Source organism: Giraffa tippelskirchi, chromosome 5 (genome assembly GCF_054371585.1).
Source record: "Giraffa tippelskirchi isolate mGirTip1 chromosome 5, T2T-mGirTip1v1.2.pri, whole genome shotgun sequence".
NCBI classification, from domain to species: domain Eukaryota; kingdom Metazoa; phylum Chordata; class Mammalia; order Artiodactyla; family Giraffidae; genus Giraffa; species Giraffa tippelskirchi.
The window spans coordinates 80,904,437-81,048,615 of NC_137279.1; the positions used below are offsets into that span (position 1 = coordinate 80,904,437).

The window sequence follows — 144,179 nt, forward strand, 5'->3', positions numbered from 1 at the left end:
TGATTTCTTTCACCAGTGTTTTATTGTTAGTGTATAGGAATGTAAGGGGTTTCTGTGTGTTGATTTTATACCCTGCTGAACCACAAGGGAAGCCCAAGAATACTGGAGTGGGTAGCCATCCCTCCTCCAGCAGATCTTCTTGACCCAGAAATCAACCCAGCGTCTTCTGTATTGCAGGTGGATTCTTTACCTACTGAGCTATGAGGGAAGCCCAGTAGGGAGAGAGTGACAGACAAATAAGCAAACAGATAATAAATATATACATAATATTCTAAATTCCCTTTTTACCATCTATCTCCCTCAATAAAATTATTAGCTCCCTGAGGGCAAATTATCATCTGTTTTGACTTCTGCTGAATTCTCAGTGCCCAGCATAGTGTTTAGCACAACATATGTTTAAAAACTGAAGTAAATAAATAAAGTTTAAAATTTTTGAAGAGAATAAAGTAGATAATCCATGCTTGAAGCTCTTAGCATAATGCTTGGAATATGGTAAATATGTAATAAGTTGGTGGTTTTTCAATCAGATTCCAAAGCTGTGTGCTTAACCACTTCACCACATTGTGTTTATTATAATGATAACTATAACAATAATAATGTGTTGTTATTATTATAGAATTACATATACCAATGTATAATTTACTTACCAAGTTCTATTGTATGCCATGGACTGTCTAGGCATATTAAAATAATACCTTATTTAATTATAACTCCACAATAATCCTTAAGTATTATTAATCCTTAAGTAAGGTAGACATTCTTAACCTTAAGTACCAAATTCCTATAATAAGAAGCAGAGTGTAGTAAGTGCCAAAGACAGGCACAAACAAAATACTGTGTGATTTCAGAGGAGGAAGAGATTCATGTGGTCAGGGTGGCTAGAAGAGTTTTGATAGAGGAGAATCTCAGAGGATGGAGATGTCTGAGCATGGAGATAGCAGGGTTGGTTGGGATGGGGACCCTGAGGCAGAGAGGAAAGCCTGAGAAAGGGCGCAAAAGAGTGTATGCAGTGTGCTGTTCTCACAGAGACGGAAGTGTGGTACATGAAGGGAGAGGTAGGTAGGACTGGAAGTGGAGGGGAAGGCGGCTCTCAAATGCCAAGGGAAGAAATTTGAACTTAGTTTCATAGGCAATAGGGAGCCATTAGAATTTTTAAGCAGAAGAATATAAAGAACCAGAATTGTGAACTTGAAGATTAATTTAGTTCTAGACTAGATGGAAAGGAAATTAGGCTGCAGTTGCCAGGCAGAGTCCTGGTTTGGAGAGATGGTGGTGATCACAAAATTGAAGAAAACACACACAGAGAGCAGAATCACCTGGCTCAGGGGAGGGACAAGGGAAAGGAGGTGTCAGAGTTGGCTGTGAGGTTTTAAGATTCAGTGGTTGCTGCTCTTCCTATCTGCCTGGCATGCTACTAAGCTTGGACCCAGGTACCTTGATTGTTCTCTAACATGAGCAGTTTTTCAATAAATCTTTCTCCTGAGGGATTTATGACTCTCTCTTACTTGAGATTGTGTCTGTTTTCCATGACTTCATGTAGAATGATCATAATAGCACAGTGCCCTGGGGCAGTGTTGGTACAAGGCTGGCATTCACTCTAACCCTAACTGAACAGAGTTAATTGAACTGAATTATTGGTTATGGCCACTCCTCTGGGTTTCCACCAAAGTTGAATCCAGCTTCTGCCTCCAGGAACCTAGACACAGATAGAGCTAAACCAAGTGGATCTTCTGCCCACTCTGAGAGGCCATGTCCACCTGGGATCAAGGTGACTGAATGGCTAGAAATGGGATGGCTCAGTTGCTGCAGCAGCTGGTCTGTGTGCACAGATGCTCACAGATGCTAGGTGGGGCCATGATGCCCAAAAATGACAATAGCAGTGTTTGGAATCTATAGAAATAAAACTATGTTGATAACTATCTTCACATACACATGGAAAGATTTATACTAAATTTGGCAGATATTTTGGGGGATGACATGACTTAAAGGTTTTACATGAAATTTACTTTTGAGTGTGTGTGTGGCAGGGATGTGGAGGTGGTTTCTAGTTGGTACCTGAAAGAGATGGAAGGGATCCTGCATAGCAACAGGAACTGACACAGAAAATAGACAGTGCTTTAAAACATGAGCCCTGAACCAAAGTGCATAAGCATAGATGATCCCAAGGCTAGGTATAAATTTTTATTCAAGATTCTTCTCACAAGGGCAATTCTGTTTAGCATGTTTTAGGCAGGTTGCGGCAAGAAGTTATTTAATTGTCGTTGCCTAATAACACCAGGAATAAAGGTTTCAGGGAATCCAGAGAAATTCATATGCCCTCTTCTGGTAATTTTCCAAACACTAAAAGCAGGGTCTTCATAACCCAGGGTCAACAATATATCACAGGAAAGCTGGTGTACTGGCCTGAAATTGTGCCCTTATTCTTGGATATCATCCATCTGCTCTTGACTCTTCAGGCCCAGGGACCTAACCCTTAACCCCAGGGTGCACACTGTACCTCTCCATTCTGCCCACATCTCTGTAAATGACTCCTTTTTGAATTACCTAATTTGGGTGTGTCTCCTGTTTCTTGCTGGGGTGCTTTAGATCCACCTTGTTTTTCACAGACTCCATGACTTCATTTCCCCTCCAGGCCTTGGAGGTTAAAGGATGCGATCTCTGTCTGTTACCACCTCCCTCCAAACCTTGTGCAGGATTTCCACTCTTGTGGGGCCCCTTTCTGTATAGTATTATCCTCTTATCATGGAAGTCTCCCCACGAGCTCTTTGTATAACTTAAAAGTAGATGATACATTAATTCAGATCTGTCCCCTCTTTTTCTTGTCTGTAAAACAAAGTCACTGACTCTATCAGCTGGTTTTGTGTAGCTAAAACCCTATTCCAGTCGTTACTTAATTCTTAGTAGTGGATCAACCTTGTGTTCAGTGCATGTTGTTCCCAGTCATTTAAAACAACATCATCAGAAAGGCTCTACTGAGATGGCCTTTCCATATAAGTGTATTAACATGTGTGCTGGTAATTCTCTGTTCGCCCCTCCCAGTTCACCTTTTGTTCTTCTCCAGACTACTGGGTTCCCCACCTGCTGGATTACAGTTAGGTTTGGCTAAAAATGTTACTACCATGAGATCAATATTTAGAAGGAGAGAGAGGTCAGGGTGTTCATTCTCCTCACTCACCTGCCAGGTTGCTAGGTGGCCCTCCTCCTACGGTTATGGCTCTTGCTGGGCTCTACAAATAGCTCCCTCACTTTGCCCCCTCAGTCCCAAGATGGGATCAGTAACCCACTATTCTAGTACCTGGGTGCTTTACTGTTCCTGTTTGCTGTCTTATCCCTGTGCATGCCTCTGTAAATAGTTCCCCCATTGAACTCTCATTATCCACTTTGGGTGTGCCATCTTCTGAGAACTTTACTGACATAATACATAGCTTTTCATGTCATTCAGAGACTGGAAGGCTGAAGTACACCCTATCATCCTAGATTGGGTCTAATTCAGAAGTCATACTTGGGATCCTAACACTTCAAACCCCATCTATTCCTTCAAGCTCATTATATCTCATATAAAGTTTTCATTGATGTGATTTACCAAAATATAATCTAGACTCCAGGAATAAGGTGAATTCAGAATCCTGAACTCTCAGGTAGACACCTCCCTAAACACAGGTACTCCCTGAAGGAGCTACCCTTGGAGACACAACAAGTAAAAGCCTTTCTGTAGGTCTGGACCTTGACTCCTCTTGGGTTTCCTCTTCTGAGCTAGTCCACATATGGACTATGAGGATCACTGCTGTCTTTCTAGGCTATGAGCTCAACTAAAAGCAGACTAGGTCATTTCTTTAGTATGTTTTCACCAGGCTCAAATTCAGGTTTGGAGAAAGACTAGGTGGCTCTTCAAACCGAGATGCTTTAACTTGCTTGTTCAACATCTGTTCAGTGGACTGTTAAGACTGACTAGAAAGTTTTAAAAAGTTTCTTGACATGATTGAGACCAATTCATTTATTTTCCACTTAGGTTATTAAAAAAGACATGTGTAGAGATCTGTGTGAATTGGATCCTTATGAACAGGTACTGGGGGCAGCTGCTCAGCTGGCCTGTCAGTTAGTTCAGGCCCTGAACTTAGGTCTCTAAATATTGATGATCAATTTGCAAGATAACTCAAGGTAAGAAGATCAGGAAAAGAAAAAGAGAACTGTTGTCCCAGGGATATTGTCAATCCTCTCTCTGGAAGATCAGTCTTCTAGAATGGATGCTCAGCTGATTGTCTGTGCCTGTGTCAGAAGCTTTCCTATAGGGGTAAAATGAGAGAGGAAGCTTTGAGATTGCCCTAAAATGAGCCACAACCAGCCTTCTTGTCTATGAGGATAGTGCCATCTTAGATGATGACAATGACCTGTTGAGCACGGAAACGAAGGACTAAGGCTGACTAAAGTAAAGTGAGCAAGGGAAGAAGGAAAGGGGGAAATGAGACAAAGGCTGAGCTGTGTTTTTTTTAAGGCCACATTCTCCCTCAGCTAGTGCAGGGGAGATGAGCACCATCAGTGACTGAACTGCAGGCTGATGTGTTAGAAGGAAGGTGAGCAAATTAATTCAGTTATTTTGACATCAGCTAATGTGCAAGTCTGGGTTTGAGCTCAAGTCTGTTCCTTTTGCCTTGGTGTATTCATGCTCACTGAAATGTGTAATGTTAATAATCCATGTAGAAAAGATGCATCATGTCCACGTCCTATAAAACTCAGTTTCTAGGAAAAATGATCACATGATTAATGATCACTTACTATACATCCCATTGGTGGATTCCTCATTCTTCTTCTGCCCTCCCAACTATATCTCATGAATTAGATAAATGCCTATTTTCGAACCCTGCAAGATGCTGCAGGTTGAAAGGGACTATAGAAACGAGTTCCCCAATGTTTGAGATAGGTGCCCCAAACATGTCTCTTGCTTTAGCAATTCAAGCTGTGTTTGGAAGGCTGAAAAACCTTGGGAACAAAACATAAGAAATCTCACCAACCTAGCCCATCCAGAGTGCAGAGAAGGATCAAATGGACTGCCCACAGCATTGTCCAGTGATCCTCAAAGGAACGAAAAGCAAGGATGACCACAAGATTTCATAAAAATACATCTCCATCTCCTTGTACTGGGCTTCTTTTCTTCTCTCCCTCATGGTGGTTTGGTTTTTACCCCTGCAATTCCAGAGGGACTCTCTACCTTTAGCTCACCACTATAAAACCTTTCTCTCTTGAGTTCCATCTGTTACTCTCAAGGGTCTCCCTCATTTCTTCCCCCTCCCTGGGGCTTCCCTGGTGGCTCAGATGGTAAAGAACCTGCCTGCATTGCAGGAGACCCATGGCTTCCCATTGCACTGTATCCTAAACTAAATCCTTGGTTATTATTTTTTATGATAATAAATACTATTTTAAAATAATAATATTTTATATATTAATATTTTTTATATAAGATGATATTGGTATTGTCTGGAGACACAGCATAAGGTGAGGGTGGCTCTTGGTAACACATCTGGGTCTCTTAAAGTGGGTTTCCACTAATATACAAAGAGTTAAAAGTGACCAGAATGAAGAAGAAATATTTGACAACATGTCAATTTAATGGAGATCCAAAACATTCAAAAGAAACAACCAGAACTCAGCACTGCTGGGAGAGGTGAGACTTGCCACAGGATAGACTTCTTGGGTCTCATTGTAAAACCTCTACATATAGAATGATGTCCTGTACTCACAGCCTTCCTGGAATAAGTTGGAGTCTCCAACAAACTATAGTGCCTTTGTAAGCTCATCTCTAGTCTGTGATGAAAAAAAAATCAAACATGTACGTGAAGCATCAAAGTTTAGAAACATTGAGCAACAGAAATGGTGTCAGTTGGTCCCTCATTTGGACCTCACATTTATGGCTCTTATCCTTCTCTGTTTCCTCCCTACCCCACCTCTGGTGCCTTTCTGCCTAGTACCCCTCCATATGATCCTTTCCACATCCTTGTCCCTTGGTGGGCTGTGGCTATGTGTGTCTTGAGCCCTGTGCTAAGTTGTATGGCTTCTCCCTGTGTTCTCAGTCTCTCCCAGATTCACTTTGTCGTGCTTAATCCTCCCTTCTTCTTTGCAGCTTAGTCCTTGTTTCTTCTTGCCGGCGTCTCCAGGCAGCAATGATGGCTTCATCATCCATTTCCTCCTCCTCCTCCCTGTCAGTGCTTCTCCAATACCGGGACCGCCGTCCTGAAGCAAACCTCCCCTCTTCTCTCTTTTCCATCCTCTCTTTCTCTCCCTCCTCTTCAGATCTCATGAAACTCTGGGTGAATTTCCTCTTGGCTCCAAATTCAGAAAAGTCTGACTTGGATGACTCTTCCACATCTTCCCAGTCCCTGGATCTGGACCAATTTGGACGCCGTGGTTCTGGGGACTCTTCTCCTTCAGAGGGTTCGGGGGTCCGGCGGAAAAAGTAGGGCTCCGGGCTTTCCTCTCGGGAGCTTGAGGTCTCACTAAACATGGACCTGGAGAATGTGTGCATCTCTCTGCCTTCCCTGGTGGAGGAAGCAGAGAACCGTGAAGTGCTTTTTACAGAGTTGCTGTTGGTCTCGTGGTAGGAGGAGGTGTCCTGCTCCTCTGACTGGGATTTGGAGAACTTGTAACTGGAAGACTTAGACTCTGTCTCCCGAAGCAGGGATGATCTGGTGCACTTTTCCCTGGAGCTTCCAGACCAATCACTTTGGGGAGGAGATTTTTCCTCTGTCCTGAGGCCACTGAGCCACTTATTAATACTGTTATCCATCTCTCTGCCAGCTCTGCTGCCACTTCTATATCCATCAGAGACAGCCAGAGAGGAGAAGGTGTCTGTTTCAGGTTTCTGGGAATTACTGCGGGAAGAATATCGGAAGCTCCCTATGGCACTGTCAGTGTCCTCATCCCCATCACCCACATCATCATCCTCATCTTCATCTTCCTTGACCTTCTTCTTCTTGAAAAGGGAGCTGCGTTTGTTGTCGGAGGCCAGCTTCTCCATTTTGTATTCGTACATCTTCTCCCTCAGTTCTGTTTGCATCTCCTTCTCCTTCCGGCCAAGCTCCTTTAGGTCAATATTGTCAGCAAAGAGGCTATAGATAGGCTTGCTGGTCCCCTTCACTTTGCTCCCAGTACCTTCAGCTCTTGTGCTCCTCATGGTATGGGAGGACAACACAGACTGGGTCTCAGAGCTGGGTCTTTCCTGGCTTTGAGGCAGCAGGCAGCCACCCAGGGAGGAACTGCTCTGTCCACTGAGCATGGAGACTTGGTCGTCCCCTAGGCAGCTGCCTGCCGGTGCCACCTTCATGCTTACAACGGATGGTGGGTGGGACAATGACAGCATTTCATTTTGCTTCTGGGCGAGAGTTTCACTGACTACGTTGGCAATCCAGTTCTGTATGCTGGCAATGGAAATTGTGTCTCCAGGCCCCACGTGCAGGTTAGGTAGAGGTGTGGTGGGGGTGGAAGCCAAGCATCTGCCTACTTTGCTTAGGGCCTGAGAGGGATGGGAGCTGTGGCTCTGGTTGCTGAGCACCGATGCTGTGTCCCCATCAGCACTGACTGAGGGGGCTGCCGACCAGAATGCACACAGGGGGATGCTCCCACTTGCAGCTGAGATATCTGCCTCCCAGCTTCCCATGGACTGGCTCTCCTCCAGTGTCTGTCTACTTCTCTCCAGCAGCTCCAGCCTCCGTTGCCTCTTCTTGACCAAGGCCAAGTCCTCTCCCTTGCTGAGCTCCACCACCTCCTCCTTGTTCTCACTGCCCACTTTCTTCTGGTGTTTCAGCTTCCAGGCCTGGTAGGCAGACAGATTGACATCAGAGAGGTTTTTCTTCTCCCCCTCCTCCTCCTCGGCACATTGCTCACTGCTGCCATCTCCTGCCTCTGAGTCCTTCTTGTGAAATCCAAATTGGATTCTCTTGATCTTCCACCTTTCCAGGGCAGTGAGTTTGTTCTTGTTCCTGCTGCAGAAGTTATAGAAGGAGCTGGCCTCTGAGGCCACACTCTCCTCGTCATCCTCCCGCACCCTGCTCCCCACCTCCGAGCTGGTGTCCACCTCCTCTCTCTTGTTCCTGGAGCGGTACTTCCTGGAAGCCTCCTTCTCAATCTCCTGCAGCCTCTGGTTCCACATGTCCCAGGTGCTCTCCGTGGACATGGAGTCAGAGCGGCGTCTCTCGCCTCGGTTCTGGCTGCTCATCTCCAGCTGCTGCTTCAGGACCCGGATGTCATGGCTGGTCACACTCTCGGAGGTGCTGCTCTCACTCAGCGTGTGCCTCCTTCTTCTCCTCACGAAGGAGCCGTCATCGCTCTCCTCCTCCTCTTCTTCCTGCCTATCCCACCTCCGGTGCCCCCCTGCCTGGTACCTCTCATTTCGGCTCTGCCACTCCCGGATGATTCGCTCCACGTCCTCATCCTCGGGCTCCTCACCTTGACGAGAGGAGGCTGAGAACCTGCCATCCTCGCCCTGCGGGACCTTGCCCGTGAGGAGGCTCTGCCTTTTTTTCCACGCCTCATAGAGCTTCTCCTCCTCCTCCTCATCGATAAGGGTGAGGGGCTTGGAGGCCTGGCTGGCCCTCCCCAAGGAGGAGCCACTCAGGTGACTGGCAGCGTCGTCCTCCTCCTCCACGGTGAGGGTGTGCACTCTGGCTGCCGCCGTGCTCCCGGCGTCCTGGTCCCCCTCTGCCTCTTCCTCCCCCCACTCCCTGCTGAAGTCCTCTTCTCGCTCCTCCATCAGCTTCTCGTTGAGCTCCCGGAGCTGCTTCAGGAAGCCGTCGTTGGGGTAGATGGCCCGCTTCTTGCGCACAGTCATCAAGGCCTCCAGGATGGCCATGTTGTGGAAGATCATCAGGTAGGCTACTACCAGCACAGCCGAGCGGCTGACGCCCATTTCACTGCTGACCAGGACTTTCCCTGAGAAGAAAACACAGCAGATGGTGATGTAACAGCAATAGTTTGGCTGTTTTTTTTTTTTTTTTTTTTTTAGTTTTGATGTGCTGGATTTAGTATGTTTCCTTTGCCTCTCATATTCATCCATGCGCAAGTCACATTAGGGACAAGCATCATTGTCCCCATATTACAGAAGTCAGAGCACTGAGGCTACCCTGTGCTGTGGAAACATTTTCTGAACATGTACAAGGATTGGAGAGTGGGTGGGGAAAAAAAGGATCTAATCACTGTCCCCACTTTTGAAACACTGAGTGCACTTCTGTGCTGTGCTGTGCTCAGTCGTGCCCAACTATTTGCAACCCCATGGACTGTAGCCCACCAGGCTCCTCTGTCCATGGGGATTCTCCAGGCAAGAAGACTGGAGTGGGTTGCGAGGAGTGCATTTCTACTTTCCACCAACCTGAGCATCAGAAGGAGGAAAAATAAAAGAATAGGGCTAATGGGGAAGAAAGTAGAAAATGAACAAGGCTAAGATGAATGAATCAGAAAGAAGTAGAATCTCAGTGTTGGAAAGGACCACAAGTCATTTGAGAATTCCCTTTACAACGTCTTTGATTCTGGACAATACATCTTTCAGAATATGCCAGATAGTTCCAGTAACAGAGAGCTCAGTATCTCGGACAGACAGAATACAAACACATCTCTCACTCCATATTTAGGTCATTCTAATTTTCTGAAAATTCTTTCCCATGTTAGGGCAAAGGATAACTCTCTGTTACAGGCATTCAGTACTCCTACTCTGACATACTAGGGTAAATAATAAATATATGAATTAGGTCTTTAATACAAAAATTTTTAAGAAAATCACTATTATATTCTTCACTGAAGTTGTTCCCCCTCCCCCCCCCCCCCTTTCCTGTCTAGTCTGGACCTTTCAATCATTAGACAAACACTTTTCCATGTTTTATTAGTATATGATCTACTCTCTCCAGGTCAAACTTGGATTTATTAGCTTTATTTCTAAGGAATTTGTGTCAGTGTGGAACAAGATATTTCAGGTTTGAAATGACCCATATGGAGTAGAGTGGGCCCCTTGTTACTCTTGTTCTAGGCATTGGGCCTTCACTGATGCCATCTGAGCTTGCAATGTGGGTGGATATGTCATACAATGAACTCAAATTATTGTTTATATCAACTAAAACCTGTAAAGCCTTCTAAAACTGCTATTAAGTCATGTCTCTCTTTTTTGTAGCATTCTTAAAGCATAAGGATAGTTGTACGAATTCTTATGAATGCTTTTGGTAAATATAACCTGTTCTTATAGCCTAACAGAAGCTTTTGCAAGTCTCTACTTTACCATTCAATACATTAGTGATTCCTCAACCTCCCCCTCTACCTTGACTCCTTCATAAAAATGACAAACATGCCTTCTATGCCTTCATTCTAATAACTGTTTAAAATGCACATTGGGATCACTAGAGATCTCCTTCCAGGCTGTCATCAATCTGCTTGCCAGCAGTCTTCAGGGATATTTATTAAATCATTCAGGAGTCCTATCTTACAATATGGGATAGGGGGGACTTTTATTATTATATCTTTGCACCAGTTAAGGCCATGTTTTTGTCTTATGGCAAGACTTGAGGGCATCTGAGATCCAATAATGCTGAAAGGCCAATTACCAAAGGCCAGCAGTCACTAGGGGTAGGTAAGCAAGCCACTAAAGAATCAAGGCCTTACAAATAGCTGAGAAAAGAAGTGAAAAGCAAAGGAGAAAATGAAAGATATACCCATCTGAATGCAAAGTGCCAAAGAATAGCAAGAAGACATAAGAAAGCCTTCTTAAGTGAACAAAGGAAAAGAAACAGAAGAAAACAATGGAATGGGAAAGACTAGAGATCTCTTTAAGAAAATTAGAAATACCAAGGGAACATTTCATGCAAAGATGGGCACAAAAAAGGACAGAAATGGTATGAATCTAACAGAAGCAGAAGATATTAAGAAGAGGTAGTAAGAATACAGAGGAGAACTGTACAAAAAAGGTCTTAATGACCCAGATAACCACAATGGTGTGGTCACTCACCCAGAGCCAGACATTCTGGAGTAGAGTGTGAAGTCAATTGAGCCTTAGGAAGCATTACTAAGAATAAAGCTAGAGGAGGTGATGGAATTCCAGCAGAGCTATTTCAAATCCTAAAATAGGATGATGCTGTTAAGTGCTGTATGCAATATGTCAGCAAATTTGGAAAACTCAGCAGTGGCCACAGGACTAGAAAAGATCGATTTTCATTCCAATCCCAAAGAAGGTCAATGCCAGAGGATGTTCAAACTGCTGCACAATTACACTCATTTCACATGCTAGTGAGGTAATGCTCAAAATCTTTCAAGCTAGGCTTCAATGGGTCGTGGTGGAGAGTTCTGACAAATGTGGTCCACTGGAGAAAGGAATGGCAAATCACTTCAGTGCTCTTGCTTTGAGAACGCCATGAAGAGTATGAAAAGGCAAAAAGATAGGACACTGAAAAATGAACTCCCCAGGTCAGCAGGTGCCCAATATGCTACTGGAGGTCAGTGGAGAAATAACTCCAGAAAGAATGAAGAGATGGAGCCAAAGCAAAAACAACACCCAGTTGTGGATGTGACTGGTGATGGAAGTGAAGTCCGATGCTGCAAAGAGCAATATTGCATAGGAACCTGGAATGTTAAGTCCATGAATCAGGGCAAATTGGAAGTGGTCAAACAGGAGATGGCAAGAGTGAGCATTGACATTTTAGGAATCAGTGAATTAAAATGGACTGGTGAATTTAACTCAGATGACCATTATATCTACTACTGTGGGCAAAAATCCCTTAGAAGAAATGGAGTAGCCATCATAGTCAACAAAAGAATCCAAAACACAGTACTTAGATGCAATCTCAAAAACGAAAGAATGATCTCTGTTCATTTCCAAGGCAAACTATTCAATATCATGTAATCCAAGTCTATGCACCAACCAGTAATGCTGAAGAAGCTGAAGTTGAACGGTTCTATGAAGACCTACAAGACCTTCTAGAACTAACAGTCAAAAAAGATGTCCTTTTCATTATAGGGGACTGACTGGAATGCAAAAGTAGGAAGTCAAGAAACACCTGGAGTAACAGACAAATTTGGCCTTTGGGTACTGAATGAAGCAGGGCAAAGGTTAATAGAGTTTTGCCATGAGAACACACTGGTCATAGCAAACACCCCCTTCCAACAACACAAGAGAAGACTCTACACATGAACATCACCAGATGGTCAATACTGAAATCAGATTGATTATATTCTTTGCAGCCAAAGATGGAGAAGTTCTATATAGTCAGCAAAAACAAGACTAGGAGATGACTGTGGCACAGACCATGAATTCCTTATTGCCAAATTCAGACTTAAATTGAAGAAAGTAGGGAAAACCACTAGACCACTCAGGTGTGACCTAAATCAAATCCCTTATGATTATACAGTGGAAGTGACAGATTCAAGGGATCAGATCTGATAGAGTGCCTAAGGACGGAAGTTAGTGACATTGCACAGGAGACAGGGATCAAGACCATCCCCAAGGAAAAAAAATGCAAAAAGTCAAAATGCTTGTCTGAGGAGGCCTTACAAATAGCTGTGAATAGAAGAGAATCGAAAGGCAAAGGAGAAAAGGAAAGATATACCCATTTGAATGCAGCGTTCCAAAGAATAGCAGAGAGATAAGAAAGCCTTCCTCAGTAATCAATGCAAAGAAATAGAGGAAAACAATAGAATGGGAAAGACTAGGGATCTCCTCAAGAAAATTAGAGGTACCAAGGGAACATTTCATACAAAAATGGGCAAAATAAAGAACAGAAATGATATAGACCTAACAGAAGCAGAAGATATTGAGAAGAGGTGGCAAGAATACACAGAAGAACTATACAAAAAAGATCTTCATGACCCAGATAATCACGATGGTGTGATAACTCACTCACCCAGAGCCAGACATCCTGGAATGCGAAGTCAACTGGGAAAGCATCACTATGAACAAAGCTAATGGAGGTGATGGAATTCCAGTTGAGCTATTTCAAATCCTAAAAGACGATGCTGTGAAAGTGCTGCACACAATATGTCAGCAAATTTGGAAAACTCAGCAGTGGCCACAGGACTGGAAAAGGTCAGTTTTCAGTCCAATCCCAGAGAAAGGCGATGCTAAAGAATGTTCAAATAACCACACAATTGTACTCATCTCATACGCTAGTAAAGGAATGCTCAAAATTCTCCAAGCCAGGCTTCAGTAGTACATGAACTGTGAACTTCCAGTAGTTCAAGCTGGATTTAGAAAAGACAGAGGAACCAGAGATCAAATTGCCAACACCCGTTGGCTCATCAAAAAGCAAGAGCATTTCAGAAAAACATCTACTTCTGCTTTTTTGACTACGTCAAAGCCTTTGACTGCGTGGACCACAACAAACTCTGGAAAATTCTTAAAGAGATGGGAATACCAGACCACTTTACTTGCCTCTTGAGAAATCTGTATGCGGGTCAGGAAGCAACAATTAGAACCTGACATGGAACAACAGACTGGTTCCAAATCAGGAAAGGAGTACGTCAAGGCTATATATTGTCACCCTGGTTATTTAACTTATATGCAGAGTACATCATGAGAAACACTGGGCTGGATGAAGCACAAGCTGGAATCAAGATTGCCAGGAGAAATATCAATAACCTCTGATATGCAGATGACACCACCTTTAAGGCAGAAAGCAAAGAAGAACTAAAAAGCCTCTTGATGAAAGTGAAAAAGGAGAGTGAAAAAGCTGGCTTTAAACTCAACATTCAGAAAACTGAGGTCATGGCATCCAGTCCCATCACTTCATGAAAAATAGACGAGACAATAGTGGAAACAGTGACAGACTGTATTTTTGGGAGCTCCAAAATCACTGCAGATGGTGACTGTAGCCATGAAATTAAAAGACACTTACTCTTTGGAGGAAAAGTTATGACCAACCTAGACAGCATATCAAAAAGCAGAGACATTACTTTGGCAAAAATGTTTGTCTAGTCAAAGCTATGGTTTTTCCAGTAGTCATGTGTGGATGTGAGAGTTGGACTATAAAGAAAGCTGAGTGCTGAAGAATTGATGCTTTTGAACTGTGGTGTTGGAGAAGACTCTTGAGAGTCCTTTGGACTGCAAGGAAATCCAATCAGTCCATCCTAATGGAAATCAGTCCTGAATATTCATTGGAAGGAGTGATGGTGAAGCTGAAATTCCAATACTTTGACCACCTTCTGTGAAGGACTGACGCATTTTAAAAGACCCTGATGCTGGGAAAGATTTAAGGTAGGAGGAGAAGGGGATGGCAGAGGATGAGATGGTTGGATGGCATCACCGATTCAATGGACAAGTGTTTGAGTAAACTCCAGGAGTTGGTGATGAACAGGAAGGCCTGGCGTGCTGCAGTCCATGGGGTCGCAAAGAGTCAGACATGACTGAGTGACTGAACTGAACTGAGGCTTCAACAGTACGTGAACTGAGATCTTCCAGATGTACAAGCTGGGTTTAGAAAAGGCAGTGGAACCAGAGGTCAAGTTGCCAACATCCATTGGGTCATAGAAAAAGCAAGAGAGTTATAGAAAGACATCTACTCCTGCTTTATTGACTATGTCAAAGCCTATGACTGTGTTGGTGTTGTTCTGTTACTCAGTCATGTCCAACTCTTTGTGACCCCATTAGCACATCAGGCTTCCATTTTCCTCATCATTTCCTGGAGCTTGGTCAAACTCGTGTCCATTGAGTCAGTGATGCCATCCAACCATCTTGTCCTCTCTTGTTCCCTTCTCCTCCTGCCTTCAACCTTTCCTAGCAACAGTGTCTTTTCCAAGGAGTCAGCTCTTTGTATAAACTGTGGAAAATTCTTAAAAAGATGGGAATAACAGACCACCTTACCTGACCCCTGAGAAACCTGTATGTAGGTCAAGAAGCAACAGTTAGAAACAGACATGGAACAACTAACTGGTTCCAAATTGGGAAAGGAGTATGTCAAGGCTGTATATTGCTACCCTGTTTATTTAGCTTATATGCAGAGTACATCATACAAAATGCCGGGCTGGATGAAGCACAAGTTGGAATCAGGATTGCTGGGAGAAATATCTATAACCTCAGATGTGCAGATGACCATCCTAATGGCAGAAATTGAAGAGGAACTAAAGAGCATCTTAATGAAGGTGAAAGAAGAGAGTGAAAAAGCTGACTTAAAACTCAACATTCAAACAACTAAGATCATGGCATTAGGTCTCATCACTTCATGACAAATAGATGAGGAAAAATGTAAACAGAGACAGACTTTATTTTCTTGGGCTCCAAAATCATTGTAGATGGTGACTACTGCCATGAAATTAAAGCTTACTCCTTGGAAAGAAAGCTATGATGAATCTAGACAGCATACTAAAAACCAGAGACATTGCTTGCCGATAAATGTCTATATAGTCAAAGCTGTGTTTTTTTCCAGTAGTCATGTATGGATGTGAGAGTTGGACCTTAGAGAAGACTGAGTGCTGAAGAATTGATGCTTTCCAATTGTGGTGCTGGGGAAGACTCTTGAGAGTCCCTTGGACTACAAGTGAATCAAACCAGTCAATCCTAAAGGAAATCAACCCTGAATATTCATTGGAAGGACTGAAGCTTCAAAGTATTGAAGCTAAAGCTCCAATACTTTGGCCACCCGATGCAAAGAGCCATTGGTAAAGAACCTGATGCTGGGAAAGACTGAACACAAAAAGAGAAGGGGGCAATAGAGGATGAGATGGTTAGATAGCATGACCAACTCAATGATCATGAATCTGAGTGAACTCTGGGAAATAGTAAAGGAGAGAGGAGCCTGGCTGTGCTGCAGTCCATGGGGTTGCAGAGTCAGAGAAGACTGAGCCACTGAACTTAACTGAAAGAATCAAGGCCACTAAAAAAGCATCTATAGATTCAATGTCTTATCCCCTTCCTCTTCCAGCTCAGGGCTCAGCTGTCAATTTTAACTGGTGAACCAGGCAACAGTTTACTAATGTGAGTACCAAAGACTCACTCCATTTCTTTGAAGGTGGTTACTAGGCCAGCTCAGTTCAAGATACTTCAGGACACAAACCGATAGGCTTCCTCATAAGGGCATCAAATATTGAATACAATTAGCCTCAGTCTGGTAGAGGCTAGGTTGCCATCCATGCTTTGTCATATTATGTTCCTTCCACCTGGGATTCCTCTGAGGAGCCTCAGGGGCTGCCTCAGGAACAAGGGAAAGGCTGGGTGTGTCAGACTCAGGGGTCCCCACCCAATTCACCCAGAGCAGCAAAAGGATTTTCTATTTTCTTGGGCCACACTAAGGTGTAGTTTATGCCTGATATCAACTTCAGGGGGTGCCTTTCACTTTAAAGTGAAAGTAGATTTGTTTGGTTGTGATGAAAACTCTCCAGCAGTAAAATGGCTTGAGGAAGGAAGTCTTTTTCTAAAATTTGAAGTCGTCATTTTGATCAATAGGAGGGCTGATTTTGGGGGTGTGGGGGCTCAGTCTTGAGGTAGAAATTACTAGGCAGTCAGTGTAGAACTCTGAGACCTTGGTCTTGTTTTCAGTAAACAACCTGCTTCATTGTCCTGAATTCCTGGAATGTGTCTTTAGTCTGATAAATTATCAGCACTCAGATTCAGTAATTAACTTCTTTTCCATATGCTTGAGGGAAAAACAACTGGTGATCATTAATCTTAAACGTATGTCTGGTCCTTGGTAAAATGCCCAGAGGGCATGAAAAAAGGTGGTGACTTGATCCAAGGATCAAGAGAAGCCATAAAGATGTTAAGTATCTTGACCTTTAAATTGATTGGTTAGAAATAATGTGATTTAAGGAAGAATATAAAAACTGCTGTAAGTCCCACCTTGGGGGGACTCTTTACCCCCTCTCGGTGTCTATGCTGAGAGCTTCCTCCTCTTTAATAAATTCTATTCTCTTGAGTGTTTGCATGTTCATGGATTCCATTCTTTTGCTCTGCAGACAAGAACTCGGATTCCCATCTCAGTCTGTCTAGATGTGCTTAAAAATTTGAAGAGTACTGCTAGTGGAGAGAGCCCTGGACTTGAGTAAGGTTGGGTTCAAGTTCTCTCACATAATCGGTATGCCTTTATATGGCAGGAGTTTGTGTTGTATCCTCTCAGTTCACAAGCCTCTTTTTCCTCAGAACTTTCTTCCCTCTCTGCATTTCAGGAAAATGAAAAGTACTTGCCCAGAAGTCAACCCTCCTTGTTACTGTGGATAGAATTCAGGGTAGACAAAGGACCAGAGTCTGACAACTTCTGTCTCCAGAGAATGTGGAAATGGAACTGAGGAAGAAAATTAGCAGTTGTTGCCAGGCCTGTGGAGGGCCATGCTCTCGATGTAGAGAGAGAAAGAGAAAATGGAACCAAGAGTCCTGAGGTTGTCCAGTCGTTGTTCCAGACCATCCTGAGGCCACATTCCTGTCTCTGGATTTCTTCTTGTCTTGTTATAGTTAATGCCTTTGCTGCTTGTTAAGTAGTTTGAGATGGTTTCCACTTACTAGAAACCAAGAGGATCTTAATTATTACATGGTTTCAGTCATTTAGGGGCTTCCCTGATAGCTCAGTTGGTAAAGAATCCACCTGCAATGCAGGAGACCCCAGTTGGACTCTTGGGTCGGGAAGATCTGCTGGAGAAGGAATAGGCTACTGAATCCAATATTCTGGCCTGGAGAATTCCATGGACTATGTAGTCCATGGGGTTGCAAACAGTCGGAGATGACTGAGTGACTTTCACTTTCAGTCACTTAAGCTTCCATGAGTGGGGATTTCCCCATCTGTAAAAGGTAAATAACATGTTCTCGAGGGGTCACTGTGACTATTAGGTAAAATGCCCAGCGCCAGGTGTATATTTCATTTTCCTCCTGGTCCTAGAGTGGAGAAAATCACAGAAACTAAAGTCTAGGAAGTTAATTCCAGGTCTGCTAGGAGGTAGGAACTACCCACAAAAGCAACAACCACTGTAAAGGATATTGTCCTTTCCCTGCCTTGCAGGGGTGCTGAGACAAGGGAGTGGGAGGCTGAAGTTCATAGCAGCAAGGTAAGAGGAGATGGTCTGCAGGACACACAGGCCGAGCAGGAGATGGGGACCACCTGGCGGATCCATGGTCTAGGCCGGCCCCAGCTGAGCTGCCACACTGGCGGGAAGGCCCGGATGCACCGCTGTGGGTGGGACTGGGGGGTTAGGGTGGAGAACCAGCCCTGGAGGGAGTGCTACTGCCTCTCTTTTCCCGTGACGGGACACTTCCCTGCTCCAGCCACAACACTTCCTAGACGTCCATGCCACTACCCTTGGGCAGCTTCTTGCGATTCTGGGCATACGTTTCCACTGTGTGAATAGCCTCTCTTACCCGGGATGCTGCGTGAGTCTGTGCTTCCCTTGCTCTGCCAAGAAGTTGGTGGACAGTGCCGGGAAAAGCAGCGGAAGAAATCCCCTCTCTCACAGACACCGAGCAGACATGCCAAAGTCCATTTTAGTCAGAAGAAATATGTTCTTAAAAATAGGGTTTTTTTTTTAAGTATTAAAAAGAGGAGAAAATAATTTTATATAGATATATAATTTATCTATACATATATATAACACATGAATTATTTAATAAAAACTATACATATATAAAAATATTTTCCCTCTCTCTGAACTCTCTCTGCCTCTCGCTGCCTCTGTCTCTGTCTCTCTCTCTCTATATATGTATACATATACATGTATATGTGTTGTTGTTCAGTCCCTAAATCACTTAGGACTCAGACCCTGTGGACTGCAGCACAGCCAGGCTCCTCTGTCCTTCACTATCTCCCGGAGTTTGCTCACATTCATGTGCACTGAGTTGGTCATGCTGTCTAACCATCTCATCCTCTGCTGCCTGCTTTTTTTACTTTCAGACTTTTCCAGCATCAGGGTCTTTTCCAGTGGGTCAGCTCTTCGAATCAGGTGGCCAAAGTATTGGAGTTTCAGCTTCAGCATCTGTCCTTCCAGTGAGTATTCAGCGTTGATTTTCTTTAGGATTGACTGGTTTGATCTCTCTCCTTGCAGTCCAAGGACTCTCAAGAGTCTTTTCCAACACCACAATTCAAAAGCATCAATTATTTGGTGCTCAGCTGTCTCTATGGTCCAACTCTCACATCCGTACATGACTACTGGAAAAACCATAGCTTTGACTATATGGACCTTTATCAGCAAAGCAATGTCTCTGTTTTCTAGATTTGTCATAGCTTTCCTTCCAAGGATCAAGCATCTTTTAATTTCATGGCTACAGTCACTGTCTGCAATGATTTTGGAGCCCCCCAAAATAAAATCTGTCACTGTTTCTACTTTTCCCCTTCTATTTGCCATGAAGTTATGGGACCTAATGCCATGATCTTAGTTGTTTGAATGTTGAGCTTCAAGCTAACTTTTTCGCTCTTCTCTTTCACTTTCATCAAGAGGCTCTTTAGTTCCTCTTCACTTTCTGCTATTAGAGTGGTATCATATGCATATCTGATATTTGATATTGTTGATATTTCTCCCCACAATCTTGATTCTAGCCTGTGCTTCATCAGCCCAACATTTCCCCTGATGTACTCTGTAGATAAGTTAAATAAGCAGGGTGACAGTATACAGCCTTGACATACTCCTTTCCCAATTTGGAACCAGTCGGTTGTTCCATGTCTGGTTCTGTTGCTTCTTGACCTACATACAGGTTTCTCAGGAGACAGGGAAGGTGGTCTGGTATTCCCATCCCTTAAAGAATTTTCCACAGTTTGTTGTGATCCACACAGTCAAAGACTTTAGCGTAGGCAATGAAGCAGATGTTTTTCTGAAATTCCCTTGCTTTCTCTATGATCCAACAAATGTTGACAATTTGATCTCTGGTTTCTCTGCCTTTTTTAAACCGAGCTTGTTTGTGTTACTGTCAGTTTCTCCTTTTATGTCTGTTAGTGTTTGTCTTATGAATTGAGGTGCTCCTATGCCAATTGGGTGCATAGATATTTACAATTGTTATGTCTTCCTCTTGGATTGATCCCTTGATCATTATGTAGTGTCCTTCCTTATCTCTTGTAATAGTTTTTATGTTAAGGTCTATTTTGTCTGATATGAGGATTTCTACTCCAGCTTTCTTTTGCTTCCCATTTGCATGGAATATATTTTTCCATCCTCTCACTTTCAGTCTATATGTGTCTTGAGGTCTGAAGTGGGTTTCTTGTAGACAGCATATATAGGGATCTTGTTTTTGTATCCATTCAGCCAGTCTGTGTCATTTTGTTGGGCCATTTAATCCATTTACATTTAAAGTAATTATTGATATATATGTTCCTATTGCCATTTTCTTAATTGTTTGGGGTTGATTTTGTAGATCTTTTTTCTTCGCTTGTATTTCTTGACTATATAAGTCCCTTTAACATTTGTTGTAAAGCTGGTCTGGTGGTACTGAATTCTCTTAACTTTTGCTTGTCTGAAAAACTTTTTATTTCTCCATCAATTTTGAATGAGATCCTTGCTGGGTACAGTAATCTTGGTTGTAGATTTTTCCTTTCAGTACTTGAAATATATCTTGCCATTCCCTTCTGGCCTGCAGAGTTTCTGCTGAAAGATCAGCTGTTAAGTGTATGAGGTTTCCCTTCTATGTTACTTGCTGCTTCTCCCTTGCTGCTTTAATGTTCTTTCTTTGTGTTTAGTTTTTATTAGTTGGGTTAGTGTGTGTCTTGGCGTGTTTCTCCTTGGGTTTAGCCTGTATGGAATTCTTTGTGCCTCTTGCACTTGATTGACTATTTCCTTTTCCATGTTGGGGAAATTTCAAACTATAATATCTTTTTAAAATTTCTCATACCCTTTCTTTTTCTCTTCTGCTTCTAGAGCCCCTATAATTCGAGTGTTGGTGCATTTGATATTGTCCCAGAGGTCTCTGAGACTGTTCTCAGTTGTTTTCATTCTTTTTAGTTTAGCTCTTCAAAAGTTATTTCCACCACTTTATCTTCCAGCTCACTGATTAGTTCTTCTGCTTCAGATATTCTGCTGTTGATTCTTTCTAGAGTATTTTTAATTTCATTAGTTGTGTTGTTTGTCTCTATATGTTTATTCTTTAATTCTTCTAGGTCTTTGTTAATTTGTTCTTGTATTTTATCCATTTTGTTTTCAAGGTTTTTGATCATCTTTACTATCATCATTCTGAATTCTTTTTCATGTAGTTCACCTATTTCCTTTCCATTTATTTGGACTTCTGTGTTTCTAGTTCCTTCATTTGTGTAGTATTTCTCTGCCTTTTCAATATATTTTTTTAACTTATCGTGTTTGAGGTCTCCTTTTCCCAGGCTTCAGTGTTGAATTCTTTCTTCTGTTTGGTTTCTGCCCTCCTAAGGTTGGTCCAGTGGTTTGTGTAAACTTGTAAAGGGTGAGATTTGTGCTGAGTTTTTGTTTGTTTTTCCTCTGATGGGTAAGGCTGAGTGAGGTGGTAATCCTGTCTGCAGATGATTGGGTTTGTATTTTTGTTTTGTTTGTTGTTTAGATGAGGCATCCTGCACAGGGTGCTACTAGTGGTTGGGTGATGCTGGGTCTTGTATTCAAGCGGTTTTCTTTGTGTGAGTTCTCACTATTTGATACTCCCTAAGGTTAGTTCTCTGGTTGTCTAGGGTCTTGGAGTCAGTGTTCCCACTCCAAAACCTCTGGGCTTGATTTCTGGTCAGGAACAAAGATTCCACAAGTGGTTTGTTATGGGATTAAGTGAGATTTACACAAATATCCAAAAATGAGAAACCAAAGATGAACCCCAGACAAATGGCAGTTACAAAATCAGTCAAATTATAATTAAAATAGTGGAATATACATATATACATATACACCCATGAGCAAAGTGAAAACAGTCCACCAACAAAAGTAAAGTACAGTAGATTGACTCAGCAAACAAAGGAAATAAAAAATTGTATTTACCAGTTAAGAACAAAACTAAAGCACAAACTGGAAAACAAAACTAAAGCAAGGTGCCAATTGGGGAATAAAGCAATGAAAATTAAACTAACAAAATGTTGAGAGGAAAGGAAAGAAAGAAAGAATAGATATGCAAAGTTAAATAGAGGTAGATTATGAAGATTTATATACATTAAAGATTAGCTGCAAGGGGAAAAGAACAGTAGGAAAGACAAAGGAATAAATGTAGAAAAAATGTAATAAGTTTAAAAAATTAAAATTATAAAGATGAGAAAATAAAGAAAAAACAGAAGAAAGAAAAAAGAAAAAAAAAAGGAAAACTCCACAGAACTGCAAAAACCTAATGTAGAGGTAAAGGTTTATAACAGCAATAAAAAAAGTGACTGATTAAAAAAAGCTCAAAAGCTTAATTAGATTTCATAGTGCCAATAAAATCAACAACTACAACAGAGTGGGGGGGAAAGGGAAGAAAATCCAAAGGAATCTACAGAGTAAGTCAAAACATAAAAATAATAAATGTTTTTCTTCACTGCTGTCAGAGTCCTTTCCCTTGCTGGGAGTCACAGTCCACCTCACTTCCCTAGGATGCCCTCCAATACTGTGCTGGTCTCTGGACCTGCTGTGGGGACAGCTCAGATTCTAATCTGGTCCTGCTCCTATGTGTTCTTGCCTCCAATGTCTACAGTTATCAGAACTACTGAATTTTCTTTTGTGGGAGCTCTCAATGACCGTTTATATATTCCATAGACACAGAGTCTGTCTAGTTGATCGTGTGGATTTAATCTTCAGCTTGTACAGCTGGTGGGAAGGCTTTGGGTCTTATTCCTTAGCCACACTGCCCCTGGGTTTCAATTCTGGTTTTATTTCCACCTCTGCATGTGGGCCGTCCCCTGGGGTTTGTTCCTGAGGCCGCCCTGGAGGACTTGGGTTTGCCCCTGTGAGGGCCAGGTGTGGATGTGGTGCAGCTGCTTGGGTCGCAGGGGTTCTGGCAGCACCAGGTACTCAGGGGGGTTGATGGCTAGGGTAGTAGGAAATATAGTGCTCTAGAAGGGCATGGCAATCAGTATTGGCCAATACTCTCCAGTATTCTTGCCTGGAGAACCCCCCTCCCTGACAGAGAAGCCTGGCAGGCCACAGTTCACAGGGTTGCAAAGAGTCAGACGCAACCGAAGCTACCCTGCGTGCATAGACACAAGACTTTTTTGCCTGTGGCAGCTCTGCCCCAGTGAGAGTTGAGCGTGAAGGGGGCCCAGCTGCTTGGCTTGTGGGGACCTTGCGGCGCGAAGTGTGCAGGGACACAGACTGCCTCTGCTGCAGGAGTTATGACTCTATCAGAGTCTTTTTTTGAGCCTGTTGTAGCTGGCAATCAGAAGGCCTCTTTGGCCAGTCTTTCTCTGTAGCTCTGCCCGTTCAGACACATAGAGGGACCCCCCTGGCTGGGGGGTCCTACTCTTGTTCTGCACATCAATCACTTAAAGGAGCAACCTGGATGCGGTCCTACTCTATAGTTCAGTGCATCAGACATTTGATGGGCCAGCCTCTCTATTCTTCAGCTGCTGCCAATGCTGGCATGTGGGGAGAGAGAGGTTATGGTGATGGCTCCATCCCCTATGCGTGGCTCAGCAGTATCGTCTTGCTTCCATGGCCACCTGGCTTTCCTCCACAGACATTTCCCATCACAATCTCCTCCCTCACCTCCCCTCGATCTGTCTCTCTGCAGTCAACAGCAGCCCTCGCCCTGGGCTCACTCCACACTCCCCAAACTCCACCTCCCAGCCACTGCGCTTTCCAGGGGACTCTCATCCCTGTCCAGGGTACATATGGCTGCAGCAAGGACTGTCTGATTCTCATTCCATTTGGGCTGCCACAGATAAGCTGTTTCAATCTCAGCCTTAAATGTTTCTCCTCCGACTCAGACAATTACCCCGATGTGGGGATCGGACCCCTGCTTCAGTTCCCCCACCCACCGAGGGCAGGTCCAGTTCTACTAACACTCCTGTTTTCCCTCCTAGTTCCTTCTTCCTACCGAGTTTTGCCTGGTTCTATATATTCTTTTCCTCTGGTCAGGTACTCCTGTCCACTCTCAGCTGGTGTTCTGCATGCACTTCTGTGTCTGAAGGTGTATTCCTGATGTATCCATGGAGAGAGATGTACTCCACGCCCACCTACTCCTCTGCCATCTTCAGTCCTCTTTTTTTGTCCTTTATTGTGCCCATCCTTGCATGAAATGTTCCCTTGATAGCTTCAGTTTTCTTGAAGAGATCTCTAGCCTTTCCCATTCTATCGTTTTCCTGTTTCTTTGCATGGTTCATTGAGAAGGCTTTCTGAGCTCTCCTTGCTGGTCTCTGGAACTGTGACTAATTGGGTTTATCTTTCCTTTTCTCTCTTGCCTTTTTGCTTCTCTTCTTTCCTCAGCTATTTGTAAACCTCCTCAGAAAACCGCTTTGCCTTCTTGCATTTCTTTTTCTTGGTGATGGTTTTGGTCACTGCCTCCTATACAAAGTTACAAACCTTCATCCATATCTCTTCAGGCACTCTGTCTACCAGATCCAATACCTTGAGTTTATTCATCACCTCCACTGTATAATCATAAGGGATTTTATTTAGGTCATACCTTAATAGCCTAATGATTTTCCCTACTGTTTTCAACTTAAGCCTGATTTTTGCAATAAGGTGCTCACGATCTGAGCCACAGTCAACCCCAGGTCTTGTTTTTGCTGGTTGTTAGAGTTTCTATATAATCAATCTGATTTCAGAATTGGCTATATGGTGATGTCCACATGTATAGATGTCTCTTGTGTTGTTCGAAAAGGATATCTGCTTGACAAAACTCTGTTAGCCTTTGCCCTGCTTCATTTTGTACTCTAAGGCCAAACTTGCCTGTTGCTCCAGGTATCTCTTGACTTCCTACTTTTGCATTCCAATCCCCTGTGATGAAAAGGACCTTTCGTGTTCTAGAAGGTCTTGTGGGTTTTCATAGAACTAGTCAACTTCAACTTCTTCAGCACTAGTGGTTGGGGCATAGACTTGGATTACTATGATGTTGAATGTTTTGCCTTGGAAACGAACAGAGATCATTCTGTCGTTTTTGTGTATCTTTGGTTTTTGCATATTCTGTCATTTTTGGATATCTGAGATTGCACCCAAATATTGAATTTCAGATTCTTCTATTGACTATGAGGGCTACTCCATTTCTTCTAAGGGATTTATGGTTACAGTAGTGTATATAATGGTCATCTGAATTAAACTCGCTCATTCTAATCAATTTTAATTCACTGATTCTTAAGATGTCGATGTTCACTCTTGCCCTCTCCTGCTTGACCACATCCAATTTACCTTGATTCATGGACCCAACATTCCAGGTTCCTGTGCAATATTGTTCTTTACAGCATTGGACTTTACTTTCACCACCAGACATATCCACAACTGAGCATCATTTCCACTTTGACTCAGCTGCCTCATTCTTTCTGGAGCTATTAGTAATTGCCCTTTGGTCTTCTCCAGTAGCATGTTGGACACCTTCTGACCTGTGGGGCTCATCTTCTGGTGTCATACCTTTTTGCCTTTTCATACAGTTCATAGGGTTCTCGTGGCAGGAATACTGGAGTGATTTACATTCCTTCCTCCAGTGGCCCATGTTTTGTCAGAAGTCTTCACTGTGACTCATCAGTCTTGGGCAGCCCCGCATGGCATGGCTCATAGCCTCATTGAGTTATGCAAGCCCCTTCACCATGACAAGACTGTGATCCATGAAGTGGGTGTATGTGTGTGCTCAGTTCAGTTCAGTTCAGTTCAGTCGCTCAGTCGTGTCCGACTCTTTGCAACCCCATGAATCACAGCACGCCAGGCCTCCCTGTCCATCACCAACTCCCGGAGTTCACGCAAACCCATGTCCATCGAGTCAGTGATGCTATCCAACCATCTCATCCTCTGTCATCCCCTTCTCCTCCTGCCCCCAATCCTTCCCAGCATTAGGGTCTTTTCCAATGAGTCAACACTTCGCATGAGGTGGCCAAAGTATTGGAGTTTCAGCTTCAACATCAGTCCTTCCAATGAACACCCAGGACTGATCTCCTGTAGGATGGACTGGTTGGATCTTCTTGCAGTCCAAGGGACTCTCAAGAGTCTTCTCCAACACCACAGTTCAAAAGCATCAATTCTGCGGCGCTCAGCTTTCTTCACCATCCAACTCTCACATCCATACATGACCACTAGAAAAACCATAGCCTTGACTAGATGGACCTTTGCTGGCAGAGTAATGTCTCTGCTTTTAAATATGCTATCTAGGTTGGTCATAACCTTCCTTCCAAGGGGTAAGCATCTTTTAATTTCATGGCTGCAATCACCATCTGCAGTGATTCTGGAGCCCCAAAAAATAAAGTCTGACACTGTTTCCACTGTTTCCCCATCTATTTCCCATGAAGTCATGGGACCAGATGCCATGATCTTAGTTTTCTGAACGTTGAGCTTTAAGCCAACTTTTTCACTCCTCTTTCACTTTCATCAAGAGGTTCTTTAGTTCTTCACTTTCTGCCATAAGGGTGGTGTCATCTGCATATTTGAGGTTATTGATGTTTCTCCTGGCAATCTTGATTCCAGCTTGTGTTTCTTCCAGCCCAGCGTTTCTCATGATGTACTCTGCATAGAAGTTAAATAAGCAGGGTGACAGTATACAGCCTTGACGTACTCCTTTTCCTATTTGGAACCAGTCTGTTGTTCCATGTCCAGTTCTAACTGTTGCTTCCTGACCTGCATACAGGTTTCTCAAGAGACAGGTCAGATGGTCTGGTATTCCCATCTCTTTCAGAATTCTCCACAGTTTCTTGTGATCCACACAGTCAAAGGCTTTGGCATAGTCGATAAAGCAGAAATAGATGTTTTTCTAGAACTCTCTTGCTTTTTTGATGATCCAGTGGATGTTGGCAATTTGATCTCTGGTTCCTCTGTCTTTTCTAAAACCAGCTTGAACATCTGGAAGTTCACCGTTCACGTATTGCTGAAGCCTGGCTTGGAGAATTGTGAGCATTACTTTACTAGTGTGTGAGATGAGTGCAATTGTGTGTGCTCAGTCATGTCCAACTCTTTGCCACCCCATGGACTATAGCCCACCAGGCTCCTCTGTCCATGAAATTTTCAAGGCCAAGTACTGGAACAAGTTGCCATTTCCTACTCTAGGGGATATTCCTGACCCAGGGATCAAACCTGTGTCTCTTGCATTATATATATATATATACACACACACACATACATATTTCCATTAAAATTACCCTTCCTGGCCAGTTGGTTATGACAAGAAATGTCCCTCCCAAGAGTCATTACTAATATTTATTATAGTAATAGCTATAACTTTTAAAACATTTATTATTGGTCCAATTCTGTGCTAAATGAGCTCTTATATGCATTTTTACAATTTTAATCCTCACAGTAATTTTAGGAGCACTAGCTCTATTTGTTCTATAGGTAAGAAAATTGTGATTCCTTGTATAAAGAGAGCATAGCAACTACTGACTGCAGCCTGGATTTTTGGGCCCCATATCCTAAACTACCACTCACCCACGCTGCATAAACTCCAGTCTCTCCTTGTTGAGATCCTCATGAGACCAATGCCCATCAACTCTGTGGACAGTCTCCTATCATCCCACTGGGACAACAGTGATAGCATCAGCTCTGCTCTCCTCATTCCCACTCTCATCTCTCCAGCCAGTCTTGCCTCAAAGCTCAAGGAATGAGTTTCTCATAATATAGGTCAGATCAAGGTGCCTTTCAGCTCCCTTCCCCTGGCCCTCAACTTCCTGCACAATGGGCCCCTGCCATCCTCACTCACCCACCTAGTGTTAAACCCACCAGGCTAATCACCCTGTGATTCCTGAACACATAAAGCTTATTCCACCTTTGGATCTGTGCACTGACACTTCCCTTGCCAGGAATATTCTTCTTCCAACTTTTCCATGGCTAGTTCCCTCTTGTCACTTAACTTAATGTTTCCTTCTCAGAGAGGCCTTCTCAGCCACTCTTGTAGGAGCTTGTCAGCCACTCCAGCACATCATCTCAGTTGTCATCTCTGCCTTACACTGATCGGTATCTGACAGTTTTCTTTTTCTTTTCTTTTTATATTGTTCTGCCTTCACTACAATGTAAGTATCAAAGGCCAGAAGCTTTGTCCATATCTTTCACCACAATGTCTAGAATAGCACCTGGCCCATGTTGGGCCCTCAGTAATTACTTTTTGGATGAATACTGCTCCATTCCTTTCCCCTTGTCCTAGAATGAGACAACAACCACCTTAACATAGATGACCTCCAGATAGCAGATAACCTGGAGGTTTTCCTAACCATCTTTATGTTTCTCCTCCTGCTGTGGAATTCCAGCAGCCTGGAGTGAGCAGACCCCCTCACCTCTATAGGTCAGCAGGGCTTCATCCAGGAACTCAGCTGCCTTCCGGAAATGCTGGGAGATATTCACCTCAGGAAAGTCATCAACCTCCACACCCAGGTACTGGATCTCCAGGCCAGTGTAGAATTCAGGCCCTGTGTATACACCAGTGCCATGAGCAGCATTCAGGATGTGAGTAATTCCCAGCCTCTTCAGCCTCCCCTTGTTCACAGCCACACTCCTAAAGAGAAAAGAAGCAGGGACTTTTTTTTTTTTTTGCCAGCATCAGAACTGAAAGGTATCTTACCACTGAGATTAGGAGCCTGTTTCAGCAGGGTCAGGAGAGCCCAGCTGGGTGAATACCACTTCCTCTGCTCCACATTATGTCTGGGGCTCACTGCAAATATTGTTATAAAAATGGACCAGTGACCTAGCTCTACTAAGAGAGAGAAGGGAGGGAGAGCTGGGCAGGGGAGGACAGGAGAAAGAGGAGAACAGGGCTGATGTGTAAGGAGAACATTGATTGACCCAGAGAGCTCTAGGCTAAAATTCCATGCCTTCAGGGTGGGCATTTATCAAGACACAAAAGTGGCAGTCAAAAATAATTATAAAATTAAGTATGTTTCATATTGATGTGGAATGCTATATTTTTCAATGTGCTTTCATATGTGTTATTTTAATTTATCCTAATAATAAACTTAAGAAGTAGAATATTCTTATTCCTATCTGAAGATTGTAAAAATGAATCAACTATGTTTTAGGACTTGTTCAGAAGAAAAGACTCTGAACAAGAACTGGAGTTCAGGACCACTGACTGCCCAGAGTGGAAATGGTGGAGCAGCCTGAAGTTGCCAGAGTTCCAGTCAGAAAGACTGGCAGACAGACTTTGACAGGAGCCAGAGCTGTGCGGAGGAGTTGGTGGCCATGGAGTTGAGGCACTCTACAAGTCCAAGTATATGGAGACGGCATCTGAGAACAAAGTTAGTCACCAGTCTATATTGTGTGGAAGTCAGGATATTGTTCTCAATGGCAAGACCATTGTGATGAATGACTGTATTATCCGAGGGGATCTGGCAAATGTAAGAGTTGGACGTCATTGTGTCGTGAAAAGTTGGAGTGTCCTAAGGCCACCATTCAAGAAATTCAGCAAAGGCGTTGCATTTTTTCCTTTACATATTGGGGACCACATCTTTATTGAGGAAGATTGTGTGATCAACGCAGCTCATATTGGCTCTTATGTTCACATTGGCAAGAATTGTGTGACTGGGTGCTGGTGTGTGTTGAAAGGCTGTTGCAAACTTCTTGACAACACGGTATTACCCACAGAAACTGTGGTCCCACCATTCACTGTCTTCTCAGGCTGCCCAGGACTCTTCTCAGGGGAGCTTCCAGAATGTACCCAGAAGCTGATGATTGATATCACCAAGAGCAACTACCAGCAGTTTTTGCCTTTGACACAGGTCTAATGTCTCTGCCTTGTGTCTTGAATTCGATTGAAGTCTAAGATGAACTTGGGGACAAAGTGAACCAGACAGCATCTACAAAGAGCTCTTGTGTCTTTGACACCTCCCACACTCTTTTTTTTTTCTGCTTGTTTGTTTCATTCTTTAGAATTTCTCAATCCTCCTAGGCTCTAAGCTCTTAAGACTTTAATAACAGAATGACTGGAGGGTTGTCTCCAAATGCTGCGCTTAAACCGTATCTATTCACTGTCACTCTGTACCATGATGTGGGGAGCATAGACTCATCTGTTTCCAGCACTCCCACCCCTTGGCCTGCGGGCAGCCAGATGGATCAGGTCACTCTATCCCAGCGGGGAGGTTGTGTGCAGCCCGTGGTCATGAGCTGCCACAGTGAGCACCATTCGCCAGTGTCACTGTTGGCTTCCCTGCTGCTCATGCAATTGGCCAGTTGGCACAGCTGCTTGTCATCTGCAAAAAAAAAAGTGTTTGCCACTTTTCAGAGCCCAGATTCCTCTTGGCTACTAAAACTTGAAGGGAGGGTGGTTAGTATTTCTCTTCTTTCCAAAATGACCTGATCATCTTAATTTGGGGTGAATAATTAAAGACTTTCTAGCATTCTATTCTAGGGCCTTGGCTTTCATTAAAAGGGGGGCCCTTAGCATCCAGATTTTGGTTTTGCAAAGTCCCATGTTTGAGTCTCACATGTGGATGGACTAGACTGGCAGCCACTCCTCGTCTCATGGTGTTTAGGGGCAGCAGTGTATGCCTTATTTCACTGGAGATGTAGCATTTGTGACACTTGCTCTCTGTCCTGGAACCATTCAAACCACCCTGCATTTGCCATAAATCTCACAGTTCAGACCAAAATATCTATACTTGGGCCCAATCTCATATGTACACGGGGATCTCTTAAAATCATTCAGGGGGCATGGAATCCTGAGGAGTAGACGGAGTTGCCAGTGCTGTCCTTATCTTCTGGGTAATGGCACAATCCTTCCTGTTCTGCTCTAGTAGGAAGACTTAGAAGTGAAGGCCTGAGAAGGTTGGCCTTGCTTGATGCTCTAGTACTACTGGATGCTCTAGTGCTGCTGCGAATGGGGTAGGACAGTTCAGCCTCAAAGGTTAGGATCTAGCAGCAGCTGTCTTGACTTAATATCTGGTCTGAGGTTTGCAAAAAGAACTGTTTGTAGTCACCTCTGCTAGTTCAATGTAAAACTGCTTTCTGGTTTATCATTTTTTATGTTTGTACATTAAAGGCGTGACACATGAAACAAATAAACAGAAAAAGAACTGGAGTTTGAGATTCCTAGTTCAGAGTTCTTTTTACTGCAGTGAAATAGGTGGAGCTTAGTTTGAAGAGCTCTTGCACACAGGGTTGCCCAAGAAGAAGCAGAAGCCCTCAGCTGGGGATATCTGGAAATGCCCAGAGTCTCTGTTCATCACAATGTGAATGTTTCTGGGTCTATGGAGCTAATTAGGAATCACTTGGGACTTGGTGCCCAGCTCTGGGAATTGGGTTCTGGGCAACATATTATACCATGCTGGAGTGTAAGACCCAATGTCCAAAGCTATTTTCTCTATTGTCTGTTCCCAGGGCCCCAAATTTCCTCCCTTACATTGTGAAAAGATCTCATTAAGAAGCCAGTAGATCAGCAAAAATGGTTTCACAAATCAGCCTTTTGTTATCAATTATGTACTGGTAAGACCATGATGAAGGAATAAGATGTGAGTGAGTTGTTTGGGGTTTTGTTCTAGATACCACTGATAAGCTTTTGAAAAGCAACATTTTGTTTTCTGATTATAAAAACAAAAGTTTACTGTAGGATAACTATATAATTAAAAACACCTAAAGAAGACAATGAAAATCACTTATAGAACCACCTCCTAGTGAGAAGTATTGTGAAATTTTTATCACATTTGTTTCTAATTTGTTGTCTATGCAAAAGTGCATGTGCACGCACGTGCGTGCGTGCCCCCCCACACACACTATATCAATTAGTAAGTATCATATCGTATATACAGGTTTTGTAACCTATCTATCCTCTTAATGTATTGTGGATATTTTCTTAAGTTAGTAAATACATATAAAATCAATATTGTCAATGGCTCCAAATGCCCCATTATATGGTTGTTACAGATGTCATGGAATGATGGTAATAGTGAGGTATGTGCTATTGGCAAGGCTCTGGGCAGGTAGGGAGGCCCAGAGAGGGCACCTGGGGCAGCGGGGAAGGCTGTTAATGAGAGCCCTGTCAGGAGGTTGGAGGATAAACAATCATACCAGCATTTTTGCCTGGGAATCCCTATGTGCAGGTGGGTGGGATGGGTCTTTCTCCAAGTTGGGGGCTGGAAAAGTGGTCAGGCAGCATCCATTTGCTGGATGGAGCTATTGGAGCTGTTGGTCCAAGTTGGGGGAGTTTCATCTCTCTTGGGCACTACCCAGAGGAGTAGGACAAAGGCTCATGACCATCAGACTCACTTCTCTGCTATGAAGACGTTGGGCCAGACCTCATCCACCTCATTCCAGGGAGCCTCTTGGCGGTCTTGGACCAAGGCCCGCTGGAGGTCCAGGATGCAGGGAGTGTTGTACAGGCTGGTGTCATCCATCTTCTCCCTGACACGGTTGTACAGGTCCTCCACCAGCAACTGCTCGGCAGACTCCAGCATGCCTGGACACTCTGCCTCGACTCTGACCCCACGTGGCTTGAGTTCTAGGGGGAGAAGCAGCATTCTCATCAAAGAGAAAGAACACCACGACCCTCCTTGCTCCTTGGGAGAATCCACTCTTGGCCCATTTTCTGCCAGGACTCTGTGTATGGGCTGAACCTGATCTGCCAGGAAGAACTTAACAGGGATCAGCAGTAGCATAGAAGTACTGGAGTGGGAGAAGGGATGTCAGTTTCCCTCATTTCCTCCCATATTTCTATAAAACTGGCCGATAGTTTCTTAGACCAAGGTCCTTAAGTAGCTAGTATATGTCCAATTTATACTTGTAAAACCCATAGTGAAACTAAATAGATGCTTAGAAGCATTTACCAAATGAATACATGACATTCTTTAGTAACATAATTCATTCCATTAGTTTGATTCCATTATGTACAGAGGGCAAATAACTGGGAAAAGTAAAATTTTCAACAGTCACTTATGCTAGGTCACGTTCTAATACGCCTTTGGTTTACTTATTTCATTTATTGTCTGAATGCAGTACCTGGGTGCAATATCAAAAATGACAGAATGATCTCTGCTCATTTCCAAGGCAAACCATTCAATATCATGGTAATCCAAGTCTATGCGCCAACCACTAATGTGAAGAAGCTGAAGTTGAATGGTTCTATGAAGAGCTACAAGACCTTCTAGAACTAACACCCAAAAAAGATGTCCTTTTCATTGTAGGGGACTAAAATGCAAAAGTAGGAAGTCAAGAAACACCTGGAGTAACAGGCAAATTTCACCTTGGAGTACAAAATGAAGCAGGGCAAAGGCTAACAGAGTTTTGCCAAGAGAACACACTGGTCATAGCAAACACCCTCTTCCAACAACACAAAAGACTCTACATATGGACATCACCAGATGGTAAACCTAGAAATCAGATTGATTATGTTCTTTGCAGCTGAAGATGGAAAAGCTCTATACAATCAGCAAAAAAAAAAAAAAAAAAAAGACTGGGAGCTGACTGTGGCTCAGATCATGAAATTCATGAACTCCTTATTGCCAAATTAATGTTTAAATTGAAGAAAGTAGGGAAAACCACTAGGTCATTCAGGTATGACCTAAACCAGGTCCATTACAGTGGAAGTGACAAATAAACTCAAGGGATTAGATCTGATAGAGTGCCTGAAGAACTATGGAGGGAGGTTTGTGACATTGTACATCCCCAAGAAAAAGATATGGAAAAAGGCAAAATGCTTGTCTGGGGAGGCCTTACAAATAGCTGAGAAAGGAAGAGAAGCAAAAAGAAACGGAGAAAAGGAAAGATATACCCATCTGAATACAGAGTTCCAAAGAATAGCAAGGAGAGGAAAGAAAGCCTTTCTCAGTAACCAGTGCAAAGAAATAGAGGAAAACAACAGAATGGGAAGACTAGAGATCTCTTCAAGAAAATTAGAGATACCAAGGGAAGATTTCATGCAAAGATGGGCACAATAAAGGACAGTAATGGTATGGACCTAACATAAGGAGAAGATATTAAGAAGAGGTGGGAAGAATACACAGAAAAACTATACAAAAAAGATCTTCACAACCCAGATAACCATGATGGTGTGATCACTCACCTAGAGCCAGACATCCTGGAATTGGAAGTCAAGTGGGCCTTAGAAAGCATCCCTACCAACAAAGCTAGTGGAGGTGATGGAATTCCAGTTGAGCTATTTCAAATCCTAAAAGATGATGCTGTGCAAGTGCTGCACTCAATATGCCAGCAAATATGGAAAACTCTGCAATGGCCACAGGACAGGAAAAGTTCAATTTTCATTCCAGTCCTAAAGAAAGGCAATGCCAAGAGTGTTCAAACTACTGCACAATTGCAGTCATCTCACACACTAGCAAAGTAATGCTCAAAATTCTTTAAGCCAGGCTCCAGCAGTACATGAACTGTGAATTTCCAGATGTTCAAGCTGGATTTAGAAAAGGCAGAGGAACCAGAGATCAAAATGCCAACATTCGTTGGCTCATCAAAAAAGCAACAGAGTTCCAGAAAAACATCTACTTCTGCTTTTTTGACTCTGCCAAAGTCTTTGACTGTGTAGACCACACACTAACTCTGGAAAATTCTTCAAGAGTTGGGAATACTAGACCATCTTACCTGACTCCTGAGAAATCTGTATGCAGATCAGGAAGCAACAGTTAGAACCGGACATGGAACAACAGACTGGTTCCAAATTGGGAAAGGAGGACATCAAGGCTGTGTATTGTCATCCTGCTTATTTAACTTATATGCAAAGTACATCATGCAAAATGCTGGGTTGGGTGAAGCACAAGTTGGAATCAAGATTGCCAGGAGAAATATCAATAATCTCAGATATGCAGATGATAACACCCTAAAGGCAGAAAGTGAAGAGGAACTAAAAAGCCTCTTGATGAAAGTGAAAGAGGAGAGTGAAAAAGGTAGCATAAAACTCAACATTCAGAAAACTAAGATCATGGTATCTGGTCCCATCACTTCATGGCAAATAGATGGGGAAACAGTGGAAACAATGACAGACTTTATTTTTGGGGGCTCCAAAATCACTGCAGATGGTGACTGCAGCCATGATATTAAAAGATGCTTGCTCCTTGGAAGAAAAGCTATGACCAAGCTAGACAGCATGTTAAAAAGCAGAGCCATTACTTTGCCCACAAAGTGCATACAGTCAAAGCTATGGTTTTTCCAGTAGTTATGTATGGATGTAAGAGTTGGACTGTAAAGAAAGCTCAGCATGGAAGAATTGATGCTTCTGAACTGTGGTGTTGGAGAAGACTCTTGAGAGTCCCTTGGACTTCAAGGAGATCAAGCCAGTCCATCCTAAAGGAAATCAGTACTGAATATTCATTGGGACAACTGATGCTGAAGCTGAAACTCCAGTACTTTGGCCATCTGATGCGAAGAACTGACCCATTGGAAAAGACCCTGATGCTGGGAAAGATTGAAGACAGGAGGAGAAAGGGCTGACAGAGGATGAGATGGTTGGATGGCATCACTGACTCAATGGACATGAGTTTGAGCAAGCTCTGGGTGTTGGTGATGGACAGGGAAGCGTGGCATGCTGCAGTCCACGGGGTCGCAGAGTCAGACATGAGTGAGCAACTGAACTGAACTGACTCCCTCTCTAGAGTGTAGGCACCTGTGATCCTCAACTTCCCAGCTCTATGACAGGTGGGAAAACTTTGCAATGAGCCCTGATGCCAGGCACAAGACAGCATACAGGACCTTTTTAACAACAGCCCAGAAAAGCTCATATTTCAGATGAATTCCCTCTTGAGTGAAACTTTATCTTCTCCTTCCAGTGTGTTTTCTTCCAAATTATCAAATATGGAGGAAAGTAAGATCTTTCATTTCTCTAAGAATGTATCAGTTCAGTTCAGTCACTCAGTCATGTCCAACTCTGTGACCCCATGGACTGCAGCACCCCAGGCCTCCCTGTCCATCACCAACTTCTGGAGTTTATTCATAGTCATGTCCATTGAGTCAGTGATGCCATCCAACCATCTCATCCTCTGTCAGCCCCTTCTCCTGTCTTCAATCTTCCCAGCATCAGGGTCTTTTCCAATGAGTCAGCTCTTCTCAGCAGGTGTTCAAAGTATTGGAGTTTCAGCTTCAGCATCAGTCCTTCTAATGAATATTCAGGACTGATTTCCTTTAGGATGGACTGGCTGGATCTCCTTGCAGTCCTAGGGACTCTCGAGAGTCTTCTACAATAACTACAGTTCAAAAGCATCAAGTCTTCAGCACTCAGCTTTCTTTATAGTCCAACTCTCACATCCATACATAACTACTGGAAAAACCATAGCTTTGACTATATGCACTTTGTCGGCAAAATAATGGCTCTGCTTTTTAATATGCTGTCTAGGCTGGTCATAACTCTTCTCCCAAGGAGTAAGCGTCTTTTAATTTCATGGCTGTAGTCACCATCAGCAGTGATTTTGGAGCCCCAAAAAATAAAGTCTGTCACTGTTTCCACTGTGTCCACATCTATTTGCCATGAACTGATGGGACCAGATGCCATGATCTTAGTTTTCTGAATGTTGAGTTTTAAGCCAAATTTTTCACTCTCCTCTTTCACTTTCATCAAGAGGCTCTTTAGTTCCTCTTCACTTTCTGCCATAAGGGTGGTGTCATCTGCATATCTGAGGTTATTGATATTTTCCCTGGCAATCTTGATTCCAACTTGTGCTTCATCCAGCCCAGCGTTTCTCATGATGTATTCTGCTTATAAGTTAAATAAGCAGGGTGACAATATACAGCCTTGACATACTCCTTTCTCAATTTGGAACCAGTCTATTGTTCCATGTCCAGTTCTAACTGTTGCTTCTTGACTTGCATACAGATTTCTCAGGAGTCAGGTGAGGTGGTCTGGTATTCCCATCTCTAAGAATTTTCCGCAGTTTGTTGTGATCCACACAGTCAAAGGCTTTGGCATAGTCAATAAAGCAGAAGTAGTTGTTTTTTTGGAACTCTCTTGCTTTTTCGATGAGCCAACAGATGTTCACAATTTGATCTCTGATCCCTCTGCGTTTTCTAAAACCAGCTTGAACATCTGGAAGTTGACAATTCACGTATTGTTGAAGCCTGGCGTGGAGAATTTTGAGCTTTACTTTACTAGTATGTGAGATGAGTGCAATTTTGTGGTAATTTGAGCGTTCTTTAGCATTGCCTTTCTTTGGGATTGGAATGAAAACGGACCTTTTCCAGTCCTGTGGCCACTGCTGAGTTTTCCAAATTTGCTGACATATTGCATGTAGCACTCACAGCATCATCTTTTAGGATTTGAAATAGCTCAACTGGAATTCCATCATCTCCACTAGTTTTGTTCATAGTGAAACTTCCTAAGGCCCACTTGGCTTCCAATTCCAGGATGTCTGGGTCTAGGTGAGTGATCACACCATTTTGATTACCTGGGTTGTGAAGATCTTTCTTGTGCAGTTCTTCTGTGTATTCTTGCCACCTGTTCTGAATATCTTCTGCTTCTGTTAGGTCCATACCATTTCTGTCCTTTTTTGTGCCCATCTTTGCATGAAATATTCCCTTGGTATCTCTAATTTTCTTGAAGGGCTCTCTAGTCTTTCCCATTCTATTATTTTCCTCTATTTGTTTGCACTGATCACTGAGGAAGCCTTTCTTATGTCTCCTTGCTATTCTTTGGAATTCTGCATTCAAATAGGTATATCTTTCCTTTCTCCTTTGCTTTTGGCTTCTCTTCTTTTCTCAACTATTTGAAAGGCCTACTCAGACAGCCATTTTGCCTTTTTGCATTTCTTTTTCTTGGGGATGGTCTTGATCCTTGTCTCCTATACGATGCCATGAACCTCTGTCCATAGTTTATCAGGCACTCTGTCTATCAGATCTAGTCCCTTAAATCTATTTCTCACTTCCACTGTATAATCATAAGGGATTTGATTTAAGTCATACCTGAATGGTCTAGTGACTGAAGAGAAGGAAAAAGAAGATAAGTAGGAAATGGGTGTCCTGCATGTTGGTCATAACCTCCTGCCAGCACCACCTCTTCTCCATGGGTGAAATGTGGGTGAAGAGTGCAGCCACATTTGGCAAATAGATGTGGCCTTGCTCTTGATGGAATGAGCAGGTGTCTGTAAGCTGGGCTTGCTGCTCAAGTTCTGTCCATCCAGAAGTCCTGAGTTCCGCCCAGGGCTGAGTGCTTCATTTCCCTAAAGCTTCCCTTTCCTCTCCTCCCTCATTTCTGCACCACCTGATGGGCCCCCACATCCATTCACAGGTCTTAGCTCTAAATGTTCTTTGATCTCCATTTCAAAAGCAGAAAGAAGGAAACCTCTCCAATCCCAGTGCTCTATTTTGTTTAAAAATAGATGAAGTGTTCCTATTTTCTCCACCACTCTGGACTCTCCTGGGGTCTTAAATGGCAAATGTAAAAGCCTCTCTCTTTCCTTACTTCTAAGTAGAAGTAAGATTTCTACTTAGATATTTTTACTATACTGAGAAAAAGACTCCCCACTGCCTCATTAAAATATACAGCTATGCCTTCCTCAGCTATTTGCATAGCAGGCTATTGTTTTGATTTCTTTCCCTTTCTGTTTAAATTAAATGTCCCAGTCCCTTACCCACATTGGGAATTCCTACTTTCCCTAGGTTTCTAGTCCACACCTCAGCCACATCAGTTCCTCCCATTTATTTCTACTCCTGGAAGTTTCTTCAGAAGACAGTTAAGCCCAGACAATTCTCCTCTGCACTCTCTCAGATGTGTGGCATATGCAGAGTTTCCTGAAATTGGAAGGTTCTTCCACATCCATTTTTACCTCTCTAGTCATTACTGAGTAGGGCAATGTTTTGAAAGATCACTTGGTACATTTTCCTTTTTTCTGTAATTTATTCTTTGCTTCTTCTTCTACCACCCATCAGCCACTCGGACACTGAAACTGAGACTTAAGGCCTAGATATGACCTAGGATTGAAAAAAAATGCATTGCTCATTTTCAGGTCTCGGTGTAAATGTTGAATGTCCCTAGAATCCCATAGACCTGATAGTGAAGCTTTCAGAGAGAGCACATGGTTTTCTCAGTAGCCCTGAAACTGGACTCTCACTTACACACGAAGTCTGGAGGATAGTGCAGGGAGTGAAGCACAGAACACGGATGACACAGGCTGTTAAGGATACTCCTAACCGCACAGGAGTTAGAGTGGTGCTGGGAGCAGTTTGGAAAGAACTAGACTGGGGCCAAGACACCTTGGCCAGGGCTCCTCTGGTGACTCAGTGGTACAGAATCCTCCTGCCAATGCAGGAGACATGGGTTTGATCCCTGGTCCGGGAAGATCCCATATGCTGTGGAGTAACTAAGCTCATGCACTACAACTATTAAGCCTGTGCTCTAGAGCCAGGGAACTGCAACTTCTGAAGCCTGTGCACCCTAGAGCCTGTGCTCTGCAACAAGAGAAACCACCGCAGTGAGAAGCCCTCACACTGCAACGAAGAGTATCCACCACTTGCCACAACTAGAGAAAAGCCAGTGCAGCAACAAAGACACAGCCCAGCCAAAAATAAATAAATAAAAATTTTAAATGCACACCTTGGTCTGCCTGGGAGCAAGGTAATAGCAACCCCAGGAAGGGCAATAAAGAAAACAGAAAAAAAGTAGTTATTTGAGAAGATGGAGCCTCCTGGGATTCCCAGACCAACAAGCAACCTCAGGTAAAATATCTCATTTCTCACCAAGTGTATAGGAGATCCAGATGTCCTCAGAGACCCAAAGGGTCTAGGGCCTAAGAAGACCTGGGGTTACATGGAAAAGGAGTAGTATGTTTGGTTCTCATCACTAGGGAAGTGATCATGGCCACCAGCTGTAGATGCTAGAGTAGGCTCAAGGCCAGGTGGGTGCTGTGTGGTTAATAGGACTGCCTTATCCCACTATACCCATCAGAAGTGAGAGAGACACCAAAGGCAAAGGCATGAGAAGGGAGAGGAATGAAATTGTGAAAGATTAATGCCCAAATTTCCATCCAATCTGGATGAGTATCCTTGAATGAAATATTATATGGATTCTGCTCTAAAATTTCCTGTATAAATATTAACATCTCTTTCCATTCTATCTTTTTTTTTAAATCTCCTCCCCATTCATACTTCAGTTTGAAAACTGTCTTTAATCTCTGGTGGAAATGCAGGTTTAAATATAGACATGCCTTTGAACAGAACTCTGTAGGTGCTCCCAGCCATTTTGGGGGCTCTCAGGTCTGCATCTGTAGCATAACCAGGACCCCTGAGTTTAACTGAAAAACTGGATTAGAGGCCCTAGTGACAGATTGAAGTTACCTCCCTGGCTGTTGACTAGAGAACTGTTCACACTGAGACATAGTAATTTCCATTGTGTCCCATGAAGGTTGATGAGGAGGGGTTGGAGGAACTGTCTTCTTTGGATCTGCTCCTCTTAATGTGATGGGAATCACATGAGAAACACATGACATCTTCCAGTGAGCCCCTTCTGAGGGTCTCCAGATGACCCATGGACCCTCCCACCTGGCATCTGATGGCATCACCTTCATTGATGATCTGTTTAGCTGCAACAGCTGAGGAGAGGTGAATGGGATCCATGAAAATGCTTTCTGTTTCTGCATCTGAGACCACTGAATACCTGAAAGAAGAAGATATCATGTGAGATGACTTAGGAGAGCATCTGAATGGAAGATAATCTTTTTAGACAAGAAACCTAGATCCGATTATAGCCATGAGTGGAAAACAATGAGAGATAAAGGGAATGCCTTCTTAAGAATGCAGAACCCTGGGTATGCTATGGCTTAGTCACCTATTATTTTTAGACCAGAATTGATGTCTTGACATTTGATGACATGGTAGTCTGGGTTGTGGAGGGAAGGGACTGGGGAGAACTTACACTAGTGTGGCTTCACTTTCTCTCTGTGTTCCTACCCTTGGATGTACTGCTGCTCCTTTTTTCTTTTCTTGTCCCTGCTTCTCTGTTACCATTACTATCGCATGTCCCCACCTGTGCTTCCACCAGGGTTCTGCTGGATTGTTGGGCTTGGTAGGCTGCTACCACTCCCTCCATGCAGAATATCTTCTCCCTGTTTAAAGGGCATGGGCTGATGAAGAAGGACTGGAACAGCACCGAGGGAAGTGTGAAGATGTGATAAACTGCACCATCCTGATTCTGAATACAAGAAATCCAGGATCATTCTAAGTCCAGGGAAGCAATAGAGTCACGTAGGTAAATGTTAGTTTTCTGGAAAGAATTCAGCCGAGGTGTCCAAAGGGATCTTTGAGGAATATGGTGAATCAAGGGCAGAAACAAGGCTTAGGACCATATAGTAGTGGGTCCCTGGAGAAGATGACAACCCACTCCAGTATTCTTGGCCGGAAAATCCCATAGATGGAGGAGCCTGGTCGGCTACAGTCCATGAGGTCACAAAGAGTTGAACACGACTGAGCACACACACATACAGGCATAGTGGTGAATTCCCTCTTCCCTGATGGGCTCTCCTCTTTTCCAGGTGTCATGGTGAGCTTTGGGTCTTTTTTACTTAGTCTTTCCTTTCCTTTATATCTACAGAGGATTTTTTAAAAGTGAGAAGGCTTAATGGATACCATTTTCTCACAAAAATTCCATCATGCCTCATTTGTTTTATAGTCAAACCCTCCCTGTACCTCACCCCCTAGCAATCACCAATCTATTTTCTGCCCCTAAGCATGGCCTTTTCCAAAAGGTTAAATAAATGTAATAATACAGTAGTCTTTTCGATATGGTTTATTTCACTTAGCAAAATGAATCTGAATCATCTAATCTATTGCAATAATAGAATAATAATAATAATACAATCAATAATTTGTTTCTTCTTATTGCTGAATAATATTTCATTTCTTAGGCACTGCAGGCTATTGCTGCCATCACTGTCACACTGCCTGAGTGAAGACCGTGTATTCCATAGGAAAGTATGATACACTTACTGCTGATGTGGTGATACTTTGGATTCTGGTTTTCTTCCTCAATCTGCCTGCTACTATTTACTTTTCAGAGTCCTGAAACAGTTGCTGTTTCTTTCTGTCCAGGTTTTATAAGGGCAATCCATGGGAGAGTCTGGGTGGAGGGTGTGTCTGGAACTGGAAGCTTGTACTTTATCTTTTTGATTTTAAAAGTCTGAAGTTAATATGCTTCCTGACCCCTATAATTGACCTATTTTCTCTCTGCGGAAAACAATAGGGTCTTTTTTAGTTTGCAATGTTTAGAAATTTCCCGGTGATGTTCCTTTTTTGGTATTGGTTCTAGAAGGTCTTGTAGGTGATATCCTTTTCATCATAGGGGACTGAAATGCAAAAGTAGGAAGTCAAGAAACACCTGGAGTAACAGGCAAATTTCACCTTGGAGTACAAAATGAAGCAGGGCATAAGCTAACAGAGTTTTGCCAAGAGAACACACAGGTCATGGCAAACACCCTCTTCCAACAACACAAGAGAAGACTCTACATATGGACATCACCAGATGGTCAACACCGAAATCAGATTGATTATGCTCTTTGCAGCCGAAGATGGAAAACCTCTATACAATCAGCAAAAACAAGACCAGGAGCTGACTGTGGCTCAGATCATGAACTCCTTATGCCAAATGCAAACTTAAATTGAAGAAAGTAGGGAAAACCACTAGCCCATTCAGGTATGACCTAAATCAAATCCCTTACAATTTTACAGTGGAAGTGACAAATAGACTCAAGGGATTAGATCTGATAGAGTTCCAGAAAAACTATGGATGGAGGTTTATAACATTGTAAGGAGGCAGTGATCAAAATCATCCCCAAGAAAAACAAATGCAAAAGCAAAATGGCTGTCTGAGGAGGCATTACAAATAGCTGAGAAAAGAAGAGAAGTGAAAGGAAAAGGAAAGATAAACCCGTCTGAATGCTGAGTTTCAAAGAATAGCAAGGAGATAAGAAAGCCTTCCTAAGTGAAAAATGAAAGTGAAATTTGCTCAGTTGTGTCCAACTCTTTGCAACCCCATGGATTATACAGTCTATGGGATTTTCCAGGCCAGAATACTGGAGTGGGTAGCCGTTCCCTTCTTCAGGGAATCTTCCCAACCCAGGGATCAAACCCAGATCTCCCACATTGCAGGCTGATTTTTTACCATCTGAGCCACTAGGAAAGCCCCTTCCTAAGTGATCAGTGCAAAGACATAGAGGAAAACAACAGAGAGGGAAAGACTAGAGATCTCTTCAAGAAAATTAAAGATACCAAGGAAATATTTCATGCAAAGATGGGCACAATAAAGGACAGAAAAATTATGGACTTAACAGAAGCGGGAGATATTAAGAAGAGGTGGCAAGAATACACAGAAGAACTGTATAAAAAAGACCTTCATGACCCAGATAACCATGATGGTGTGATCACTCACCTAGAGCCAGATATCCTGGAGTGTAAAGTCAACTGGGCCTTAGGAAGCATCACTGAGAACAAAGCTAGTGGAGGTGATGGAATTCCAGCTGAGCTATTTAAAAACCTAAAAGATGATGCTGTTAAAATGCTGCACTCAATATGCCAGCAAATTTGGAAAACTCTGCAGTGGCCACAGGACAGGAAAAGGTCAGTTTTCATTCCAATCTCAAAGAAAGGCAATGCCAAAGCATGTTCAAACTGCTGCACAATTGCACTCTCATTTCACACGCTAGCAAAATAATGCTCAAAATTCTCCAAGCTAGGCTTCAATAGTATGTGAACCGAGAACTTCCAGATGTTCAAGCTGGAATTAGAAAAGGCAGAAGTACCAGAGATCAAATTGTCAATAACTGTTGGATGATAGAAAAAGCAAGAGAATTCCAGAAAAAACATCTACTTCTGCTTCATTAACTACACTAAAGCCTTTGACTGTGTGGATCACAACAAACTGTGCAAAATTTTTCAAGAGATGAGAACACCAGGCCACCTTACCTGCCTTCTGTGAAACCTGTATGCAGGTCAAGAACCAACAGTTAGAACCAGACCTGGAAGAACAGATTGGTTCCAAATTAGGAAAGGAGGACATCAAGGCTGTATAGTGTCACTTGGCTTATTTAACTTTCATGCAGAGTACATCATGTGAAATGCTGGGCTAGATGAAGCACAAGCTGGAATCAAGATTGCAAGGAGAAATATCAATAACCTCAGATATGCAGATGACACCACCCTTAGGACAGAAAGTGAAGAGGAACTAAAGAGCTTCTTGATAAAAGTGAAAGTGGAGAGTCAAAAAGTTGGCTTAAAATTCAACATTCAAAAAATTAAGATCATGGCATCTAATCCCATCACTTTATGGTAAATAGATGGAGAAACAATGGAAACAGTGCCAGATTTTATTTTCTTGGGCTCCAAAATCACTTCAGATGGCAATCTCAGCCGTGAAATTAAAAGACGCTTGCTCCTTGGAAGAAGACTTATGACAAACCTAGACAGCATATTAAAAAGCAAAGATATTACTTTGCCAGCAAAGGTCCATCTAGTCAAAGCTATGGTTTTTCTAGTAGTCATGTATGGGTGTGAGAGTTGGACTATAAAGATGGCTGAGCACCAAAGAATTGCTGCTTTTGAACTGCGGTATTAGAGAAGACTTTTCAGAGCCCTTTGGGCTGCAAGGAGATCAAATCAGTCAACCCTAAAGGAAATAAGTCCTAAATATTCATTGGAAGGATTGATGCTGAAACTAAAGCTCCAATACTTTGACCACTTGATGTGAAAAGCTGACTACTGGAAAAGACCCTGATGCTGGAAAAGATTGAAGGCAGGTGGAAAAGGGGCCGACAGAGGATGATATGGTTGGATGGCATCACCAACTCAATGGACATGAGTTTGAGCAAGCTTGGGGAGTTAGTGATGGACAGGGAAGCCTGGCATGCTGCAGTCCATTGGGTCATGAAGAGTTGGACATGACTGAGTGACTGAACAACAACAACAAAATGTTCCTTGGTCAACGTTAATCCAATGTGTTGGTTATGGATACCATTTTGAGTGCCTTTTATGAATTTATAATAATCCTGACAAAATAGGTTTTATTTTTCATGCTTTAAGGTGAGGAAATTGTGGCATAGAGAGGTTAAAAAAAATTGTCTCGAACAGTAAATAAGTGGAAGAGTTAAGTTGCAAACATAGAGCAGTCCTGCTCTGAGTCCAGTCTTCTGTCCATTGCAATGCATGGATACTATTTTGATTGGAAAGGGGAGGTGAATTGGCTGGTGGAGAAACCCCAGCTGGATCTCCAGGCCCAAGATAGACTTTGACACAGAAAATACTTAAGGAATACTTGTGGAAAACATGGATGGATGGTTGCATGGATTTGGTTGAGCTGAGGTGAGTCCAGGTGAACCGGATGGAGCTAAATTGTACTAAGTTTAGCTGAATTGATTAGCAGAACAATTCCTTTGTAGTAGACACCCACATTGGGAGAATGATGTGATCAGAACCAGCAAAGATATGAAGAAAGAAATGTCTTTGACAGAAGAAAGGAGTTGCTAATGTCTCTACCCAGGATGTGGCTAAATCTGTCCATGCAGGTCAGCACAATGTGGCATCATCACTGGTAGTTCCTGAGGGATTTCCAAGAGCAACTGTGATGGATTATTCCCAAGTATAACTTGTGGCCAGAAGATGCATTTCAAATAAGCATGAGTGGGGAGTGAGTGTGAATATTAAGAGTGAGATTTGTGAGATATTAATATTATCCTGGATGCCAGAACTAGAGAGGTTTTTTTGAGATCTTATTGCTTTGTAAAGATAATAAAGAGTAGAACACCTGGTGGGGGTGTACACAAGCTCTGTAAATGTACAGATTTGTTGTTATTCAGTCACTAAGTCATGTCTGACTTTTTACGACCCCATGAACTGTAGCACACCAGACTTCCCTGTCCTTCACTATCTCCCAGAGTTGGCTCAAAGTCATGCCCATTGAGTCAATGATGCCATCCACCCATCTCATTTTCTGTCATCCCCTTCTCCTCCTGCCCTCAATCTTTCCCAGCATCTTTTCCAATGAGTCAGCTCTTCGCATCAGGTAGCCAAAGTATTGGAGCTTCAGCTTCAGCATCAGTCCTTCCAATGAATACTCAGGGTTGATTTCCTTTACAATTGACTGGTTTTATCGCCTTGCTGTTCAAGGGACTCTCGGGAGTTCTCCAGCACCACACTTCAAAAGCATCAATTCTTTGGCACTCTGCCTTCCTTATGATCCAGCTCTCATATCCAACATGCCTACTGGAAAAACCATAGCTTTGACTATATGGACCTTTGTCATACAGACTAAGCAGTCATATTTATCCCTGTACCTCCAGCACATGGAAGGTGAGTGACCAGGCAGGTTTTGATGACTGCATGGATGGTGAGTGGACAGATGGGTAGATGGATGAACACATGGGTAACTGGATAAATGGACAGAATTCTAGGCACCACACAGGGTGTCCACATACCACCTTGGCAATCAAAACTGATAGTCTCCAAGGTCCTGCAGTCTCTGGTCTCTTTCTACTCTCCAGTCTCATCTTGTGCTGGCTTCCCTTGGGCTCACTTCTTTCCAGTACACTGATTTTCTAGGCTTTCCATTCTCACCAATTTTCCTTTTGCCTAGGCATTTTGCCAAAGCCAATTTCCACTGCCTGGATAATCAGTCCTCCTCCTCCTCCCTGATCTTTCAGATCTTAGCTCAATCATCATTTCATTAGGGAAGTTTTCCCTGTTTTCCACCTCTCATTGCACCATACACCTTTTCTTTGTGGCACTTCTATTAATGTAACTTTACATTTATTTACAAAATAATTTGATAAATTCTGTTTCCTATAAAAGACCATACCCTCTGTGAGGCAGAGAGCACACCTTCTTTATTAGACTCATTAAACCACATCTGTGGCAAAATAGCCTTAGTGCTGTTAGAGTATTTTGTGAGCTGTTAGGTTCCCAGAATCTAGTTTAATGTCTACTTAATAGATATTTTCTGATTCACTGACTGACTGAATTTGTCCTCAGGGAAGTATCATATTTAAGGGAACGTGGCAGGTACGATAGTTACAACACAATGGTATTTATCAAGTATTGGCTATTGGCTCATCATTTTACTGGGATGCAAACCCAGTATCAAGCCCAGGAGCAAATACAGGGTGCTGGCTATCTTGTGTCCATGCTCATTCTCAGCTCTTCTGAGGCCAAGATGTGTACATCTTGGAGGCCTATATTGGCAGTTAGAAATTCTTTTCTTATAGTGGCCCCAGATCCGTGACACCCCTCACATAGAGGTAGTCTTTGTTCCCCTCCCTTGAATCTTGGTGGTTTCTGTGACTGTTCTCATATAGAATATGGTGGGAGTGACACTACAATGTCTGAATCTGAACCTTAAGGGTAGCTCCTTGTTCCTGGCTCTTGGTGTTCTCTCTTCAGAAGCCCTGAGCTTCCATATTAGAAGCCAGAGGACCTCAACCACCCCAAAGCCACCAAGCTGGAAAAGCTATTGACCAACATTCCCTGCCAAGCTCCTAGCCAACATTCAGCCACGAGGGTGAGCCTTTTAGAGGAACATCCTTCACCTCTTGGGCCACTCCAGCTGACACCATGTGAAACACAGACAAGCTGCCACATCCTGTCCAAATTCCTACCCACAGAAAGAAGACAAAATAAAATTATTGTCTTAAGTCATTACATTTGGGGGCAATTTGTTAGGCTGTAGTAGATGACAGAAACAACACCATTTCAAGGACTAAGTAAGTAGTGGATTTTGAGCAAATGCCAAGGCATTCTTCTCACTGATAGTAATACAGAACCTAGTAAATATCAGTGGCTGACCTCAATTTGTTGAGTTGGGAGGCAACAATAAAATAACACCAATATGAAAGTAAGCCCTAACACTGTTCCAGACCCTGGTGATATTTTGGGCCCAGGATTCAGGGCAGTCTCAGGTTTTTTTTTTTTTCAATTGGAATATAATTGCTTTACAATGTTTCTGCTACAACAAAGTGAATTAGCTATATGTACATGAATTAGCTATATATATGTACATATATCCCTTCCTTCTTCAGCCTCCCTCCCACCTCACCCCCATCCCACCCCTCTAGGTCATCACAGAGCTGAGCTTCCTGTGCTGTACAGCAGCTTCCCACCAGCTATCTATTTTACACATAATAGTATATATGTATGTCAATGCTTCTCTCTCAATTTGTCCCATGCTCCCTTTCCCCGTGTATGTCCACATGTCTGTTCTCTATATCTGCATCTAAATTCCTGCCCTGCAAATGGGTTCATCTGGAGCTGGAGGAATCAGGCTCCTTGACTTCAGACTATAATATAAAGCTACAGTCATCAAGACAGTATGGCACTGGCACCAAAACAGAAATGCAGCTCAATGGGACAGTATAGATAGCCCAGAGATAAACCCATGGACCTACGGTTCTCTTATCTTTGACAAAGGATGCAAAAATATACAATGGAGAAAAGACAGCCTCTTCAATAAATCGTGCTGGGAAAACTGGATAGCTACAGGTAAAGGAATGAAATTAGAACACTTCCTAACACCATACATAAAAATAAACTCAAAATGGATTAAAGACCTACATGTAAGACCAGAAACTATAAAACTCTTAAAGGAAAACATGGGCAGAACACCGTATGACATAAATCACAGCAAGATCCTTTTTGACCCACCTCCTAGAGTAATAAAAATAAAAACAGATATAAACAAATGGGACCTAAAGAAACTTAACAGCTTTTGCACAGCAAAGGAAACCATAAGCAAGGTTAAAAAATAACCCTCAGGATGGGAGAAAATATTTGTAAACGAAGCAACAAAGGATTAATCTCCAATATATATAAGCAGTCTCAGTTTTAACATATCAACATTTCATAAAACTAGAATCAGAGTCTTAAATTTGAGTCACATTTCCATTTCAATGATATTTATTAAGAGAGTTTTACTTTTTATTTATTAATGCATAAAGTGCATGCAGGCTCAGCTGTGTTGACTCTTTGCATCCCACAGACTATGTTTCACCAGAATCCTCTGTCCATGGGACTTCCCAGGGAAGAATACTGGAGTGGGCTGCCGTTTCCTTCTCTAGGGGCTCTTCTTGACCCAGGGACTGAACCCGTGTCTCCTGCACTGCAGGTGGATTCTTTGCCACTGAGCCATCAGGAAAGCCCTTATTTATTAATTGTTAATAAAATAATTATCTTGTTTCTTAAGGGTCAGTATTATTTTAAAATGAGATTTGAGTTGATGAGGGGAATCAAATCAAAACCTTGAAAGGGTAATTAGCCAAGAATTCTCATGTTACTACGGGGCTGATAAGGGCTTCCTCCTAGCACTGCCCCTCATTCTCCCAGAGATCCGTTTTCTTTGTTCCTCTGCAGGTCTCCAGGGCTCTGCATTCAGGGAGGTGACAGGCACAAACTGAAAAGAGATATAGGAGAAGTCCTCACCTGTCAAGCGTGCAGAAAGACCTGAGTCAGGAATTCAGCAGGTGGTGTCCCCTGGGATCCTCACCTGGTACTGTCTTTCTGCAAGCCTTTGATTCTGGCATTTTCCCTAAACAATGTTGACTTCAGATTGTGTGGATTTGATTTCACATGACAAATACCAGGAACTAACAGCCTGTCCTAAATATACTTAAACTCTGAGGCTGTATATTTGATAGGGGAGTATTTGAAATTAAAATCTGAAAATAGAAATGATGGAGAAACATTCTTCCTTCTTGTTGGTGGTAAAGACTGAACTCCAGCTCATGAGTCAGTGAATCTGAGAAATCACGTTTGAAGACTACCCAGTACACTTTTGAGAAGTTGGAGGTTTTATGATTGAGAAAAGAGGGAAGTTAAGCTCAAATGCCCCCCCCAACCCCACAATGCATCTGTTTTGACTGCTGATGCAAAAATTCAAGCAGCAGTAAACTCAGCTCAGCATCCTCCAGTGTTACTGCTAAGTCACCTCAGTCGTGTCCGACTCTGTGCGACCCCACAGATGGCAGCCCACCGGGCTCTGCCGTCCCTGGGACTCTCCAGGCAAGAACGTTGGAGTGGGTTGCCATTTCCTTCTCCAATGCATGAAAGTGAAAAGTGAAAGTGAAGTCGCTCAGTCATGTCCGACTCTTAGTGACCCCATGGACTGCAGCCCACCAGGCTCTTCCATCCATGGGACTCTCCAGGCAAGAGTACCGGAGTGGGGTGCCGTTGCCTTCTCCCCTCCAGTGTTAAGGAAAGATGTAAATTCCAAGTGCTTTTTATGAGTTAACCCGTTATGAGAGAAGGAGATGTAAACCTAATAGTCCTAAGACTATTTGGCTGGAGACAGAGTTTACTGAGTCTAATAAAGAAGGTGTGGGGGTAGGACTTGAAATGACTTGAATGGAGAACAAGTGTCCCAGTGGCATTGTGAAGCTGCTTTTATTTTCTACTGAGAAGCAGGACTGCAGAGAAAGAAAGGAAGAAGGAGGCTGAGATCTGGACAAGTGGCCCTATTTATATTGGCAAGGTCAGTGAGACAGAGGCTCTAAAGGTTTTGATTTATGACCATGTCTGTACCTCCACCCGCATGCCTGAGATGGAGTGTGACGACACACTGTGATTGGAAAGCAGCAAGGGCTGGTTGTTCAAAAAGGCTGGCAGGGAAGCAGAGGCTTTAGGATCGATATACACCTCATCATAGGATCAGGAAGCAGCAGCTAAAAAGCCTTGAAGGTGAATTGAAGATAAATAATAAAGCATAGTTTGATGGATTTCCTAACCAAGAGCAGAGATGGGGGCAGCTTTCTTTAAATCTGTGTTTTTCAAAATTGCAGACTGTGACCTATTAGTGTATCATAAAATCAATGGGTCGCATCTAGCATCTGGAAAAGAAAAGAAAAAAAAAGAGAATAGAGAATAGTACCATCCATTTTAAAGATAAATACTATTTTTGAAACCTTTTTAAAATGTACGCAAACCTATATGCATATACTGTGAGTAAATGGTATGTCCCACTGTGGATTACAGTTGGCAAAGTTTGTAAGCCAGTTCTTTAAATCACTTGTCAAGTTGTCAAGACCCAAAATGGAGTGGGATTGGGATCCCTCAACCCAGACCTCCTGACAGCTGGTCACTTCCTTTCAGTGAGTCCCTTGGAAATGAAATGGAGGCAGAGGCCCAGGAGGGGGTGTCTTCTTTGATTCAGCTTTTGCAAAAAAGGAACAGATTTCTGAGCTTCAGTGAAAGTGACCACACAGGCAAAGTTCAGGCTCCAAGGAAGAAGAGAAGTCACTAAAGCAAATCTATTTTTAGCAAGCTGCTTCTAGCAAGCTTTGTGAAAGATGCAAGGCAGAAAAATTTTCATGGGAAAAGATATATAAAAGAGCAAGGGTATATGGGAGGAACCATTTCCCAAGGACACATGATGAGGACACATAGATGTGACATGCTATGCCCCCATCTCTTGCCCCACCACCACCACCAGGCATGCAGACCTCAAGATAAGAGAGGCAACCAAAGCACAGCTAAGGATCTTTGCTGAAAGTGAAGGGGGAAAATGCTACCAAGAAAGGCAGGCTGACCAGATCAGTGAGAAGTTCTAAAACACTGTAAAGGCTTGAAAAATCAGATCTGAAGTCAAAGCAGGAAATGGATTTTTGACATGGAAAAAAATTAAGGAAAACAGAAAAACATTATTCAAATTAGAATAATAGAAGTATAAAGAAGTCTATTGCTTTATTTGGAAAGGAAGAGAAACCTGGTCATAGCTGAGGAGGAAGAGAAGAAGCAGAGGTAGGCTGCAGACCCTTTGTGTGGGCAGGCTTGGTGGGCAGCAGTCTCCTGTGACAGAGGGGAGGGCTGGTCTTGAGGTTGGTTTGCATCACAAGCACACCAGTTCTTAAAACTGCTGGGTTTACTGGAGAGGTTTGATGGAGGTTATGGATATGGGTGAAGGCTCCACCAAGCAGCCCCACTGGATAGGGGGTTTTACATTTTAATGTTAACTTGGGAATTACCTCAGGAAATTTGCCCAGATGGAAGATGGTGACTCTCTAGCTACAGGTTTTCCTCCAGAGAAAGTGACACACAGCAGCTAGGTTTGAATTTAAGGTATTTGAGGTCAGGGTCTAACTCAGGCAAAAATAGATGACTTGACACCTCTGTCTACTGTCTACACCCCTTTCTCAGGTTCTTTACTCACCCAAGGATGAGATTTGCAGATGAGGCTGGAAATGTTAAGACTCCCACTGGGACAGCAAGTACACTTCATCCGTGAAAGAACTCTGCCCTGTTGGCTATGCCTGTGTGCAGGACTAGGTGGACTTTTGCAAATCTCTCTCCTGGTTCCACAGAAAAGAGTACAGTATCACCCCTGGGCTGGATCTAAAGTTACAGTGGGTTGAATGATGGCCCCACCAAAGATATATCTCCCAGAACCTGCGAATGCCAGCCTTTTTGGAAAAAAGATTGCTGCAGATTAATTAAGTCAAAAACCTTGAGAAGAGACCATCATGGATTCAGTTCAGTTTAGTCGATCACTTGTGTCCGACTCTTTGCAACCCCATGAACTGCAGCACACCAGCTTCCCTGTCATCACCAACTCCTGGAGCTTACTCAAACTCAAACATTGAGTCGGTAATGCCATCCAACCATCCCAAGCTCTGTCATCCCCTTCTCCAGTCTTCAATCTTTCCCAGCATCAGGGTCTTTTCAAATAAGTCAGTTCTTCGCATCAGGTGGCCAAAGTATTGGAGTTTCAGCTTTAGCATCAGTCCTTCCAATGCAGGACTAATTTTCCTTTAAGATTGACTGGTTTGATATCCTTGCAGTCCAAAGGACTCTCAAGAGTCTTCTCCAATACCACAGTTCAAATACATGAATTCTTCGGCACTCAGCTTTCTTTATAGTCCAACTCTCACATTCATACATGACTACGGGAAAAACCATAGCTTTGACTAGACAGGCCTTTGTTGGCAGAGTAATGTCTGCTTTTTAATATGCTGTCTAGGTTGGTCAAGCTTTTCTTCCAAGGAGCAAACATCTTTTAATTTCATGGCTGCTGTCACTATCTGCAGTGATTTTGGAACCCCGCAAAATAAGGTCTCTCATTGTTCCATTGTTTCCCCATCTATTTGCCATGAAGTGATGGGACCGGATGCCATGATCTTAGTTTTCTGAATGTTGAGTTTTAAGCCAACCTTTTCACTCTTATCTTTCACTTTCATCAAGAAACTTTTTATTTCCTCTTCACTTTCTCCCTTAAGGGTGGTGTCATCTGCGTATCTGAGGTTATTGATATTTCTCTTGGCAATCTTGATTCCAGCTGTGTTTCAACCAGCCCAGCATTTCACATGATGTACTCTGCATATAAGTTAAATAAGCAGAGTGACAATATACAGCCTTGACATACTCCTTTCCTGATTTGGAGCCAGTCTGTTGTTCCATGTTCAGTTCTAACTAATGCTTCTTGACCTGCATACAGATTTCTCAGGAGTCAGGTAAGGTGGTATGGTATCCCCATCTCTTGAAGAATTTTCCACAGTTTGTTGTGATCCGCACAGTCAAATGCTTTAATGTTGTCAATGAAACAGAAGTAGTTGTTTTTCTGGAACTCTCTTGCTTTTTTGATGAGCCAATGGATGTTGGCAATTTGATCTCTGGTTCCTCTGCATTTTCTAAATCCAGCTTGAACATCTGGAAGTCCACAGTTCATGTACTGTTGAAGACTGGCTTGGAGAATTTTGAGCATTACTTTGCTAGCATGTGAGATGAGTATGGTTGTGCAGTAGTTTGAACATGCTTTGGCATTGCCTTTCTTTGGGATTGGAATGAAAACTGACCTTTTCCAGTCCTGTGGCCACTGCTGAGTTTTCCAGATTTGCTGGCCTATTGAGTGCAGCACTTTCACAGCATCGTCTTTTAGGATTTGAAATAGCTCAGCTGGAATTCCATCACTTTCACTAGCTTTGTTCATAGTAATGCTTCCTAAGGCCCACTTGACTTCCACTTCCAGGATATCTGGCTCTAGGTGAGTGATCACACCATCATGGTTATCTGGGCCATGAAGGTCTGTTTTTGCATAGTTCTTCTGTGTATTTATGCCACCTCTTCTGAATATCTTCTGCTTCTGTTAGGTCTATATCATTTCTGTACTTTATTGTGTCCATCTTTTCATGAAATGTTCCCTTGGTATCTCCAATTTTCTTGAAGAGATCTCAAGTCTTTCCCATTCTATTGTTTTCCTCTATTTCTTTGCACTGACCACTGAGGAAGGCTTTCTTATGTCTCCTTGCTAATCTTTGGAACTCTGCATTCAAATGGGTGTATCTTTCCTTTTCTCCTTTGCCTTTAGCTTCTCTTCTTTTCTCAGCTATCTATAAGACCTACTCAGACAACGATTTTGCCTTTTTGCATTTCTTTTTCTTGGGGATGGTCTTTATCACTGCCTCCTCTACAATGTCACAAACTCCATCCATAGTTCATCAGGCACTCTGTCTATCAGATATAGTCCCTTGAATCTGTTTGTCATTTCCACTGGATAATCATAAGGGATTTGATTTAGGTCATACCTAGGTCTAGTGGTTTTCCCTTCTTTCTTCAATTTAAGTCTGAATTTGGCAATAAGAAGTTCATGATCTGAGCCACAGTCAGCTCCCGGTCTTGTTTTTGCTGACTGTATAGAGCTTCTCCATCTTTGGCTGCAAAAAATATAATCAATCTGATTTTGGTATTGACCATCTGGTGATGTCCATGTGTAGAGTCTTCTCTTGTGCTGTTGGAAGAGAGTTTTTGCTATGACCAGTGTGTTCTCTTGGCAAAACTCTATTAGCTTTTGCCCTGCTTCATTTTGTACTTCAAGGTGAAATTTGCCTGTCACTCCAGTATCTCTTGACTTCCTACTTTTGCATTTCAGTTCCCTATGATGGAAAGGACATCTTTTGGGGGTGTTAGTTCTAGAAGATCTTGTAGGTCTTCATAGAACTATTCAACTTCAACTTCTTCAGCATTACTGGTCAGGGCATAGACTTGGATTACTGTGATATTGAATGGTTTGCCTTGGAAACGAACAGAGATCATCCTGTCGTTTTTGAGATTGTACCCAAGTACTGAATTTTGGGCTCTTTTGTTGACTATGAGGGCTACTCCATTTCTCCTAAGGCATTCTTGCCCAGAGTAGTAGATATAGTGGTCATCTGAGTTAAATTCACCCATTCCAGTCCATTTTAGTTTGCTGATTCCTAAAATGTTGATGTTCACTCTTGCCATCTCCTATTTGACCACTTTCAATTTGACCTGATTCGTGGACCTAACATTCCAGGTTCCTACGCAATATTGCTTTTTGCAGCATCGGACCTTGCTTGCATCACCAGTCACATCCACAACTGGGTGTTGTTTTTGCATTGGCTCTGTCTCGTCATTCTTTCTGGAGTTATTTCTCCACTGACCTCCAGTAGCATATTGGACACCTACTGACCTGGGGAGTTCATCTTTCAGTGTCCTATCTTTTTGCCTTTTCATACTCTTTATGAGGTTCTCAACGCAAGAATCCTGAAGTGGTTTGCCATTCCTTTCTCCAGTGGACCATGTTTTGTCAGAACTCTCCACCATGACCCATCCATCCTGGGTGGCCCTATACTGGAGTGGGTAGCCTATCCCTTCTTCAGCAGATCTTCCTGACCCAGGAATCAAACCGGGGTCAACCTGCATTGCAGGTAGATTCTTTACTAACTCAGCTATGAGGGAAGCCCATTCATGGATTAGGGTAGATCATAAATTCAGTGGTAGATGTCACTTAAAAAGAACACAAGAGCTGTAAGAGTTACTTATATATTCTTGAGATTAATCCTTTTGTCTGTTGTTTCATTTGCAATTATTTTTTCCCATTCTGAGGTTTGTCTTTTAAAGTTGTTTATTATTTCCCTTGCTATGCAAAAGCTTTTAAGTTTGAGTAAGTCCCATTTTTAAAAAAAAATTACATTACTTAGTCATAGAGGACCCTGGTGTGATATATGTCAAAGAATGTACAGCCTATGGTTTCCTCTAAGACCTACGGCTGACTCATGCTTATGTATAGCAGAAACCAACACAATATTGTAAAGCAATTATCTCCCAATTAAAAATAAATAAATTTATATGTAAAAAAAGGATGCAAGAGAAGACAGAGACAAGATGACCATATGAAGACAGAGGCAGAGGTTGGAGTTACACTGTCACAAGCCAAGAAACTCCTAGAGCCAACAGAAGCAAGGAAGAGGCAAGGACAAAGTCTTCCCTGGAGTCTTTGGAGAGAGGGTGTCTCTGCCAGCACCTGGATCTCAGATTTCTGGCCTTTAAAACTGTGAGAGAATATATTTGTGCTGTTTGTGTGTGTGTGTGTGTGTGTGTGTGTATGGTTTTTAAGCCACTCAGTTTGTGCGAATTTGTTACAGAAGTCCTAGGAAACTAGCACTGGGATTCTGCTGGTGGGATATTTGCTCTTTCCATGCATAACTTAATTTTAAAAAGGCTCAAGCTTTTAGCTAAAGAGATAAAACAAGGAGGATGGAATGTCAGGCATTGATTAAGTACAGGGAGGATTGTTCAGACTTGGGTGATGATCCGTTGCTTAGAATGGGCTTCCCTGATGGCTCAGTGGTAAAGAATCCACCTGCTAATGCAGGAGATATATGTTATATTGTAATAATGTATGTTATATACTATATATAATATAAATAATATGTTTTACTATATTGTTTAATTTCTATCACTAGGTAAAAGTGATATCCCAGTTTTATGACTAAGTTATTTATATAAACTTTCATGGCTAGTAAGTGGCAGAGCAGAACTGACCTTAATTTTAGCCTTAGTTACACCATTTTCATTCTTCCCACATCACTATATTGGCTCCTAGAAGAGAGTTTTATTAATAATTCTCTTTCCATAGCTTTAAAAAACCCACAATTTTGTTTAAGGTATAATTGTTACACATATAGCACATATTTAAAATGTGCAGATTGGTAAAGTTTGATATACAAATAAGTGAGATCATTACCATAATCAAAATTGTGTTGTTTCTTTTTTACTGGGTTTTGAGGGTTTTTTAAATGTATATTTTGGATATGAGTTCATTATCAGATATATGATTTTCATTTTTTTTTCCCAGTTTGTGAGTTGCCTTTTCATTTTTAAAGATACTGTAGACATTCACCTGGGCTAGTTTAAGCCTGATTCTGTATAGTGCAATGGGGTTGATTGGGTGATGACTCAAAAGTCAGTGCAGCTGTACTAGTTTATACCTCAGATTTTATGATGATAATTGCAGGAAGGGATAGCCTGTGAAGTGTTACTGTGTGCTTGATTTTCTTGAACATTTCTGAAAAGGGCTAGTTGATTTGGAATCGGCTTCTAAAAACCGACTGCTAAGGATATACTGTGGAGAAGGAAATGGCAACCCACTCCAGTATTCTTGCCTGGGAAATCCCATGGACAGAGGAGCCTGGTGGGCTATAGTTTGTGGAATCAAAAAAGAATTGGACACGACTCAGTGACTGAACAACAACAAAGGAGTATACTGTACCAAACCAAGAGGGGCATTAAAACCAATAAGATTTAGGAGGAGTCACTGAGAACCCAGAGAAAATGTGCTCTGTCTGTGGGACCTTACTTTTAGGGAATTCAGCCCTTTTCATGCGTAAATGGGGCGGGTTGAGTCTGTTTTTGTCTAGGAGGGGGACTGGCAGCTGGAAGGACTAAGAACTGAATGCTGCTGGAATGTCTCTATTAATAAATGTTTTTGTCCTGTGGCCAGCTTACTTTATGTGAAAACCTGAAACTGGCAGAATTGGTTTTCCCTGCAGTGACCCACCTTCTACCTTCACAGCCAGCACTCACTGATCACCCTCTCCAACCAATAACCTCAGAAGCTCAATCACACCAAAGTGATAGGCACTTAATAAAACACTTATTCTCTAGGTCAGTATTTAAAAATATTTACCAGGCTTTATTTATCTAGCCTACTATTAATTAGACAGTTCTTCATGTTGTTCAAACATTCTATATTCTTAATGACTGTTAGCTGCTAAAGCATTCTAGTATTAGTACTTCTCTTCTGGTGCACATGTATACTTACTTCTGTTAAGTATATATCAGGAGTGAGCCTGCTGCACCATAGGACAAGCGTGTGTTTAGATACTAGGAAATAATTTTCCAAAGGGTTGTACTAATTTACCCTCTTACCAGCAATGAACAGGAACATCCTGTTTGCTTCACATCCTCATTAATATTTGCTATCGTCAGTCTTTAATTTTAGGCAGTCTGGTGAGTATATCGTAGTATTGAACTGTGGTTGTAATTTGAATGTCTGTCATCCATATATTTCAATATATCCCATCCCACTTGCTCTCTTGTAAGTGTCACCTTGATGCCTCTCTAGGGGAGTGCTGGAGTTTATGTTGTCTTCTTTTGAATATTTGTTTCATGTGACTTTCTTTCTGAGGCTAGATCATGAAAATCAATGAACTTCCATCCTGTTCTCTTAAATACTAACTTTTGAAATTTCTATTGTGTATTTTGTCTTTAATGATTTCTACCTTAACTCTGCAATGATCAGAGAACATGTTTTATATGATTTCAAGCATTAAAAACTTGTTGATATACATATGACTCAATGCATGTATGAACTTTTTGGTAAAAATTCCATGTGCACATGATAAGAATCTATCTCTTAAAAAAAAAAAGAATCTATCTCTTGCAATTGTTGGGTATAAATTATATAAATGCAAATTAGGTTAATTTTATTTATTGTTTTATTTACATTTCTTATATTCTTGATTTTTTTGCCTCATTCTATCAGTTGCTGAGACTGTGTTTTTTAAAATGTACATTTGACTAAGATTGTGAATTTTACTTTTTCTTCAGTTCTGTCAACTCTTTGCTTTACATATTTTGAGGATACTTAATCAGATGCTAGAAATTTTAATAATTTAAATGAATATATCTATTGTATAGCAAATTTGATTATTCTGAAACTTTAAGGTAATGTACACTCTAAGGTTTTCTTTGTCTGCTATCAATAAATCACTTCACTGGCTTGCTTCTAGTTAATATTTGCAATTATAGCAGTGGGTACTTTCCAAAGAGGGTCACAATGTATCCCGTCCCACTTGTTCTCCCTACAACGTGACCCTAATACACCTTCAATGGAATGGTAGAGTCCGTGTTGCCTCCTTTGAACTTTTGTGGTCCTCTCTGTGACTTCTGAGGCTAGATCATGCAAATCAATGCACTTTTGTCCTATTGTCTCAGAATTCAGCTCCCAGGCTCTGAGAAAGCCCACAGTGACCCACATGGACAGATCATATGAAAAGACCAGGTTAGGTATTCAGGCCAGTTGCCTAGCTGAGGTCTTGACCTCAAGTGCCAAACGTGTGATGATGCCTCTCTGACACCAGCTCCCGGCTCTTGAATCACCCCAGGCTAAAATTTATCCCCAGTCTCCAAGTCTTTTTAGCTGAGGCCCCAGACATCCTGAAATAAACAAACCACACTACTGTGCCTTGTCCAGATTCCAAATTATGAACATAATAAAATGGTTATTTTATGACACTAAGTTTTGGACTTATGAACAATAGTAACCAGAACAGTGTAGCATAAGTTTCCTACCTTTTGTTCACCTTCGTACATCTTTATTTTTGAGTGTGTCTCTTGTAAAAAGTATCTAGGCTTGTAAAAAAGTTGAGTCTGCCAATTTTTGTTTTTTAATTAAAGTATTTAGTCTGCTGTGCTGCACTTAGTCACTTAGTCGTGTCTGACTCTTTGCTACCCCACGGACTGCAGCCCGCCAGGCTCCTCTGTCCATGGGGATTCTCCAGGCAAGAAGAGTGGAGTGGGTTGCCATGCCTTCCTCCAGGGAATTTTCCTACCTCAGGGATCGAACCCAGGTCTCCTGCATTGCACGCTGATTCTTTACCATCTGAGCCACCAGGGAAGCTCAAGAATACTGGAGTGGGTAGCCTATCCCTTCTCCAGGGAATCTTCCCAACCCAGGAGTCAAATGGGGGTCTCCTGCATTGCAGGCGGATTCTTACCAGCTGAGCTACCAGGGAAGCCCATGTATTTTAGTTTATATATGTTTAAATAATTATTTACATATTTGGGTTTAAATCTTCCATCCTACTATTTTCTTACTATCTATTATGCTTTTCCTATATTCTTTTTTCTCTTGCCTTCTTTCGGATTGATTGCATTTTATTATTGCATCCTCCTCTCTAACGAGGGAGCTTGTTGATTATACATTTTCAATAACTTTGATCCTGAACTTCCTACTCAAATTTAAAGTTTCAGATAATCTCTCAAGATATCTGTCATCAAGCTGAGAGAGTGAAGCATATAAGCAAGGAATCAGAGAAATAAATTAGAATTGAAAATTATATCTGAGAAAGAACTGTGGGTGTGATTTCTGGCACATGGACTTGTCTGGTTTCTGTAAATCCGAAACCAATTAAACTTTTGAAGGGATAACATTTTCTAAGAAGTCATGACTCTTAAAAGGCCTTTGGGTGGTATAAGCCTTAAAACAGCCCTTGGACCTCCAAGTTTCCATAAGCAGGACAAGTCTACAAAAGTTATGCAGCACTCAAGGAAGAGACCCTCTTCAGCTTCACTTCAGATGTGGCTGTGGAGGATAACCGACAAAGAAAAAGGCCCAGCGGATGGAGCTAGAAGCCACAGAGAACAACAGACCAAGAATGCCACTCTGAGAGCCACATCAAGATCACACCTAGGAGATCTCCCCACTTCTGGGGCAAAGACACACTCAACAGGGTCATTATTTTTAAGGACTGATGGCTGCTGTATCCCCTACTCTTCCTTTCATTGGATGGGAGGCTTTTTTTTTTTTTTGGTAGTGCCAGGGGCTGTTATCCTGGTCAGGCCCTGAGGAGCTGCATTCAGCCCCGAGGTGGACAGGACATACTTTCCAGAGAACCCAGCCTTTGCACTTTGCAGCAACTGGTAAATGGGATTTCAGGCTGTTTTCCTGTGAAGGCAGTAAGTGTGGTCTAAGAGTGGGAAAAAGGAGCCATGAATATTAACTGCCTCGAGAGGCTACAGTGGCTGAGCTTGCTGTGTGTTAACAAGCCCACTTCTTTTTCCTGAGTTAATGGACCATCCTCCTTTACAAGAAAGCATGTCCTTGCTGAGTTCCAGCCAATGGAATATGGTTGCACAGAGTCAGACACGAATGAAGCTACTTGGCATGCATGCATGCATTGGAGAAGGAAATGGCAACCCACTTCAGTATTCTTGCCTGGAGAATCCCAGGGATGGAGGAGCCTGGTAGGCTGCCGTCTATGGGGTCGCACAGAGTCGGACATGACTGAAGCGACTTAGCAGCAGCAGCAGCAGCAGTGCTTAGTTGTTCAGTTGTGTATGACTCTGTGCAACCCCATGGACTGCAGCTCACCAGGCTCCTCTGTCCATGGGGATTTCCCAGGCAAGAATACTGGAGTGGGTTGCCATGCACTTCTCCTGGGGATCTTCCCAACTCAGGGATTGAACCCAGGTCTCCTGCATTGTGGGCAGATTCTTTACCGTCTGAGCCACCAGGGAAGCCCAAGGATACTGGAGTAGATAGCCTATCCCTTCTCCAGGGGATCTTCCCCACCCAGGAATCAAACCAGGTCTCCCGCATTACAGACTAATTCTTTACCAGCTGAGCTACCAGGGAAGCCAATATGAGTGGAAGCAAAATGGCCATTTTCAGGCCTGGCCCATAAAACCCTCCTGAGAGATTCTCCATTTTGTCTCAAGACTGATGAATACAGTCACTTTAGAAGTCAGGGCTTACAGTGGAGGATCTACAAGACAAAAGGAGCCTCAGTTCCTGAATCACTGCTCAGGTACCTGTTCTGAAACACACCTGACTGAGAAAAAAAACGTCCATTTGCTATAACAGCTGTCATAACTCCAACTACTACACGAAGCCATCACTTACCCTAACCACACATAAAACTACCTATGCCTTGTCTGGTAGCATAGAGAGGGGAGGGCTGTATTTTAAATCTCTCAATCCTGACAGTTTTTCTAAGTGGGAACATAAGCCTGAATATTAAGGGAAAATTCCTGAAGCTGCATTTGGTCAATGTGGCCTGGCCCATCATGGTGATGAGCACCTACATTTGCTCCCATCTCACTCCAAAGGGGAAGCCTGTTGAGCCCTGAGAAGCAGGAGGCAATAAGACCCCAAGGAAAAGGAAAGTCAAGCAGAATCAGAGATGTGAATTTACCTTGAAATATTCTGAATCTTTTCTTCCCTTTTTCTAGATAAGGAGATATAGGTTCAGGAATTAAAGTGATTCTTCACTTAAAATTTGGTGACAGAGTTAAGATTAGAAGTCAGTTCTCCTACTATTATTTGTGGCAAAAGAAAAAAGAAAAGGCACACACACTACTATTTCAGCAAGTAATTGAGTATTTCTTTGTTGTTTTATGATTTTTCTTAAAATTATATGCAAAATTTTCATTCTACATCATCATATATCCTCAATGATTTTACGTAAAAGAAACTTTAAAATTAATTGTCACAAAATAGAGAAGACCCTCCAGGAAGCGCACATCCCAGTGGAAAGACACAGCCTGATCACAGATACAAAATTACCTTGGTACTAGAATTTAGTGTCTTAAGGGCTTCTTCCTGTCCTGATGCCTTCTCTTATCTATGATCTATGATCTATCATCCCCATTCCAGCCTTATTTCCCTCTTAGGGAAAAAAGTACTGTCATCCAGGGACACCTGCTAAATTCCTACTCACCCTTTGAGGTTCAAGTCCAACATCATCTCCTCTAGGAAGCCTCCTATGAACCTTCCAAGCCCAGGTGATCCTTTCCCTCTCCCCATCAACTAACCCCTAAGCATGCTAATTCTAGCACTTACCATGCCGTGTCTGTTTGCAAGTTTTTTCTTCCATAAAGTATAACACACAAAAAATTTGCAAACAATGTTTGCTGAATGAGTGAACTTAAGGTTGTGGCTGCAGGCTCCCTGGGGTCCACTTGTCATCACGTTCCCTAGCGCACTCCCATTATGGCTGGAGGGATGCCCGCACTCAGCAAGTCCACACTTACTGGCTGGGGGAGGGGCTTCGGAGGTATCGGGCCTGTACAACCCTCACGTTGGCTTCATCCTCTTCACTGGGGACTACCTGCTCCTCTTCTGGGTCCCCACTGGTTGCCATGACAGTCTGTCAGCCTCTGTAGGTTTAGCATGAATAAGGCAGTTAGAAAATCTAGTTCTGGAGGTTTTGTGGGGCTGAGGGGTGTGTTGGTGATGTCACCTCAATGAAACTAGGAACGGGAAAGTCACCAAATGTTAGTCGCCTGGTGGGAAAACCCAGTCAGACTTGATTAAGCTACTGTTATCAGGACACCAAAATGTACACTCGGCCGTGTAAACAGTCCAGCCAGTCCACCTTGGAGTCATGAGATTTAAGAAGTGATACCTTGGCTCCTTCCACAGGTGCCAGCAAGAAAGCAGTGAGGGGAGTCCAAAGTTTGCCTTAACTATAGCTTAAGCTGAACAAATGTGTATTCCCCAGACCAGAAAGGTCTTTCTCTGAGCCTTCTGGGTACACACACTCTCTCTCTCCCTCCCTCACACACACACCTTTTGTCTCTACTGGGAACGTACCTTCTTCAGAGACTCTAACCAAGGCCACAGGAGCTACTGCCTTTAGCTCAGGAGCCATCCCACAGCTTATTAAGGAACATGAGACCCCCAGGAGCTGGTCCCAGACAAGGCTGGGCCCTGACACTCAAGGAAGAGCTACTGTCCCTTTGTTTGTAAGTCCTGGGATCACAGGACAAAATGAAGGGAGAATACTCACCGCTGGTCTTCCTGTATCTCCACACCAAGAGGGCAGCCCCCCAAAAGCTGAGGGACCCAGAGAAAATGGCCAGAGGCTCTGACCAGTGAGAGGGACCTCCCTCCTCTCTCCAGTCTCCTTCTCTGAGGGGCCGGACAGCTGCTCACAGGAAACCTTAGCTACCTTCTAAATTTAGCCTCTGGCCCCTCAGCCTGGCAGATCTCTGAGAGGAAGGCATGCTGGCTCAGGACTCAGACCCAAACATGGGCCCCGCTTAACTCTTTCCCTCCTGGCTGTTTCTTTGTAAACTGACCTTGAGCACCAGAATTGGGAGAAGTTCACGCTTCACAGAGCAGCCTAAAGAATAGGTTTACTTTGGGCTCTCTCTCCATACCTCGCTGCCTGGGGCTGCCTATTTAGAGTGCTTCCAGAAGGTAATCTAAAGCCAAGGATCTAGAAGAATGAAGTAAACTGTACTTTAACCCTCTGTCAGCATAGAGGGGTTTGGGGGAAAATACCAGATATATAGAATGGAGAAGATCCTCTGATAAATGTTGGGAGAGCACCATGGTGAGACTAAGGGGTAGCAACTGCTTGTGACCAGGACTCCATTTCTTTGGGGAGAGATGACTCTGGATAGTGAACTGGGCAATTGTGTGCCCCTTCCACAGCCCCTGTCCCACACTAATCCCATATCATCCCTGGGTGATATAAACACCCCTTGAGCTTCATAAACTTCAAATGAGTTCATAATCCATCCTACTCCACTACAACAACATTACAATCAAAACAAAGCCCCATAACCCAATAGTTCATTCCTTCACCCCATACATTCTGTAATGATCCCTATCCCTTCATCCATCCATCTGTCCATTTGTCTACCCATTCACAAATATGTACTGATGTCCACTATGCATCCGGCTCTGGATGTGACCAAAGTAAGACATATAATTACACGCTTAAAATGGTGTTTCTTCCCAGCTAGGTGGAATAATGCCTGGGGCATAGTATCATTAACAGTTGGCCAAACAAATGAATGACCTCATAGTTTATCAGAAGGAATGAGACACAGACCAAAAATAGCTCAAGCACAAGGCAGAATGTAGTTAGTTAGTATCCTAAGAGAGATCCAGAGTGCTGTGTGAGTTCAAAGGAGGGAGAGAGCCCTTCCGACTGAAGAAGTCAGGAAAGGCTTCATGAAAGAACAGATAATACATGACCTGGGCTTTAAAGCACATGTCGGATTGCAACAGCAGATATGGTGAGGGGAGGATTTCCAGAGGGGATGACATGGAAAAAGTTTTAGGGGGGCAAAAATTAATTTCATATAGTGATTAGAGCTTTGAAGAAAGAAAACAAGGTTGTGTGTAGAGACTTGGCAAAGCTGGGATGGGAGCATCTTTGGATAGAGTGGTTCAGGAAGGCATCTCTGGAGAAGCACATGGCACCACCATTGACCAGTTGCCAAACCACTGTCTTGGGCGTTAAAATAGGGGCTCAGTGAGTGGCTGCTGAGGAATGGAAGAAGGACCACAACTGAGTAACCATGGGGGTTCAATGTACCTCCAGACTTCAAGGTTCCATGAAGATGAAAAGTGGTATGAGAGAGAGGTGAAATGAAGGGGGGGGGGGATGGAGAGTCGGGGTGGGAATCAGGCAGGGGACTGAGGAGTGGCGTCAGGTGGACAGACCACCAGCATAAGGAAGCAGAAGGTGGATGGGAGGCGAGAGAGGGAAAATGGAGAGCGAATACACCTAAAAGTAGCAGCAGGTAAAGAAGGGACCACTCAGGAGGAGGGGATGACAGAGGGCTTCTGTTTTCTTTATAACCTTAATCACCACCCCGAACTCACAGAGGGTGACATCAGGATCACTAGCAGAGTGGACTAAAAATCAGAAAAGCACTTGCTAGCTATGTGACCATAGATAGCCCATTTGACTTCTTTGAGACATAGAAACCTATCTGTAACATAGAAAATCAAGGTACTCATTTTCCCACTGTGTTCTGACCACCCAGTCCAAGGTGGGTCCCCTTCCACGGCCACAGTTTCATCACCTGTGTCATTTCCCAGGTCATGCTCCCCATAGCATTGCTGATCTTTAAGTGGGGTGACCAACCATCTCAGTTTCCGTAAGACAGAGACATTCCTGGGACATAGGGCCTTCTGTTTTAACATTGGGGCAACTCCAAGCAAACTGAGATGAATTGGTCATGGTATTTCTGGCTGTCTTGTTTGACTGTATACTATTTTCCTCCTCAATCAGATTAGCACTTCTCTGGGGTAGAGACTTCTGGTCTCCCTCATGACTGTGTCTCTAGCATGGTGTGGGGTGAGGGAAAATGACAAGGAAAGGAAGCAGAGGAACAGATCATAGCATGTCTTGAAGTGTTTTGGCAATTGTGGCCAACACCCTTCTTTTATTGACTTTGAAACCCTTCCTCTGAGATCATTTCCCTTTATATTACAAGGTGGCAACTTCCTGTCTCATATAGGTAAACACGCATTATAGTGAGAAGCCCAGGACTTTGCCCACCTGCTAAATGGAGAGAAGGCAGAGGAAGGAACTGAGAAGGTGAAGAAAGTTCCTGTTGGGGCATTTGGTGGAGTGGGTGGAGCTGGAGTCTAGTCCCACAGGTGAGCTCACCTGTCAGTCCAGCTGAGGGGTGGGGCATGGGGGCCAGGCTGGGCAGAGGTAGACAGGAAGGGAGAAACTATAGGACTGACCGAAGGCTAAGCTGGGCCAGAGGCTGTGGCAGCTTTAGCCAGTCAGCCCAGACTGATTCAAGCCAGGAGCCCACCAGCGCCAGGCTGGACTTAGGGCAGAGACAAAGCAAGACCATGGAGGGGAAGATGCAGCCTGTGCTGTGGGTACTTTGTGCAGGTGAGTAGGGCCCAGGGGTGGGCAAGATAGGGGCTGAGTGCTGAGGGTCTCCCAGACACCCCAAGGGAGGGCCTCAAATTACAGTGTATTCCCTCTGGGCAGAATAACATGTTCTGTTGTTGAAAAAGCAGCTTCCAGGCCAGAATCAGAATTTTTGTATTCTCATATTAGTAAATAAAATTTGAGCCCATTTCTGGAATGAAGAATTCATGAGTCTCAAAACTATATTTTCTGATTCCAAGTCAAAACATCAGATCAAATATATTAATAAGATCTGGAAATTAGGGCAAAATATTTAAAATCAGGGTTTTTAAACCCCAGAAGGGCCAGTATGTATGGATCCAGGATTTGTGTTCACTACCTGAGATTTTGGAGGAGGAAATGGCAACCCACTCCAGGAATCTTGCCTTGGAATTCCCATGAGCAGAGGAACCTGGCAGGCCACAGCCCATGGGGTTGCAAGAGTTGGACACAACTTACCGACTAAACCACCAATACGTGAGATTTTAACCATTGTGTTAAAAACCAAAGAGGCACTGGTGAAAGTGGTAACATCGGTATCACATATATGGAAACTGAGGCAGAGAGACACTACTACTCACCCAATATCATTTACAGGGCAAGAGAAGACTAAGCCCTTCAAAAAACAACCAATTAGAAAGGCCCTTTCCAAGGGTCAAAGTTCTAGCTTTCTTCATACTCTGGTCATTGAAAACTCAGAACATGGGGAAACCCCATATAATAAAAAACAGACATTCATTAATATAATGGTAGACTCCAAATCAAGTGCTAAATAGCAAAGTCATTGTGTGAGGATCCATGGAGTGTCTAAGGGTTAAGATGGAGGTCTTGGCGTTACACTCCTAGGAACTGACAGAAAGTAGAATGAGCAAGGAATTTGAGAGATAAGGGTTGGGGGAATTTTAGGAGTTGACCATGCTGAGAATCTCATCAGCTTGCAATTTATTTGTTTATTTTAAAATTTGGCCATATTTTAAAACTAAAAATATTATTTTTCTTTAAATGAAAGATTCTTTGAATTCTGTAGTGTTTTATAATTGTCAAATATTTCACATACATGATTTTATATAATCCCACAATAACCCTTTTTTCTCCTACTCCTATCTTGCCCCTCCTCTCTTCCCTCTCCCCACTGGTAACCACTAGTTTATTCTTTATATCCGTGAATCTGCTTCTTTTTCATTTTATTCATCTGTTTGTTGTATTTTTAAGATTCTACATGTGATATCATACGGTGTTCATCTTTCTCTGTATTAGCTTGCAATTTATAAATTATTGTGGGCTTCGGGGATCTAGCAAGACTAGGCTGTGTTGTTGAATCCAAGTTCATGTGCCCCATGTACAATGAGGCTAAATAAACTGAAATACTGGAGTGTGGAAGAGAAAGTTTTAATGCAAGGGCCATAATAGGAGAAGGGGTGGCTCATGCTCAAAAGACCTAACTCCCAGTGGGTTTCAAGAAAACATTTTTAAAGGCCAGGTGAGGAAGGAGAGTCACAGGATGTGTGATAAGCTTGTGTACAATTTTCTGTTTGGTTGATGGTGAGGTAACAGGGTGATGTCACAGGGGTTAACATTATTGTCAGGCTCCAGTAGCTCTGGGGGCTGCTTGCTCACGGTCACCAAGTATTTTCTTCCATTTGGTAGGGGTTTCAGTAACTCTAAAACAACTCAGGAAATGTGCATCAGGTAGTGCTGTCCAGGTTCTTCAGGGAGGAGCTAAACATTCTGTGACTGCTGTATGGCTAATTTATTGTTTAAATTCTTACCAGTTTTCCTGGCCCAACTGCTACTTTTGCATTCACTCTTGATTCAGACTTTCATGACTCAGGGTAGGCCTGGGAGACCACAGCTTTTCCACAAACAAGGGGTAGGCAGAGGACATGCAGAGAAGGATCTGTTCTGGGCAGTCCCATAAGGTCCTGCACAGTTACAGGAGGAGGTGAAGAGTTCTACCAGGAAACTTGGGAGCCCTAAGTCCTAGGAAGTGGAATGGAACAGGGACTGATTTAGGGCTCACTTTTCCACTTCTAGAGGCAAGCTCCAAACCAGTTCGCCTGCAGCCCAGGGTGGTTCTCCCAGGTCCCCAGGTTTCCCCAGGTTCCCCTTCTTTCCCCATCTCTCCAAACCCAATCTTGAAGCTGTTGATTGCTCGGGAGAGTCTGGTCAAACTCGGAGGCCCTGACAGAAGGCCCATCTGACTGGTGCAGAGGGGCCCTTGTCATCAGGCTAGAGGGCCTACTTGGTTCATTCTTTCATCCAAACAGCTCTTTACCAAGCACATAGTTTGTGCAGGAAACACAGGAGTGAGGGGCCTGGAACGAATTGCAGTCATCAGAGAATCTGTCTCAGCCATCGCATCCAGATCCGAATGACGTGCTTCAAGTCTCGAGGTTAGGAGGCTGAGAGGAAATGACCATTCTTTCTGGGCTGGGCCAGTGACCTCTGATCCTCTTCTCCAGAGCCTAGAAGTCTCTCTTATGCCTTGCCTCCTCCCTGCCTCCTCCCCCACACACCCCTGCATTTGCAGTCTGGCTGCAACTCAAAAGCCATGCACGAATAAAAAGAAGGGATTTGGGCTTAGGGAAAAAATAACCCAAAACAAAACAGACTGAAAAATGGCCCTAACTGTGAACAGCCTGGAGCAGCACATTTCACCTCTTCCTGTGAGAAGGCATGTGACCCCTGGGTGAACTCATCCAGTGGAACCAGTTTTTGGGATTGTGTTCAGACACACTGATAGAGTGTTCTGCCTCCATCCACTTCCCTCCGCCCTCCAAGTCTGGCACCAGGGGCTCGTCACCTTTGCCTCCATACTTTATACTAAGGGGAAGGGGCTGGAGCAGTGGAGCCATGGAAGCTGGGCTTGGTGGCTAGCTCTGGGTATATGTTTGCCAAGTGGAAATGTTTGTGGGTAAAATAGTCATTTGCATGTGTAAGTGAGCAATAAAGGCCTTCAAAAGTCAAACATAAAAACTGTTGGGTGACACTCCCCACAATGGCTCAGAGAGGACACCAGAGGAGGAACAGGGAAACTAGGGAGGGCTTTCTGGAGGAGGTGGAGATAAAGCTGGATTCCAGAGGACCTACTGGCTTTCCCCCTTGTTCTGTTCTTCACTTGAACTTGCTCAGTAACCACTAAAATTTTGCTGATGTCTTGGGCAGAGTACCATAACAGAATTAATGAAAACAGGCCCCAGGACTCATCAGACTTTGGGGAATCAGAATAAAATCACATTAGGTCCTATGAAGGGTATGCAAACAGAAGGTGGTGCATTCGACAATTTAAAAACAGTACTTAAACCAACTAAAAGTCAGTATGACAATTCCAAAAATGTCAGTGACACAATACCTCTCCCTCCCTGGCAGATGCTCCCACCCGCTTCTCCTCTCATGTCACAGGCACTTAAGAAGGGCAGGCCCTCTCCCTTAAGTGACTTTAGCATAAGGCAAGTTAGTTGCCCCAATAAATCTCAGTTTCCTAATCTGTGAAATGGAGAGGGTAACCTATAATGTATAAAAATGCACATTGTACCTCCTATTTGGTTATTAGGGATAGCAAATGAGGTTGTCAATGTAAAGACCCTGGATCAGTGCCTGCCACATAATAAGCATTCAATAAATGCCCATTATTATTATTGTTGTTGTTATTAGTGTGGGCAAATATAAATTATAGGAAAGTAACTAGACTTTGATGGTCACCTGTCTGATCACTCTGACCTGGCAGACATCTGCCGAGAGAATGAGAGTCACTGTGGATGAAGGATTTTGTCACCCCTCCCAAAGGCTGCGGAGAAGGCAATGGCACCCCAGTCCAGTACTCTTGCCTGGAAAATCTCATGGATGGAGGAGCCTGGTAGGCTATAGTCCATGCGGTCGCTAAGAGTCAGACACGATGGAGCGACTTCACGTTCACTTTTCCCTTTCATGCAATGGAGAAGGAAATGGCAACCCACTCCAGTATTCTTGCCTGGAGAATCCCAGGGACGGCGGAGCCTGGTGGGCTGCCGTCTATGGGGTCGCACAGAGTCGGACATGACTGAGCGACTTTCACTTCACTTCACTTCACTTCCCAAAGGCTGCTAGAGAAAACACTCCAACTTATGTATAAGACCAAAGCTCTTCCACTCTGGGAATTTTTTCAGCCACCAGACTCCATGAAAGACTTGATATAGTAGAAGGTACAGCTGCAGGAAAAGAGAGGCATAAAGAGGAGTCCACCAAGCGGAAAAAAGTCTCTGAGACACTTTGCCCGGAGTCACTAAAATCTTTGAAGACTTGATAAAAAACATAACCAAACAAAAAGCCCTACCCTTCTAGAACTAGAAGAAACCTCAAAGCTTAAATTAGAAAAGCAGAAAGTACTGCTTTTCACCAAGAAATAAGGGAATCTATCATCCCCAAATATTCAAGATGAGAAAATATTTTTTTTCTCCTCCATCTAAAAAAAAATTTCAACAAGCTCATGGATGATTCATCCATGATGGGTTTTTGTTGGCAACTATTAATAAGTTTCAAATTTCCTATCTTTCTAAAGTTGATCATGCCATTTTGGAATCCTTCCCTAGGGGCCTTTGTTAGAGCTACAGTCCCCAGCAGGAGAATTTTCCTACATGAGTTAGATTTGCCCACTCTGAAGTACCATGTTCCTGTTAGTCACACAGGCTTGGGAAGCTTCCTGAGACCTTCCCTGTCAGAGGGTGGCATATCTTAGCCTTGTGTCACTTGCATCTCTAAGTCCACACAGTGACCTGGTCCAGGCTCTGAGGTTTACAGGGCTCAATCTCAAACATGTACAAAGATGAGAACCAGATAAGAGAGTGGCCTTGTGCCCAGTTCATCTTGACCCCATGAGTGCATGCTTAGTAGCTGCAGTCGTGTCCGGCTCTTTGCAACCCCATAGACTGTAGCCTGCCAAGCTCCTCTGTCCAGGGGATTCTCCAGCCAAGAACACTGGTGTGGGTTGCCATTTTCTCCTCCAGGGGATCTTCCCGACTCAGGGATCGAACCTGGGTCTCCCACATCTTCTGCACCGCAGGCAAATTCTAAGAGTGGCCTTGTGCCCAGTTCATCTCCACTCCAAGAGGGTGGTATTCAGACCAGAGCCAGTAGTGTTGGCCAGTAGGTGCACTGCAAGACAGCCAGGCTGGCCTTTCATCTCCTCCATGGCTCTAAGCCCTGTTGCCACTCCAGACCCCAGGTTGTGGCTCACACCTGGAGCCTGGGGAGGCCTGCTGGTGCTGGAGCACAAGTCAGAAGCCAGTGCTCACAGGGAAGGCTCATGTGCCTGGGGAATTACACTGTCTGCCTGTCAGAGACGAAATCAGATTAAAATGCTCCAGTCCCAGCTCCAGCCTTGAAGTGGGAAGAATGCAATGAATGGTCACCCTACAAGCAGTATGAGTGCAATGAGTGATGGTTTAGGGCAGTGGCTGCAACCCAGGCAGCCCATCAATATCCCCTGGGCAGTAAAAGCACACATGTCCAGGCCCCCCCCTCCCCAGACCCTCTGAATCAGACTCTTGAGAGGCAGAATCTGGCCATCTCTCTGATTATGAAAATTTACCCAAATGATTCTGATGTGAAAACTTCAGTTCAGAGTTTCCTTCTGGACCTTGAGGAAAAATAAAATAGGTTTAATGAATAGCTGTCTCTGTGACTGGGGCTGATACTCTGCATGTGATTTGCAGCTTAGTTTTGCAGCATCTGGCTGCTTCCCTGAGTTAATGCCCAGCCTCTAAATTGATGTCTTAACTCACACTTTCATATGCATAGAAGTCATCTGGAGATCTTGTCAAAACACAGACTGATTCAGTAAGTCTAGGAAGGGCCTGGGAATCTGAATTTCTAACAAACTCCCAAGTGATGTTGTTGCTCCTCCAGGGACTACAGTTTGAAAAACAAGGCTCCAGGGAAGAACTGGTTCATGGGCACAGGTGTGATCCTCATCTTGCCTTTTTGCCCTCTAGGGTCACATCCCAGGGTCTTGGTAACCAAGTAGCACCGCTTACTGTGATGCTGGCTAGCAGGGAGGAAGCCTGGGGGAAAGTGAGCCTGGCTTAGCAGGTGCTTGTATTCCTGGCAAGGTCTAACCCTGATAATCCGTCCCTCCTTCCTAACATACTCTAGTCTGTTGGTCCCTCAAGATACACCCATTCCTGGTTCTCCTCTGGCATTCCTGGGTTAACCCATTCACACCTCCCTTGCAGCTTCATGCTTCTCAGCCTACCATGAAATGTTAGAATTCCCTCCACTTAGACCCTCATCTACATCTGCATCTTTAGTTGACACCCATTCTGACTGGGCTTCCCTTGTGGCTCAGCTGGTAAAGAATCCGCCTGCACTGTGGGAGACCTGGGTTCAATCCCTGGGTTGGGAAGATACCCTGGAGAAGGGAAAGGCTGCCCATTTCAGTATTCTGGCCTGGAGAATTCCATGGACTGTGCAGTCACAGAGTTGGACACAACTGAGCGACTTCACTCACTCACTCACTCACTTATTCTGATTGATCCACATTTGACCCCATTTTTTTTTTAAAGATTATATGCTTCATTACACAGGTAAAATCTACACTTATCCTACCAAGGTCAGTGGTCTTTATTATTTTTTTAATATAAATTTATTATTTTAATTGGAGGCTAATTACTTTAAAATATTGTATTGGTTTTGCCATACATTGACATGAATCCGCTGCAGGTGTACATGTGTTCCCCATCCTGCACCCACCTCCCACATCCCTCCCCATCCCATCCCTCTGGGTCATCCCAGCGCACCAGCCCCAAGCACCCTGTATCATGCATTGAACCTGGACTGGTGATTCGTTTCACATAGGATAATGTACATGTTTCAATGCCATTCTCCCGAACCATCCCACCCTCTCCCTCTCCCACAGAGTCCAAAAAACTGTTCTATATATCTGTGTCTCTTTTGCTGTCTCGCATATAGGGTCATTGTTACCATCGTTCTAAATTCCATATATATGTGTTAATATACTGTATTGGTGTTTTTCTTTCTGGCTTACTTCACTCCGTATAATAGGCTCCAGTTTCATCCACATCATTAGAACGGATTCAAATGTACTTTTTTTAATGGCTGAGTAATATTCCATTGTGTATATGTACCACAGCTTCCTTATCCATTCATCTGCTGATGGACATCTAGGTTGCTTCCATGTCCTGGCTATTATAAACAGTGCTGCGATGAATATTGGGGTACACGTGTCTCTTTCAATTCTGGTTTCCTCGGTGTGTATGCCCAGCAGTGGGATTGCTGGGTCATATGGCAGTTCTATTTCCAGTTTTTAAAGGAATCTCCACACTGTTCTCCATAGTGGCTGTGCTAGTTTGCATTCCCACCAACAGTGGTAAGAGGACTTCCTTTTCTCCACACCCTCTCCAGCATTTATTATTTGTAGACTTTTGGATAGCAACCATTCTGGCTGGCATGAAATGGTACCTTATTGTGGTTTTGATTTGCATTTCTCTAATAATGAGTGATGTTGACTATCTTTTCATGTGTTTGTTAGCCATCTGTATGTCTTCTTTGGAGAAATGTCTGTTTAGTTCTTTGGCCCATTTTTTGATTGGGTTGTTTATTTATCTGGAATTGAGCTGCAGAAGCTGCCTGTATATTTTTGAGATTAATTCTTTGTCATTTGCTTCTTTTGCTATTATTTTCTCCCATTCTGAAGGCTGTCTTTTCATCTTGCTTATAATTTCCTTTGTTTTGCAAAAGCTTTTAATTTTAATTAGGTCCCATTTGTTTATTTTTGCTTTTATTTCCAATATTCTGGGAGGTGGGTCATAGAGGATCCTGCTGTGGTTTATATTGGAGACTGTTTTGCCTATGTTTTCCTCTAGGAGTTTTATACTTTCTGGTCTTACTTTTAGATCTTTAATCCATTTTGAGTTTATTTTTGTGTATGGTGTTAGAAAGTGTTCTAGTTTCATTCTTTTACAAGTGGTTGCCCAGTTTTCCCAGCACCACTTGTTAAAGAGATTGTCTTTTCTTCATTGTATATTCTTGCCTCCTTTGTCAAAGATAAGGTGTCCATGGGTGTGTGGATTTATCTCTGGGCTTTCTATTTGGTTCCATTGATCTGTATTTCTGTCTTTGTGCCGGTACCATACTATCTTGATGACTGTGGCTTTGTAGTAGAGCCTGAAGTCAGGCAGATTGATTCCTCCAGTTCCATTCTTTCTCAAGATTGTTTTGGCTATTCGAGGTTTTTTGTATTTCCATACAAATTGTGAAATTATTTGTTCTAGTTCTGTGAAAAATACCGTTGGTAGCTTGATAGGAATTGTATTGAATCTATAGATTGCTTTGGGTAGTATACTCATTTTCACTATATTGATTCTTCCAATCCATGAACATGGTATATTTCTCCATCTATTTGTGTCCTCTTTGATTTCTTTCACCAGTGTTTTATTTTCTATATATAGGTCTTTTGTTTCTTTAGGTAAATATATTGCTAAGTATTTTATTCTTTTCATTGCAATGGTGAATGGAATTGTTTCCTTAATTTCTCTTTCTGTTTTCTCATTGTTAGTGTATAGGAATGCCAGGGATTTCTGTGTGTTAATTTTATATCCTGCAACTTTACTATGTTCATTGATTAGCTCTAGTGATTTTCTGGTAGCATCTTTAGGGTTTTCTATGTAGAGGACTATGTTATCTGCAAACAGTGAGAGTTTTACTTCTTCTTTTCCAATCTGCATTCCTTTTATTTCTTTTCTTTTTCTGCTCTGATTGCTGTGGCCAAAACTTCCAAAACTATGTTGAATAGTAGTGGTGAGAGTGGGTACCCTTGTCTTGTTCCTGACTTTAGGGGGAATGCTTTCAATTTTTCACCATTGAGAATAATGTTTGCTGTGGGTTTGTTATATATAGCTTTTATTATGTTGAGGTATGTTCCTTCTATGCCTGCTTTCTGGAGGGTTATTATCATAAATGGATGTTGAATTTTGTCAAAGGCTTTCTCTGCATCTATTGAGACAATCATATGGTTTTTATTTTTCAATTTGTTAATGTGGTGTATTATGTTGATTGATTTGTGGATATTGAAGAATCCTTGCATCCCTGGGATAAAGCCCACTTTAACCCCATTTTTGTCTTCAAACTCAGCCTCTCTCTTGGGCCTTAGACCCATAAATCCAAAAGTATGCATGACTTTTCAATTTAGATATCTCAGAATCAGTTCAAACTCACAAGCTATAAACCAAACTCATGATTTTTGTTCCCACATCTGGGCCTTTTTCAGTGATCTCTACATCATTAAATTACACCCAATCCCTCCAGGAATGAAAGCCAGAAAAATAGGAGTCATCTGTTACTGTTTTCTATTGCTATGTAATTATCTATTCCAAAACTTAGTAACTTAAAACAATAATAATAAGCATTTATTTTGCTCACAAATCTGCAACTTGGATGGGGCTTGGCAGGGACAGCTTGTCCCTGCTCCATTCAGTGTCAGCTGGGGTGACTTGATTGGGGTTGGAAGAGCCACTTCCAAGACTCTGGCTCACTGGCTGGCAAGTAGTTGCTAATTCTGATTCCTCTCTTTGTGCACTTCTCCACAGGGAAGCTTGGGCTTCCTCACAGCATGGTGGCTAGATTATAAGAGTGAACATCTAAAGAGATATAAGGCGGAAGCTGCCAATATCTTAAAGTCTGGGCCCAGATATTGACCCAGCATCTTTTACCATACTTCCACCATATTCTATTGATCAAGCAATCACAGAACCTAGGTTTAAGGGAGGGGACATGAGTCCTTTTGATGAGAGGAGTTCCAAAGTATTTTGGGACCATATTTTAAAACCACCATATCACCCTTGACAGCTTCTTCTCCTTTAGCTACAAATTCAAGTCATCACTATGTCCTGATGTTTTTAGCCCTCCAGTAACTCTTAAATCTGTTCATCTTCCTCTGACACCTCTCTGAAGTAAGTGCCCTGTCCTAAGCTACTCCCATAGTCTCCAACTGGGCTTGTGAGTCTATTTTGCCCCTTCTATCTGCTGTCTACCCTGAAGCCAAAACGATCTGTTAAAATAAAATTATGACCATGATACTACCCCTACTTGAAGCTATTCAGTGATTGCCCATTACTATTAGGATAAGACTCATATTGTGAGGATAGTTTCTCCTAACTCTTATTTAGACTCTGTAAACCACTGGGACATTCTTCCAAATCCCAATATTTCAGCACCTAGAATGTCTCTACACTTTTGATATTACAAAAATGTTTGCCGCATTACATCTTACACTTCTTGGTCTGGAAAAGTATTATCATCAGACCTCTTTGTAGTGTCAGTACCTTCCTTTTTTCTGGCTAACCTTGAAGTATCACAAGTTCTTTCTCTCCATAAAGCCTTTCCAGGTAACTTTAAGCCACATTGTTTTTTTCCTGATTTGACTTTGAGGTTTCAATCACTTTTTTTTCACATCTGATTTACTGCCATTTAACCTTTCATCCATTTTGGGACCTGTTTGCCTAAGCAGCATGGGGACAAGAACTACTGCTTATATATATATATATATATTTTTTTTTTTTTCCCCCCTCTGTATCATAGTTTCCAGAACAAATGTTCACAATCTATTTGTGAACAATATATTTTCATTTTCCAGTATCAGGTTATAGTTTTCTGGTCCTCTCTTTTTTCTCCAACTCTTTTCATTGGGCTCTCTCCTCAAATATAAAACTCCCTTTAATCCAGCTAGGGTATCCATCTTACCAAGCGTTCTCAGATACTATTATTGACCTTTAAATTATGAGATTCTACCATGTGTGCTAAACATAAACAGCTAGATTCTTGTCCTTGATGATTGATTTTGAGGCTGTTCTGCCTACTTATCGCCTTTATAATTTTTCTCTCTGTCCCCTCCAAATCTAAGTTAACTTTCTATCTGGACAACTTTCCCAAACCAGGAAACTTTGATAAGAGATAGTGGCTGAGAGCATAGCAGTGCCCTCCTTGTGATGAAGACTGGGATAAAGATTTGTAGCAGTAGATCAGCATCCTGTTTGTCTGGGGCACAGCCAGCTAATATAGTAATGACAGCCCTGCAAGCAACATAGTTATGGAATGTAAGCTTAATTTGGCTCCACACACCCATGTTCTCAAGTCTCTGTCCTACATTCTGTCCTGGAAAAACAATGGAAATGCACAGTAACGAATATCTAGCTCATCAAATGCCAGACCCTAGAGGACTCTTGCTTCTTCCTGCTATCAGTAGGTTCTTCATTTTCTCCTAATTTAATTATCTAGAGATAAACATCAGTGATTTTCAAACTGACAAGTGCTCACTCATTCGATGCAAGAAAGAACCCTCATACTCAAAAAAACTCTTTCAAATAGATATAGATAATGGGAAAAAAAAAACACAAAAAAACCCCTCAATTGCTGTCATGGCCTGTTAGACTTAGGCCCACCCCACATGTCTGACCACACTGGGAGAGGTGTAACTTTGGAATTGCTCTCAAGGAGAGTCCTGAAGGGTGAAGTTTGGCAGATAGCAAGAATTGTCCTAAATTGCCCTGAGGGCACAAGTATGAAGTTTGTACTTGGCCTCTGTTTATTTGGAATCATCATGGGAGGCTAAAGGAATCACACACCCCCCACACACCACACATTCTCATTGCTGCACAGCGGCTTGTTTTAGTTTCTGGAACCTGGCCCACCTTCTCCCATGCCCTGACCTCTGTACATGCTCTTCTCTCCTCCTCTCACCTCTTCCCCTTTTTTCTTGTGGTTTCCTCCTGCTCATCCTCCAATGTCAGCTCAAAGGGCCTTTCCTCAGGACAACCTCTCCTCATCCCCAAATCCTCTATTATATCCTGTCATTGGCTGTGTACCACTGATTACCATGATGGTTTTACATTTATCTCTGTGATTGTTTATTTATCATCATTTGACTCACACAGAGGATCAGAACTGTGTCTGTCTCTGCTTGCCATTTTCCCCCGGAATCCAGCAGAGCCCTTGGAACACAGGTGTCCAGCAGCCATTTGCTGAGTGGGTGTCAATGAATGAGCACCCACCCCTTTGAACCTCAGCAGGCAGCGAGCTGGTTTGCTCTATGTTTCCTACCTTGTCTTTCTTCCTTTGCCTTTACCCTATCCTTTTCTCCAAGCCTCAATTTCCTAATTGCATTTGTTTTTTTGGTTTTTTTATCAACATTTATCCATCCTGCATCCCCTTTCTAGGGATGGATGGGTGAGAGGGGCTAATTAGGGAAATGGATTTGCCCTGCAGGTTAAAGGAAGAGAGTCATTCACTGTGTCTTCCCTCCCTCCCAAGCAGCACTTGCATTCCTGGGAAGATCCCCTGGAGGAGGTCATGGCAACCTACTCCAGTATTCTTGCCTGGAGAATCCCATGGACAGAGGAGCCTGGGGGGCTCCATGGAGTTGCAGAGTCGGACATGACCAAGTGACTAAGCACACACACGTACATACACAGTGCCTTCACTCAATGGTGGGAATTTTAGTATTGAGACAGCCAGTGGAGAATATATTTGACTTGAAGGTAAAGTTCAGTTGCTCCTCAAACCACTCCACCTTGGCAACATTCAGGTTTTGTTCCCATATCCCCAACCCCTGACTGTTAAGCTTGTCTCTGTTCCCAGAGCACCCTGTCCCTGGAGCACCCTCTCTGCCCAGGGCACCAACTGTCCCACTTGGAACCCGCCTCCTTCCTGAGGTTTCTTCCTCTCTTGCCACTCAGTGACCTTTGGGCTGCTTCCTTGTTCTCTGCCCTGGTGAGTCAGGGATGCCATAAACACCTGGCATAGGTAGAACATGGCGACAGACAGACTCTCCCACACTGAGAGGCAGCATAGAGGTGGAGGGCAGAGCCCCCAGTCAGAACTCACTGCTCCACTCCTGCCCACCAGCTTATCTCACCAGCTAGTCCTCCACCTATGCCCATACCCACCCAGGCAGGGATTGTGCTCCATCCGCTTCTCCTTTTTTTTTAAGGAGTCACTTCTTTTCTAGGAGCTCCATCCCTATAACCTAGGAGCCTGCTCAAGTCTCTCCATCTTCCATTCCAGAGGAGATGAAAGAGACCTTCTCAAGATCTTTCATAGCCTTCTGGTTCCAGCTTTCCCATTTCTCTGTGTTAGGCAAGCTCCCTGACAAACCAGTCTAGCCCCACTTCTCTACTTCCTTATTTCCTACTTGACTTGTAGAAGTGTAACTCAGTTTTATGGTTACAAGAGTACCACATGTCTGCTGCAGAATGTTTGGAGAATAAAAATACACAAAGAAGAAATTCAGAATCCAGAGATAACTGCTATTAATTCTATACTTTGGTATATTTTCTTCTAAAATTTACTTTCTTTCTGTGACTCTGTGGAAGTGAGATACTGTTATATACACAGTTACGCACACTGCCTTACTCTCTTATATACACAAGTTCAACAATGTGAACTGAGTCCCTTGGGGGCTATTTCAAGTCCCATCATCTCAGTAAGGTTTTCCATTAAAATCCTTCTTCTGGATCCAAACGCAGTCCCTCCCCTCTCTCCCCACCTCCATCCCTTCACACTTCACTCCTTAACACTTGCACTTAACACTTAATTAGGCTTTGTTAGGATGCTGGCTGACAGTGACTTCTAACTGCTTCCTGGGCAGGGAATACAAACCACTCAACAAACAAGGTCTTATTAGCACCCAGCTCTGTGTAGATACCTTGGGGGTGGGAACAGGCAAGTGATGAGTACAAGAGAAGTCTGAGACACAGACTCTGCTAGAAGGAGCTGCCATCTGATGAGGGGAGGCAGCCTATACACACAGACCCACATTGACGTGATAATAATGTGTGCATGGGACACAAGCTCCCTGGAGCAGTTCAGCAAAGCCAGTAAGGGCTGAGATGGTCCTGGTGGATTCCCCAAGAAGGTGGGGCATGAACATGCCTCTGATCATTTTCTCAGTGTCTTGCACTAAACTAGGGCCTTAGGAAAAATTCATTAAATTGACTGAAATGTATGGATTCCTAAAGATCTTTGTTGAAAAAAGAGTTCCACAAATGTCCATTGAGTTCTAAGCCCTCCTCCCCACCTCTCCATCTCTCCTTCCCCAGCTGTCACTTTGAGACCCTGCAGGGCTCATTTTCACTTTGGGGGACAGGACAAACCAACACGCACGTGTGCGTATGAGCTGCACCCCTTGCCCTAGAGACCAGCACTTTCTCACTGTAAGAGCTGTATCTGTCTAGTCCTAGGGCTCGATGGGTCCCTTCTGGCCTCCAGCACCTCCTCCCTAACTAAGAATGTGGTTTCTCTGTGCAAATGGATTTTCCTAAATGGAGGCATTACTGCCAGTTTCCCAAGGGTTCCCATAATGTGCTGTGTAAGCCTCAAGCAGCCAGTTCCATCAAGCATTTCATTAGCCTCCTTGGATGTATTGCTTTCTAGTTAGCTCTCAAGAGACAGTTTATTATCTTCTTAAGAAACCTTAATTATTTACAAGCAATTCTGGAGGCTTCAAGCTAGGTCTTCACACCCCAGTCACTTAAGGAGTTTAAATGACCTTTACCATTTCCATCTGGGTCCATCTGCAGACTTGGTGTCCCCTCTCTGGGCTCTTTTGGTTATTTATGTTATTTTTTTTTTTTGACACTTTCTAGCAACTAAGTTTCTCTGGTTGTAAATCCTACCCATCTTTTAAACTTAAGTTCTCTGTAACTCATTCATTTTGCTGGCAAAGGGCACTTAATTGAGTATCTCCTATGTATTAGGCACTTTGTTGAGCCCTGAGGATATGAAAATGAAAGAAGCAGTATAGCAGAGGAGAAGACATGACAATATAGAATATGGACATAGTTCTTGCTTATGTGCCAGGGTAAAGGTTGTGCATACTAAATATGTTGTCATCCAACCCTCACAACCTTGAGTTAGGTAGTATAATTTACCTCATTTTATAGTCAAAGAAACTGAGGTACAGAGAAGTTAATTATGTTGTGCAAGGTTGCATTGCTAGGAAAACTAAGGATGAGGATGTCAGCCTGGGCAGTTTGGCTCTAGAAATTGTGCTTTTGGCCACTCTGCCATGTTGTGTAATAAACTTTCATGAGAGAGTACTAGGATGAAGGTACTCATGGGTGGTACTTGTGGCACAAAATTCTGAGATTTTGATTCCTTCTTTGCAAGTTAAAGCACCTACTCTCCTAATTTGTATACCCTTGGGAAGGATAACACATCACTGAACTATGGCCTGAAACTCTGCCTGTGGCCCTGTCTTCTCTCCCTCTCCCAGCAGCTCTGCTCAGGCACTGGTTTCTTCTGGTTCTGTATACCCCAGGGCCTGGGGTATAACATCTTATGGTGAATTAGCATCTTATGGTGAATTAGCTTTTAACATCTTATGGTTAACATCTTATGTTTTTAACATCTTATGGTGAATTAGCTTAGACAGATGATCCTCATCAATATCAGAAGATCCCAGCCTTGGAATAAAAGAAAGGAGAGCAGGAAGAAGGAGGAGAGAAAGAATACTTCTGGAGTAGGAGAGACACAGCTGTTAGCAACAGGTTGTGAGAGTGGCATCTACTGGGGAGAGGGTAGGTTCTGGGCAACTGGAAAGAAGATATACAATGTAGACGTATACAAAAAGTAGAAAGGGAGGTTGTTGGAAGTCTCTAGAAACCAACTTCTCCACTTCCTAGTGTTCTGATTATAGATTAGATATCCTCACCCGGTACTTTTCCCTCATCCACTGGATAGGATGCAAAGATTCCATAGAACGTGGGTCACGGAGCTAATAAACAGTGAGCCCATGGGAAGAGGTGAAAGGAACTGGGTTTATTACTGTTTATTACAGAACTAGGAATGAGAAAGCTGGTGCTTACAAACATCAGAAGCCTCTGAGTTTATGATGGGAAGTTATCAAGAAGTTAAGCCAGATGTCTTTGTTGCCAGTAATGTCAGAACAAGAGGATACTGACTGAATCAGTGAGAAGGATTTAGATTAGCTATGAAGGATTCCCAGTGATGGCTGTTGGCATGAAGTTCTTAAACACAGGATGAATTCTCATCTAGGATTATGGAAAATGTAAGTGTGCCTTAGGGCACAGGATTGGCCTTTAAAAATCCTTCTCAGGTTTACAAATAGCATTTAAATAGCACTCTATATTTGTTCAAGATATTTTCCCTTTCTTTATGAGTTCTTCCTCATCCATTCATTTCAATCTCTTCTCTCACAAACTAACATAAAATGACTTTAACTCGCTGTTACTATGATCTTTAAAAGTGATCTATTCTTTTAAATTAATTAATTTATTTATTTTTCGCTGCACTGAGTCTCTGTTGCTGCTCTTGGGCTTTGCTCTAGTTGCAATGAGTAAGGGCTACTCTCTAGTTGCGGTGCATGGGCTTCTCTACTTCTACAAAAAGTAGAAAGGGAGGTTGTTGGAAGGCTCTAGGAACCAACTTCTCCACTTCCTAGTGTTCTGATTATAGATTAGATATCCTCACCCTGTGCTTTTCCCCCATCCACTGGGTAGGATGCGAAGATTCCACAGAATGTGGGTCACAGAGCTAATAAACAGTGAGCCTATGAGGAGAGGTGAAAGGAACTGGGCTTAATACCGTTTATTGCAGAGCATGGGTTCTAGGGTGCACAGGCTAAGTTGCCCCGCCATATGTGGAATCTTCTTGGACCAGGGATTGAACTCATATGCCCTGCATTGACAGGCAGATTCTTAACCATTGGATCACCAGGGAAGTCCCTTGATCTATTCTTTAGTTATAGTCATTAGTAATTATTATTTATTTATGATAGTTCACCCATGGTGATGGTTTCTCTTGTGATTAACTTCTAATTAGGGATGCACCTCAACAAAAGACTAGGAGATGAGAAAGTAGAAATTATTCAATATGAATATATATATATATATAAAACACACACATATATAATATAACTGTCATATATTAAGCACTGATTATGGGTCAGGACTCCAGTACTCTTGCCTGGAAAATCCCATGGATGGAGGAGCCTGGAAGGCTTCAGTCCATGGGGTCGCTAAGAGTCAGACACGACTGAAGCGACTTAGCAGCAGCAGCAGCAGCAGCATGGGTCAGGAATCATTCTAAACAAAGTACACATTTCATGTTATTTAATTTTCAAACAACCCATTTTTCAAGTAAGGACTCTGGCACAGAGAGCTTAAGTAAGTTGTTCAAGGCTATACACTTAGTAGATAAAGGAACTGGAATTCCAAAGCTGCATTCTAGCTCTGAAGCCTGTGCATTTAAACTCAGTGCTATGCTGCTTCCTGAAACGGCCATAGAGAGGCTGTGTATTAAATACGAACTGGTACAGGAGGAGTCCAAGATGGTTGCATAGGAAGACCCTGAGCTCACCTCTTCTTACAGGCACACTGAATCTATACCTACATATAGAGCAATTCCTCCTAAGGAAGATCTGAGGGCTGATCAAACAGTTACTACATATAGAACGACAACATAGAAATGAGTAGGAAACACAGAGATGTTGTATCCATGGAAACCCAACCCCAAACACAGAAACCAATACGGAGGGTTATTGATGATGGGCCCAAGTATGGACTTGCCCACCTGACAAACAGCATAAAAATCAGCAGTTTGAAGGGCACCCAGACTGTATGGGAAGGAAATCCACTTACTAGAGCTTCAGCCAAATGGGCATCACTCACACTGTACTCACAGGCCCACTCAGACTCAAGGGGAGGGGACACAGACCCCAGGTCTTGATGGAGGAGAGTCAATGTCACATGGTAAGAATGTATGTGATGAGAGATGCTGGTGTGACCACACTCTTTTTCTCACCGTTTTTTGTTTTTTTTTTTCTGATAAACTTATATAGAATAAATGCCCCTGGGAGTACCCTCTCTCTCTTTACCTTGACTTAATCTTATTCAACAAATTTACCATATATAAGCACTCCATAAATGTGTATTAAATACTGAGTGAATTATCAAAAAATGATGGTGGGAAATATTTATTGAGTACGTTCTATGTGCCAGGCATTAAGCAAAGCATTTACATGTTATCTCATTTAACTCTCCAAACAGTTCTGAGAAGTGTTAGTGTTCCTTTTTCTGGATGAGAACTGAGGCTAAGAAAAGTTTACACAATGCCTAAGGGGAGGGGTGGGGCTGAGGCTCAAAGCCAGGATTTTGCCCACCACACAAGCCGCTTAACTTTATTGAGATGCTGCAGGATGGGGACTGGGTGAACCAAGGTATACGTGTTTGTCTTCACCCGAGGCTTGGAGAAGAACAGCTAGTGTGCCATGGCCAAGATTGCAGTTGTAGTGTGTTGAGCTGTGGTTGGAGGAGATCCAGTGGACAATGAGTGGGTACGCCATGTCATTTACTTCCTACTTTCTTTCCAGTCTGGATGACTGTCCATGCCATCTCTGTGGAAACCCCAAAGGATGTTCTTCGGGCTGCCAGGGGGAAAAGTGTTACCCTTCCATGCTCCTACCAAACTTCCTCCCTCAACCGAGATGGATTTATCCAGTGGGACAAGCTTCTAAGGAGTCATACGGTAAGGGTCTTTAAAAAGTTGGGAGCATATAGGATTGAGTATGACTTGACCATAGAGCAGCAGTTCCCAACCTTTTTGGCACCAGGGACCAAAAGACTGGTGAAAGTCTTGTGAAAGACTATTTTTCCAGGGACTAGGGGGTGGGAGGTGGTTTGGGGGTAATTCAAGCACATTGCATTTATTGTGCACTTTATTTCCATTATTATTAAATTGTGATATACAATGAAATCATTATACAACTCATCATAATGCAGAATCAGTGGAAGCCCTGAGCTTATCTTCCAGAAACTGATCTGACAGGAGGCAGAGCTCAGGTGGTAATGTGAGTGATGGGGAGCAGCTGTAAATACAGATGAAGCTTCGCTCACTTGCCTGCCACTCATCTCCTGCTGTGTGGCCTGGTTCCTCACAGGCCAAGGACCAGTACCAGTCCATGACCTGGAGGTTGGGGACTCCTGTCTTAGAGGACAAGCACTACAAACCTTTCAATACATGTTAGATAGACTAAACCTAGTTAACACCCAGGCTGGGCTGGGTGGGGAAGGAGCAGTGAATGTTGGACCCAGGGAGGGCTGTCCTGTGCCATCTCTAGTTTGAAAGAGTTACCTTCCCTCAAATATCTCTCTGTTGTCCAGTCTCAAGTGACCTTTACTGTATCATTTGAGTCTGTCATTACTTTTGATTAACACAGAGCTCTACCTGAGACCAAATTTTGTTGTAGCTCTTTTATTTTTTCTTCCTGCTTGGGTTCTTTTGGGGAGTATGGGGAGATTTTATTTTCTATTTTGGAATAGATAGTAATACTATGGTTCAAAAATTAAAACATCATGAAGTACATTGAGAAGTCTCATTCCCAACCTTGCCAATCTTGTCCCATCGCTGTCCCAGTTTCCATACCCTAATCCCTTTATCTCCCCTTTCTCCCAGACAAGGCTAATTTTCACTGGTACTGGTTCTTTGGGGGCAGCATTTACTTAACTTGTTGGTATTTCTGCCACAATGATTCAGTACCATGAATACCACTTTGGGCTAAGATCTGGTTTCTTGTGTTTCTTTCCAATGGTTCTTTATGCCAGTTCAGAAAATGTATATATTCATACACATGAAAATACATCTGCTTTCCACCCTAGAATCCCAGTCTCCTATTCCCCTCACTACAGGTGTGTGTGTGTGTGTGTGTGTGTGTGTGTGTGTGTGTGTGTGTGTATGAGTGTGTGAGTGTGTGTGCTCAGTAGTGTCCAACTGTTTGCAACCCCATGGACTGGAGCCTGGCAGGCTCCTCTGTCCATGGAATTTTCCAGGCAAGAATGCTGAAGTGGATTGCCATTTCTTATTCCAGGGGATCTTCCCAACCCAGGGATCGAACCTAGTCTCTTACATCTTCTGCATTATCAGGTGGATTCTTTACCACTGCACTACCTGGGAAGCCCACTAGAGGCAACCACTGTTACCAGATTTTGGGGTGGCCTTCTATAGATGCATCACATATAAACATAGGCATATATTTACATATATGAATATGTAAGTTTCTATAAACTTCATGCACACTGTCCTCCATGTGGCTTTTTTCCTCTTAATATACTTTGGACTTTTTCCATATGTCAGTGCATTTATATTTATCTTATTTTTTTAAAAAAATTCATATTATGTATTTCATTTTATGAATGCTCTATATGTACCAATGATGGACATTTGTTTTACTCCCTATATTTTGCTACCACAAATAATATTGCAATAAATATCCATATATGCATGCCTCTAGGTATATATTTATAACAACTATTGTAATTGTTTATAAATATGTATTCATATATAAGACAAATTATTTTAAAATGGAACTTTGGGGTCAAGTTCAGTTCAGTTCAGTCGCTCAGTCGTGTCCAACTCTTTGCAACCCCATGAATCGCAGCATGTCAGGCCTCCCTGTCCATCACCAGCTCCTGGAGTTCACCCAAACCCATGTCCATCGAGTCGGTGATACCATCCAACCATCTCATCCTCTGTCATCCCCTTCTCCTCCTGCCCCCAATCCTTCCCAGCATTAGGGTCTTTTCCAATGAGTCAACTCTTCACACGAGGTGGCCAAAGTGTTGGAGTTTCAGCTTCAACATCAGTCCTTCCAATGAACAACCAGGACTGATCTCCTTTAGGATGGACTGATTGGATCTTCTTGCAGTCCAAGGGACTCTCAAGAGTCTTCTCCAACACCACAGTTCAAAAGCATCAATTCTTCGGCGCTCAGCTTTCTTCACCGTCCAACTCTCACATCCATACATGACCACTGGAAAAACCATAGCCTTGACTAGACGGACCTTTGTTGGCAAAGTAATGTCTCTGCTTTTTAATATGCTGTCTAGGTGTGAGACTACTCTGTGAGTTCTACCACAGCCCTATTTTTAATTTTAATTTGTTGTTACTTGAGAGCAAGTAAGGGTGTAGAGAAAAGGATTACATCTATGCCCTCAAGGAGATTATTGTGACAAGTACTAGCAAGAGTGGGAGATGACATGGGGGAGAGTCAAGGAAGGGGAAGCCTTAGTATAGCTGTAACCAGTAGGTCAGAAAAAAAGTTGAACTGAGAAAGACCAACATCCATACACTCATCCACAGCTCAAGACAGGCCCTCATCTCCTGCTTTCTTGTTCCTCCCTTTCTCAGCCAAGCTTCCTGAGAGTCATCTGTTCCTACCAGAGCTGTGGCATGTGACCAGGTGAATTATGCATCTGGGTATCCAGCCCAGGGGACCTGATCACCATTAGCTTGGCACAGATATGCCTGTCCAACAACTAGAGTATCTTTTCCTGATTTGCATAAAGAGTACATGCAGACCTCAGACCTGACCCTATGTCTCCACACTCTTTTCCCTACCCAGCATGGTCTGCCTTCCTCCCCTAACACTCCACCGAAATCACCAGCAACTTCTCTTTTGTTAAATTCAATGTACTGATTCTGTCCTCATCTTATTTCATTTCTCCCTAGCTTTTCTGACTATCAACCACTTTCCCATCTCGGAATCTCCCTCTCTTGGCTTTCTGATAGTCTTATCTTGGCTTCCTCTCTTATCTCTCTGACCTCTCCCTGACTTTCTCAATTAAGTAGCTTGGGGGCTTGCCATTTCTCTACTTGTTTACCTGAGGTGGCTTCATTAAGCCCATGGCTCAATGTCATTTGCTTTTCCTATATTATCTACTTTAATCCTCACAAAAATCCTATGATACGAGTGTTATTATCGTTATCCTCACTTTGTAAAAGAAGAAATAGACTCATAAAGAAATCAAACATTTTGCTCAGTTCAGTTCAGTTGCTCAGTTGTGTCTGACTCTTTGTGACCCCATGGATTACAGCACATCAGGCTTCCTTGTCCATCACTAACTCCTGGAGCTTGTTCAAACTCATGTCCATTGAGTCAATGATGCCATCCAACCATCTTATCCTCTGTCGTCCCCTTCTCCTCCTGCTTTCAATTTTTCCCAGCATCAGGGTCTTTTCAAATAAGTCAGCTCTTCACATTAGGTAACCAAAAGTATTGGAGTTTCAGGTTCAACATCAGTCCTTCCAATGAATATTCAGGACTTCAGAACATTTCCTTTAGGATTGACTGGTTGGATCTCCCTGCAGTCCAAGGAACTCTCAAGAGTCTTCTCCAATACCACAGTTCAAAAGCATCAATTCTTTGGCAATCAGCTTTTTTTATAGTCCAACTTCACATTCATACATGACTACTAGAAAAACCATAGCTTTGACTAGACAGATATTTGTCAGCAAAATAATGTCTCTGTTTTTTAATATACTGTCTGGGTTGGTCTTTTATTTTCATGGCTGCAGTCACCATCTGCAGTGATTTTGGAGCCCAGAAAAATAAAGTCTCTCACGGTTTCCATTGTTTCCCCATCTATTTGCCATGAAGTGATGGGACCAGATGCCATGGTCTTAGTTTTCTGAATGTTGAGTTTTAAGCTAACTTTTTCACTCTCCTCTTACACTTTCATCAAGAGGCTTTTTAGTTCCTCTTTACTTTCTGCCTTAAGGGTGGTGTCATCTGCATATCTAGGGTTATTGATATTTCTCCTGGCAATCCTGTTCCAGCTTGTGTTTCATCCAGCCCAGTATCTCGCATGATGTACTCTGCATACAAGTTAAATAAGCAGGGTGACAATATACAGCCTTGACATACTCCTTTCCTGATTTGTGAGCCAGTCTGCTGTTCCACGTCCAGTACTAACTGTTGCTTCTTGACCTGCATATATATTTCTCAGGAGTCAGGTAAGGTGGTCTGGTATTCCCATCTCTTGAAGAATTTTCCACAATTTATTGTGATCCACACAGTTAAATGCTTTAGTGTAGTCAACAAAGCAGAAGTAGTTGTTTTTCTGGAACTCTCTTGCTTTTTCGATGATCCAACAGATTTTGGCAACTTGATTTCTGTTTTCTCTGCCTCTTCTAAATCCATCTTGAACATCTGGAAGCTCACAGTTCACGTACTGTTGAAGACTGACGTGGAGAATTTTGAGCCTTACTTTGCTACCGTGTGAGATGAGTGCAATTGTGTGGTAGTTTGAGCATTCTTTGGCATTGCCTTCCTTTGGGGCTGAAATAAAACTGACATTTTCCAGCCCTGTGGCCACGGCAGAGTTTTCCAAATTTGCTGGCATATTGAGTGCAGCATTTTAGCAGCAGCATCTTTTATGATTTGAAATAGCTCAACTGGAATTCTATCACCTCCACTAGCTTTGTTTGTAGCGATGCTTCCTAAGGTCCATTTGGCTTTGCATTCCAAGTTGTCTGGTTCTAGGTGAGTGATCACACCATCATGGTTATCTGGGTCATGAAGGTATTTTTTTTATAGTTCTTCTGTGTATTCTTGCCACCTCTTCTTATTATCTTTTCCTTCTGTTAGGTCCATACCATTTCTGTCCTTTATTGTGCCCATCTTTGCATGAAATGTTCCCTTGGTATCACTAATTTTCTTGAAGAGATCTCTAGTCTTTCCTATTCTATTGTTTTCCTCTAATATTTTGCTCAAGATCATACAACTACTAAGTGGCAGAGCTGGGATTTGAATTGAGGCAGTCTGGTTCAAAAGTAGTGATCTTAGCTAGTACCATGTTTTATTTGATAAATGATGAATATATTGATGAATAAACAAATTCCAAAGGTAAGAGTCAAATAAATAAAGGGAGGTTGCAAGCCATGGATGACTGCCCAACACAATGCCTGAACATCTTATATACTCAAAAAATATTGGTTGACTGAAGGTTTGAGAACAGACAAGGAACTAAAATGGCGTAAGTAAGAGGTGCCATAGGTTATAAGAGGTGAAAGCCTTGGATATAAAGTGCCTACCTGCCCCAGGCTTTTAGTACTATAGATCATAAGAGGAATCCACGAATGGGCCCCATATGTAGAGCTCTTTGTTCTGCAGGGTCGGCTTGTCAGTACATCTGGGCCTGGGGACGGTGGGTGAGGATAGACAGGACAGGCTGCAGCATCGTGCCAGGGCCTTAGGCTGAAGACCAAGTGGTATTTCTTCTTCCTTCCAGGAAAGGGTGCTCATCTGGAAATTTTCAACCAAAAGCTATATCTATGGTGAACTTTATCAGAATCGTGCTAGTGTATCAAACAATGTCGAGCAGTCAGATGCCTCCATCACCATTGACCAGTTGACCATGGATGACAATGGCACCTATGAGTGTTCCGTCTCACTGATGTCAGATCTGGGCGGCGTCTCCAACTCACGTGTCCATCTCTTGGTCCTTGGTGAGTGTCTCCTCCTTCCTGGGGTGATAGGAAGGGGCTGGGGAGGGTAGGGTGTAAGGAGGAGGCACCCTGGTGGCAAGATAAAACTAGAAGCAATGCCTGATAAAGAGCTAAGACTTCTCCCCTCATCTGGTCTGTCTGGAGGCTTGTGGGGTCTGCTTCTCCCCCTGGAACCAAATACGATTCTGTCTGGGCATACAGCTCCCCAGCACAGAGATCAAGGCTGATTTGGAGTGGTCCCTGGGGGTCAGCCCTGGAGATTCTGTCCATGCTCCATCCAGTGCCCTTTCCTTCACACCAGCTCCTCTCTTTTCCATGGAAAACTTACTAAAAAGAGGAAAAATGGAAATCCTAGATCCTACTGGAAAGATTCTCCCTGCCTTGCTGTGATGCTGAGGGCCAAATCATGACTCTTACATGTCAGGCATCTCTTCCAGCTCTAAATTCAGCTAATCAGTAGAAGTCCTTCATACCACCATCTCCCCAGCCCTCAGCTCTAACACACCATTCATCAGGTTCTATTGTCTCTGAAATATGTCCCACAATACCATTCTTTTTATACAAATAGCTTATTATTGGAGTTTATAATTTTGGAATGATTAGAATGATCACCTACTTTTAGAATCTTCATTGTGTAGATGAGGCCCAGAGAAAGTAGGCACCTGACTCAACGTCAAACAGTTGTTGGAAAAACTTTAGTAAGCCAGCCTGTGTCTACTCTAAGAAATGATCCCCACACTGGTGGGTAGAAATACTTTTTAGCCATATTTTAAACTAAAGAAATGGATCATGTTCCTCCATTTTACCCCCTTTACACTACATAGTGGGATTTTACTTTTAATTGCACAAGGTGACTGCCTGGGTTTTTGAATCACTGTAGTGAGTTAAACAATAAAGCCTTGAATAAAGAATAACAATCTCCTCCTTGCACTCTAGTGCTAACAAGGTGGCCAAGGCTAGTATTTGTGCGTATTCTTCTATACTCCTCTCCAAGTCCTTTCAACACACACACATACACACACATATTTCATTTTCCTTTTTTTCCTTTTCTTAAAAAAAGAGATCATATTATAAAGGTTTTTTGGTAACTTTCTCTTTCTTAATGTTTCATGTAAATTTCTCCAGATCATTACATACAAATATACCTATTAATATAATACATTCCCTTGCATGAATGTACTGATTATTCCAGTGGCCCATACTGATGAGCATTCTCAAGCTGTTTCCATTTTTTTGTACAAACAATATATATGTATGTATAATATGTGTACATATATGTGTGTACATATACATGTATATGCATATTCTTTTACTGTGTTATCTTTGTTTCTGTTGGATAGATTCTTAAAAGTAGGATTTCTATTGTTCAACATCATTAGACATCAAGGAAAAAAAATTTGAAAAGAAGGATTTCTAGGTCAAAGACTTTGCCTTCATTAAAAGTTACGCCATACTGGCAAATTACTTTCTCCAAAGCAATTTACTATTGCCATGAACATTATGTGATCATGCTTGTTTTCCTATATTCTTACCAGAACTGAATATTATCAATCTTCTTAATTTTTCTATGAAAGTGAAAGTCACTCAGTTGTGTTCAACTCTTTGTGATCCCATGAAATTCCATGGAATTCTCCAAGCCAGAATACTGGAGTGGGTAGCCTTTCTTTTCTCCAGGGGATCTTCCCAACCCAGGGATCAAACCCAGGTATCCCACATTGCAGGCAGATTCTTTACCAGTTGCACCATAAGGGAAGCTTAATTTTTTATAAATTTTGTTAATTGACTAGGTGAAAAAAAAATCTGTTCAATTCAAGTTTCACATCCATGCTAAGTCAATTCAGTTGTGTCTGACTCTTTGCGACCCTATGGACGATAGCCCACCAGGCTCCTCTTCATGGGATACTCCAGGCAAAAATACTGGAGTGGGTTGCCACGCCCTGCTCCAGGGATACTCCCAACCCAGGGATCCAACTCTCATCTGTTATGTCTTCTGCATTGGCAGGCAGGCTCTTTACCACTAGCACCACCTAGGAAGCCCGGATAAGCTTCACATCTCTCCTTAACTTGGCGCTGACACCCTAAGGTGAGGAGACCAACAGTGGATTGAAGGCTGGGTCTGTTTCCTTATTCTCCTTAGTCCACTTCCTCCCACTCTCACTTCTGTGACTCTGAGGTCATGGCCAAGTGTTAAAGGGGAAAGCAAAGCCGTGATCACCTAGCCAGGCCACTTACCATCTTCTCTTGCTATCCCATGATTCCAATCAGAGCAGACACCCCACTACTGCCTCTTCTGTGGGGTGCAGGAGAGGGTTCCTCAGCACTGGCTCCCACCAAGGGATCCACCTGACACAAGCATTTTGCACACCTGCAGGCCAGATTTTCACATCTTTCACCCTTTCCCACCTTCCCCTGATTGTGGTAACTTGCTCTTACTCTTCACTGTCCACTCTGGGCTCCCCTTGACCCAGCCAACAGCTCTCTGGGACCAAATCCTTTCAGTGTGACAAGAACATGCCTCCATCTTTATTCTGCTAAACCCTGCACCTGGAAGGGCAGATCCTTTTCACTGTTGCATGCTCTCCTCACCTGGCCATTGCGGTCTGCTCCAGCTAGCTTCCCTGAGTAAGTGGTAGGACCTGAATGTGACCCCAGATGGTTCCTCAGATACCCAAGGACATCTATAAAGCCCTTTCATCATCAAGTTCCAGGAGTAGACTGCAGGAACTTACTGATTCCTTACAAGCCTCAGAGACAAGTGAGAGATGCCAGTTCCCGACAGTAGACAACTGCTATCTCCACATGGTATTTTCTTGGTTCCTCCATGGCTGGGAATGAGATGCGGGGAAATACCTCCTTCCCTTCCACCAAGAGAAGGAGGAGAAATGCTCATGGTCCCTATTTCTGACAGTCTTTAAAGAAATCTCTCTGATGAATCTCTAGACTTCTCTTAAATGGGAAGGAGGAGGGTAACTAATAATTGGAGAATTCGCTGCTGAGAAGGTCACTCCTCTCCTTAGCACTGAGGATACTAACCATTCAGAGCCTCAACTTGAAGATTTTAGTGGACATACTGAGACACAGGAGAAGTCCCCTCCATATCCTATTGACGTTTTTTGCTCTGGATTTGGGGAGTCTTGTCTTCTACAAAATCTCTCACACCACCTTTGTGGTTATAAAAATGAACTTAATGTTCTTTTCTTATGTTTGTAAGTCTTGTTTTTTACCCTTAGATCTTTGTTTCATCATGAATTTATTTTTGAACATAGGATACTAAGGGTCTTTGTTTTCTTCCAAATGGATAGCCAATTACATCAACATCATTTATTACACCAAAGAAACAATTATTTTCCCACTGGAATGCCAGGTTTGTCACAAGTTAAATTCTTATATACACACAGCTGTTTTTTACTCCTTATTTCATTTATTCTCCTTTTGATTATTTCTACGTCAATATCACATTGTTGTGATGATAGTATGTCTGTAGTCTGTGTTGAGATACAAACACACATGCACACATACATATTTAGTTATCAGTATTTGTGTGCATGGCTTTTAAAATCTGGCACTATGTAATATCTTCTCTTACTAAACTTTTCCAAATCAGTTTTACACATTTATTCTTTCATGTTAATATTAAAACCACATTGTTATGTTTTTTAAAAAGTTGGTTGGAATTATATTCAATTTACATATTAATTTGCAATGGAATGACATTTTAATGATATAAGGAAGATGATATATCAGATTTTCTGACTTATATTGGTGAATCTATAATGACTGAATTCCAGGCTTTCTGTGGCCAAATAAAGACTAATGTATTTACTTAGTTGTGTAAGAGGAGGGCAGGAAACTGTACCCATTCCATGTAACTAACTACCCAATCTCTGTGTCCTCCTGCTCTGCAAACCAAGGGGATCCCTCTTAAATGAAGGGAAAAGTACCATCAAATTGCAATGACTTTTGCCTGTATCAGTCAGTTAAGTCATTCAGTCGTGTCTGACTCTTTGTGACCCCATGGACTTCAGCACACCAGGCTTCCCTATCTATCACCAACTCCTGGAGCTTACTCAAACTCATGTCCATCAACTCAGTGATGCCATCCAACCATCTCATCCTCTGTCATCCCCTTCTCCTCCCGCCTTCAATCTTTCCTAGCATCAGGGTCTTTTCAGATGAGTCAGTTCTTTGCACCAAGTGGCCAAAGTATTGGAGTTTCAACTTCAGCATCAGTCCTTCCAATGAATATTCAGGACTGATTTCCTTTAGGATTGACTAAAGGATCTCCTTGCAGTCCAAGGGACTCTCAAGAGTCTTCTCCAACACCACAGTTCAAAAGCATCAATTCTTCAGCGCTCAGCTTTCTTTATAGTCCAACTCTCACATCCATACATGACTACTGGAAAAACCATAGCTTTGACTAGATGGACCTTTGTTGGCAAAGTAATATCTTTGCTTTTTAATGTGCTGTCTAGGTTGGTCATAGCTTTCCTTCCAAGGAGTAAGCTTCTTTTAATTAGATAACACCAAGTTCACAATCATAACAACTATCCTTTTTTGAGCATCTGTTTGCTATGTTCCAGGCATCTCAATAAGTCTTCTATGTATATGATTTCATTTCATCTTTGCAATACATCTGTGACAGTGGGTATTAACATTCATATTTGATAGAAGGGAACATGGAGACCCAAGAGGTTAAATGACCACTAGAAAGTGTGCAAACTTTGATGGAAACAGGGCTGCTCAAATCCCTTCACCGTTCCCAACCATCAAGCCTTCCAATTCTGGGTGATTCCCAAATTCTTCATGGCTGACAACTTTTCAGCATACCCTCTCTTTCACTTTATGGCAGATGTGAGCTTGCCAGTTATGTTTTATGGTGTCATTGCATTAACCTGTGTCTTGCCCTTCCTGCACCCATGCCAATGAAAGAAGGTTGGAGAGGCAGAGCAGTGCCAGCCATGGATGTGTCCACAGGACATGCCAATCTTGGAAGCATCACTCACTGAAAACTGAGCTTCTGTAACTGCTCTTCCACACTGAAGGTCTTAACCTAGGTCTGGGACACTGAAGCCCCATAGCCCTCTGAGTACATGGATATTTATTTCAAGGTTTTCATGGGGAGCTTTGATGGTCTTAGAGCTGTAGGAACATCTCCCCTAACCTCATGGACAAGGCTGACACCATCACATTTTATTATCTTACGGCATTTTTACAGCTGTGTTTCAGTTGACCCAGACCAGGTGGAGTGCCATGATGTGTTTTTCTACTGGCTTTGTGGAATCAAGAGTCTGCCAGTTTGTGAAGGGCTCCTCATGTCAAAATCTCTAATGCACCAAACTGTTAGAAAGAAGCCTGTTTCTGCTCTGCTGTCCTGTTCTTGTTCTCCCGCTACAATGATCTTAGTCCTAACACAAATGAACAAATAGCTGTGTTTGGTGACCCCTTGCCTCTTAAAAAAATACTAATTTAAAGAAAGATGAAACAAAAAAAGACAAACATTCACCTATATCATTGGGTTTTATTTCTCCATGTTTTCTTCCAGCTCCTATCCACATAGTTATTTCTCTACATAACTGAATTTGTAACCTAACCATAGAACTTTTCTCTTTTTGGTTCATTACCTGCTGTCTTAGCACTTGCTATTCTTTAAGCTTCATGCCACTTCAGCAAGGGACTGCTGAGTCCTCTGTCCCAGAACTGGACACTGTTTCCAATTTAAGCTATTATAATTAATGTTGCATTAAACCGTTTTGTGTTCACAGCGCTTAATTTTATCTGCATTAGCTCCCGAGAGAGATATTACCCAGCCGGGGAAAAGAGCATTTTCCTCCAGTTTCTCCTCCGCACTGTCTGCCCCCCCTAACCCCCTCCCCTTATCCTGGTTCACCCCCAGCTGAGTCCCCCACTTTGCTCCGCCTGGTCCTTCTCTGACTAATTCTGGCTCCTCTGGCTTCCGTCTTTAACGGCTTCGGTTTTCTTCTGGCAGCAAGCTGGTTTCAGGCAGGGCAGCCGGGCCCCATTCAAGTATGAGTGTCCGGATTTCATCCCTGTCCTCTCTTAGGACCAGCTGCAATTTAAGAGACGAATTAGTTAAACTCGAAGGGCAAAGACTACAGATTTAATCTGAGATTATGAAACTCGGTGAAAAGACTGTTTTGCTTTAAAAAGAGAGATAATTGGTACTATATGTTAAGTAAACCCAGGAAAAAAGATTTTTACAAGTTTTATTTCCAAACGGTTTGCTGCTGGGCTGATTTTAGGCAGAAAAGCTTTTGAATTATATGGGGTCGTCCATTCAGGCTGCGTAGCCTCACAGTAAACTGAGGCGCGCACGGAGCTTCCGGAAGGAGGGAGAACCGTCTTGGTCCCCAAGGGGAAGTCACCTGGCCCGGGGACCAGGGACCTGAAGGCGCCGGGCAGGACCGGTCGTCTTCCCGGCCTCTGGCGCCCCCTGACGTCTACAGTGGGAGTCGCAGGCTTTGGAGAGGCCTGAACTCGCTCCCTCCCATCACTCCGCCCTCTATAAATATTCGGGTATAATCTACAGTCTATTTAGGAGCTGGGACGCGCCAACTGCGAATCCAAGATCTACAAGAGTCCTACATCCCCCCTCAGTGGGTGGAAGGGCTGTTTGAACTAGATCTGTATGATTCTAGGTCCTAGCTGTTCTTGATAGTGAGGGCTGCGGAGGGGAGCTTCGGGGAGGGGCTGGACGGAGTGAGCGCTGGGGGTGCCTAGGATGAGCTGAGGTGGGAAAGCAGTTTGACGGCTGCGGTTTAGGGCCTGGGGAAAGGACCCTGACACATTCCTCCAAAAGGTGGGTACCCTAGGAAATGGTTGGTCCCTTGTTTGCCGTTATTTCTACTGCTGCCTCTAGAGTGGATTCAGTTCAGTTCAGTCGCTTAGTCGTGTCCGACTCTTTGCGACCCCATGAATTGCAGCACGCCCGGCCTCCCTGTCCATCACCAACTCCCAGAGTTTACCCAAACCCATGTCCATCGAGTCGGTGATGCCATCCAACCATCTCATCCTCTGTCATCCCCTTCTCCTCCTGCCCCCAGTCCTTCCCAGCACTAGGGTCTGTTCCAATGAGTCAATCCTTCACATGAGGTGGCCAAAGTATTGGAGTTTCAGCTTCAACATCAGTCCTTCCAATGAACAACCAGGACTGATCTCCTTTAGGATGGACTGGTTGGATCTTCTTGCAGTCCAAGGGACTCTCAAGAGTCTTCTCCAACACCACAGTTCAAAAGCATCAATTCTTCGGCGCTCAGCTTTCTTCACCGTCCAACTCTCACATCCACACATGACCACTGGAAAAACCATAGCCTTGACTAGATGGACCTTTGCTGGCAGAGTAATGTCTCTGCTTTTCAGTATGCTATCTAGGTTGGTCATAACCTTCCTTCCAAGGAGTAAGCATCTTTTAATTTCATGGCTGCAATCACCATCTGCAGTGATTTTGGAGCCCCAAAAAATAAAGTCTGACACTGTTTCCACTGTTTCCCCATCTATTTCCCATGAAGTGATGGGACCAGATGCCATGATCTTAGTTTTCTGAATGTTGAGCTTTAAGCCAACTTTTTCACTCTCCTCTTTCACTTTCATCAAGAGGCTCTTTAGTTCTTCTTCACTTTCTGCCATAAGGGTGGTGTCATCTGTGTATCTGAGGTTATTGATATTTCTCCTGGCAATCTTGATTCCAGCTTGTGTTTCTTCTAGCCCAGCGTTTCTCATGATGTACTCTGCATATAAGTTAAATAAGCAGGGTGACAGTATACAGCCTTGACGTACTCCTTTTCCTATCTGGAACCAGTCTGTTGTTCCATGTCCAGTTTTAACTGTTGCTTCCTGACCTGCATACAGGTTTCTCAAGAGTGAATTAGGGATTTGTTTTTAATAATTTTCCCTCAGCAAATGGTGGCGTAAGAAAGCTAGTCATTGGATATGTTCAGCATATACTGGCTACTAGTCATGCACCCTCAGCATGGCTCTGAGTCAATGAGAGACTTCGAAGGTGGTATTGTATTTGTGGCCAGTCTCTTTTGTGGAATAAAAGGTTAGGATCCTGTTAAAGGAGTACCTGGGAAGCAAGGGTGAGAGTTTTTATTGGTAGGGAGGGATGTTCCTGGACCTCTGGAGAGTCAAGAGATAAAGCTTGGCTCACAAACATCTCTGACCAGGAGCCAGTCTCCTCAGAAGTGATGCTCACTTTCTGTGTCCTGCAGATACCTGCTTGCTGGGCCAGCAGGGAGGGCAGAGGGCTGTTTGTGAGAGTAGCCCATGGGTAGCAGCCTTTTCCTCCCCAAGCTGCTTCAGTCCCCGGGGTCTGGGCATGGATACCTGAGTCCTGTTCTTGAACCTAGGGCCTTTTAGGTTTAGGGACTAGGGTGGCAATGGGAAATGCCTTTGATTTGCCCTACGCTGCTCCATGCCTGGCTGCCCCTCATCAAGACAACAGGAAATGAGGGGGCACACCCAGCAACCAGCTGCCTTTGTCAGAGAGCAAATACCAGAGCAAATGTGAGGCTAGAGGGGAGAGGTGCCTCCTGGATAGCTTTTCCCAGCAACTCTGGGCCAAGCAGAGATTGGGATTCACCCTCCACACCCAGTGACTGTGCACCTGTTCAGTCTGCATTGTAGAAAGGGCAGCATTATTTATTGGGGCAAGCAAACCATCCAAGGGAGGCATACAGAGAAAGAAACAGAATGGACAGGACTGCCACTGAGGAATTCAGTAATAGTACTTTCCACTGGGTGTCCTCTTCTTCCCACCAAAAGGGACACTACCTGAAGTTTTCTTGCCTCAGGGCCTTTGCACAAGCTGCTCCCTCAGGCTGAAGTGCCATCCCCTCTCTTTCTCCAACCCCTCCCACCACCTCCACTACTGGCTTCATGACTGGGTCAGTGTCCCTTGTCATGCCTTTCCTGTCTCAGCATTGTTGCGTCCTGCCTGGTCATTGATTTTTTTTTTTTTTTTGCCCCCACTGGATTCCTTAAACAAAAACTTACACACTATGTCATCTCCATGCCCAGCAGAGTCAGGTATACAGTATTTTTGTAGAACAAACCAATGTACACAGTGGTATGTTAACTTACAGTGTTGAGTGAACGACCCTGGCTTAAGGTCTTCAGGAATTCTAAGAGATCAGGTTAGGCTTGTGCATTGAGGGTGGCCTGTTGGTTTTCGCAACCTTCTTTCTGTGGGCTTCTTTTTTGTGGGTATCTGTTCCTTTCTGTCCCCTCCATCCCCTCAGCCCTCATTCTCTGCCCTGCACATAATCCCACTGCCGCCAGGGGTCTCTTCCATCACCCAGTCACTTGTGGTAATTCCATTTCATCAGCAAAGCACAGGAAGAGAGTACTGCTTAACTGAAGGGAACATTCCTAAGAAGTTTACATTGAAGGGTTTCAGAGAGAGAGGCAGTCACTGAAACCAAGGGTAGGAAAACTGCAGCCAAATCCAGCCTGCAGACTGTTTTCTATGGCGTGTGAGCTAAGAATGGTTTTTACATTTCTTTGCCTGTGAACAAACAAGGCAGTACATATGTGTTTGGGATGAGGGAGTGGCTATCACCAAGCCCCAACTAATTCATGGCTTCTCTTTGGCTCTTCCCCTACACAGTGCCACCCTCCAAGCCAGACTGCAGCATCCAGGGAGAGACTGTAATTGGGAATGACATCCAGCTGACCTGCCAATCAAAGGAGGGCTCCCCAGCCCCTCAGTACAGCTGGAAGAGCTACAATGTCCTGCACCAAGAGCGTCAAGTCACACCAGGTAAAAAGGTCTGCAAGGAAGGCCAGTCCCCCACATCAAGGTGCCACTGATGTGATTAGCATTGCCAGAGGAGACCCTGGGCTGACCAGTCAGATGCTCCTGATGGCTGTCCCTCCCCCCTGCATTTTGCACTGGATTATCTTGGACCATCTCTCTAAGCAGCATTTTTCTCATAATAGTGTCTATCTCATAGGTTATTGTGACAAATAATAACATCGTACATGTTAACTTGTTTTCTTTATTCCCCATAACTGAATTCTCTCGAGTAAGCCTGTATCAGTAACCAGTCGCTGCACAAGCACTGGTGGGATTTTAGTTTTGATTATTATATGCCCTAAAGTATACATTTAAGTCCTCAAGTCTAACTCTGTGGCTCCACTTAAGGATGGAGAAGTTTCTATTTCCATCCCTTATCTAGGCAGACACATCTCAGACTGCCCTGGTTCCCACCCCCCAAACTCAACCCCATTTTATGGTCCCACCCACTACACAACTGGGTCTGCTATGAGGTTCCCACATTCTCAGGGAAGGAAATGGTAGGTTCTGGTGTGGTTGCCAGGAGACTGGTTTTGTACCAGGCAGTTTGGTATTTGACCTTTCCATCACGAAACAAACTGGAAAAAAAAAAAAGGAGCAGTATAAACATCCCGCTGCCATTACCTTGGAGTCAACTAATGTGGGAAAACCCCAGTGGAGTCCCTGGGCCCTGTTTCCACCAGCTGCCTAGCCAGCTGCACCCACCACTCCTGAAGATCAAGAAAGACAAGGTCTGGAAAGTCCCATTGGATTAACTTCTAGGAAGACTTTCTCTCCGGTGTGGGTGGAAAGGAAGTGGGTGGTGAAGCAGTGGGTATAGACAACAGGTCTGAGGAGATGAGGTGGGAGAGCAAGCCCCACCAAGTGAGGGCACAGGTAGGGGCTCCTGCCAAATGAGGGGAACTTAAGCACTCTACCATCCATTTGTTTGGGGGTAAAACAAGAACTTCTGGGGAAAAAAATGAATTAGTAGAACCCACTCTTTTAAATGTAAAATAGGAGATGTATTATGGATTTCAATAAGCTTCTGGATTTGTTTACATATTTCTGGCTGGCAAGTTTTTATTGAGTGTGTCAAAACTGGTTGGCAGCTCTCCTCTAGCTGTATGACCTCCCATCTCTGGGCTGTGAACAGCCCAGGGACTCCATAAATGGTCACAGGTCAGCCACAGACACTAGTTGATCTGGCCTTCCAGCAGAGTGTGTATAGCACAGGGTTGCATGAGTGCGTGCTCAGTCACTCAGTTGATTCTTTGTGACCCCATGGGCTATAGCCTGTCAGGCTCCTCTATCCATGGAATTTTCCAGGCAAGAATACTGGAGTGGGCTGCCATTTCCTTCTCCAGGGGATCTTCCTGATCCAGGGACCGAAACTGTGTCTCTTACATCTCCTGCATTGGCAGGCAGATTCTTTACCACTGACCCACCTGTCAGTGAAGCTAATAGAGGGTAACAAGATGGGAAATTCTGTCATAGTTTGTATCTAGTGGTGCTAGAATAGAACCACTTGAAGGTTTCTTCAAGGAGGGGGCACTTGAACAGGCAGGAGAGCATGGTGGTTAGGAGCATGCATGGTCTTCAATCCTGGCTTGTTAGCTGTGTTACCTTGGCAAGTTAGTCTCTCTGTGCCTTCATTTGTACATCTGTAAAATGGGCATAAAATTATTATTTATTTCATAGGGATATTGTGAAGTTTTGTTTTTTGTTTTTTTTGGCTTCTCTTTGCAGCATGTGAGATCTTAGTTCCTCATGGGAGTGTGGAGTTAGGGAAGTCCTATTGTGAAGTTTAAATAAAAGTACATATAAAGTACTGAGACCAAGTGCCTGGTGGAATGATTAGCTGTTATCTGAGCTGGTTCCTTAAGAATGAGTAGGCTAAGCATGGAGAAAGCTTAGGAACTGTGCATGCAGAAAGGATGGGAGGTACCATTGAAGAGAAGCTGAGATGAGAGATGATGTAGGGCCTGTGTATTGGACTAGGGAGGCTGGCCTCTGCCCTGTAGGATGTGGGGACCCTACTCACAGCTCTCCTATCTCCATCAGGAAAGATTCCTCTGCTTGTTAGAAGCCAAAGCTCAGTTTTTCAATGATCCAAAAACATGAGGGCAATAAAAGAGGTTAAATGGATATCGCTTAGTTACTTCGGAAAAGATTTATTCTGCCTTTAGTTAAGAATTAACCAGAGTCAGAATTGGGATTTGACAGTGACCGAAAAAAGCATCTGGATGGTGATGTGGGTTGGGTGTTGTTCTTGAAGACTTCGGCTCTGCCTTGCCTCATGGAGCCCTAGAGAGTCTATTGTGTCATCTTCCGTGGGTCAGTTGAAACCTATTTATGACTTTTAAAATATTTTAAAACAATCCACAGTGGGAACTCTGGGGAGCAGAGTTCCTCAACCCTTCTACATCTAAAGAGAGAATTCTCAGCATTAGAGACTGTTTCCTTTAACTTAGATCGGCAGGAGTAAGCCAGCAGTAAAAGGACAGGGAATCTGGAATCAACAAATGAGGGTTTGAGTTCTGGCTTCTTCTGTCACTCGTAGCCTCTCAGACCCTTAGTATCTTCATCTGCAAGATTGGGATGATCGTCATACAGCCTTCCCCAAAGACTGTGGAGAGGGTAAGAGGAGATCACGTGTGTGAGCTCTCTGAACAGCCTTCTAAACCCTGTCAGGCAGCTGAGTTTCATGCACTGAAGGAGTAGGAATCTGGACACCAAGGAAGGAGGGAGAAGTAATCCTAGGGGCGGGAGCATTTTAGGGGAGGATGTTCTGAAGTGTGGGCTTCCCAGGTGGTTCAGTGATAAAAGAACCCACCTGCCGATGCAAGAGATGCAGGAGACTCAGGTTTGGTCCCTGGGTCAGGAAGATCCCCTGGAGGAGGAAATGGCAACCCACTCCAGTATTCTTGCCTGGATAATCCCATGGACAGAGGAGGTGGGTGGGTTACAGTTCATGGAGTCACAAAGAGTTGGACACGACTGGGCACACACCCACACACATTCTGAAGGGTGGGCATGGACGTTGCTCCCAGCAGCCAGGGAAGATCTTGAAGGCAGCTTGAGCTTGTTGACAAACCATGGGATCAGGGAGATGGTGGGGTAGGAGGCAGAAAAGTTAAACCTTGTCAATTTGACATCAATGTCTCTTACTGACCTGGGCTGCTCTGGAGGGAAACCTTTCTCTAGCTGCAGCAGAAGGAATGTGGAAACCCTACTGTCCTTGTGTTCCCCTTCTTGACCACGAGGTGTCATTGCAGAAGAAACATTCATTTTAGCCAGATTTCAAGAACTATTGGGTACCTTCCAGAGGAAAAGGGACTTGGGAGCTCCAAATCAGAATCAAAACAGGTCTTGTGGCAATGTGTGTGCATTGGGTAACCCATGAGTAGCTTCTAATGTCCATTGTTTATTTTGAGAAACTGGTGAAGGAAAGTGCTGACTGTGGCCTAGGCTGCCACATATTCCCTACCCTAAACAAGGCCAGGAGCTCCAAGCTGGGCTCTGATAAATGGGAAGAGCCTGGCAAGAGTCTGAGGTTTTCCACCTTGATCTGTCTGCAATGTGCTAGGTACATTTAACACATAGACTGAGTTTCATGTTCTAAAATAGTGAGACTCTGTTAAGAGCTAAACACCCCTGAAACATGTCCAGGTTCATAGAATATTTCTCAGAATGGTTTTGTGTTTCTTCAAGAAGCCTCTTAAAAATATAAAAATGCAATTGGTTTAGAAAACGAGGCCATTAATACCATAACCCCATGTTAGAGGTGTCCAGTGCTCATTAGCACATCAGAAACTCTAACTCATGCTGAACTTGCTTTGGTCATAAACCCTTTCTTACTATCATATATTAATATGACATGTAAACAGTGTTCCAGAAAAATTGCCAAGGTATGAAATTCTACGATAGAAGGAATAGCATGTTATAGAGAATGAGTAACCAGAGACTATCATGCTGAGTTTCAGGGGATGAATCTAGAGAAAGTATATATGAAAGGATTGGAAGAAAATAATCTCGAATCAAACTGCTATTATTTCCAGCTGGTGAGATTATGAATGATTTTTATTTTGTTCTCTGCTCTTCATAGAGGCCTCCTCAGACCCTTCTGATGAGATTAAGATCTAGTAGGGTTCCCATTATGAACTCTAATCACTCTGTAATCACCATTGCTTTATGTCTGTTCTCCCTTATACACACCAAAGGATAGGGACCCTCTTCATCTTGTTTTGAACTGATGTGATGAGCATAGCAAGATTTTCTAGATTAGACTAAATTGAAGTAATAATTTTATGTCATGAATTCTGGTATATTATGTACATACTATAGTAATGAGCATAATGTAATATATGTATAAGTTTTTATAATGAGCATCCATTGCTTGTGTAATATATCTTCTCCTTTCTTTTAAAAAATTTTTATTTTATACTGGAGTATAGTTGATTTAAAATGTGTTAGTTTCAGAATGATTCAGTTATACATATACCTATATCTATTCTTTTTCAGGTTCTTTTCTTATTTAAGTTATTGGGCTATACTGTAGGTTTTTGTTGACTATCTTATATATAGTAGTGTGTGTATATTAATCTCAGCCTCCTAATTTATCCCTTCCCTTACTTTTCCCCTTTGATAACCATGTTTGTTTTCTAAATCTGTGAGTCTGTTTTGTTTTGTAAATAAGTTCCCCTTGTATCATTTTATTAGATTCCACATATAAGTGGACTTCCCTGGTGGCTCAGACGGTAAAGCGTCTGCCTACAATGTGGGAGACCCAGTTTCAATCCCTGGGTAGGGAAGATCTCCTGGAGAAGGAAATGGCAACCCACTCCAGTATTCTTGTCTGGAAAATCCCATGGACAGAGGAGCCTGGTAGGATACAGTCCATGGGGTTGCAAAGAGTTGGACTTCACTTTCACTTTCTTTCACATATAAGTGATATCACATGATATCTTTCTCTGACTTATTACACTTAGTATGATAATCTCTAAACCCATCTGTTTTGCCACAAATGGCATTATTTCACTCGTTTTATGGCTGAGTAATTGTATATATGTACCACTTCTTCTTTATCTGTTCATCTGTTGATGGACATTTAGGTTGTTTTCATGTCTTGGCTGTTGTACACAGTGCACAGTAAACACTGGGGTGCATCTATATTTTCAAAGTATGGTGTTCTCTAGATGTATGCCCAGGAGTGGCATTGCTGGATCATATGGTAGCTCTATTCTTGAACAGTATTCTGCACTGTTCTCCATAGTGGCTGTACCAATTTGCATTCCCACTAATAGTGTAGGAGGGTTCCCTTTTTTGCATACACTCTCCAGCATTTATTGTTTGTAGGATTATTGATGATGACCATTCTGGCCAGGTGAGGTGATACCTCTTTGTAGTTTTAACTTGCCTTTCTCTAATAGTTACTAATGTTGAGCATCTTTGAGTTAATGATGTGCTTTTTGGCCATCTGTATATCTTCTTTAGAGAAATGTCTATTTATATTTTCTGCACATTTTTTGATTGGATTGTGTGTTATTTTGATATTGAGTTACATGAGCTGTTTATATATTTTGGCGATTAATCCCTTGTTGGTCACACTGTCTGCAAATATTTTCTCCCATCCTGTGTGTTGTTTTTTCATTTTGTTTATGGTTTCCTTTGCTGTGCAAAGGTTTTTAAATTTAATTAGGTCCCATTTTTTAATTTTTTTATTTTTATTACTCTATGAGGTAGCTCCAAAATTATTACGATTTATATCATTGAGTGTTCTGCCTATGTTTTTCTCTAAAAGTTGTATACTACCTGGTCTTACATTGATATCTTTAATCCACTTTAAGTTTGTTTTTGTGTGTGGTGTTAGTGCATGCATGCTAAGTCACTTCTGCTGCTGCTGCTACTGCTGCTAAGTCGCTTCAGTCGTGTCCGCCTCTGTGCGACCCCATAGACGGCAGTCCACCAGGCTCCGCCGTCCCTAGGATTCTCCAGGCAAGAATACTGGAGTGGGTTGCCATTTCCTTCTCCAGTGCATGAAAGTGAAGTCGCCCAGTCGTGTTCGACTCTTAGCGACCCCATGGACTGTAGCCCACCAGGCTCCTCTATCCATGGGATTTTCAAATAAGTCACTTCAGTCATGTCCAACTCTTTGCGACCCTGTGGACTGTAGCCCACCAGGCTCTTCTGTCCGTGGGATTCTCCAGGCAAGAATACTGGAGTGAGTTGCCATACCCTCCTCCAGGGGATCTTCCTGACCCAGGGATCGAACCTGCATCTCCTGTGGCTCCTGCATTGCAGGCGGATTCTTTACCACTGAGCCACCAGGGAAGCCCGGTGTGTAGTGTTAGAGAATGTTCTAATTTCATTCTTCACATGCAGCTGTCCAGTTTCCCCATCACTGCTTATTGAAGAAATCATCTTTTATCCATTGTATTGATATTATTCTTGCCTCCTTTGTTGTAGATTAATTGGCCAAACATGTGTAGGTTTATTTCTAGGCTTTCTATCCCATTCCATTGACTTATATTTCTGTTTTTGTGCCAGAACAATACTGATTTGATTACTGTAACTTTGTTGTATAGTCTGAAGTCAGGGAGCCTGATTCCTCTAGATCTGCATTTTTTTTCCCTCAAAATTTCTTTTGCTATTACAGGTCTTTTGTTTCTATACAAATTAAAAACTGTTTTTGTTTTAAATCAGCAAAAAAAAAAAAAGCCATTGGCTTGGATAGTGTAGTCATTTTGATAGTATTGATTTCTCCAATCCAGAAACAGTGTGTATCTTTCCATCTGTGTCATCTTTGATATCTTTCATCCATGTCTATAGTTTTCAGAGTACAGGTTTTTTGTCTCCTTAGGTAGGTTTTTCCTAAGTATTTTATTCTTTTTGATGTAATGGTAAATGGGATTGTTTCCTTAATTTCTCTTTCTGATCTTTCATTGTTAGTGCATAGAAGTGTATTTCTGTGTATTAATTTTGTATCTGGCAACTTTACCAAATTCTTGATGCAATCTAGTCATTTTCTGGTCTCACTTCTTTTCCAATTTGGATTCCTTTTTTTTTTTCCTTCTCTTATTGCTGTGACTAGGACTTCTGAAACTATGTTGAACAAAGGACATCCTTGTCCTATTTCTGATCTTAGGGGAAATGCTGTCAGCTTTTTCATCACTGAGTGTAATGTTAGCTGTGGGTGTGTCATACATGGCCTTTATTATGTTGAGGTAGTTTCTATATATCCTACTTTCTGGAGTTCTTTTCAATCATAAATAGGTGTTGAATTTTGTCAAAAGGTTTCTATTTTTTCTTTTCTGCATCTATTGAGATGATCATATGTTTTTTATTCTTCAATATGTTAGTGCATTATATCACACTAAGTTGATTAACTTGCAGGTATTGAAAAAGCCCTTCATCCATGGGATAAACCCCACTGGATCATGGTATATGATCCTTTTAATATATTGTTGGACTTGTTTGAGTAGTATTTTGTTGAGGAATTTTGCATCTATATTCATCAGTGATATTGGCCTGTAATTTTCTTTTTTGTAGTATCTTTGTCTGGTTTTGATATCTAGGTGATGATGGCCTCAAAGAAGGAGTTTGAGAGTGTTCCTTCCTCTGTAATTTTTGCAAGAGTTTCAGAAGGATAGGTGTTAAATCTTTCCTATATGTAAGTACCAAGTACTAATGGATGACACAACTGGAACTCTGGTTAACTCTTCTCTAAATGTTAGATAGATTAGCCTATGAAGCCATCTGGTTCTAGATTTTTATTAGTTGAGAGGTTTTAAATCACAGTTTAAATTTCAGTACTTGTGATTAGTTCATATTTTGTATTCTTCTCAGTTCAGTCTTGGGAGATTATACCTTTCTAAAATTTGACCAATTCTTCCAGATTGTCCATTTTATTGTTGTATAGTTGCTTGTAGTAGTCCCTTATGATCCTTTCTATTTCTGTGGTGTCCATTGTAACTTTTCATTTCCAAGTTTATTGATTTGAGTCCTCTCCTGTTTTTTCTTGATGAATCTGGCTAAACATTTATCAATTTTGTTTATCTTCTTGAAGAACCAGCTTTTAGTTTCATTGATATTTTCTGTTGTTTTCTTTGTCTCTATTTCATTTCTTTCTGCTCTGATCTTTATGATTTCTTTCCTTCTGATAACTTTGGGTTTTGTCTGTTCTTCTTTCTCTAGTTGTTTTAGGTGTAAGGTTAGGTTGTTTATTTGAGATTTTTCTTATTTTCTGAGATAAGATTGTACTGCTATAAACTTCCCTCTTAGAACTACTTTTGTTGCATCCCATAGGTTTTGAATCATTATTTTTATATTTTCATTTCCCTCTAGGTATTTAAAAAAATTTTTTCTTTGATTTCTTCAGTGATTCATTTGTTGTTTAGTGGCATATTGTTTAGCCTCCATGTGTTTGTGTTTTTCAGTTTTTTTTTTTTCTTGTAGTTGATTTCTAATATTATAGCATTGTGGTCAGAAAAGATGCTTGATATATTTTCAATTTTCTTAAATTTACCAAGACTTGCTTTGTGGCCCAGCATGTGATTTATCCTGAAGAATGTGTACTTGAGAAGAATGTATATTCTGCTGCTTTTGGATGGACTACTCTATAAATATCTATTAAGTCTATCTGGTTTAATATTTCATTTAATGTCTGTGTTTCCTTATCAATTTTCTTTTTTTAAAAAATCCTTTTGACCATATCACACAGCATGTGGGATCTTAGTTTCCTGACCAGGGACCAAACCTGTGCCCCCTGCATTGAAAGTGTGGAGTCTTAACCACTGGACCACTAAGGAAGTCTGTCCTTATTGATTTTCTGTCTGTATTATCTGTCCAATGATGTAAGTGGGGGTGTTAAAGTTCCCACTGTTATTGTATTACTGTCGATTTCTCCTTTTATGTCAGTTATCATTTGTTTTATATATTGAGGTGTTCCTATGTTGGGTGCATATATAGTTATAATTGTTATGTCTTCTTCTTGGATTAATCCTTTGATCATTGCATAATGTCCTTCTTTGTCTCTTATAACAGCCTTTATTTTAAAGTCTATTTTGTCTGATATGAGTCCTGCTACTTCAGATTTTGATTTCCATTTTCATGGAATACCCTTTATCATACCCTCACTTTCAATTTGTGTGGGTCCCTGGATCTGAAGTGGGTTTCTTCTAGACAGTGTATATATGAGTCTCGTTTTTGTATCCATTCAGTCAGTCTATATCCCTTGATTGGAACATTTAATCTATTTACATTTAAGGTAATTATTGATATGTATTTTCTTATTCCCATTTTGTTAATTGTTTTGGGTTTGTTTTTGTAGGTTTTTTTTCTTCCTTTCTCTTCTGTTTTCTTGTAATTTGATGACAAACTTTAGTGTTATTTTTGGATTCCCTTTTCTTATTTTGTATGTGTATCTATTGTTTATTTTTGGTTTGCAGTTAGCATGAGGTTTTGAAATAACAGTCTATATATATATATATATATGCAAGATTGTTCTGAGTTCTGGTCTTTTGATTTCAAATGTATATTCCACGTGCTGCATTTGTCCTCTCCTCTTCTCATGATTGCTGGTTTCTTTTTGTTGTTGTTGTTCTAATTTCATTTTTTTAAGATTAATTTATTTATTTTAATTGGAGGCTGATTACTTTACAATATTGTAGTGGTTTTTGCCATACATTGACATGGATCTGCCACGGGTGTACGTGTGTTCCCCATCCTGAACTCCCCTCCCACCTTCCTCCCCATCCCATCCCTCTGGGTCATCCCAGCACACCAGCCCCGAGCACTCGGTCTCATGCATCAAATCTGGATTGGTGATCTGTTTCACATATGATAATATACATGTTTCAACACTACCTTCTCAAATTGTCGCACCCTCGACTTCTCCCACAGGGTCCAAAAGACTGTTCTATATCTGTGTTTCTTTTGTTGTCTCGCATATAGGGATATCGTTACTATCTTTGTTTTTCTTTCTGGCTTACATCACTCTGTATAATAGGCTCCAGTTTTGTCCACTTCATTAGAACAGATTCAAATGTATTCTTTTTAATGGCTGAGTAATATTTCATTGTGTATATGTACCACAGCTTCCTTATCCATTCGTCTGCTGATGGACATCTAGGTTGCTCCCATATCCTGGCTACTATAAACAGTGCTGCGATGAATATTGGGGTACACGTGTCTCTTTCAATTCTGGTTTCCTTGGTGTGTATGCCCAGCACTGGGATTGCTGGGTCATGTGGCAGTTCTATTTCCAGTATTTTAAGGAATCTCCACACTGTTCTCCATAGTGGCTGTACTAGTTTGCATTCTCACCAACAGTGTAAGAGGGCTCCCTTTTCTCCATACCCTCTCCAGCATTTATTGTTTGTAGACTTTTGGATAGCAGCCATTCTGACTGGTGTGAAATGGTACCTCATTGTGATTTTGGTTTGCATTTCTCTGATAATGAATGATGTTGAGAATCTTTTCATGTGTTTGTTAGCCATCTGTATGTCTTCTTTGAAGAAATGTCTGTTTAGTTCTTTGGCCCATTTTTTGATTGGGTCCTTTATTTTTCTGGAATTCAGCTGCAGGAGTTGCTAGTATATTTATGAGATTAATTCTTTGTCAGTTGCTTCATTGCTATTATTTTCTCCCATTCCAAAGGCTGTCTTTTCACCTTGCTTATAGTTTCCTTTGTTGTGCATAAGCTTTTAATTTTAATTAGGTCCCATTTGTTTATTTTTGCTTTCATTTCCAAAATTCTGGGAGGTGGGTCATAGAGGATCCTGCTGTGATTTATGTCGGAGAGTGTTTTGCCTATGTTTTCCTCTAGGAGTTTTGTAGTTTCTGGTCTTGCTTTTAGATCTTTAATCCATTTTGACTTTATTTTTGTGTGTGGTGTTAGAAAGTGTTCTAGTTTCATTCTTTTGCAAATGGTTGACCAGTTTTCCCAGCAACACTAGTTAAAGAGATTGTCTTTTCTCCATTGTGTATTCTTGCCTACTTTGTTGAAGATAAGGTGTCCATAGGTGTGTGGATTTATCTCTGGGCTTTCTATTTGGTTCCATTGATCTATATTTCTGTCTTTGTGCCAGTACCATACTGTCTTGATGTCTGTAGCTTTGTAGTAGAGCCTGAAGTCAGGCAGGTTGATTCCTCCTGTTCCATTCTTCTTTCTCAAGATTGCTTTGGCTATTCAAGGTTTTTTGGTATTTCCATACAAATTGTGAAATTATTTCTTCTAGTTCTGTGAAAAATACCGTTGGTAGCTTGATAGGGATTGCATTGAATCTATAGATTTCTTTGAGTAGTATACTCATTTTCACTATATTGATTCTTCCAATCCATGAACATGGTATATTTCTCCATCTATTTGTGTCCTCTTTCTTTCATCAGTGTTTCAGAGTTTTCTGTATATAGGTCCTTTGTTTCTTTAGGTAGATATATTCCTAAGTATTTTATTCATATTGTTGCAATGGTGAATGGAATTGTTTCCTTAATTTCTCTTTCTGTTTTCTCATTGTTAGTGTATAGGAATGCCAGGGATTTCAGTGTGTTAATTTTATATCCTGCAACTTTACTATATTCATTGATTAGCTCTAGTAATTTTCTGGTGGAGTCTTTAGGGTTTTCTATGTAGAGGATCATGTCATCTGCAAACAGCACGAGTTTTACTTCTTCTTTTCCAATCTGGATTCCTTTTATTTCTTTTTCTGCTCTGATTGCTGTGGCCAAAACTTCCAAAACTATGTTGAATAGTAGTAGTGAGAGTGGGCACCCTTGTCTTGTTTCTGACTTTAGGGGAAATGCTTTCGATTTTTCACCATTGAAGATAATGTTTGCTGTGGGTTTGTCATATATAGCTTTTATTATGTTGAGGTATGTTCCTTCTATTCCTGCTTTCTGGAGGGTTATTATCATAAATGTTGAATTTTGTCAAAGGCTTTCTCTGCATCTATTGATGTAATAATATGATTTTTATCTTTCAATTTGTTAATGTTGTGTATTACATTGATTGATCTGCAGATATTGAAGAATCTTTGCATCCCTGGGGTAAAGCTGACTTGGTCATGATGTATGATCTTCTTAATACGTTGTTCGATTCTGTCTGCTAGAATTTTGTTAAGGATTTTTGCATCTATGTTCATCAGTGATATTGGCCTGTAGTTTTCTTTTTTTGTGGCATCTTTGTCTCGTTTTGGTATTAGGGTGATGGTGGCCTCATAGAATGAGTTTGGAAGTTTACCTTCCTCGGCAGTTTTCTGGAAGAGTTTGAGTAGGATAGGTGTTAGCTCTTCTCTAAATTTTTGGTAGAATTCAGCTGTGAAGCCATCTGGTCCTGGGCTTTTGTTTGCTGGAAGATTTCTGATTACAGTTTTGATTTCTGTGCATGTGATGGGTCTGTTAAGATTTTCTATTTCTTCCTAGTTTGGTTTTGTATAGTTGTACTTTTCTAAGAATTTGTCCATTCCTTCCAAGTTGTCCATTTTAGTGGCATATAGTTGCTGATAGTAGTCTCTTAGGATCCTTTGTATTTCTATGTTGTCTGTTGTGATTTCTCCATTTTCATTTCTAATTTTGTTGATTTGATTCTTCTCCCTTTGTTTCTTGATGAGTCTGGTTACTGGTTTGTCTATTTGATTTATCCTCTCAAAGAACCAGCTTTTGGCTTTGCTGATTTTTGCTGTGGTCTCTTTTGTTTCTTTTGCATTTATTTCTGCCCTAATTTTTGAGATTTCTTTCCTTCTACTAACCCTGGGGTTCTTCATTTCTTCCTTTTCTAGTTGCTTTAGGTGTAGAGTTAGGTTATTTATTTGACTTTTTTCTTGTTTCTTGAGGTAAGCCTGTATTGCTATGAACCTTCCCCTTAGCACTGGTTTTACTGTGTCCCATAGGTTTTGGGTTGTTGTGTTTTCATTTTCATTCGTTTCTATGCATATTATGATTTATTTTTTGATTTCTTCTGTGATTTGTTGGTTATTCTGAAGCGTGTTCTTCAGCCTCCATATGTTGGAATTTTTAATAGTTTTTCTCCTGTAATTGACACCTAATCTTACTGCATTGTAGTCAGAAAAGATGCTTGGAATGGTTTCAATTTTTTTTAATTTACCAAGGCTAGATTTATGGCCCAGGACGTGATCTATCCTGGAGAAAGTTCCATGTGCACTTGAGAAAAAGGTGAAATTCATTGTTTTGGGATGAAATGTCCTATAGATACCAATTAAGTCTAACTGGTCTATTGTATCATTTAAAGTTTGTGTTTCCTTGTTGATTTTCTGTTTAGTTGATCTATCCATATGTGTGAGTGGGGTATTAAAGTCTCCCACTATTATTGTGTTATTGTTAATTTCCCCTTTCATACTTGTTAGCATTTGCCTTACATATTTGGTACTCGTATGTTGGGTGCATATATATTTATAATTGTTATATCTTCTTGAATTGATCCTTTGATCATTATGTAGTGTCCTTCTTTGTCTCTTTTCACAGCGTTTATCTTAAAGTCTATTTTATCTGATATGAGTATTGCTACTCCTGCTTTCTTTTGGTCTCTGTGAAGAATATCTTTTTCCAGCCCTTCTGTTTCAGTCTGTATGTGTCCCTTGTTTTGAGATGAGTCTCTTATAGACAACATATATAGGGGTCTTGTTTTTGTATCCATTCAGCCAGTCTTTATCTTTTGGTTGGAGCATTCAGCCCATTTACATTTAAGGTAGTTATTGATAAGTATGAGCCCATTGCCATTTACTTTATTGTTTTGGGTTCAAGTTTACACACCGTTACTGTGTTTCCTGTCTAGAGAAGATGCTTTAGCATTTTGTTGGAGAGCTGGTTTTGTGGTGCTGAATTCTCTCAGGTTTTGCTTGTCTGTAAAGCTTTTGAATTCTCCTTCATATTTGAATGATATCCTTGCTGGATACAGTAATCTGGGTTGTAGGTTTTTCTCTTTCATCACTTTAAGTATGTCCTGCCATTCCCTTCTGGCCTGAAGAGTTTCTATTGAAAGATCAGCTGTTGTCCTTATGGGAATCCCCTTGTGTGTTATTTGTTGTTTTTCCTTGCTACTTTTAATATTTGTTCTTTGTGTTTGATCTTTGTCAATTTGATTAATATGTGTCTTGGGGTGTTTCGCCTTGGGTTTATACTGTTTGGGACTCTCTGGCTTTCGTGGACTTGGGTGGCTATTTCCTTCCCTATTTTAGGGAAGTTTTCAACTATTATCTCCTCGAGTATTTTCTCATGGTCTTTCTTTTTGTCTTCTTCTTCTGGGACTCCTATGATTCGAATGTTGGGGTGTTTAACATTGTCCCAGAGGTCTCTGCTGTTGTCTTCATTTCTTTTAATTCTATTTTCTTTTTTCCTCTCTGCTTCATTTATTTCTACCATTCTATCTTCTACTTCAGCTATCCTATCTTCTGCCTCTGTCATTCTACTGTTGGTTCCCTCCAAAGTGTTTTTGATCTCATTTATTGCATTATTCATTATATATTGACTCTTTTTTATTTCTTCTAAGTCCTTGTTAAACATTTCTTGCATCTTCTCAATCCTTGTCTCCAGAGTATTTATCTGCAACTCCATTTTGTTTTCAAGATTTTGGATCATTTTCACTATCATTATTCTGAATTCTTTTTCAGGTAGATTCCCTATCTCTTCCTCTTTTGTTTGGTTTTTGGGCATTTATCCTGTTCCTTTTCCTGCTGAGTACTTCTCTGTCTTTTCATCTTGTTTAGATTGCTGTGTTTGGGGTGGCCTTTCCTTATTCTGGCAGTTTGTGGTTCCTCTTTATTGTGGAAGTTCCTTGCTGTGGATGGGGTTGGATGGGTGGCTTGTCAAGGTTTCCTGGTTAGGGAAGCTTGTGTCAGTGTTATGGTGGGTGGAGCTGGATTTTTTTCTCTCTGTAGTGCAATGAAGTGTCCAGTAGTGAGTTTTGAGATGTCTGTGGGTTTGGTGTGACGTTGGGCAGCCTGTATATTGAAGCTCAGGGCTATGTCCCTGCATTGCTGGAGAATTTGCATGGTATATCTTACTCTGTAACTTATTGGCTCTTGGGTTGTGCTTGGTTTCAGTGTTGGTATGGAGGCTTTTGGATGAGCTCTTATCAATTAATGTTCCCTGGTGTCAGGAGTTCTCTGGTATTATCAGGTTTTGAACTTAAGCCTCCTGCTTCTGGTTTACAGTCTTATCTTACAGTAACCTCAAGACTTCTCCATCTACACAGCACCGATGATAAAACATATAGGTTAATGATGAAAAGTTTCTTTACAGTGAGGGACACACGGAGAGGTTCACGGAGTTACATGGAGAAGAGAAGAGAGAGGAGGGAGATAGAAGTGACCAGGAGGAGAAGAGGGGGAATCAAAAGGGGAGAGAGCAAGCTATCCAGTAATCAATTCCTTATGTGCTCTCCACGGTCTGGACCCCTCCGAGTTGTTCACAGAGTTACACAGAGAAGAGAAGAGGGAGGAAGGAGACCAAGGTGGCCAGGAGGAGAAAAGGGGGGAAAAAAGGAGAGAGACAGATCTAGCCAGTAATCAGTTCCCTAAAGTGTTCTCCACAGCCTGGAACACACAAAGAGATTCACAGAGTTGGGTAGAGAAGCGAAGAGGGAGGGAGGAGATAGAGGCGACCTGGTGGAGAAAAAGGAGAGTCCAAAGGGGGAGACAGCAATCAAGCCAGTAATCTCACTCCCAGGTAAAAATGGGTACTGAAGATTGGGTTCTTAAAGGTACAAAATTGATAACAAATACCAAAAGGCAAAGATTAAAAATCTAGAGTAGAGGTTAGATTCTCAAAAATACAATATTAAAAAGACAAAATGAAGTCACAAAAATTATAAAATATATATATGAAGTTTGTTTTAAAAATAGAGTCTTTTTTTTGCAAGGTAATACTAGGTTATAAAAATGAAAATTAAAGGAGTAATAGAATACTTAAAAATAAAATATTTTAAAAAATGATAATAGTAAAAATATATCTAGGAATTTCTCTGGAGTTGTTGTGCATAGTGGAGGAGTCGGTTCATTTTCAGATAGTTCCTTGATTCAGCTTATACATCTCAAGATCTGTAGGCCCCTTCCAATGTAGTCAGTGCTAACTACACGGGTTTTAATCTGTTGCACCTGTCATTTCCATAGAGGTTCCCTCGGTTTATTTTAGCTTCTTCTGTTTGCTGGTCTCTTCAGTGTCTAATTTCTACCCTGACACAGGGGGGTGATGGTGGTCACTTTTTTAGGCTCACTGGTTTGTCGTGCTGTGGGGAGGGAGGAACACTGCACACAAATATCACTGCTGTGTGTGGGGAGTGCTCGCAGTGTTTGAGCCACACTGGGTTTGCCCCCGCTCATGGCATGTGTGCTTTCATGGTCTACACTTCTCAGGCTCTAGGTTGCTCTGCCAGGAACTGTCTGAGGTGGGCCCTCGGTTGTGTGCACTTTCCAGGTGTAAGCCGCTCAGGTTCAGGTTCTCAAGTACTCCCCAAAGGCGCAGACTCGGTTGGGCCTGCGTTTTGTGCCCTTCCCTGGTCTGAGCAGCTCAGGTGACCAGGTGCTTGGTGAGCGCAGTCACCCCCAGGTGAGGGGTGTGTCTTATCGCCTCCCCCATCCTAGCTGCTAAGTTTTCTGGGTGTACCACAGGTGCACCTTCTCAGGTGTGCCGTGTGTCTCTTCTGGGGAGCTGATCTCTGACTGTGACTCTCCTGGTGGATGTCAACCATCCAGAATCCCAAGAAGTCTTGGTTAGCAATGGAGCCTGTTTGCAGTTTGGTAGAGGATGTCTCTCTGGGGCCGCGATTGCCCCCTTCCAGCTCTGGCTGCCTCCACCTGCTTGTCTCCAGTGGGGGATGGGCCGGTCCACAGCCTACTAGCTCTCTTCTGGTGTTTGCTCAGTCCTTTTGTTCTGTGAGCCAGCCTGGCAGTGCCTCAGGTTAGGGCTTTTCGCAGAATAGTTCTCTCTCTCTCTCTCTTTTTTTTTCCCTCTCTGGCTATCCCAGTCTGGGTTGCTATCTCACATTAGTTCCCTCAGACTGCCCTCGGGGCATTCAGGCCCGGTTCTTACCCTAAGCAATACAGCCTGCACCTCCCTGTCCAGCCCCCTCTTGCTAGTGGCATATGCAAGGGTCTGGGCTGTTTCTCTGCTGGGAGTTGCTGTTAGGCTCGTAATCTGTGGGTTTTAATTACTTATTTATTTATTTGTCCTCCTGGTTATGTTGCCCTCTGAGATTCTAAGACTTGCCATAGACCCAAGACTCGCCACAGACCCCCCGGGTGAGAGTGTTTCCTGGTGTTTGGAAACTTCTCTCTTTTTTAAGACTCCCTTCCGGGGAGGGATCTCCATCCCTACCTCTTTTGTCTCTCTTTTTGTCTTTCATATTTTGTCCTGCCTCCTTTTGAAGACAATGGGCTGCCTTTGTGGGTGCCTAATGTCCTCTGCCCGCATTCAGAAGTTGTTTTGTGGAATTTGCTCAGTGTTCAAATGTTCTTTCGATGAATTTGTGGGGGAGAAAGTGGTCTCCCCGTCCTATTCCTCTGCCATCTTAGGACCACCTCCCTGGTTTCTATATCATATTTGTGTGTGGATGATTTCCTACCTTTACTGTTTATTTGCCTTTACTTATAAGCTTTCCCATGTGTAATTTTCTTGTGCCTTTTTCTTTTCCACCTAGAGAAGTTCCTTTAGGATTTGTGGTAAAGCTGGTTTAGTTGTACTGAATTGTCTTAGCTTTTGTTGGTCTGTAAAACTTTTGATTTTTCCATTGATTCTGAACAAGAGCCTTCTTGGGTAGAGTATTCTTCATTGTAGATTTGCTCCCCCTCCCCTTTTTTTCTTTTAGCCACACCATGCAGCATGCAGGATCTTAGTTCCCTGACCAGGGATCAAGCCCATGCCCCTATATTTGGAGCATGGAGTCTTAAATACTGGACTACCAAGCAAGTCCTTGTTTTTCCTTTTTATCACTTTAAATATATTGTGCCACTCTCTTCTGGCATGCTGTTTCTCTTGAAAAATCAGCTGAAAACCTTAATTGAATTCCCTTGTATGTTATTTTTTGCTTTTCCCTGTTGCTTTTAACACTTTTTCTTTGTCTTTAATTTTTGTCAATTTGGTTAATATGTGTTCTTGACATGTTCTTCATTGAGTTTATTCTATATAGGACTCTCTGTATTTCCTGGACTTGGGTCAGGTTTCCTTTCCCATGTTAGGGAGTTTTTCAGCTTTTGTCTCTTCCAGTATTTTCTCAGGGCTTTTCTCTCTCTCTTTTCCTTCTGGGACCCCTATAATGTGAATATTAATGTGTTTAATGTTGTCCCATAACTCCTCATTTCTTCTCATTCTTTTTGTTTATTGTGGTGTGCCATAGTGACTTTCAGCATTCTGTCTTCCAGCTTCCCCATCTGTGCTTTCATTCTTTTTCTGAGGTCTTGGGTCATCTTTACTGTCATTATTCTGTATTCTTTTTTGCATAGATTTCCTATCTCCACTGCATTTAATCTTCTTAAGGGGTTTTATCTTGTTTCTTCATCTGGAACATATGCTTCTGGCCATCGCATTTTGTCTAACTTTCTGATCTCCATTTCACAAGCTGCAGGTCTGTAGTTCCTCTTGCTTCTGGAGTCTGCTCCCTTGTTTGTGAGGCTCTCCTAGAGGCTTGTGCAGGCTTCCTGGTGGGAGGGACTGGTGCCTGCCCATTCGTGGGTGGAGCTGGGTCTTACCCCTCTGGTGGGCAGAACCGCATCAAGGGCTGTGTTTAGAGCGGGCTGTGGGGTCAGGAAGACTTTAGGCAGCCTCTCTGCTGATGGGTGGGGCTGTGTTCCTTCCTTGTTTGTTGTTTGGCCTGAGGCATCTCAGCACTGGAGCTGTTGGGTGGGACAGGTCAAAATGGCAGCCTCCAGGAGAGATCACACCATAGATTACACCTCCGTACCTCTGCCTCCAGTGTTTTTGTCTCCACAGTGGCCACAACCACCCCCTGCCTTCCCTGTAGACTCTACAAAACCAGCAAATACTTCTGGCTCAGGCTCCTATGAAGTCACTGCTTTTCCCCTGGGTCCCAGTGCATATAAAACCTTGAGTGCACCCTCCAACTCAACAGAGTTGAATTTCTGTTTTCCACAGTTTTGTGGAGTTTCTGTGATCAAGCCCTACTGGCCTTCAAAACCAAATGCTTTGAGGAGTCCCTCACTCAATGCCAGACCCCCAGACTGGGTAGCCTGATGTGAGGCTCAGATTTCTCACTTCTGTGAGAGAACCTCTGTGATATAATTATTTACCAGTTTGTGGGTTGCTCACCTGGTGGGTATGGGATTTGATTGGGCATATTGTGAATGTGCCCTTCCTACCATCTTATTTGGCTTCCTCTTTGTCTTTGGATGTAGAGTATCTTTTTTGGTTCCAGTCTTTTTTGTCAGTGGTTGTCTCAGCAGTTAGATATGATTCTGGTATTTTTGTGGGAGGAATTGAGCTCTAGTCCTTCTACTCTGCCATCCTGTCTCCAAACAGAAGCCAAAGTTCTTTAATAACCATAGATGTGGACATGTGGGTAATCCTTCGGGTGTGTCTTCTCAGACAAATTCACATAAAATATGTGTCTGTACTTGGTAGTTCCACAGGCACAGCAGTCAGATTGGTTTGTCGGTCACCCCATCAAATGTGTAATCTTGTTCACAAAGTTTCTTGGTCAGAGAGGCCTCATTTTGAAAATAAATGATGCATTTCTATATGATGCTAGCCTTTAAAACCACACAGCCTGTTCTTGCAGCCATTCGTGCAAGTGGCACTGTCAAGAACACCAAGATTCATGTTCTCTTTCATGGGGTGCTTTCTGAGACCACACTGGGGCAATTACTCATAACTGTGCTTCTTCTTCATCTATGATCTGGAACGTCCTGGCATGGTCTTTCTCCTTATCACCCTCTCTGTTCTCTTTTCTATATTTTTTTAAAGAAAGTTGTCAAATGTTCTTGGGAATTCTAGACCTAAAAATGAATTTTTGTTACCTTTTTGTCATTTCTTATTTTTATGACCCTGGGGAAGTCACTTAACTTCTCCAAGACTCCAGTTACCTCTAGGGCACTGGAGATTGAAATATTTGTTCCATCCACAATACAAGATTGTTAGAAAAATCAGAGGACATCACATTTGAGAAGTATAGTGAGTAGCACATTCAGACAAGAAAAATTCACACTGAGATACAATCTTGCAACAGAGTAGAGCTGGGCAGGGAAAGGACTGGCCACCAGGGGAACTAGCAAGAGGTAAAGCTGGATTACTATGAATGGAGGTTCGTGACATTGTACAGGAGACAGGGATCAAGACCATCCCCAAGAGAAAGAAATGCAAAAAAGCAAAATGGCTGTCTGAGGAGGACTTATAAATAGGTGTGAAAAGACGAGAAGGAAAAGGCAAAAGAGAAAAGGAAGAATATTCCCATTTGAATGCAGAGTTCCAAAGAATAGCAAGGAGAGATAAGAAAGCCTTCCTCAGTGATCAATACAAAGAAATAGAGGAAAACAATAGAATGGGAAAGACTAGCGATCTCTTCAAGAAAATTAGAGATACCAAGGGAACATTTCATGCAAAGATGGGCTTGATAAAGGACAAAAATGGTATGGACCTAACAGAAGCAGAAGATATTCAGAAGAGGTGGGAAGAATACACTGAAGAACTATACAAAAAAGATCTTCACGACCCAGATAATGACGATGGTGTGATCACTCACCTAGAACCAGACATCCTGGAATGTGAAGTCAAGTGAGCCTTAGGAAGCATCACTATGAGCAAAGTTAGTGGAGGTGATGGAATTCCAATTGAGCTATTTCAAATCCTAAAAGATGATGCTCTGAAAGTGCTACACTCAATATGCCAGCAAATTTGGAAAACTCAGCAGTGGCCACAGGACTGGAAAAGGTCAGTTTTCATTCCAATCCCAAAGAAAGGCAGTGCTAAAGAATGCTCAAACCACCACAAAATTGCATTCATCTAATACACTAGTAAAGTAATGTTCAAAATTCTCCAAGCCAGGCTTCAATAGTATGTGAACAGTGAACTTCTAGATGTTCAAGCTGGTTTTAGAAAAGGCAGAGGAACCAGAGATCAAATTGCCAACATCCACTGGATCCTCAAAAAAGCAAGAGAGTTCCAGAAAAGCATCTGCTTTATTGACTATGCCAAAGCCTTTGACTATGTGGATCACAATAAACTGTGGAAAATTCTGAAAGAGATGGGAATACCAGCCCACCTGACCTGCCTCTTGAGAAATCTGTATGCAGGTCAGGAAGCAACAGTTAGAACTGGACATGGAACAGACTGGTTCCAAATAGGCAAAAGAGTACATCAAGGCTGTATATTGTCATCCTGCCTATTTAACTTATATGCAGAGTACATCATGAGAAATGCTGGACTGGATGAAGCACAAGCTGGAATCAAGATTACTGGGAGAAATATCAATAACCTCAGATATGCAGATAACACCACCCTTATGGCAAAAAGGAAAGAAGAACTAACGAGCCTCTTGATGAAAGAGAAAGAGGAGAGTGAAACAGTTGGCTTAAAGCTCAACGTTCAGAAAACTGAGATTATGGCCTTAGGTCCCATCACTTCATGGCAAATAGATGGAGAAACAGTGGCACACTTTCTATTTTGGTGCTCCAAAATCACTGCAGATGGTGACTGCAGCCATGAAATTAAAAGATGCTTACTCCTTAGAAGAAAGGTATGACCAACCTCGACAGCATGTTAAATAGCAGAGACATTACTTTGCCAACAAAGGTCAGTCTAGTCAAAGCTATGGTTTTTCCAGTAGTCATGTGTGGATATGAGAGTTGGACTATAAAGAAAGCTGAGCACTGAAGAACTGATGCTTTTGAACTGTGGTGTTGGAGAAGACTCTTGAGAGTCCCTTGGACTACAAGGAGATCCAACCAGTCCATCCTAAAGGAGATCAGTTCTGGGTGTTCAATGGAAGGACTGATGTTGAAGCTGAAACTCCAATACTTTGGCCACCTGATGTTAAGAGCTGACTCATTTGAAAAGACCCTGATGTTCGGAAAGGTTGAAGGCGGGAGGAGGGGACGACAGAGGATGAGATGGTTGGATGGCATCACTGAGTCAATGGACATGCATATGAGTAAACTCCAGGAGTTGGTGATGGATAGGGAGGCCTGGGGTGCTGCAGTCCATGGGGTCACAAAATGTCAGACACAACTGAACGACTGAACTGAACTAAACCGAAAGCTGGATTGTCAAGGCCAGATCTGTAACATCACGTCTGTATTAAGAAACTTGGACTTATTATTGAAGATGAGGGACTGCCTCTGAAATGTCACTCAGATCCTAGTTGCAATTTAGAATATCTCCTTCGGAGGAAGTGTAACCCACCTGGTGACAGCAGGGGAGGCTGGCTCTGCAGCAAATTAATGGACAAAGGTCTGTAGCTCTTCTCTCATAAGAGTGGTTATGACACAGCATCAATGAGGATGTGTATGTGTGCTGAATTGCTTCAGTTGTGTCCAACTGTTGGCGATCTCATGGACTGTAGCCTGCCAGGCTTCTCTGTCCATGAAATTCTCCAGGCAAGAATACTGGATGGGTTGCTGTGCTCTCCTCCAGGGGATCTTCCCGACCCAGGGATCAAACAAACCACATCTCTTATGTCTGTTGCAATGGCAGGGGGCTTCTTTACCGCTAGCACCACCAGGAATGCCCATCATTGAGGATAGGATATGTAAATTTGTCTAAACATTTATGCTTTATGCTTTAGCTCTCCCTTTCAAGGTGAAGACACTTGTAGGATCATAGATTTAGTAGAATGTCTTCTCATGAGGACATCTAGACCATTGCCCTGAATTTGGGAGGATCAGATACTTTCCCTCCCACTTCCAGATGAGATAACTACAGCTCACAGAAGTTAAATGGCTTACTTAAGTGGTAGAAAAGAAAGAGGAAGAGTCTAGACTGATTGTCTGCCTCCGCCCCCCCACCACACATACACATACATACACAAAACATACAAATACCACATACACTCACAAACACACCACTCATGGTAGAGAAATACAAAAGTCAGAGTCCTAGAGCTTTTAAAGCCTGCTTTCACATGAGTCTCAGCTGAGGAATTCTGTTTCTGAAGATCATAAAAGTGGTTATAATTATATGATCTAATCATAAAACTTTTCTATGTAATATATAATGCATATGATGTTTCCTAAGCATTTACATCAGGCATTTGATTGTGGGCTTATATTCATCTGTACTTTATTTCATGTTCACAATTACCCTATTGTGAAGGCACTATTAATTTATAAATAAACAGATTTAATGAAGCTAAGTTCCTTGCCCAGAATCACAAAATTAATGTGGCTTCAAACACACAGTTCCTGCCTGAATTCTAAGCACTTCAGAATTGTGCAGTCCACTTGGTTTAATCATCCTGCAGCCCTAGAGGTGGATATTTTCTCCACATTACAGATGAGGCTCAGACATGTTCAGTGGCAATGCTTTTATCTACATAGGAGTTCAGGAGTCCACACTACTTCCTAGCTGTTTCTATTCTACTATGGTGGACTGTCTCCTCAGCCTGACTCTTCTTCCTTCTCAGTCACAGGACAGACCTTCTCTCTGAAGAACATCTCCACAGACATGTCGGGTTACTACATCTGCATCTCCAGCAATGAGGTGGGGACCGAGTCCTGCAACATCACTGTGGCTGTCAGACCTCGTAAGAACAGTTTGGGGGTGGAGGGAGAGAGGGAGGGTGAAGGCCAGAAGGTGACTGACTGGGGGTCCAAAGAGTCAGCTGACTGGGAGGGAAACTATGCAGCCTCTTTGGGGTCTCCCATTGGCAGGGTGGCTGATGACCACATGCTCCTGTCCCACACTCCTCTCATCTGGAGGCTAGACCAATTCCCTTTGTGGTTTGGAAATAGCACCTAAGGCTGGCTTCTGGAGACCTTAGTCCTACCCTTAGGGTTGCTCTGTGGGCATGAGGGAAGTGCTCAGACCTGGCTTCCACAGAGTCTGGACTCCATCATTTGGGGAGGGACACCTTGGAAATGAGCTAGAGTAGGAGCTACCATGACACCTGAGGGCTTTTTTGGAGCCTGAGTAGCTCAGATCTGTTGGCCATCTGGCCTTTTCTACACCTCCATCCTGAAAAGTATCCTCCAGCCTTGTCTGCTTACATTCCCACAAGGCCATGCCTTTCATGGAGTGCCACCAGAAGCTGTCAGCACTGCCCTTGGGCTGGGAAGACAGGCACCACTCAGAGCCTGGGAGGGACCACTTCTCACATCTGGGACACTGGCTGTTGTGGTTCCTCATCCCTGGCATGCTGACCCTGCATCTTGACTTGTGTTATGGGCTCGAGTTGGGAACTGCAGTTAGGGCTCACAGGACTTGCGGCTCTGTCTCTCCCAGCCTCCATGAACGTGGCTCTGTATGCGGGCATCGCTGGGGGCGTGGCTGCGGCTCTCGTCATCATCGGCATCATCATCTACTGCTGCTGCTGCCGGGACACCGGCAAGGCTAAGGACACCGAGGTCGCCCGGCCGTGAGTGCCAGGGGCAGCCTATTGGCAAGGGTCTAAGCAAATTAGGAAGATGTACCCCAGCTCTCACAGCCTCTTCCTCTCATAACGCCTCAGGGCGCAGCTGTTAACAATGAAAACAACTATTATCCATCCCATTTTATAGTTGAGAAAAGAGGAAATGATTCACCCAAATCCTAAAGTGACATTGCTATCTGGGACATGACTCCAGGGCCTGTGGTTCTCCAGTCTCTAATCCCAGGGCAGAGTTTCCTGTGGGTGTCCAGGGCTGCGTGTGGGGGCAAGCCTCTGTCACAGGCTGCTCTCTCCTCATAGCAAGCCCTAGACCCAACTCCCTCATTCCTGAGTGGGTGAGTGTGAACCCTTCCCCTCTGTCCTCAATGCCTGCAGGAATCGGGCAGCCTATCGGGAGCCACCAGAGCAGCTGACAGAGCTTTCCAGAAGACAAGAAGAGGAGGGCGAGGATGACTACAGGCATGAAGACCAGAGGGATGCCGGCCGAGAGACCCCTGACCAGGCTGGCCGATGATCTGGGCCTGCTGCAGGCTGGGGTCAGTGGAAGGATTAGGGGGTCATCCCCCTGCCTCCAGGCCTCTTATCTCCTTTCCAAACCCTACTTTTCTGACCCTTCATCCCGGTTATTGAGGGATGCTTCATTCCCCATGTTGGCTGCTGGAGGACTTGGCTTGGCCTAGCCAAAGAGATGTCACTTTTGACTGACCCTGCCAAGTGCCCTCCCCTTTGAAGTGACCCTCCTATTACAGCTCAGGGCCCTTCACCCTGGACTAGGCAGCAGCCTCCACTTCCCCATGACACTCCTGCTCCCCAGAGGTGATACTAGCCTCAGGAGGGCAGAAGTTGCCCTCCCCACTGTGTGCTCAGCACCCAGGGGAACAGCACCTGGCAGAGGTTTTGCATGCAATACATTTTTGTTGAATGAATGAAAGAATAAATGAGTACATAAAGCCTTTATTTATCCAACTTTGGTGTGAACTCCTTGCTTTGGACCCATGTTGGCCTGGCCTCAACTCCCTCTCCAGCTGCATCTCCCACAACTTTTCTGAACATTCCAGATGCTTCCTGCAAGGGCCACCCCAGCTCCCACTGCACACTCCCTCATGGGGCTTTGCTTTCTCCGTTTGGTTGGGAATGCCCATGAAACTCCCATCTCTGCCTGTCAAATCCTACCTGTCCCTCCAGGCCCGTCTCAAATCCAAGTGAACGCTATAACCCCATCCTAATCTCATACACAGATGGGGACAGTCTTGTTAATTTGTCCCACACCTATTACAGGCCACATGGCACGGTTGTCTGAGTGTCTCTCCTTCTGTGTATAGTGTGAACTCCTGGAGCAGGGCCTGGGCCTCAACCCCCTGCTTTTCCTAGAGCCCTCACAGCCTACAACCCTTCCAGAAGGCTCAGTCCAGCTTAATTTAGGAAACTGCTTTTGTAGATTGGGCCTTCCCTTCTCTGGTCCCCGAGACACAAAGATGACTCCCACCCAGACCCACTTGCTAATTTCATGAATGAAGGAAGAGATGATTTAAATGAACACATACTTATGTGAGTACATACACTGGAGTTAGTTTGCAGCTGGTCCTGTGGTCATAGTGATTCTTCTCTAGGCCAGAGTAACTGACATGCCCATCTCTGCTTCCTGATACCTAATCCCTGCCCTACTCAACCTGTTCCTATCTTGGCTGGGCTGCCAGATCTGTTTTGCTGGGTGGCTGTCTAGTTGCCCCTCCCACAGCCTCTCATCTGTTGGTTGATTACTTCTTCTGTTGCCAAGAGCTTGGCAGTGTCCTGGCTGCTTGGGTCTTGTGATCCAGTGGCTAGTCTCACTCAAATCCAATTTACCAGTAAGTAAACACTATCATTTCTTTTTTTTCTGAATGATCAGAAAAGCAAATCTGTAAATTTGTTGTCCATCTGTGATTTTTTAAAATATATTTTTTATACGTTTTGTTAAATTCTTTGGCTCATTCAAAATGCTGTCAGAAATAATAAAATTGTTGGTGGAAATTCTTATTTCTTTTTTAAAGAAAAAGGGTTTTATTCACATCAAGGTAGAGATTATGTCTTTTGTAGTCATGTGTCAGCCTACTGTGGGCCTCTCTTGGGCTTTCTGGGAAAGGTAAGGTGAGGTGAGGGAGTCAAGCAAGGAGAGAACTGGGTCAGATCATGTGGGTCCCATTGCTTGTAGCCATAGTAGGGTCAGGCAGTGGTTGCTGGGGACAGGACAGAGCCCTGCCTGATTATGGAAGAATATTCCAGGTGCCTGCAACATCAGAAAGAACACATGGACCTGGGAGTCGGTGCATACACTCTAAGGAAGATGGTGGAGAGGCTCTGGCCAGATATACCCCAAAAAGCACCTCTCCTGAGAGAGGGAAGAAAGCAGATCCCGACCCCCGCTCCAGTTGTCAGAGATCTGGTGATTCCTCCTCCTCCCCAAGCACTCAGCTCTGTCACCCTCTCCCACCACACATTCAAAATACTCTTGACCTACTTACCCTTGTCTTGCACCTGTTCCATGGTACTGTCATTACCATAGTCTGTGTCTGCCTAGGCCTGTGAGATTCGTGAGAACAGGAACTGATCTTACTCATGGCCTGGCACATATTGACACAAAACTTGATACATTTTTGTTGAATGAATAGTGTTTTTTGTCACCATGTCCTGTTCAAGGCCATCTCCTTGTCCTCTATATACTTTGGGTGTCTCCCAGCCCTCCTGATGCAAGGTTTTACACACATGATCTTGAAAGTGATGTAAGGAGGTGGCCACCTCCCCCAGCCCTAACCTGGCTGACCTATCTGCCCCTGGGAGGGCTCTGAAAGTTCACCCGCCTTAGCTCCAGGCTTGGGTAAGAAAACAAGGGAGATTGGAAACCACCACATTCCTTCAGTAATAAATATTTTGTGAGCTCCTACAATGTGTCACATTGAGAAACCTGTATGCAGGTCAAGAAGCAACAGTTAAAACCAGACATGGCACAATGGACTGGTTCCAAACTGGGAAAGGTGTACTTCAAGGCTGTATTATTGTCACCCTATTTAATTTGTATGCAGAGTACATCATGTGAAATGCCAGGCTGGATGAAGCACAAGCTGGAATCAAGATTGCCAGGAGAAATATCAATAATCTCAGATATGCAGATGACATCACCTTTATGGCAGAAAGTGAAGAGGAACTAAAGAGCCTCTTGATGAAGGTGAAAGAGGAGAGTGAAAAAGCTGACTTAAAACTCAACATTCAAAAAACTAAGATCATGGCATCCGGTCCCATCACTTCATGTCGAACAGATGAGGAAACAGCAGAAAAAGTGACAGACTTTGTTTTCTTGGGCTCCAAAATCACTGCAGATGGTGATTGCAGTGAAATTACATGAAATTCACATACAGCCATGAAATTAAAAGACGCTTGCTCCTTGGAAGAAAAGCTATGACCAACCTAGACAGCATATTAAAAAACAGAGACATTACTTTGCCAACAAAGGTTTGTCTGGTCAAAGCTATGGTTTCTGCAGTAGTCATGTATGGATGTGAGAGTTGGACCATAAAGAAGGCTGAGTGCTGAAGAATTGATGCTTTTGAATTGCCATGTTGGAGAAGACTCTTGAGAGTCCCTTGGACTGCAAGGAGATCAAACCAGTCAATCCTAAAGGAAATCAGTCCTGAATATTCATTGGAAGGATTAATTCTGTGAAGCTAAAGCTCCAATAGTTTGGCCACCTGATGCAAAGAACTGACTCATTAGAAAAGACCCTAATGGTGGGAAAGATCGAAGGCAGGAGGAGGAGGGGATGCCAGAGGATGAGACAGTTGGATGGAATCACCGACTCAATGGACATGAGTTTGAGCAGGCTCTGGGAGATGGTGAAGGACAGGGAAACCAGGAGTGCTGCAGTCCATGGGGTTGCAAAGAGTCGGACATGACTGAGTGACTGAACAGCAACAACAATGTGCCAAACACAGTACTGGCTGCAGGGGATATAGAGCTCACTATGACGTCATTACTCAGGAGGTGCTACAATCTAATGGAGGTGACAGCCAGGAGCGTGGTCATGTGAGAAAGAGAAGATGCCATGAGAACGCAGTACAGGGGCCTGAGTTACTCAGCCAGAGGGGTTTGGGAAAGCTTCAAAGAGGAGGTGACCTGTGGGTTGCATCTTGAAGGCAAAAAAGGAGTTTTAGTGAAAAAAAGGGTGGTACTGAGCCTTCTGTCCTCCATTTCAGGTCTCTTTTACTTTGGTCTTAAATTACATTATGAGTTGATGAGACTACTCTCCTGCTGTATTTATTTCAAGCCATAAAATCAGTGAGAATCAGATTATTGTCGGTTTCCTTACAGTCGCGATTAGCCCAGCAGTACAGCCTCCTTCCCAATTAGGAGTTTCCAGCTGACAGTTCATAGCCTTACCGCGATTGAGAAAAGAGGCCAAGAAAAAGAAAGAAGAAAAAAAGAAAAGAGGGAAGACCCGTGGTTGTGGGAAGATTGTTTGCTAGACACTCATTAGGCACTTGAGAAAGTTTTTCAAGTAATCCTCACTTGGACTTTCAAATATTAAAGCATATGTTTTTTTTTTCTCTTTATCTGCATTTATTTATTTATTTATTTTAATTTATTTATTTTAATTGGAGGCTAATTACTTTACAATATTGTGGTGGTTTTTGCCATACATTGACATGGATGTGCCACGAGTGTACATGTGTTCCCCATTCTGAACCCCCCTCCCACCTCCCTCCCCATCCCATCCCTCTGGGTCATCCCAGTGCACCAGCTCTGAGCACCCTGTCTCATGCATTGAACCTGGACTGGTGATCTGTTTTCATATATGATAATATATGTTTCAATGGTATTCTCTCATATCATCCTACCCTCGGCTTCTCCCACAGAGTCCGAAAGACTGTTCTATACATCTGTGTCTCTTATGCTGTCTCGTATATAGGGTCATCGTTACCATCTTTCTAAATTCCATATATATGCATTAGTATACTGTATTGGTGCTTTTCTTTCTGACTTACTTCACTTCGTATAATAGGCTCCAGTTTCGTCCACCTCATTAGAACAGATTTAAATGTATTCTTTTTAATGGCTGAGTAATATTCCATTGTGTATATGTACCACAGCTTCCTTATCCATTCATCTGCTGATGGACATCTAGTTGCTTCCATGTCCTGGCTATTATAAACAGTACTGCGATAAACATTGGGGTACATGTGTCTCTTTCAATTCTGGTTTCCTCAGTGTATATGCCCAGCAGTGGGATTGCTGGGTCATATGGCAGTTCTATTTCCAGTTTTTTAAGGAATCTCCACACTGTTCTCCATAGTGACTGTACTAGTTTGCATTCCCACCAGCAGTGTAACAGGACTCCCTTTTCTCCACATCCTCTCCAGCATTTATTGTTTGTAGACTTTTGGATAGCAGCCATTCTGATGGTCATGAAATGGTACCTCACTGTGGTTTTGATTTGCATTTCTCTGATAATGAGTGATGTTGAGCATCTTTTCATGTGTTTGTTAGCCATCTGTATGTCTTCTTTGAAGAAATGTCTGTTTAGTTCTTTGGTCCTTTTTTGATTGGGTCATTTATTTTTCTGGAATTGAGCTTCAGGAGTTGCTTGTATATTTTTGAGATTAATTCTTTGTCAGTTGCTTCGTTTGCTATTATTTTCTCCCATTCCGAAGGCTGTCTTTTCACCTTGCTTATAGTTTCCTTTGTTGTGCAGAAACTTTTAATTTTAATTAGGTCACATTTGTTTATTTTTGCTTTTATTTCCAATATTCTGGGAGATGGGTCATAGAGGATCCTGCTGTGGTTTATGTTAGAGAGTGTTTTGCCTATGTTTTCCTCTAGGAGTTTTATAGTTTCTGGTCTTACTTTTAGATCTTTAATCCATTTTGACTTTGTTTTTGTGTATGGTGTTAGAAAGTGTTCTAGTTTCATTCTTTTGCAAGTTGTTGACCAGTTTTCCCAGCACCATTTGTTAAAGAGATTGTCTTTTCTCTATTGTGTATTCTTGCCTCCTTTGTCGAAGATAAGGTGTCCAAAGGTGCGTGGATTTATCTCTGGGTTTTCTATTTGGTTCCATTGATCAATATTTCTGTATTTGTGCCAGTACTATAATGTCTTGATGACTGTAGCTTTGTAGTAGAGCATGAAGTCAGGCAGGTTGATTCCTCCAGTTCCATTCTTCTTTCTTAAGATTGCTTTGGCTATTCGAGGTTTTTTGGTATTTCCATACAAATTGTGAAATTATTTGTTCTAGTTCTGTGAAGAATACCGTTGGTAGCTTGATAGGGATTGCACTGAATCTATAGATTTCTTTGGGTAGTATACTCATTTTCACTATGTTGATTCTTCCAATCCATGAACATGGTATATGTCTCCATCTGTTTACTTTGAAATAAAGGCTTTCTGTTTGAAAAGAGACAAAGAAGGACACTAAGTAATGATCAAAGGATCAATCCAAGAAGAAGACATAACAATTATAAATATATATGCATCCAACCTAGGAGCACTGCAATATGTAAGGCAAATGCTAACAAGTGTGAAAGGGGAAACTAACAGTACCACGATAATAGTGGGAGACTTTAATACCCCACTCACACCTATGGATAGATCAACTAAACAGAAAATTAGCAAGGAAACACAAACTTTAAATGATACAATGGACCAGTTAGACCTAATTGATATCTATAGACATTTCACCTCAAAACAATGGATTTCACCTTTTTCTCAAGTGCACACAGAACCTTCTCCAGGATAGATCACATCCTGGGCCATAAATCTAGCCTTGGTAAATTTAAAAAAACTGAAATCATTCCAAGCATCTTTTCTGATCACAATGCAGTAAATTTAGATATCAACTAAAGGAAAAAAACTATTAAAAATTCCAACATATGGAGGCTAAACAACACGCTTCTGAATAACCAACAAATCACAGAAGAAATTAAAAAAGAAATCAAAATATGCATAGAAATGAATGAAAATGAAAACACAACAACCCAAAACCTATGGGACACAGTAAAACCAGTGCTAAGGGGAAGGTTCATAGCAATACAAGCTTACCTCAAGAAACAAGAAAAAAATCAAATAAATAACCTAACTCTACACTTAAAGCAACTAGAAAAGGAAGAAATGAAGAGCCCTGGGGTTAGTAGAAGGAAAGAAATCTTAAAAATTAGGGCAGAAATAAATGCAAAAGAACAAAAGAGACCATAGGAAAAATCAACAAAGCCAAAAGCTGATTCTTTGAGAAGATAAATCAAATAGACAAACCAGTAACCAGACTCATCAAGAAACAAAGGGAGAAGAATCAATTCAACAAAATTAGAAATGAAAATGGAGAAATCACAACAGACAACATAGAAATACAAAGGATCATAAGAGACTACTATCAGCAACTATATGCCAGTAAATTGGACAACTTGGAAGAAATGGACAAATTCTTAGAAAAGTACAACTTTCCAAAACCAAACTAGGAAGAAATAGAAAATCTTAACAGACCCATCACATGCACGGAAATCAAAACTGTAATCAGAAATCTTCCAGCAAACAAAAGCCCAGGACCAGACGGCTTCACAGCTGAATTCTACCAAAAATTTAGAGAAGAGCTAACACCTATCCTACTCAAACTCTTCCAGAAAATTGCAGAGGAAGGTAAACTTCCAAACTCACTGTATGAGGCCACCATCACCCTAATACCAAAACGAGACAAAGATGCCACAAAAAAAGAAAACTACAGGCCAATATCACTGATGAACATAGATACAAAAGTCTTTAACAAAATTCTAGCAGACAGAATCCAACAACACATTAAAAAGATCATACATATTGACCAAGTCGGCTTTATCCCAGGGATGCAAGGATTCTTTAATATCCACAAATCAATCAATGTAATACACCACATTAACAAATTGAAAGATAAAAATCATATTATCACATCAATAGATGCAGAGAAAGCCTTTGACAAAATTCAACATCCATTTATGATAATAACCCTCCAGAAAGCAGGAATAGAAGGAACATACCTCAACATAATAAAAGCTATATATGACAAACCCACAGCAAACATTATCCTCAATGGTGAAAAATTGAAAGCATTTCCCCTAAAGTCAGAAACAAGACAAGGGTGCCCACTCTCACTACTACTATTCAACATAGTTTTGGAAGTTTTGGCCACAGTCATCAGAGAAGAAAAAGAAATAAAAGGAATCCAGATTGGAAAAGAAGAAGTAAAACTCGTGCTGTTTGCAGATGACATGATCCTCTACATAGATAACCCTAAAGACTCCACCAGAAAATTACTAGAGCTAATCAAGAATATAGTAAAGTTGCAGGATATAAAATTAACACACAGAAATCCCTGGCATTCCTATAAACTAACAATGAGAAAACAGAAAGGAATATGTTAAGGTCAGGCATGCATATCATTACCCAAAGAAAGACTGGCTGCCCGGAGCCAGGTAATATGTACCTTCTTAATAAATTAGCCACAGTTCAGGGCCTTGTTCTTAAGTTGTTTTTGTGCACACTGACAGGGCATTGGCTTTCAAAGGCAGAGTCACATTACCCAACATGATACAGCCTGATGTACAATATGAATAGCAAACACTTAGACAGCACGTGCTCTGAGCCAGCCACTGTTTCAAGCACTTTCCATATAGAATCTCATAATTCTCACCACAACTCTCTGAGATAAATCTTATTATTATTCCCATTTTAAAGATGAGGAAGCCAAGGTACAGTGAATTTTAGCATTTGGAATAAACACAGAGTGTCAATCCGATATTTACAGCTGTCAGGTAGAATGGACTTCTGTCCACCTGACCTAGGCATTCTCACCCTGTGGGCACCATGACCTCAGCTGCTGGTGTGGAATCAAAACAAAGGAAGTTAGTTGTCTTCAAGGAGCTCGTATCCTTTATAGCAATGTGTGCAATCAGGTGTTGTGCCATCTGTGGGCGTTCTGAAACCTTCACTGGCTTTGACCCTATCCCTAGATGTTCTGATTTAGGGCCCTGGGCATTTGCAGAGATCATGCCTGGTCCCTATTTGAAAGTGTATTTCCCCAGGAAAGGCCTCTTCAGGAACACTTGGCTATTGGCTATTGAGTTTTCTAACTGAGACAATCTCTTCTGTGGACAGTTTCCAGAAAGTCTTATCTACTGTCTCTACTTTGTGGATGAGGAAATTGAGGCCCAGGAAGATAATGTCAATTAAGTTAACATAGCAAGTCAGTGTCAGAGTAAGAATTAGACTCAATTCTGTCTGATTCTGAAGACCACGCTCTTCCCATTGATCATATTTCCTCCTGATCCCGTGTGTATGAACCGGATGACTGAATGGGAAAAATGTGGGAGTGGAGACAGAGTTAGGGAGTTTTGTTTTAAGTCTGGCAGTTACCTACTGTAACACAGACATTTCAGATATAATGTTGTATGTGCATTTCTAAAAAACCTTGCTGTCTGCAAAATCACAAGCTAAAAATAATGGGATTTAAAAGAAAGTTAGGATTAGAAGCAGACAATAAAGCTTTCTAAACTGATCACTTTTAAACATTAACAATCATAGTGAAAATACAAGTGATGTTAGGTAAATGCTGTGAGTACCCAGGGGCATTCAATTCTGTAGAGTTTCATCAAAAGTAAAAAATTATCCAAGCAGTTCATTTGACCATAGAATTGGGGGTGTCTCTCTTTTTAAAATTTGATTTTTATAACTTGTTGGTTTTAGGCTATGTGCTTATTTTTGTACTTGAATTTTCTTGTTAGTACAGTTGACCTTTGAACAACAGGGTTTGAATTGCATAGGTCTACATATATGCAAGGGCTTCCCTGGTGGCTCAGTTGGTTAAGAGTCTGCTTGCAATGAGAGAGACTCAGGTTCGATCCCTCGGTTCGATCCCCCTGGAGAAGGAAATGCCAACCCACTCTAGTATTCTTGCCTGGAGAATTCCATGGACAGAGGAGCCTGGTGGGCTACAGTCCATGGGGCCACAAAGAATCAGACACAACCGAGTGACTAACACCTTATATGCAGATTTTTTTTTCAATAAGTATATGGGGAATTTTTTTTGAGATCTACAACAATTTGAAAAACTCGCAAATTGTGTAGCCTAGAAATATCAAAAAAGTTTAAGATAATGATAAGTATATCATGAATATATAAAGTATCAGTTCAGTTCAGTTGCTCAGTCATGTCTGACTCTTTGCGAACCCATGAATCGAAGCATGCCAGGCCTCTCTGTCCATCACCAACTCCCGGAGTTTACCCAAACCCATGTCCATCGAGTCAGTGATGCCATCCAACCATCTCATCCTCTGTCGGCCCCTTCTCCTCCTGCCCCCAATCCTTCCCAGCATTAGGGTCTTTTCCAATGAGTCAACTCTTCGCATGAGGTGGTCAAAGTGTTGGAGTTTCAGCTTCAACATCAGTCCTTCCAATGAACAACCAGGACTGATCTCCTTTGGGATGGAGTGATTGGATCTCCTTGCAGTCCAAGGGACTCTCAAGAGTCTTCTCCAACACCACAGTTCAAAAGCATCAATTCTTCGGCGCTCGGCTTTCTTCACATCCAACTCTCATATCCATACATGACCACTGGAAAAACCATAGCCTTGACAAGACGGACTTTTGTTGGCAAAGTAATGTCTCTGCTTTTCAATATGCTATGTAGGTTGGCCATAAACTTCCTTCGAAGGAGTAAGCATCTTTTAATTTCATGGCTGCAGTCACCATCAGCAGTGATTTTGGAGACAAAAAAAATAGTCTGACACTGTTTCCCCATCTATTTGCCATGAAGTGATGGGACCAGATGCCATGATTTTAGTTTTCTGAACCTTGAGCTTTAAGCCAACTTTTTCACTCTCCTCTTTCACTTTCATCAAGAGGCTCTTTATTTCTTCACTTTCTGCCATAAGGGTGGTGTCGTCTGCATATCTGAGGTTATTGATATTTCTCCTGGCAATCTTGATTTCAGCTTGTGTTTCTTCCAGCCCAGCGTTTCTCATGATGTACTCTGCATAGAAGTTAAATAAGCAGGGTGACAGTAGACAGTCTTGACGTACTCCTTTTCCTTTTTGGAACCAGTCTGTTGTTCCATGTCCAGTTCTAACTGTTGCTTCCTGACCTGCATACAGGTTTCTCAAGATACAGGTCAGATGGTCTGGTGTTCCCATCTCTTTCAGAATTTTCCACAGTTTCTTGTGATCCACACAGTCAAAGGCTTTGGCATAGTCAATAAAGCAGAAATAGATGTTTTTCTGGAACTCTCTTGCTTTTTCGATGATCCAGCGGATGTTGGCAATTTGATCTCTGGTTCCTCTGCCTTTTCTAAAACCAGCTTGAACATCTGGAAGTTCATGGTTCATGTATTGCTGAAGCCTGGCTTGGAGAATTTTGAGCATTACTTTACTAGCGTGTGAGATGAGTGCAATTGTGCGGTAGTTTGAGCATTCTTTGGCATTTCCTTTCTTTGGGATTGGAATGAAAACTGACCTTTTCCTGTCCTGTGGCCACTGCTGAGTTTTCCAGATTTGCTGCCATATCAAGTGCAGCACTTTCACAGCATCATCTTTCAGGATTTGAAATAGCTCAATTGGAATTCCATCACCTCTTCATCATCACTAGCTTTGCTCATAGTGGCGCTTTCTAAGGCCCACTTAACTTCACACTCCAGGATGTCTGGCTCTAGGTGAGTGATCACACCATTGTAATAATCTGGGTCGTGAAGATCTTTTTTGTACAGTTCTTCTGTGTATTCTTCCCACCTCTTCTTAATATCTTCTGCTTCTGTTAGGTCCATACCATTTCTGTCCTTTATCGAGCCCATCTTTGCATGAAATGTTCCCTGGGTATCTCTAATTTTCTTGAAGAGATCTCTAGTCTTTCCCATTCTGTTCTTTTCCTCTATTTCTTTGCATTGATCGCTGAGGAAGGCTTTCTTATCTCTCCTTGCTGTTCTTGGGAATTCTGCATTCAGATGGGAATATCTTTCCCTTTCTCCTTTACTTTTCACTTCTCTTCCCAGCTATCTGTAAGTCCTCCTCAGACAGCCATTTTGCTTTTTTTGCATTTCGTTTTCTTGGGGATGGTCTTGATCCCTGTCTCCTGTACAATGTCATGAACCTCTGTCCATAGTTCATCAGGCACTCTGTTTATCACATCTAGTCCCTTAAATCTATTTGTCACTTCTACTGTATAATCATAAGGGATTTGATCTAGGTCATACCTGAATGGGCTAGCGGTTTTCCCTACTTTCTTCAATTTAAGTCTGAATTTGGCAATAAGCAGTTCATGATCTGAGCCACAGTCTGCTCCCAGTCTTGTTTTTGCTGACTATATAGAGCTTCTCCATCTTTGGCTGCGAAGAATATAGTCAATCTGATTTCGGTGTTGACCATCTGGTGATGTCCACGTGTAGAGTCTTCTCTTGTGTTGTTGGAAGAGGGTGTTTGCTATGACCAGTGCGTTCTCTCAGCAAAACTGTATTAGCCTTTGGCCTGCTTCATTCTGTATTCCAAGACCAAATTTGCCTGTTATGTCAGGTGTTTCCTGACTTCCTATTTTTGCATTTCAGTCCCCTATAATGAAAAGGACATCTTTTTTGGGTGTTCGTTCTAAAAGGTCTTGTAGGTCTTCATAGAACCGTTCAACTTCAGCTTCTTTGGCGTTACTGGTTGGGGCATACACTTGGATTACTGTGATATTGAATGGTTTGCCTTGGAAATGCCTTGGAGATCATTCTGTCGTTTTTGAGATTGCATCCAAGTACTGCATTTCGGACTCTTTTGTTGACCATGATGGCTACTTCATTTCTTCTAAGGGATTCATGCCCACAGTAGTAGATATAATGGTCATCTGAGTTAAATTCACCCATTCCAGTCCATCTAAGTTCGCTGATTCCTAGAATGTCGACGTTCACTCTTGCCATCTCCTGTTTGACCACTTCCAATTTGCCTTGATTCATGGACCTAACATTCCAGGTTCCTATGCAATATTGCTCTTTACAGCATCAGACTTTGCTTCTATCACCAGTCACATCCACAGCTGGGTATTGTTTTTGCTTTGGCTCCATCCCATCATTCTTTCTGGAGCTATTTTTCCACTGATCTCCAGTAGCATATTGGGCACCTACTGACCTGGGGAGTTCATCTTTCAGTGTCCTATCTTTTTGCCTTTTCATACTGTTCATAGAGTTCTCAAGGCAAGAATACTGAAGTGGTTTGCCATGCCCTTCTCCAGTGGACCACATTCTGTCAGACCTCTCCACCATGACCCATCCATCTTGGGTGGCCCCACACGGCATGGCTTAGTTTCACTGAGATAGACAAGGCTGTGGTCCGTGTGATCAGATTAGCTAGTTTTCTGTAATTTTAGTTTCAGTGTGTCTGCCCTCTGTTGCCCTCTCGCAACACCTACCGTCTTACTTGGGTTTCCTTACCTTGGACGTGGGTTATTTCTTCACGGCTGCTCCAGCAAAGTGTAGCCATTGCTCCTTACCTTGAACAAGGGGTATCTACTCACGACGGCCCCTCCTGACCTTGAATGTGGAGTAATTCCTCTTGGCCCTCCTGTGCCCATGCAGGTGCTGCTCCTTGGGCCTGGGGTAACTCCTCTCGGCCACCACCCCCGGCCTCGGGTGCTGGCTATCTCCACTCGCCGCCTCCCCCAGCCCCCGGCCCGGCCGAGAGGACCCCCGGCCCCCAGCCTGGCCTAGCTCCTCTCGCCGCCGCCCCCAGCCCCCGGCCCAGCCTAGCTCCTCTCAGCCGCCACCGCCCCCGGCCTGGCCTAGCTCCTCTCGGCCGCCGCCGCCCTCGGCCCCCGGCCCGCCCTAGCTCCTCTCGGCTGCCGCCGCCCCTGGCCAGCCTAGCTCCTCTCGGGCGCCTTCCCCGGCCCCCGGCCGGGCCTAGCTCCTCTCGGCCACGCTTCTGTGTGGACCGTCGCAGCCGCCTCGCTTCTGCGCGAGTATATGTATGTACTAATCTATTTTATCACTTACTGTCATAAAATATACACAAATATATTATAAAAAATAAAATTTATCAAAGCTTATGCTCACAAACAGACCATACATGGTGCCATACCCAGTAAAGGGAAATGTAAATAAGTGTAAAGATACAGTATTAAACCATAACTGCATAAAATTAACTGTGCTACATACTGTGCTAACGTATGTAATCTCATAGCAACCTCCTGTTGCTATTGTGATAAGCTCAAGTGTCATGAGAGTCCACTGTGCTGTGTGTTGCTAATCAGCTAATCAAAAATTGTGTGAGCAGATTCTCTCTCCAGGCAATTGCATGTTACACTAAAAAGAGATCTCATGATTCTTGTGTATTTTCCATTGTGTTTAGTGCCATACCATAGATCTTGAATAACACCACGAGACCCATACGAACTATCACTAATGATGCTGGAAGTGTTCCCAAGAAGCAGAGAATAGTCATGACATTACAAGAAAAAGTTGAATGGCTTGATATGTACAGTAAATTGAGGTCTGCAGCTGCCCACCATTCCATGATAATGAATCCAGCATAACGATCATTGTAAAAAAAGAGAAAATTCATGAAACCATTGCTGCAGCTACTCCAGCAGTCTAAAAAACCTTGCATGCATGCGTGCTAAGTCACTTCAGTTATGTGCGACTCTGCAACCTATGGACTGTGGCCCACCAGGCTCCTCAGTCCATGGGATTCTCCAGGTAAGAATACTGGAGTGGGTTGCCATCCCCTTCTCCAGGGGACCTTCCTAAACCAGGGATTGAACCCACGTCTCTTACATCTTCTGCATTGGCAGTTGGATTTCTTACCATTAGAGCCACCTGGGAAGCCCTCAAAAATGTGTTGCACTCTTTGCAAAACACCTTTTAATCTAGTATCAGTAGTACAGATTTTATGTGTTACCGAATTGCTCTAAGAAAGGCAGGCATGCTCTGGGAGACAGTGAAGGACAGGGGAAGCCATGTGCTGCAGTCCATGAGGTCTCAAAGAGTTAGACACAACTTAGTGACTGAACGATAACAACAAGGCATACCTATAGATTTTAATGTGATTCAAGAAAAAACGAAGTCATTATATAACTTAAAGTGAAAGGAAGGTGAAGGATCTAAAGCTGGAGAATTTAAAACCAATAAAGTATGATTTGATAATTTCAGAAAGAGGCTTGGCTTAAAAAACATCCAGATAACAGGAGAAGCACCTTCTTCTGACCAACAGGAAACAGGCGAGTTACCAGATGCCATGAAGAAAATCATTGAGGAAGGAAATCTGCCTGAACATGTTTTTAATGCAGATAGAAGTACCCTATTCTGGAAAAAAAAATTCTACCAAGGACATTTATTATTAAGCAAGAGAATTGAGCACCAGAACTCAAGGCAGGAAGGCATAGGCTAACTCTACCGTTGTGTTTAAATGCAGTTGGTTTATGATCAGGACTGCCCTTATCTATAAAGCTGCTAACTCCCCAGCCTTGAAGGGAAAAGATAAACACTAGCTGCCAGTCTTTTAGTTGTACAAGAAGGCCTCGGCAGTGAGAACCCTTTTCCTATATTGGTTCCTTCAGTGTTTTGTCCCTAAAATCAGGAAGTACCCTGCCAGAAACGGACTGTCTTTTAAAATTCTTTTGATATTGGAAAATGCCAATAAGGGTGCCCACTTTCACCACTACTATTCAACATAGTTTTGGAAGTTTTGGCCACAGCAATCAGAGCTGAAAAAGAAATAAAAGGAATACAGATAGGAAAAGAAGAAGTAAAACTCTCACTGTTTGCGGATGACATGATCCTCTACATAGAAAACCCTAAAGATTCTACCAGAAAATTACTAGAGCTAATCAATGAATATAGTAAAGTTGCAGGATATAAAATTAACACACAGAAATCCCTTGCATTCCTATACACCAATAATGAGAAAACAGAAAGAGAAATTAAGGAAACAATACCATTCACCATTGCAACAAAAAGAATAAAATACTTAGGAATATATCTACCTAAAGAAACAAAAGAATTATATATAGAAAACTATAAAACACTGATGAAAGAAATCAAAGAGGACACAAACAGATGGAGAAATATACCGTGTTCATGGATAGGAAGAATTAATATAGTGAAAATGAGTATACTACCCAAAGCAATCTATAGATTCAATGCAATCCCTATCAAGCTACCAATGGTATTTTTCATAGAACTGGAAAATGCCCCTGGCCACCCCAAACCCCATGATTTCAACCCAAGACATCTAAGTGCTCTATAGAAATGATTGTCAATGCTACAGAAGAGAACCCCAATAGAGAGAACATCATCAAAGTCTGGGAGGATTACACCATTGAAGATGCCATTGTTGTCACAGAAAAAGCCATGAAATCCATTGAGCCTGAAACAATAAATCACTGTGAAGATTGTGTCCAGATATTGTATATGACTTCACAGGATTTACAACAGATCCTATCAAGGAAGTCATGAAAGAGATTGTGGATACATGGAAAGAAAAAAAGGAGGAGGCAGTGAAGGTTTTCAAGATAAGGATGTTGGAGAAATTTAAGAGCTAACAGACTCCACACCAGAGGAATGAAAAGGACTGGCATACCATATATTGATAAAAACATGTTTAGAGAAATGAAAAAGCAAAGAACTCAGAAATTACAATGTATTTCTATAAAGTTACACTGAATGTGCCTGTCTCTCCAGGCTCCACCTCCATCTCCTCTACCTCTTCTGCCTCTCCCACCTCCTCTAGCTCATCCTCCTTCTCAGCCCACTCAGTGTGAAGAGGAAGAGAATGAAGACCTTTATGATGATCCATTTCACCTTAATGAATAGTAAATAATCACTGTGCCCTAATATTAATAGGTTTATCTGTTGTATATGTGTGTATCTTTGTGTGAAAATCTAAAAACTGCACAGCAAGAACTGTATGAGAAGTTTTTGTGTCATCATCATCACTGCCTAAGCATTTATCATGTAGTACATTTTGTGTAAGACTTGTACTGAAGTGGGTAGCCTATCCTTACATAGGCATATGGTGAGTGATATTTACAGTGATACAAAATTAACGTGTTAGTTTTCTAACTTTGTTTTCAAAAAATTATATTACCATGTAGTATGCCTCTCTTTCTCATAATTGGAGAAACTGCCTACAAGCCTATCATCACAGGGTTAGGTTTTTAAAAAATGTAACAATGTTTACAATGCACTATGAATTTGACTGTAATATTTGATGCCATAAACATTTTCTAGTGATTTATTCATTAATTTATAGGCTAGGCTACTATGAAGAAACTGTAAACATTACACTGTTGTTGTTCAGTCACTAAGTTGTGTCCGACTTTTTTCGATCCCATGGACTGTAGCACACCAGACTTCTCTGTTCTCCACTACCTCCCAGAGTTTGCTCAAATTCATGTCCACTGAGTCAGTGATGCTATCTAACCATCTCATCCTCTGTCGCCCCTTCTCCTCATGCCCTCAGTCTTTCCCAACGTCAGGGTCTTTTCTGGTGAGTCAGCTCTTTGGATCAGGTGGCCAAAGGATTGGAGCTTCAGCTTCAGCAACAGTCCTTCCAATGAATATTCAGGGTTGATTTCCTCTAGGATTGAGTGGTTTGATCTCCTTGCAGTCTAAGGCACTCTCAAGAGTCTTCTCCAGCACCACAATTTTAAAGCATCAATTCTTCAGCACTCAGCCTTCTTTATGGTCCAGCTCTCACATCCGTACATGACTACTGGAAAAACCATAGCCTTGGCTATATGACATTTTCTGCAGTGATGTCTTTGATTTTTAATACACTGTCTTAGGTTTTGTCATAGCTTTCCTTCCAAGGAGCAAGAGTCTTTTAATTTCATGGCACTAGCTACAGTAAATAATCATATTGCAGCTTCTTCATTATCAATGCATTATTCTTTATACTTGTAAATAAATATGAAGTTTTCTTTTTCACATTATCTTTTCATTTTTGATGTCTGGTGTTAGTAATGTCTACAGTGTTTTGTATACATAAGATGATATTGATGTAGCTACTGACAGATGATTTGCCTTATAAACAGACAATATCAACTTATGATATTAACAAATACAGTACACTACTGCAAATATATGTTTTCTTCCTTATGATTTCCTTAGTATTTTCTTTTCTCTGGCTTACTATATTGTAAAAATCCAGTATATAATATTTGTATGTGTGTTAATCAGTCAGCTGTGTCCAACTCTTTGTGACCCCATGGACTGTAGCCCGCCAGGCTCCTTTGTTCATGGGATTCTCCAGGCAAGAATACTAGAGTTGGTAGAGTAGGTTAGCCAATCCCTTCTCCAGGGGATCTTCCCAACCCAGGTATTGAACTCAGTGCTCCTGCACTGCAGGTGGACTTTTTACCATTTGAGCCACCAGGAGATGTGTTAGTCACTTAGTCATGTCTGACTCTTGTGACCTCATAGCTCCTCTGTCCATGGAATTCTCCAGGCAAGAATACTGGAGTGGGTTGTAATTCCCTTCTCCAGGGGATCTTTTTGACCCAGGGATCAAACCCAGGTCTTCTGCATTGCAGGCAAACTCTTTACCGTCTGAGCCACCAGGGCCCTATATAATATGTATGACATACAAAAATATGTGCTAATTGACTGTTTATGTTATCAGTAATGCTTTCAGTCAATAGTTGGCTATTGGTAGTTAAGTTTTTAGGTAGTTAATAGTTATATGCAGATTTTTGATTGCACAGGAATGAAACCCCTACTCCCACTGTTGTTCAAGGGTCAAATGTAAGTGGATATACCTGTCTTTGCCAGTTGTAGGAAAGGGCCAAACTATATTGCAGGGTGGTGTGTACCATTAGCCCTTTAAAAAAAATTACACAAAGGAAGTGTCTTTTGTATTAATCAGCTTAAACCAAGTTACGCTGTAGTAACAACATACAATTTCAGTGGCTCACAGCAACAAAAGGCTATTTCTTGCTCATATAACATGCCACCTCAGGTAGACTCAGTCTTCCTCCACATCTTCCTCATTCTGGAATCCAAGCTGAAGATCAA

General features: G+C 42.5%; 3 protein-coding genes across 5 annotated transcripts; 2 read left to right on the top strand and 1 right to left on the bottom strand.

Moving 5' to 3' along the window:
- Positions 1–5,584: 5,584 nt before the first annotated feature.
- Positions 5,585–63,771, bottom strand: STYXL2 (serine/threonine/tyrosine interacting like 2). 3 transcript variants are annotated; one of them, XM_081489285.1, is made up of 6 exons: positions 63,648–63,771; positions 62,890–63,015; positions 40,377–40,471; positions 32,158–32,389; positions 28,239–28,456; positions 5,585–8,919 (listed from the first exon to the last, which is right to left on the bottom strand). In XM_081489285.1, the coding sequence occupies exons 2-6, from the start codon at positions 62,997–62,999 to the stop codon at positions 6,092–6,094; spliced, it is 3,483 nt and encodes a 1,160-aa protein (XP_081345411.1). In that variant the 5' UTR covers positions 63,000–63,015; positions 63,648–63,771; the 3' UTR covers positions 5,585–6,091. The 3 variants fall into 3 exon arrangements, with proteins under 3 accessions (XP_081345411.1, XP_081345413.1, XP_081345412.1); XM_081489287.1 differs by having other exon boundaries at positions 28,239–28,478; positions 32,118–32,389; XM_081489286.1 differs by having other exon boundaries at positions 62,699–63,015.
- LOC145505929 (dynactin subunit 5-like) lies at positions 21,630–30,976 on the top strand. The gene is made up of 2 exons (XM_081489288.1): positions 21,630–21,656; positions 29,160–30,976. The coding sequence occupies exons 1-2, from the start codon at positions 21,630–21,632 to the stop codon at positions 29,679–29,681; spliced, it is 549 nt and encodes a 182-aa protein (XP_081345414.1). The 3' UTR covers positions 29,682–30,976.
- Positions 63,772–84,914: 21,143 nt separating the features above from the next.
- On the top strand, positions 84,915–126,127 carry GPA33 (glycoprotein A33). The gene is made up of 6 exons (XM_081489289.1): positions 84,915–85,064; positions 90,605–90,821; positions 100,447–100,599; positions 124,199–124,318; positions 125,017–125,149; positions 125,537–126,127. Exons 1-6 carry the CDS (start codon positions 84,915–84,917, stop codon positions 125,673–125,675), a joined length of 912 nt encoding a protein of 303 aa, XP_081345415.1. The 3' UTR covers positions 125,676–126,127.
- Positions 126,128–144,179: the final 18,052 nt, after the last annotated feature.

Coding starts and splice junctions, on each gene's coding strand:
- GPA33 (XM_081489289.1), top strand. CDS start 84,915: ATGACTGTCCATGCCATCTCTGTGGAAACCCCAAAGGATGTTCTTCGG. Junction 85,065..90,604: donor AGCTTCTAAGGAGTCATACG/GTAAGGGTCTTT, acceptor TCTTCCTTCCAG/GAAAGGGTGCTCATCTGGAA. Junction 100,600..124,198: donor AGAGCGTCAAGTCACACCAG/GTAAAAAGGTCT, acceptor CTTCCTTCTCAG/TCACAGGACAGACCTTCTCT.
- STYXL2 (XM_081489285.1), bottom strand. CDS start 62,999: ATGGCAACCAGTGGGGACCCAGAAGAGGAGCAGGTAGTCCCCAGTGAA. Junction 28,457..32,157: donor AACGTCTTCATAGCAGAGAA/GTGAGTCTGATG, acceptor TTTTCTCTTTAG/GAGTGTGGCTGTGAACAAGG. Junction 8,920..28,238: donor AGCCCTGCTGACCTATAGAG/GTGAGGGGGTCT, acceptor TTTTCTTCTCAG/GGAAAGTCCTGGTCAGCAGT.
- LOC145505929 (XM_081489288.1), top strand. CDS start 21,630: ATGGGATTAAGTGAGATTTACACAAAT. Junction 21,657..29,159: donor TAAGTGAGATTTACACAAAT/ATCCAAAAATGA, acceptor GAGGCACTCTAC/AAGTCCAAGTATATGGAGAC.